This window comes from Schistocerca serialis, chromosome 7, assembly GCF_023864345.2.
Source record: "Schistocerca serialis cubense isolate TAMUIC-IGC-003099 chromosome 7, iqSchSeri2.2, whole genome shotgun sequence".
NCBI lineage: Eukaryota > Metazoa > Arthropoda > Insecta > Orthoptera > Acrididae > Schistocerca > Schistocerca serialis.
Window position 1 is genome coordinate 198,959,212 of NC_064644.1, and position 144,179 is coordinate 199,103,390.

The 144,179-nt window shown below is 42.2% G+C and overlaps 1 protein-coding gene across 1 annotated transcript; it reads left to right on the forward strand.

Annotated features, from left to right (window-relative positions):
• The first annotated feature begins 27,974 nt into the window (after nt 1-27,974).
• On the forward strand, nt 27,975-90,523 carry LOC126412976 (uncharacterized). The gene is made up of 4 exons (XM_050082868.1): nt 27,975-28,676; nt 65,563-65,664; nt 74,721-74,876; nt 90,389-90,523. Exons 1-4 carry the CDS (start codon nt 27,975-27,977, stop codon nt 90,521-90,523), a joined length of 1,095 nt encoding a protein of 364 aa, XP_049938825.1.
• The last annotated feature ends 53,656 nt before the right edge of the window (nt 90,524-144,179 follow it).

Below are 144,179 nucleotides of genomic sequence, written 5' to 3' on the forward strand. Positions count from 1 at the left end.
TTCCTGGACAATCCTCTTACATAACGTCCCCAGTCTCCGTGGAAATTGACGTAATGTAGTGAACATTTTGTGAAAAATGAATGGTATAGACGTAATGCCACAAACAGTGTCGCGTATTTACAATGTGTGTATCCTACACTTTAGTAATTTTAATATACATACTTAAAGACATCAGTGAGAAACTTAGAAAACAAATCAGCACTTAGCACAGCAAGCATCGGTTGGAGCGCAAAGAAATAAAAAAAATATATAATAAGAAAATCAGCTTTTATTTTATATGTACCAGCACAATTGTAATGTAGGAAATATTGTAACTTTAGTGCGAGAGAGTAGTTGTCACTGATATTGTTATATTACATGTTTCTGTGCCTTTATTTTACTGAAATTGATAATAACGTCGTTGAAATTCGTTTCATTTGAAAGTTTTCTTTCAGTTGATAAAATGGACAGATTGGATAGTCGTTCTTGATCATCGCAGTGTGAAGATAATTTTTCATCTAATTGTTTAAAAAAACGATGCGATTGAGACACAAATGGTCAAAAAGTATTAGATTTTAAGTGGTGTGCAAGGTCGTGATTCACTGAAGTACCATTTAATTGATTATAAACTGAAGGATTTCTTGCGCTGTCCATCTAGCAGCAACGTCCTCGCTCGTACCGGATGCACGTAAATGCCTAATATAACGTATTGTTTCTTTCAGTACATGCTCCTAATCAAAGCCGTGGTAAATATCTACCGGATTCTCCAGTGCTACAGCCAGAGCGTTTCATGCAGAACAATTGCGTCTCACAAACCACAGTTATCAGGTTTCTTGGAACGTTTTATAAGAAATCAAAAAATTCTGAACACACCCATTGACAACTGTCATGGCCTGACAATAGGTAAATAGGTATCTATGCTTGTATTTTACATACATATGGGGTTGTTTCTTGCTGCAAAATACCTCTTATTTATAGAACGCATTTTGACCTTGTTTGGGATTTGATTAGAAATGGTCTGGTCCGATGGTGTCTCCAAATATCGAGGCCCTCGAAGTTTGGAGTGCCCCACGGCTTGCTTCCCCCCCCCCCCCCTCCCCCCCACTCACTCCACCCTCCTCCTCACACACACACGCACACGCACACAAACACACACACACACACACACACACACACACACACACACACACAATGATATACATTTTCCATTCAATAAAATTTTGTTCAAAAATGGCTCTGAGCACTATGGGACTTAACATCTATGGTCATCAGTCCCCTAGAACTTAGAACGACTTAAACCTAACTAACCTAAAGACATCACACAACACTCAGTCATCACGAGGCAGAGAAAATCCCTGACCCCGCCGGGAATCGAACCCGGGAACCCGGGCGCGGGAAGCGAGAACGCTACCGTTCAACCACGAGCTGCGGACAATAAAATCTTGTGACTGCATTGTCAACATATATAAAACTACCGAAGTTTCAGTGTATGTTGCAAGCGACCTTCTTCAGAGTGTTTTTGATTACTGTTGAATGAGAAAACTTTGTTTCTTATATACCTGCAGACGTGGCTGTCATCTCATTCTGATAGGCTGTTTAGGATGAAGGGGAGGGATGTTAGAAGCCTTTATTGATGTTTCCTATTATTTATTTTCTTTGATGGAAACCCGTCGTTTTGATTTGGGTTTGCATTACTGCTTGTAATTGGTGGAAATCGGCGAGTGGAAAACCAGGTTGCAGCTGTGACGTGGCGTTGTTTTCCTGCTTTCTAGCGCTCCAGTACTGCTCTAGTACTCTATATATCTGAGGCCGCTGCGGTCTCCCTCGCGCTTGTATGTGTTGCTTCACGTGAGGTGTTGCCCCGTAGAGCTGTTATTGCTGGCAGCCAAGACGTCGGAAGTAGGTAACAGTCCTCTCTGTTCGTGTTGGCCAGTCGCTTTGTTGTTTCTGTTGCCTCTATAATTAGATTAGATTAGTTTTTCTTTCCACAGATCCGTGCTGAGGAGATCCTCGTGGATGTGGAACATGTCAATTTTTTTAAGCTGAAATAACAATACTAATAGTATTAGTATACACAATTCATCATTTGTTTCTATTGAAAAATTCGTCAATGGAGTAGAAGGAGTTGGCCATTAGTAAGTCTTTCAGGCTCCTTTTAAACTGAATTGTAACGAAATTTTTTATGTTTGCTGGTAAATTATTGACGATGAGTATTCCTGAGTAGTGGACCCCTTTTTGGACTGAAGTAAGTGCTTTTAAGTCCTTGTGCAGATCATTTTTGTTCCTGGTATTGTGTTCCTGGTATGAACTGAGCTGTTTGTTGGAAAAAGAGATATATTATTTAGGACAAATTTCATTAAGTAGTAAATATACTGAGAGGCAGTAGTTAGTACACCCATTTCTTTGAAGAGGTTTCTACAGGGCGTCCATGAATTTACTCCACAAATAATACATATTAAACGCTTTTGGACTCTGAAATTTTTTTTTGACTTGAAGAGTTACCCCAAAATATTAGACCATATGACGTTATGGAATGAAAGTAGGCAAAGTATGCAAGCTTTTTCATTTTTATGTCGCCTATGTCTGCTAACATTCGAATTGCAAATACAGATTTGTTAAGGCATCTCTGCAGTTCTGTGATGTGCTCCTCCCAACTGAATTTATTATCAAGTTGTAATCCCAGGAATTTAAGACTGTCAACCTCTTCTATCTGCTCTTCTTCATACTTTATGCATATGCTGGGTGGAAACCTCTCACAGGTTCTGAATTGCATGTAGTGAGACTTTTCGAAGTTTAGCATCAGTGAGTTGGCTTTAAACCATTTATTAATATCCATGAAAATAATATTAGCAGATCTTTCTAGAACTACACAGGACATACTGTTTATTGCAATACTTGTGTCACCTTCATACAAAACGAACTCTGCTTCTGGCAGTGTAACTGATGAGAGATCATTAATGTACACAAGAAAAAGCAATGGCCCTAAGATGGATCCTTGTGGGGCACCAAATGTAATTTCTTCCCATTCTGATGATGACTTAATTCACAAGTCCCTTGCACTGACACCCTTTGTTTCCTGTTAGTGAGGTATGACTTGAACCATTTTGCAGCACTGCCTGTGACACTAGAATTCTAATTTATTTAAAAGGATGTTGTGGTTCACACAATCAAATGCCTTTGACAAATCATATAAAGTACCTGCTGCTTGTAATTCGTTATTTAATGAATTAAGTACATTTTCACTGTAGGTGTAAATAGCCTTCTCGATATCAGAACCCTTCAGAAATCCAAACTGTGTTCTTGATAATATGTTATTTGTGGTCAGATGATTGAGAAGGTGCTTGTACACTACTTTTTCTAAAACTTTTGAGAATGCTGGCGAAAGTGAAATCCGTCTGTAGTTTGATGGTATCTCTTTATCGCCTTTCTTGAATAGAGGCTTAACATCTGCATATTTTAGCCAGTCAGGAAATGTCTCAGTTATAATTGACTGGTTACACAAGTAACTTAGAATTGTACTAAACTCACAAGAACATGCCTTAATTAACTTTGTTGATATTTCATCGTAACCACTAGAATGCTTTGTTTTCAAAGATTTTGTTATGGAAGTTATTTCTTTTCATGAAGTGAGTGACATAACGGATTGAGTGCCAAATAGGAGGAACAAAGTTAGAACAGGTGGACAGTTTCAAGTACTTAGGATGCATATTCTCACAGGATGGCAACATAGTGAAAGAACTGGAAGCGAGGTGTAGCAAAGCTAATGCAGTGAGTGATCAACTACGATCTACTCTCTTCTGCAAGAAGGAAGTCAGTACCAAGACTAAGTTATCTGTGCACCGTTCAATCTTTCGGCCAACTTTGTTGTATGGGAGTGAAAGCTGGGTGGATTCAGGGTACCTTATCAGTAAGGTTGAGGTAACGGATATGAAAGCAGCTAGGATGATTGCAGGTACTAGTAGATGGGAACAATGGCAGGAGGGTGTCCACAATGAGGAAATCAAAGAAAAACTGGGAGTGAACTCTATAGATGTAGCAGTCAGGGCGAACAGGCTTAGATGGTGGGGTCATGTTACACGCATGGGAGAAGCAAGGTTACCCAAGAGACTCAGGGGTTCAGCAGTAGAGGGTAGGAGGAGTTGGGGCAGAACAACGAGAAGGTAGCTGGATTCGGTTAAGAATGATTTTGAAGTAATAGGCTTAACATCAGAAGAGGCACCAATGTTAGCACGGAATAGGGGATCATGGAGGAATTTTATAAGTGGGACTATGCTCCAGACTGAACGCTGAAAGGCATAATCAGTCTTAAATGATGATGATGATGATGATGATGAGTGACATATTCATGTACCTGAGGCTGTTTGTAAAGGCTAGTTTCAGATATTCAAGGGCATTATTTACTGATTCTGACAATTCCATTCTATCAGTAATGGGTATAAAGTACTTGTTAAATAGATTTGCCACACTATGCCCATCGGTTACTAATGTGTCATCTACCCTTAATGCTATTTGCTCCTGTCCCTTTCTGGTTCTACCAGTTTCCTCTTTCACTATATCCTATATTGTTTTTATTTTGTTCCCTGACATTGCTATCTTCTTCTTGTAGCGCGTTTTCTTAAATGTCTGAATTACTTTTTTAAGTATTTTCCAGTATTCTTGGTCGACAGATACATTTTCCTTTTTGTCTTACAGGAAATCTTTATTCCTTGTGTAATCCATGGTATTATTATAGACTTCTGTTTAAGTTGAGTAACTTTTAGAGGAAAACAGTTTTCAGACATGGTACTGACATTGTTCATAAATATTTTTCATTCATGTCATGAGCACTATAAACATCTTTACAGTTCATATCTTCGAGCAGTTTTCTAAAACACTCAATTTTTGGTTGATTGACTACTCTCCTGTACTCAGATTTAGCAGTCTTGATAATCTGTTTAGACTTTACATCTAAAACAAGGAGCTGCATGTCATGATCTGATAGTCCATTTATTATACGTTTTATGATATGATTTTGATCCTTTGATTTGTCTATAGAAATGTTTTCCTTGAGGATTTAGTGATCCTAGTTGGAAAGTTTACAGTGTTAGATTGAAAGACAACATTACTAACTGTAGTAAATCTTTACTGGAAGATTGCATTAGAAAATCTGTATTAAAGTCACCAGCAATCAAAATTTCTTTGTTTCTTCCTGTTAAATAACCCAAAAGAGCTTCTAGATGATTTATGAATAGATTATAATTTCCTGCAGGTGCTCGGTAAGTAGTTACTATTATATAGCATCTGTTATGGAACTCTGCTTCTGTTGCACATGCTTCTAGATGCTGCTCTAAACAGAATTTATTAATGTCAATGTTCTTGAATTTATGGCAGCTTTTAATAAACGTGGGAACTCCTCCTCCATCCATATCTACTCTGCAGAAGTAGGAAGCTAGCTTAAATCCTGAAATGTCTAACATATCTGTACCAGTAGTCACTTGATGTTCAGAGAGGCACATTATTTCAATTTGGTTAGATGAATTCATTTCATCAATACAAATGAGTAGTTCATCAACTTTATTTCTGAGTCCTGGAATGTTCTCGTGTAATAAAGATAACTGATACTGCATACTAATGGGATTATGACTGCTTTGGCGAAGATGAAGTGGCAGTTTCTGATTACTTCCTGTTAAACATTGTTTAAATGGAGGCTGTATGCTAAAATCTGACTCGTGTTCATCTGTTTTTTTTTTTATAAGCAGTGGATGGCTTCTTATTGGCTTGCCTTTTATGCAAGGACTCTGTCGCGAAAGACTCCGTAGTCAGTCTAAAGTACAAATCAAGGCAGGACAGTGATGGGTGTCATGGTTAGATGGGTGTCATTACCATAGCAGACAATGTTTACTTATTGTACATTATTTATGTAGTTTGTTACTCCATTTACAGAGGTTGATGACAACATACCATATTAACAAAGTCAGTGGACTAATACTACTACTCAATGACACCAGGAATTCAAATATTAGCGGATCAATTCAACAGATAGGGCTTTGGATACAGCACTCTAAGACCATTCAGCTACTGGAATTATATATCACAATAAACACATCACAATAAACAATAAACATAACAACATTTACAAAATATTTCCATGGTCTTGCTGTTTCTTTCATTATTTACTATAAACCATTGTCGTCATCATGATGAGGACCTGGAAAATATGAACTTAACTTGGTATAATTAGCAAAAATACATAAATTGCCCCTCACCCTGTCGTTAGTAGAAATTGCCATTAGTACAAGAAACACACTAAAATATAAATCTCATCACATCTTCAGGACTCGTCCAAATCACGAACCTTGAAAATGACCAGTCTCAACAAAGCACTTCACACAACAATATCACCCACAAAGAAAATAAACATACAACCATTAAAAGTAAAACACTTTGCTCTACAATTTAATACACAGAAATATGCGTAGGAACAATCATCAAGCACCAACACCAAAAGAGTAGTAGTCCTATTGCAAAAAGAATCAATTTGTAATCAGGCAGCTTTGAAAAATTAAGAAATGATTAATGTTCAGTCATAATTTAATATTCAGTCATAATTATACAAAATTCTAATACTACATATTTTCATTTCTTATGCAGCAGTAAAAGGAGAAACGATTATTTCATGTACAACTAGATGGTCCTGACTACACTTTTAACCTACTGCTTTACTAGAAGAGAATGCTCCAAAAATTTCGATCTATCCTCAAATTAGCAAACATGATACTCAGGAAAAACATTTAGCAGTTCCTATCGTCAGCTCAGTACAATCTAATGCTGATCACAATTTTGTAGTTCTTTGCTCACCTTTTCATTTCACTATAGCATGATAATTTAAAATGGTTGTTGCCGGCCGCGGTGGTCTAGCGGTTCTAGCGCTGCAGTCCGGAACCGCGGGACTGCTACGGTCGCAGGTTCGAATCCTGCCTCGGGTATGGATGTGTGTGATGTCCTTAGGTTAGCTAGGTTTAAGTAGTTCTAAGTTCTAGGGGACTTATGACCTAAGATGTTGAGTCCCATAGTGCTCAGAGCCATTTGAACCATTTTTTTTAAAATGGTTGTTGACGTTCGTTTAAGAACTTTACAAAATCAGGCAAGAGTAAACTTTAATACTTTTATGCGCAGAAAATCTGGTGCTATCACAGTTTCTCACACTGTGTTCTGCCTCTTACTGATTGCGCAACGAGTGGAATTTTTACCTCAGTCTCTCGCAGTTTGGTTCTACGTTTAGCATTCGATCATTACACTGAAAATTATACGTGGAAATCTTTCATTTCTTAGCACAACATATGGTTCAAAAAATGGTTCAAATGGCTCTGAGCACTATGGGACTTAACTTCTGAGGTCATCAGTCCCCTAGAACTTAGAACTACTTAAACGTAACTAACTTAAGTACATCAAACACATCCATGCCCGAGGCAGGATTCGAACCTGCGACCGTAGCGGTCGCGCGGTTCCAGACTGTAGCGCCTAGAACCGCTCGGCCACCGAGGCCGGCGCATAGCAAATCACAAATCCTTTAGAATACTTTCCTTAGACTTCAGTAATGATACGGCCTCCTTTGAAACTCCAACTCCAGCTGCTGTCATACAATCAGAATTGGACTCATTTTGCCCCAGTGAATTTTCGTATATTTTTTTTCAAACTTACCTTCAAAACTACTTTTGTCAGACTTCAATTCATCTTCTATGTTTTGGGTAACTAACCCATTGTCTATCCGTAGTCCTGGTAACTGACTTGAACCCTCAATGCCCAGTTTCACTCACTTCAATTAAACCTTCTTGCTCATTATTTTACTAATAATCTTCCATCACTTCTATACTTCCCCAAAAGAGTGTTCATTTGCTCAAATTTTTCCTTTAAACTTTTATGACCACCCCTGTTACTATAGTGACTCTTTTGTCTTTCACAATAATCATTCCTCTTATATTCTAACACAAGTCTCATGTAATTTCTATATAGGTTTCATTACTCTCTCATTAAATTCGCTCACTCTTATGACTTTCAACTCATTCGAATTATTCATTAATCACGTGTCTAATGCGCCAAAACAAGGCTGCAGTGACTTATCAACAGCTTTTACTAGCTTGTTATAAAAGTCATCCACTCCCATGAGTTTCACATCTGTCATATTACCCCATAATCATTCATTTAATCGTTTGATACGATACTAGCCTGACTAACTGCTCAAGTTCCATAACAACGTATGGTACAACCTCTTCGATATTACATATCTTCATAAGAATTTTGACAAATATTTTTCACCTAGACTACGAAACAGGAAAAAAAATCTTCAACACAGCCTCGCAGTATTAAATGCCAATACCGAGGAACAATGCAAGTCAAATGAACAGGTTATTGTTTACTCAGAAAAGAGTAATACACTCCTGGAAATTGAAATAGGAACACCGTGAATTCATTGTCCCAGGAAGGGGAAACTTTATTGACACATTCCTGGGGTCAGATACATCACATGATCACACTGACAGAACCACAGGCACATAGACACAGGCAACAGAGCATGCACAATGCCGGCACTAGTACAGTGTATATCCACCTTTCGCAGCAATGCAGGCTGCTATTCTCCCATGGAGACGATCGTAGAGATGCTGGATGTAGTCCTGTGGAACGGCTTGCCATGCCATTTCCACCTGGCGCCTCAGTTGGACCAGCGTTCGTGCTGGACGTGCAGACCGCGTGAGACGACGCTTCATCCAGTCCCAAACATGCTCAATGGGGGACAGATCCGGAGATCTTGCTGGCCAGGGTAGTTGACTTACACCTTCTAGAGCACGTTGGGTGGCACGGGATACATGCGGACGTGCATTGTCCTGTTGGAACAGCAAGTTCCCTTGCCGGTCTAGGAATGGTAGAACGATGGGTCGATGACGGTTTGGATGTACCGTGCACTATTCAGTGTCCCACCGACGATCACCAGTGGTGTACGGCCAGTGTAGGAGATCGCTCCCCACACCATGATGCCGGCTGTTGGCCCTGTGTGCCTCGGTCGTATGCAGTCCTGATTGTGGCGCTCACCTGCACGGCGCCAAACACGCATACGACCATCATTGGCACCAAGGCAGAAGCGACTCGCATCGCTGAAGACGACACGTCTCCATTCGTCCCTCCATTCACGCCTGTCGCGACACCACTGGAGGCGGGCTGCACGATGTTGGGGCGTGAGCGGAAGACGGCCTAACGGTGTGCGGGACCGTAGCCCAGCTTCATGGAGACGGTTGCGAATGGTCCTCGCCGATACCCCAGAAGCAACAGTGTCCCTAATTTGCTGGGAAGTGGCGGTGCGGTCCCGTACGGCACTGCGTAGGATCCTACGGTCTTGGCGTGCATCCGTGGGTCGCTGCGGTCCGGTCCCAGGTCGACGGGCACGTGCACCTTCCGCCGATCACTGGCGACAACATCGATGTACTGTGGAGACCTCACGCCCCACGTGTTGAGCAATTCGGCGGTACGTCCACCCGGCCTCCCGCATGCCCACAATACGCCCTCGCTCAAAGTCCGTCAACTGCACATACGGTTCACGTCCACGCTGTCGCGGCATGCTACCAGTGTTAAAGACTGCGATGGAGCTCCGTATGCCACGGCAAACTGGCTGACACTGACGGCGGCGGTGCACAAATGCTGCGCAGCTAGCGCCATTCGACGGCCAACACCGCGGTTCCTGCTGTGTCCGCTGTGCCGTGCGTGTGATCATTGCTTGTACAGCCCTCTCGCAGTGTCCCGAGCAAGTATGGTGGGTCTGACACACCGGTGTCAATGTGTTCTTTTTTCCATTTCCAGGAGTGTATATTCACTAACCACCTAGGAAGTCAACACTCTCAGCAGTCAAACTCCAACACAAAATCGACATAAAAGAAGAAAAATGTTATAAACGTATCACCACAACTTGTCAAAAACAAGTATTTCGCAATCCAAAAAAAAAAAAAAACAACAACTAGGATACTTAATGTTCATGACCAGAGGATCACCAACAACAACACCAAGTCACAGACGTCTTTCAGAGTTCAGAAAATCCTCAACGTTCATTAACTCACTCAGTATTATTGAACTGCATTAGTTACAATGTCTTTAGACCCAAGAAATATTTGAAAACGACTACTGCACTTCACTGCATTAAAAATCCACTCATGAGAAAAGGAAGCAGGGGACGGGGGGGGGGGGGGGGGGCAGGAAATTCTCAGAATTTTGAATTTTACCATGTCAACCACAGGTTCCATCTGTTTGTCGTGGTAATATGGTAATATCTCTGTCACTTATAAATCTATTTTCCATTACATCGTTGAAATGACTTCTGTTCATCAAGAAACCACAAGAAATTAAAGATACCAAATAGTCCCAGACTACCTGATACTAAGATTACAGCGAAAATACAAGAAAAATCAAATGAAGAGTCACTGATCCTAGAAATCATGATCCAAATCTACAGTGAAAATCTCCACACAATAATGTACAGGGCTCAACCATCGTTACAGCTACGATTTCATAAAAATAAAGAAGCACATTATGTTTCTCTCGTTCAGAGCCAAATTGTTTCATATACCACGCCTAAAGCTCCCACAGAAATCATACCTTATCGAAATTTGATCCGCACAAAAAATGCACATGAAACTCTGCTTGTATAGAATTGACAACAAGAAAAAATGCAAAGTTATTTCTATTGAATTACCATTACACTTGAAAGCTTTTTCCAAGAGCATCTTCTTTCCAGAGATTTTCAGTCTTCAGCTGAGTGTGCGATGATATGAAACTTCCTGGCAGATTAAAACTGTGTGCCGGACCGAGACTCGAAATCGGGACATTTGCCTATCGCGGGCAAGTGCTCTACCATTTGAGACCACTTGGTAGAGCATTAGTCCGCGAAAGGCAAAGGTCCCGAGTTCGAATCTCGGTCCGGCACACAGTTTTAATCTGCCAGGAAGTTTCCGCATCTTCTTTCTTTCTTTATTTTTTTGAGTCGTTAGTCTTCTGACTGGTTTGAAGCAGCCGGCTACGAATTCCTCTCCTGTACCAACTTCTTCAACTCAGAGTACCATATGAAACCCACATTCTAAGTTATTTGCTGATTGTAAACCGATATCAGTCTTCCTCTACAGTTTTTACCCTCTATAGCTCCCTCTAGTACCATGGAAGTTCCTCCCTGACGTCTTAACAGATGACCTACCATCCTGTCCTTTCTTCTTGCTAATGTTTTTCTAATACTTCTTTCCTCGCCAGTTCTCTGGAAAACCTCATCGTGACTTACCTTATCACTCCACATAATTTTCAAAATAAGTCTGTAACACCATACCTTAAATGCTTCGAATCTCTTCTGTTCCGGCATTTCCACAGTCCATGTTCCACTGTCATTCAATGCTGTGCTCCAACCGTACACTCTCACAAATTTCTTCCTGAGATTAAGACCTGTGTTTGGTGTTAGTAGACTTCTCTTGATAAGGAATAATGAATGCGGTTTACACCAGTGCTATTCAGCTATTTGCGTAATCTTTACTCCGTTCGCCGTGGGTTATTTTGCTGCATAGGTAGCAGAATTCTTTAAATTCGTCTATATCGTGATCATTAGCCCTGTTGTTAAGTTTGTGGTGGCTCTCATTTCTGCTCCTTCTCATTACTTTCGTCTTCCTTCGATTTACTTTCGATCCATATTCTGTACTCATTAGGCTGTTCATATCACTCAGTAGTCTGCATTTCTTCTTCACTTTCGTCCGCAGCTCGTGGTCGTGCGGTAGCGTTCTCGCTTCCCACGCCCAGGTTCCCGGGTTCGATTCCCGGCAGGGTCAGAGATTTTCTCTGCCTCGTGATGGCTGGGTGTTGTGTGATGGCCTTAGGTTATTTAGGTTTAAGTAGTTGTAAGGTCTAGGGGACTGATGACCATAGATGTTAAGTCCCATAGTGCTCAGAGCCATTTGAACCATTCTTCTTCACTTTCACTGAGAATAGCAATGTCATTAGTGAATCTTTTCATTGATATCCTTCTGGGAATTTAATTCCAATCGTGAACCTTTATTTTATTCCCGTCATTGTTTCTTCGACGTACATGTTGAACAGTAAAGGAGAAAGACTACATCATTGTCATACGGTCTTTATTAATCAGGGCATTTCGCTCTTGGTCTTCCACTCTTATTGCTACCTCTTGGTTCTTGTACATATTGTAAACTACCGGCCTTTACCTAAAGCTTACCTCTACTTTTCTCAAAATTTCGAACATTTTGCACCATTATACATTGTCAAACGCTTTTTCTGGGTCGACAAATCCTATGGACGTGTCTTTAGTTTTCTTTAGTTTTCCTTCTTATTATCAACCGCAACGTCAGAACTGCCTCTCCTGTGTCTTTACCTTTCCTTAAGTCAAGCTGATCGTCGTCTAAGAGATCCTGAATTTCCTTGTCCATTCTTCTATATACTATTCTTTTCAGCAGGTTGGACGAATGAGCTGTGATGCTCATTCTGCGATGATTCTCGCACCTGTCAGCCCGTGCAGCCTTCAGATATGTGTGAATGATATTTTTCCAAAAATGAGATTGAATATCGGCAGTGTCATAGATTCTACACACAAAAGTTAATAGTCGTTTTGTTGCCACTTTCCCCAATGATTTCAGGAATTCTGATGGAATGTTATTTATCTCATCTTTATTCGATATTAAGTCTTCCAATTCTCTTTTAAACTCTGATTCTAATACTGGATCCCCTATCTCTTCTATATCGACTACTGTTTCTTTTCTGTCGCGTCATCAGGTAAATTCTCCCTCACTGACACAGGGACCCTCAATGTATTCTTTACACCTATCCTCTCTCTCTTGTGCATTTAACAATGGAATTAGCATTCCTGTCTTAATATTATCGCATTGCTTTTAATTTCACCGAAGGTGGTTTTGACTTTTCTATGTGCTGAGTCAGCTCTTCAGAAAATCACTTCTTTTTCGATTTCTTCACTTTTTTCATGCAGCTATTTCGCTTTAGCGTCCTAGAAGATATTATTTATTTCATTCCTTAGTGACTTGCATTTCTCTATTCCTGATTTCCCTGAACATTTTTGTACTTTCTTCTTTCATCGATGAACTGAAGTATTTCTTCTTTTATCCACCGTTACCTGGCATTTACCTTCTTTGTACCCACCGTTACCTGGCATTTACCTTCTTTGTACCTATGTAATTCTTCCCAACTTCTATGGGTGCCCTGTTCGGAGATGTCCATTCCTCTTCTACTGAACTGTCTGTTGAGTTATTCGTTATCAACGTATCTACTGCTTCAGAGAACTTCAAGCTTATCTCTTCATTTCTTAGTACTTCCGCATCCCACTTTTTTGCGCATTGGTTCTGCCTGACCAGTCTCTTCAACTTCAGCCTAATATTAATGACTGCGAGTGATCTGAGTCTATATCTGTGCCTGGATACGCTTTACAAATCCATTATCTGATTTCGGAATCCCTGCCTGACTATAATGTACCGTAACTGAAATCATCCCGGCCTTTTCGAAGTATACCTCCATTTCTTGTGATTCTCGAAGACAATGTTCGCTGTTATTAGCTGAAATTTATTGCAGACTCGATTAGTCTTTCCCTTGTCTCATTCCTAGTACCAGGCACTTATTATGCATGAAATTCTCCCACCGCTTACACTATTCCGACCCAGAGAGCTGGGATCACTTTATGAGCAGGAGGCCTGGCACGGAGTCTGGGCGAGTAGTCCAGTTTACTTGTTGAGGCGTCAGTGACACAGTGGTATCTGCAGCAACATTTACAGTCATGTTCAGAAAAAACGGAAAACCTTTAACGACTAGAGATAGGAGTTTCATATTTACAGGACAAGTACAGTATTATGTTCTGCAGAAATGATTAACATTTCAGTCACATGGGTTTAGATATGTCTTGTTACTTAGTAGGCACAGGGTCCGCCATGGACCCTGACGACTTGTTCTATGGGTGATGCCATCGACGTATATCAGGCACAAATTTCATCTTGTGGCATAGGTATCCATGCTGCATTCACCTGGTTCGAAAGTTCATCTGTGGTGGTAGGCACGGGGTCATAGTGCTGTACCCGTCCTTCCAACATATCCCACACATTTTCGATTGGCATCAAGTCTGGTAACCTGGCGGGTCAGGGTAAAAGGCTGACATTCTGTCAAACCAAGAAGTTACTTGCTCGTGCCGCAACTAGTCGTGCATTGACTTGCTAAAAAATGTCGTCTAGCGTATTGTGCAGAAAGGGTATTGCTCCGGGTCGCAAGATGTTATTTACGTAGGTCACACTGGTCACAGTCCGATGGACACGCACCAGATATGTTTGTGCTTGTACCCAATAGCACACCACACCATAAGACCTTGAGTTGGTGCTACATGTCTTGTGCGAATGCAGTCACAATGATGCCACACCCCCTGCCTGAGTGGAACCAAAATGCGACCATAATTTTCAGATAAACAGAAACTGAATTCGTCCGAAAACGCTGTCTGATGCAATTCCTGTCTCCAATGACATCGATCCAAACGCCATTGCCGTCTAGTATGTTTCTGCACATTCCTGAAAAATGAGTGGAGAAGTGGACGATGTGCACATAACCCCTGCCGCAATAAACGGCTGCAGACTGTCACTCCTGATAGTTTACGATGTGCTACACCGTTCCACTGTTGCGTCAGGGCCAAGGAGGACACAGAACTGTCCTGCAATGCCATTCGAATGAGGTGTCGATCTTCTCTGGTCGTGGTGTGGGTGATGTGGCCTAACTCATCTCGTCGTACTCTACAGCCTACCGCGAACGCTTCTGCACAGACCCGTTGCACTACCGAAACACTTCCTCCCACACGAACATCAATTACCAGGATAGATGCATCGAATTCTCTCATGCCAATAATGCACACTCTCTGGAAGAGACTGATTTGACGGTACGGTTCGCGCATAAGTCTGTGAGGCATCCTCCACGTCTGCTGAAGTCACACTGATCCATTTTCTTCGGTATATAGCGACAACGAGAGCCGCAGGCACATTTTGCTGGTTCATGTTGTTGCGCCCCGTTATCGATGTCGACCTTGAAACCGTGGGTCCACGTGGTTCAAATGCTAATCATTTCTGCAAAACATTGTTATGTACATGGCCTGTGAATATGAACGTCCTGTCCCTAGTCGTTCAAGGTGTTCTGTATTTTTTTCTGAACATGTGTTTCTCGTGTTGAGTTTACAAATGGCTCTGAGCACTATGGGACTTAACATCTGAGGTCATCAGTCCCCTAGACTTAGAACTACTTAAACCTAACCAACCTAAGGATATCACACACATCCATGCCTGGGGCAGGATTCGAACCTGCGGCCATAGCAGTCGCGCGGTTCCTGACTGAAGTGCCTAGAACCACTAGGCCACATCGGCCGGCTGTTGAGTTTACAGTGTGGCGAACTGTCTTCAGGGTGGCGGTCAGTGGCCAGGCTTAAGAGTACGCCGCAAAGAAGTACTGACGTCTCACCATCATCCCGCAGGTCAACGAGTCACGGCCACATGTTGTGCTGACGGCAGCCGGGGGACAAGTAGGCGTCTCTGCCCAGATGTTCTGACGTACTGTGTGGCTCCCACCTCAGTGTTTTCGAGGACAGCTTGTCATGCGCCCGCGTGAGGAAAAGCCAACTGTGGCGCAGGATGTTGGTTGTAATGAAGACTACATCATGTTCATCCACCATGGATCGACCAAGACTGCAGTAGCCGTCCACGAATTGGCCAATGGGCTGTATGAATGTGCCACACCTTTTCGCTTTGGAGATGGCAGCTTGCTGAGCATAACCTCTTGTACAGGAGAGCTGGCCACAGCCACCGTTCTCTGCATGCGCGACGTCCCATAGGCCATGGTTGCAATAGGCATCAGGTCGCGGCCTCTCGGTGTGAAAGCTGCAAGTAGGTTGCAGGCAGACCATCATAGATCAGCTTGTCGCTGAAACTCAATAGACTTTCGTCCTCTCTGGATTTAGTCACATGGTAAGAATAGCAGCATGTCTCAATGCCAAAAGTTTTCGTTGGTGTTAAGCCACAGGCCACCATACATTTTAAAAGAGTGAACAGCCAGATATTTTATATATCTTCTATACTATCTAGATTTCGGCTTTTATGCCATTATCAAGTACAAAATATGTTGAATTACAAGTACAAAATATGTTGAATCATTATTAAGTAACATCTGTCAAGGCCATCAAAAGCGTCTAAAAAAACTTACACATGTCTTCAGGGTATATCTGTCAAACAAAGAAAGCTGGCAAAAACATCTGCTGTACCACTGTCGCCCAATACAGAGCCGCTGGAAGCTTATTGGGGTACTCCGTACGAGGCGCTGGAGTGTACCATAGTACAAAGCATCGACCAGCTGGTGGACGTTATTGCAGGACGAGTAAAGCCTGCTGCCAACTGCTCCTCCTACCTTGCACGGTGCCGCTCCTGCTGCGTGACCTGCCGTGACTTCACCAATGGCGTCGAGAGACTTCTCAGCTATTCCATCAGCACGTTCCACTCTGCTTGCTGCGCCCGTAGCTCTGTTCTTCACTGTGACATACAAGACGATTCAGTTGCAAACTAAAGCTAATAAATGTACAATTCGCCAGTGCTTTCTCATTGGTGCCCACTCCCCCCTGACCCGCTCACACCAATGTGCTCCATCCTTCGTCATCCTGCATTCGTAGGGGTCACAGCTGACCGACCCATACACCAAGACTATGAAACAATTTTCTTCTACTACCAGCTCTTTGCTTTACAATTTTGAGAGGTAGTAATACTAACCCAAGCAAGAATAGGGTCCAGTAAACATGGGCTTTGAAATGCGTACCTATGAACACTTGCTCACTTCCGCTCTTGCGAAACACATCTCTTCTGCTGAACAAGTTCTCATATCTCTAAGCTTTGCATTTTAGGGCCCATGTTTACTAGACACCTAGTTTTTCTCCATGTTACCTTCACCCAACTATATTAAGAGACTTGTTTCACAGTATCAAAGATGAAGAAATGCCCATAGCTCTTGAGGTAAGCATTTTAGAGCCCATGTTGACTTAGATCTTTTGCTTCGAGTGATCGTTCCCGTCCTCTCTCCGACTACTGACCGTTCCTCCTGGAACACCCTCTGTGTATAAATGTATGTGACCTATGTTTCCCATCCTCTTCTTTCTTCATCTGTCATGCACAATAATTTTTTACTCATAGTATTCTTTAGTAACCCACTTCATGTACTTTCAATTGTTTCTTTCCCGAATTACTGGGCGCTGTGCTCACAATACACATATTTTTAGAAGCCATGAAAAACTCCTCAGTGATTGCCAATTTGTGTAGCGTTTCGTCCTGCGAGGAACGCCCAAACCAATTCCTTGTTAATTTATTGGCGAATTTCTCATTTAATATTAGAACTGAAGTGTTGACTATTATCCTAACATAACCAAGCAGCACTTCTTTTACACGTGTTCTACTTCTAGCTTGAGACTGCTGACATACATCTTGAGAAAGTCTCCACAAGAGTCAAAATGAAGAGCCCTTTCTCGAATTCGTAGGATCGAAACGATGTCAACAGACAGGAAACTAGAAGTTTTCGCTTAACAAAACATCAACAGACAGGAAACTAGAAGTTTTCGCTTAACAAAACATGAGAGCAATTATTAAATCTATCAGTAACTACAAATGTATACCTATAGTTGGATAAGTACCGTTGCAGCCAGATGTCTAAACATTTGAGCTTATTTACGAAATAAAATTATAAAATGTTTTCCGCTGTCGAAACTCCTTAGTAACACGTCAGTCTCTGTCGTTATGTGAGTCATGCATAGAAAATACGTACGCATCACAGGGTCACATTTACGAGACAGCAGAATTTGGATATGAAGAAACAGTGGTATTGTGGTTGTGTGCACTGGGTTTTACGAACACAAATGTTTAGGGTGTCCATTAGATTTGAAAGATAATTAAAGTTATTGCCTTTATTAGGAACAACACTGAATCGCTGGACTGGATTTCAGCGGTATCACACAAGGTAAACGAACCTCCATTGGTAAACAGTTTTTCCGGACTACTTACTCAAAGTTTGTGCATCACGAACTATCTTGATTCGAAGGATTTCTCAATGCGCTGCAAAGAAGTTGATATCGGAGTACTAATACTCAGTCTTCCTTGTTGGGAGAGTCATTGATAATTTATGAGTACTGAAATTTACTACCGCAATGAATAAATTAATTCTAGTGCGACATTTCCATCAATTTCGTGTTTAATTACAGGTAACATGACAGCGGACACCAAAATGGACTATATTTTGGTCTTTTGTCTGTAAAGGGAATTTCATATTTATTGTGGAAAGACAGGCTGCCCAGAGGCGTCACGCAACAGTAGTGCCCGGAAATTCAGCTTCTCCCCAACAGGACTCGGAAAAACTAGGTGCTGTTCTTCTAGCTCACAGCGGATCAATCATTGCCTATCTGACCTGCTGTAGGGACAAGACGAGCAGGGAGGAGCAAAGGAGTTTGCTTTCAGACAGCAAAGCACTGTCAACCAGGAGACCATTCGGTCTCCTATTACCAAGTAGTAAGCCGTGGGCAGTCCTACGTAGCTGTTCACAGCAGGTAATATTCGCTGCTGTCAGGTAATATAGATCACTCAGCCAACGAAAAGGCTGGATATACTAGCTACCCAATTACATAGAAAATAATATAAGAAACTTTTGTAAATAACTTTATGTATTAGTTGGTCACATCGACTGCGTAGCTACGAATTTATACTAGTTATTGTAACCATTTATACTTGAAATTTGCTTCACGATGTTTTCACCAACCACTGAAATGTCAATCCTTTAGTATTTTTGTTTGGTGGTGAACCACAGCCGCAGTATGTTTGATGGAAGGCATATTTGAATAGATAAACCATCAACAGCTATCAAAAACATTACTAACTTCCTGCTATTTTAGGCCTATCCTTGGACTATATTCTGACTCTGCTCAAAGAATTAGCTATTGGATTTTCCTTTCTGATGCACTACATGTTGTTGCCTTAATTAAGCTAAATAGGCAAGCATCACTGTTGTCATCAGATTTCATTAAAGCACTTTTGCAACCTGGACACACATGTAATTTCATACTTTCCATATCTTTCAACAGGGGTACCTATGTGTCAGGCTAGTAAAAGTACATTAAGAAGATCTAATAACGACACTGATCTGCCGGCCGCGGTGGTCTCGCGGTTCTAGGCGCGCAGTCCGGAACCGTGCGACTGCTACGGTCGCAGGTTCGAATCCTGCCTCGGGCATGGATGTGTGTGATGTCCTTAGGTTAGTTAGGTTTAAGTAGTTCTAAGTTCTAGGGGACTTATGACCACAGCAGTTGAGTCCCATAGTGCTCAGAGCCATTTGAACCATTTTTTGACACTGATCTTTGCCTATTTAATTTAGTATGATGTCAATAGTATGAAATGCATCAAAAAGCAAAATGCTATAAAGGATTTTATTTGCCATTGCCCGGAAGATGGTCCATGTGTAGATCAAAACTAGTAGCAACTTAATAAAGTTTTGACAGCAGCTGATGGTGTAGCCACGTAAATATATATTTCATGGATCAATATTTTTACTAATTGGAGTAGCAAACAGTTAAAACTTGAGTAACATCATCTGATGATTAAATGAAAATACACGCAATAAAACTGTTGCTATATCTATCTCTAAATAGTTTGTTAATCACGTCATTTTTTACTGGATACACATCTTGTGTGGAGTAAGTTTGTTGCTTTCACGATGCTAAAAATATCTAACGAAATATTTATATAGTTCCGAATACATAGTTCCGAGTTAAACATGTCATTAAACTAGCCATTTCAGTTTTATTTCAGATGTGTGACTCAGTTTCTCCAGCAGAATCCACAGACAACTAAATTATCAATATATCGACGTATTCCAGATTTACCATTAATTATCTCTGCACTAGCATTTATTTCGACACAAGACGAATTGCGATGGTCATTATCCGCATTGTGAAACCAGCACACAAATTTTTCGTCGTACATGATCTGCTATGATGCCCCATGTCTGCATCTCTTCTTTCTTGCACTTAACAATGTCAAATATTTTCTCTTTCTAAATCATTCAAAGCCTATAATATTTCACATTCTATGTTCATGCAATTTTCGTTTTATATAATTGTTTACCACTCGAAACCGGTCATCAATTAAATAAAAAGAGTTGCATTTGGCTGTTTCCTAGATCAAACAGTGGTTCATATTTACATTTTTTTTCTTTATTTCTGTTTGATCACTTGAAGGAAATTCCTTTAAAGTAAATCAGAAATAATTGCCTTACTCATCTTGCTCGTAGATGTTCACGTTGTACAAAATGTAACCATACTGTTGTCGATGACGATTACATAAAATACAGTGGTTCAAACCTACTGCTCTCGATTATTACCAAGGCAGCAGTCGAATTTACAGCCGTCATCCTATCGATCACCATGAACAGGTTTCCGACGCCCTTTACTCTTTTCACAAAGCGGAGAGATTGTCGTTTTAATTCAACCCATTTGTCTATGTAGCCTGGTAATCAGGAACCTACCTAAAGTTTTCTTCCGCCATCAGGTCGCAGAGCATGCCAACGTGGTATTTGGTTGCGGGTATTGTAGTGGAAATGCTTGCGTGCTCGTGAAAAATATGTTAGATGGTTCGGTAACCGTTGTGTGTTGCTGTCAAAATGTTTAACCAATTTTGTGAGACTAGTATAGTTCTCAGGAAACACATTTCCTCTGAATGTGCAACTGAAGAAAATGTAGATGAGGAGAAGTCATTCCTTAGTCTGTAAGATATAGTCTTACAAGCACACGAAAGTCTGAAGTTAGCCACGACACATACAAAAGGAAGAAGTATTTGCTCGATGAAATGTACGGTGCCCTTACAAATACGTTTTGAGTAGCAACATCTCCGTCAGTTCACAGTTTGGTGTAAACAAACAGCTAACTAGCCCTCTTAGCTTAATGCGTTGTATGAAGGTCCCATGCTAAAGAAGTAACCGTTGTGACTAGAAAGATTCATTTTGTTCCGTTCTTTCTGTATGTACATCACTCCCTGATCTATGAACCCTCATACTAGGCATGTTTGTAGGTCACTAAGGGCTCCATATCACACTCCTTTAGATTTTTGTCTCAAAAAATGGTTCGAATGGCTCTGAGCACTATGGGCCATAACATCTGTGGTCATTAGTCCCCTAGAACGTAGAACTATTTAAACCTTTCTAACCTAAGGATATCACACACACCCACGCCCGAGGCAGGGTTCGAACCTGCGACAGGAACGGTCGCGTAGTTCCAAACTGAAGCGCCCAGAACCGCTCGGCCACACCGGCCGGCGATTTTTGTATCAGAGGTAACATGGAAAGTGCAGTATATCGAGAGTGTGTGTACGCAAGAGGCGAATTAGTATTATTTACAATTTTATCCTATTAAAAGTACACCAAAACTTCATCTAGAAACTACAAGCAATACTGTAAATCTAGTAAATTATTGCTGTACTTCTCGGTAATGTATTGGGTCAATATTTAATGGTGGCTTTCACCACGTTTTTTGTATCTTAATGTGGTACGTTATATTATATTCAAATAACTGCTACTCTAAGCTTGCTGAAACTTATGTAATTATTGGTACGAGCATTTCGGATTTGAAACAGCCAATGGCACTGCTATCTGGAATATTCGTTATTACCTCTCATGCATGCATGCACACAATTTGAAACGAGTCTCGTCCGACCAGGCAACATGTTTCCAGTAATCAACAGTCCAATGTAGGTGTTGACGGGCCCAGGTGAGGCATAAAGCTTTGTGTCGTGCAGTCATCAGGGATACACTAGTGGGCTTTCGACTCCGAATGCCCATGTCGATGATGTTTCGTTGCGTGGTCCGCACGCTAACACTTGTTGATGGCCCAGCACTGAAATCTGCAACAATCTGCGGAAGAGTTGCACTTAAGTCACGCTGAAAGATTCTCATCAGTCGTCGTTGGTCCCTTTCTTGAAGGATGTTTTTGTGGCCGCAGCTATGCCGGAGATTTGATGTTTTACCAGATTACTGATATTCACGGTACACTCGTGAAATGGTCGTACTGGAAAACCCCCACTTCATCGCTACCTCGGAGATGCTGTGTCCCATCACTCGTGCACCGACTACAGCACCACGTTCAAACTCACTTAAGTCTTGATAACCTGCCATTGTAGAAACAATAATTGATCTAACAATTGCGCCAGACACTTGTCTTATATAGGCGTTGCCGACCGCAGAGCCGTAGTTTGCCTGTTTACATATCTCTGTATTTGAATATGCATGCCTATACCAATTTTTTTGGCAATTCAGTGTATAACGACGTGAAAATTATTGTTAAATTTGAATAAGTAATGGATGCAATTCTGTTTTTCATGTTGAGAATAGTAACAGGGTATAAGATCATCCTATAGATGACGAAGTCATAATAGTCGAAAAGAAGGTTCAGGTTAGGGTATGATAACAAAAATAAGCTGCCAGATTTGGTACCGGCGGGTTCGATCAACACGATATTTTTGTGGAAATGTTTTGTGAAATCGTATGGGGGGTGGGGGGTGGGGGGTTTGGGGGGGGGGCATTCCTGGAGGCAATATGACGTTCATTTCATGAAACACTATTAAGAATGTATAGAGAACTGGCATTTGCTACTGCTTACACAACGATTCTAAGGTCCCAACGTGCATCTCGCATAAGAAATGCGAAGACTAAGTAAGAGAAATCAGGGCTCGAACGGAGTAAAACGTAAAGCCATTTCATCCGTAGCTCCATGGATTCTAGGCCCAGTGCTCCCGAAGGCGCTGTATCGAGCACCCCCAACTCTCACTCCCTCATGTGCCTCAGACTGTAATAGGACAGCGACATTAGGAGCTGTAGAAGGATCAGGAAATCAGCCATACACGTAAAAGGATGGCAGAAGGATGAGCATGCGACTTTCCGTGTCTAACGTTAGGCGACACCATATTAATGGCTGAAGATGGTTCAAACGGCTCTGAGCACTATGGGACTTAACTTCTGAGTTCATCAGTCCCCTACAACTTAGAAATACTTAAACCTAACTAACCTAACGACATCACACAAATCCATTCCCGAGGCAGGATTCGAACCTGCGACCGTAGCGGTCTCGCGTTTCCAGACTGTAGCTCCTAGAACCGCTCGGCCACCCCGGCCCGTGGCTGAAGAATGTGTGGTTGTTATCAACATCCTCATTTTTCCAACTGTGAAGCACAAAAAGCTCATGATTATTTCAAAACAATGGTCTGGCATAGTAAACGCTGAAAATGGTGGAATGTGTGGTATCAGCTCCGTCGTCAACTACGTCCTTTTGTCAGTATCTAACATATGAAGGCCCGGTTAGAACAGTTGTTGGCCAGCTTGCGTCAGGAGACGACACAAAGTCTTTACGATACCATTCGCAATCGAATAAATACAAACATCCTGTCAGATGGGGGCCTCATATCACGAAATTCTCTGTAAATTTGATTCGATTCTGTAATTACTGAGATAACATCCCAAACCCTTTCAAACCGTGAAGTTTCATTGCGTTCCTTCTCCCCTTCCGTAAGCTTAATTTTTTTTTGCCGGCCAGGGGATCAGCTTTCATAAGTTCGCTGTACAAAAAATTAATCACTCCCAGAGAAATCATAACAAGCATCACTTCATTATGTGTAATTCCGCCCCTGGCCTTCGTAACAGCCTGGATCTGATTAGGAAGTGAGTTCAAAAGGCTGAAAAGGTGAATCGCATCCAGGTTAACCCACTCGCTGAAGACCTGAGCGAGAAGTTACATCAAATTGCTGGGATGCTGAGGTCGGCGTTTTACTCGTGGTTCCATCGTGTCGCACAGATTTTGTATGGTGTTCAAGTCAGGTGATTTTTCAGCTCAATCAAGATGTAATAAGATGGGGGAGTGTTCAGAAAAGCACTCAAATATGCTTGCTTACCTATGAACTTTGTTATCGTCGTCTTGAAAATCAGGGGTATCAATAACACATTTATCATGTAGGTGTTGACTGAAAGACAACATCCGATCATTCGGAATGTTTAAATAAATGTGCCAGTTGTTGTTAATGGTCACCTCAGTGGTTAGACTCAATTCCTAATGAGAAAAATATCCCCAAAACATGGCAGGTCCACTTCCAGCTTGAGACAGACCTCTCAGACACTCAAGATGGAATGCTTCATTTGGCCATCGGTCTACTTGAGAATGTGCATCATCTGAATATAGGCAAAAACGTGATCGTCAGATCTCGTTCCGCCAGTCAGCTGCTGTCCGTGTTCCAGGATTTCTAGCCCACTGAAGACGAGCAACTTTACTTGCCTGCGTGAGCAATGGCCCCCAAATATTCATTGCGTCCAGTGATCGTCACAATGTTCTGTCTCTAAAAAGTGAGAATGGACCTTCATTCACTGTCTGCAACAATTCCCGCAGGATCTTTTTCCGCCAACAATTCTAACGTTGTGTTTGTGGCCACGTGTGTTACACCAGTGCTTGTAGATAGTTTGAACACTCCATCTCGGAACACCAACAAATCCACCAACTTGACGCGGCTGCGCGGGGTAGCCGCTTGGTCTTGGGAGCCTTGCCACGGTTCACGCGGCCTCCCCCATTGGAAGTTCGAGTCCTTCCTCGAGATGGAAATTCTGAATGACGATATGTTGCCTTTGGGTCAACATCTACATGATAAATGTGTTATTGATTCCCCTGGTTTTCAAAACGACGACAGCAAAAATGTATGTGTGGTGTCGTTAGCGTAAGTTAGATTAAGTGGTGCGTAAGCCTAGGGACCGATGACCTCAGCAGTTTGGTCCCATAGGAACGTACCACAAATTTCCAAATGTCCAGCTTGACGCACTGGATGGCCGTGGAGACAGCCATACACGATATCCTCTTTTGGCCCCTCTGTGAATTTCTTACAGTTACCCATGTTTCCTGACAATGTCCACTTGAAACATAGGCTGAGACGACAAAAGTCATATGATACCTCTTAATATCGTGTCGGACATTCTTTCGCATGGCGTACTGCAGCAACTCGACGTGGCATAGACTCAACAAGTCGATGCAAGTTCTCCTTGCTGGATTTTTGGCCATGCTGTCTCTAGAGCGCCCGTAAATGGGAAAGTGTTAACGATGCAGAATTTCGTCCACGAATTGACCATTCGATTATACCCCATATGTGTTCGATGGAATTCAAGTCAGGTGATCTGAGTAGCTAAATCATACCCTTGAACTGTCCAGAACACTTTTCAAACTGGTGACTATTGCATTGTCATCCATAAAATCTCCATCGATGTTCGGGAACATGAACTCCATGAATGGCTGCAAAAGATTCTAAGAAACCGAACATAGCCATATCCAGTGAATGATCGGTTAAGTAGGATCAGACATCATTGTCAACACAGGTCACACCATTATGGAGGCACCATCAGCTTGCAAAATGCCTTGTCAACTTCGTGGGGTCTGCACCACACTCGAACGCAATCATCATCTCTTACCAACTGAAATCGGAACTCATCTGACAAGGCCGTGGTTTTTCATTCGTCTACGGTCCAAACAATACGGTCATGAATTCAGGCGAGGCGCTGCAGGCGATGTCGTGCTGTTAGCAAAGGCACTCCTGTCGTCTTCTGCTGTCTTTTGCCTCACTGTCTAACGGATACGTTTCTTGCTTGTCTGTTACCACCGACAACTCTACACAAACGCCGTTGGTCTCCGTGATTACTGCGTGGTTACTCCGTTGTCCGTGGTAAGAGATAAAGCCTGAAATTTGGTTCTATCGACACACTCTTGGCATTGTAGAACCCAGAATATTGAATTCTCTAATAATTTCAAAAATGGAATGTTCCAAGCATCCAAATCCAACTACCATTCCACGTTCAAAGTTTTTGATTCCCGTCAAGAGGCCGTAATAGCGTCAGAAACCTGTTCACATGAAACACCTGAGTATAAATGACAGTTCTGTCAATGAAGTGCCCTTTTATACCTTCTGTATGCGACTCAACCGCCATCTGTATATGTGCATGCCGCTATCCCGTGACTGTCTCCTCGGTATGTATGTATGACGCTACTCAGTCACAAGCACAGTCAGTGTGGCTTTCTCAAAGTACATGGAGTGAGCTACTGCTCACGAAAACCACTCATTGCATTTTGTACCACCTTACAGCGAGACCTTCAGAGATGGTGGTCCAGATTACCGTACGCACCGGTACCGCTAATACCCAGCAGCACATCCTCTTGCATTGATTAATGCCTGTATTCGTCGTGGCATAGAATCCACAAATTCATCAAGGCACGTTCGATTCCCGGCTGGGTCGGAGATTTTCTGCACTCACCGAAGTGGCGTCAAATCGAAAGACTTGCACCCGGCGGTCTACCCGACTTGAGGCCCTAGTCAAACGACATTTACATTTATTAAGGAACTGTTGGTCCAGATCGTCCCACTCCTCAACGGCGATTCGGTGCAGATCCCTCAGAGTGGTTGGTGGGTCACGTCGTCCATAAACAGCCCTTTTGAATCTATACCAGGCATGTTCGAAAGGGTTCATGTCTGGAGAACATGCTGGCCACTCTAGTCGAGCGATGTCGTTATTCTGAAGGACGTCATTCACAAGATGTGCACGATGAGGGTGCGAATAGTCATCCATGAAGACGAATGTCTCGCCAATATGCTGGAGATATGGTTGCACTATCGGTCGGAGGATGGCATTCAGGTATCGCACAGCCGTTACAGCGCCTTCCATGACCACCAGAGGCATACGTGGGCCACTCCGAAACAGCAGGCGACCTCCACCGTGGTGCAGTCGCTGATCCGTGTGTGTAAGGCGTTCTGCCTGCCCGGGTTGCCTCCAAACACGTTTCCGACGATTGTCTGGTTGAAGGCATATGCGACACTCATCGGTGAAGAGAACTTAATGCCAATCCTGAGCGGTCCATTCCGCATGTTGTTGGCCCCATCTGTACCGCGCTGCATGGTGTCGCCGCGCGGGATTAGCCGAGCGGTCTCAGGCGCTGCAGTCATGGATTGTGCGGCTGGTCTCAGCAGAGGTTCGAGTCCTCCCTCGGGCATGGGTATGTGTGTTTGTCCTTAGGATAATTTAGGTTAAGTAGTGTGTAAGCTTAGGGACTGACGACGTTAGCAGTTAAGTCCCATAAGATTTCACACACATTCGAACATTTTTTTTAATTTTTTATTTATTTAATTACTTTTTTTTTTTTTTTTTTGCGTGGTGTCGTGGTTGCAAAGATGGACCTCACCGTTTGCAAAGATGGACCTCGCCATGGACGTCGGGAGTGAAGTTGTGCATCATGCAGCCTATTGCGCACAATTTGAGTCGTAACACGACGCTCTGTGGCGGCACGAAAAGCTTTATTCAACATGGTTGCGTTGCTGTCAGTGTTCCTCTGAGCCATAATCCGTAGGTAGCGGTCATCCACTGCACTTGTAGCCCTTGAGCGGCCTGATCGAGGCATGTCATTGCCAGTTCTTGACACTATGTATCTCCTCCATCTCCGAACAACATCGCTTTGGTTCACTTCGAGACGCCTGGACACTTCCCTTGTTGAGAGCTCTTCCTGGCACAAAGTAACGATGCGGAAGCGATCGTATCGCGGTATTAACCGTCTAGGCATGGTTGAACTACAGACAATCTGAGCCGTGTACCTCCTTCCTGGTGGCATGACTGGAGCTGATCGGCTGTCGGACCCCGTCCGTCTAATAGGCGCTGCCGATGTGTTTTTGTTTACATCTTTGGGCGGGTTTAATGATATCTCTGAACAGTCACAGTGTCTGTGTCTGTGATACAATATCCACAGTCAACGTCTGTCTTCAGGAGTTCTGGGAACCGGGGTGATAATGTTTTCTTGATGTGTGTATTTTTAAAAAGATGCACAAGCGTGTGACTTCAGCAAATAATATCGTATCTCGCTCTCTTTGCAGGAGCGGAAGTAGATGGGAGATCAGATAAAGAGGCACGGGGCGGTGTCCGTGGTGGATGTTTTGCGGCACAACGTGATGCTCCTCAGGCTGAGCGGCGCGTGGCCGCCAGAGGGGGCGCGCGCAAGTAGGTGGTCCCGGCTCTACCCGCTGTACACGGCCAGCATCTTCCTCAGCCAGGGACTCTGCATCGCCATGGGCCTGCTGCACGCCTACGAGTCGTGGGGCGACACCGACAGCATCATGCTCACGTTCGTCAACACGGCCACCCTGCTCGGCGGCGTCATCAAACTGGCGCACTTCTGCAGCCACGTCGCAGACTACCGCCAGCTGGTCACCGACCTCCGCGACGTCGTCCGCTTGCAATGGCCGGACTGCGAGCGGGACTCGGAGCTCATGGCCACATTCAGCGGCTCCTACCGCGGCGCCCTGAGGCTCACGTTCGGCATGATAACCTACCTCCACTTTGTGGGGCCCATCTGGTACGTGATGCCCGTAGTCGCCTGGGCCATGGGAGCGGAGGGGCGACATCTACCCTTCATCGACTTGCGGGGCACCGTAAAGGAAAATTACTCACTGTACCTCTTAATCTACCTGGTGCAGTGCCATTCCATTTTCTACTGGTGCTTCATCAGCCCCAGCCTAGACATGTTCTTCGTTACATGCATGATCCACGTGGCTGCTCAGCTTAGTATCCTCAACACGCGCCTGACCGACGTAGGAGGAAGTCAGGAAGCTGATGGTAACGATGCAGTGGCGCTTCCCAGAACTAGGAGAAAGATTCACTTCTGTCAAGAGCACACTCCCAAGCCAAACGTCTTCGAAGAACTACGGAAATGTGTCAACGATCATCAGCGTATCTTGAGGTAGGCAACAACAGCTTTATTGAAATTCTGTGACACTTCAGGTACAGGAGCACTGACCTAAGGCAACGTAAGAAAAAAAAAAGATGGGCCAAGTGTGAGTAGAACTGCCGCACTGAGGGTTCCATACAAACTTTATAGTCCGGCCCCGGTAGCTGAGTGGTCAACGCGACAGTGTCAATCTTAAGGGCCCGGGATCCATTGCCGGCTGGGTCGGCAATGGATCACTCAGGGACTGGGCGTTGTGTTGTCCTAATCATCATCATTTCATCCCATGGACGCGCAAGTCGCCGAAGTGCCGTCAGATCGAAAGACTTGCACCTGGTGAACGGTCTACCCGACGGGACGCCCTAGTCACACGACATTTTATTTTACAAATTTTATTATCTATATATCTAGTTCATCCATCCGGAAAATCGAAAATTTCGACGAATTTCAGCTGTTATCGATATCGATACTGGCAAGATGTTAGTTCTGGAAATTTCAAGACTATCAAAATCCCTACTGTAGTTCCTCAATTTATCCGAGATATATAAATAGAAGCGAGCAAGGGATTTCATTTTACATACGTAGAGAGAGAAGATTTAATAATACATTTTTAATTTACTTCCTAAAACATGACTGCTGTTTACATTTTATGTTTCTATGCAAAATTCTCGTCTATTATGCTTCCGACGGATGATAAACGCAATGTATGTTCAAATGGCACAAGATATTTTCATCTCACATAATCACAGTTTAACAAGTTTCAAAATGTTTATTTTACTTCTACCGTGTAACATTGTTTCTTGTCGAATTTCATAGTTCTAGGTCAACGGGATGCGTCTGTAGGGTTTGATGAGTGAGTCTGCGTGTATCGAAATATATGACAGAATTGACCGAATCTTTTGATTGCATTGACTTAGAAGCTTACAGATTTTATGCTGTCAAGGTGTCACAAACCTTAGTAACCTACACAAATTTGACTTTAATACTCCTAATTTTTCGAGGAAAAATGGGTGTTAACAGGAGGACAGACGAACAGACAGACGGATGATAAGAAAAAAAATCTTCATGTAATTACAAATTAACAATTTTCGAGTTTTTTCCTTTACTGTGAAACTGTGAAACCTTGCTCCTTGCCAAGTTTTATGGTTCTGGGTCAATGGGTAGCACTCTATTAAGTTTTGACGAATGGGTTCAAATCAAAAGGCTCCAAGCACTATGGGATTTAACATCTGAGGTCATCAGTCCCCTAGAATTAGAACTACTTAAACCTAATTAACCTAAGGACATCACACACATCCATGCCCGAGGCAGGATTCGAACCTGTGACCGTTGCAGCAGCGCGGTTCCAGACTGAAGCGCTTAGAACCGCTCGGCCACAGTGGCCTGCAACGTATGGGTTAACGAGTATCAAAATTTATAATATAATTGACCGTACCTTTTGAGTAAAGTGACTTAGAAGGTTAAAATGTTTTCACCACCAAGGGACCATAGGTCTTCATATGTAACATAAATTTGAGCTTGGTATGTCTACCCGTTTCTGCGACAAATGATTCTTAAAATTCAAACAAATCGACACACACATAGACTGGAGACAAAGCGATCCCATAAAGGTTGCGTTTTTGTAAATTCAGGCACAGAACACTAATTTTAATTTCAGCAGGTGATTAACTGACTTATCGTGGCAATGGAGGACTTAAGATCTGCCTTCATGTTCTCTAGAAAATAGGGTATTGCTCATAATACGGCACCCGTAATATTTTACACACGATTCAAAATAGTTGGAGGGGAGTAAAACTTTCAATATTTTGTTATACAGGATTTCTGATGAAGTATAGTAAATATTTCACGTTACAATAGTACAGTGTAATAAGAACAAAACTTTTCATAGAATACGGTTATTGGAATACAGGTGTTAGAATAGCACCCTCTAACAAAAACAGTTACACACAAAAGATGTTCTGTAAAGATAAATGATTAGGTTTAAGACTGATTTTCATGAATTCCGCGTCCAACGTTGAGGCACTGTAGTGGCCAAGAGACCTTCTAACCACTTCATATCAGAGTAACATTTGTTAACCTCTTCATCTCAGCGTAACACTTGAACCCTACAATCTCAGTTACTTTTTGGATATATTACAATCTCTGTCTTAGTTCACGGTCTCTACGGTTCTCTCAAGTCCCATGGAAGTTTTCCCTCACGTTTTAACACATGTCCTATCATTCTGTCCTCTCCTGTTGTCAGTGTTCTCATATGTTCCTGTCTTCACAAGTTCTGTGGAGAACCATCCGATTTCTTATCAGGCCGCTTAATTTTCAGCATACACCTGTAGCACCGGACCTCAAACAATTCTCATCGCTTCTTTTCTGGTTTCCGATCAGTCCATAATTCACCTCCATGCAATGATGTGCTCCGAGCGTACATTGTTAAAAATTTCTTCCTCAAATTGAGGACAATATTTCATCCTAACAGAATCCCTTCACTTCATCTACTTCGTGGTCACCGATTTGAATGTTGTATACAGCGCTACTTTTACTACTTCTTATTAGTTTCGTCTTTCGTCGATGTGTGCCCATTAAACTGATCATTCCATTCGACAGGTCTTCCAGTTCAAATTCTAATGTCATCAGTGTATTCCCGGTTGGGTAACACTCTCACATCCTAACACATTCACTGGGAACCTTAAAACTGTACTTGCATAGCGACTTTTAAACCCGTGCAGCCGAGTGGCTTTCTTTTGCTGCTCTAGCGCCTGCATGTTGGCATACAGGACCTGCGGGGTGTCAAAAGGGTTATCTACCTTTAGGCGCTAAAGCAGCAGCGGATCGCTAATCAGTAGAAGTATCTGTACAGCTACATTTTTATATCACTAAAGCAAGGTTAGTGGGTGACACCGACGTTACTGCCCATCTGGGGGATCAAAGAGGCACCGTTTGCCACCCTTTAATTCACGCATCTGTGTCCCCTCCCCCCCCCCCCCCCCCCACCAATCAACCCTCGTGGATGAAAAAGCGTGAATACCCTTTGCTGATTCAGACCACAATCAAATTTTTGTAAGGCCATCCTTGTGATTGAAGGTTTGGAGACTTCGGCCGTTCGCCTACGAGGTGAGACTGCACACCTGCAGCCGTCCTTTCGAGGTCATTCATTGTGTAGTTACCTGTTTCGGTGATTCAATACGCCATCTTCAGGCCTTAACATACTCTGAGCGGGTGAACTCCCATCGTATGTACGATGCCATTAGTTGTCAACATTTATGAACTGATTTTCGTACACAGTGACAGCGATCTTGTGCCTGTAGCCATCGTATATACTAGGACCTCTCCCCCTCAGCGTCAGTTAAGTCCTGAAGATGGTGTACTGAATCACCGAAACTGGTAGCCATATAATAAATAGCACAGAAGTGGTGGCTACAGGCGTTCCATTTTATTACATACATTTAAATTTCGTCGAATGGTTTTTAACGTTTCATAGTGATTCTACCCTGTAGAACAAAACAAAAATAGCGGCCGCGCTACACTCCAAAGAAGTCGGACCGCGTTCAAAGGGGGTTTCAGGTCTACAATTCCTTAGAGGTGGGTTGAATCGTCTGGGGGTCGTCAACAGTCTCCAAGGATGTCGAGAGCATCGCTGTGCTGTACATCTTAGTGCAAACTGTCGTTTTGTGCCAGAAACTTTGTGGGAATCTAAGCCTCAATGGAAAGGACTGTTTCAGTGCCGCCCTTTGTGCCACCTCCTGATGCTTTTTCTGGTCGATTTTCACCGGTGGTGTGTCGGCCACCAGTAAGAAACAATGGGCGCCGCGGTTTTGAACTCCACTGCAGAGGCTTCAAAGGAAGGGGTAAAATAAGGGTAAACGGGGTATGTGGTGTTGTGTCTAGACAAGACAGCCTAGACACAATGAGAGCAAGCCGAAAGGCAAGCGCTAAGCTAAAGCTGGATGGCGAGAGGTCTGAAACAGGATACGTAATGAATGCTAAAAAGAAAAGTACATAGCTTCTGGAATACTTAACTTTAATCCATCCTTTTGGTACATCTGGAGATTGTGGCGATACAAGTGAGACTCTTTAGACACATGCAGTGTTTCTAATGGCGCCTTGCTAGGTCGTAGCCATTGACTTAGCTGAAGGCTATTCTAACTATTGGGTCGGCTAATGAGCAATGCTTCGTCCATGTAGTCGCTAGCAAAGTCGTCCGTACAACTGGGGCGAGTGCTAGTCCGTATCTCGAGACCTGCCTTGTGGTGGCGCTCGGTCTGCGATCACACAGTGGCGACACGCGGGTCCGACATGTACTAATGGACCGCGGCCGATTTAAAACTACCACCTAGCAAGTGTGGTGTCTGGCGGTGACACCACATTCCTCCCCCGCAAATCGGCGAACGGTCGTGTTATAAGGCTTCCGCCCGCCGTGGGGAGGACCCCATGTTGACGTATGCGATGAGGTGGGGAGCCTAACAACAGGCGAGGCTATGCCACCCGCACCCGGCCATTCGGTCCGAGGGGAGCTAGGAAACGCCTGAAAACCTAGTCCAGGGTGCACGTCAACATGCGGCGGATGCGCCCGTAAAGAGACAGGAGGGGCCGAAGGGTCGACCTCCATGGCGTCGGGGTACTCGACGCGCGAAGACGCCATGTGGTCCAGAGCGGGCAAGAGTTCCATGGCGGAGGGCGGCTGGTCACGGGAAGCGATCGGCGGCGCGTAACCCAGGGAGGCGCCCGGCGGCACCAGCGAAGCGTCTAATGCGGGCGGCGTCGGCGGGAGAACAGACGGCGGCGGCGGCGGCTGCGGCGCGTCGCCATGGGGCAAAATGGAAGGCATCGTCGGTAACACCTGGGGATGAGGCGAGCCAGTAGATGGGTCCCCAGGGCGCTGACCTGACGGCACCGTCGCTGAAAGCAGACGGGGAGCGGCAGAACCCGTGCGACGACAGAGGCGCAGCTGATTGAGATGCCGACGCACCTCACCAGAGGCCCCCAAAACCAAATACATTGCGCGGCCGAGGCAGCGAAGAATGCACCCTGCGAGCCAACGCCGTGAACCGCGATAGTTGCGATAGAATACAACGTCGCCTGGAGGAAAAGCAGAAGACTGCCGCTGCACAGGAACCTGATGCGGCAGATGCAGCAAAGACATCAAGGTTCGATGAGGACGGCCGTGGAGCAACTCAGCCGGCGAGCGACCATCTCGGGGCTTAGAGCGATACGAAGACAAAAAGAGCAACAATGCGTCCTCCCGAGAATGCGACTCTTTTAACTTCAACATCTGTGACTTGAAAGTCCGGACCAACCGTTTGACTGAGGCGAAAACGGCGCGGATGTCAGATGTTAAATACCATTGGCCTTGCAGAAAGACTGAAATTCTGCAGACATGAATTGTGGGCCATTGTCAGAAACAATAGTCTGCGGAAGACCTTCAATGCAAAAGATAGCAGACAACGCTTGGATGGTGGCAGTTGACGTCGTGGAAGACATCCGGACCACAAAAGGAAAATTACTGAAGGCATCTACCAGAACCAACCATCGAGCATTCCAGAATGGACCAGCAAAATCGATGTGCAAGTGTTGCCAAGGGGAAGTGGCTTTCGGCCATGCAAAGACTTTCCGCGGCGGTGCGGATTGTTGTTCGGTACACGCCATGCAAGAAGAACACATATTCGTAATCGCAGCATCGATTCCGAACCAAGTACAGTGCTGACGAGCAAGTTGTTTCGTTCGCACTATACCCCAATGTTCGTGGTGAGGAAGCCGTAAAACAGAGGACTGTAACGAACGTGGGACCACGACTCGGGACTGATCTTTGCGTGTTTTTGGTACTTGCATTGTTTAATTCATAAATTTCGGGCGTATTATAGTATTTGAGAGTGTAGCATCACGTTTTAGTACCTGAATAGTGTAATTTCGCTTAGTCTCCTTCCGCCGCCGGGCAGTGTCAGCAGTGTGCAAGTAGCAGCATTACTGCATTTACTAGGCAATCTTGTATTTTAATAACCGTTTAAATTTTGTCGATTTGTTTGCGCTCTCTGTAGATTAGTTCAGACGTTCTTTGCAAAACAGTTTTTAGCATGGATAGGGACTGCAACTGCTGTGTTCGGATGCAGGCTGAGTTGGCATCCCTTCGCTCCCAGCTTCAGGCAGTGTTGGCTTCGGTCACACAGCTTGAGGCTGTTGGCAATGGGCATCACTGTGGGGGTCCGGATGGGGGTTTGTCGGGGACGGCCAGCTCGTCCCACGCATCCCCTGATCGGACTACGACTGTGGTTGCCCGGGATACTGCCCGCATTGAGGCTGATCCCTCACCTGTGGTAGAGTGGGAGGTCGTTTCAAGGTGTGGCATGGGGCGAAAGACATTCCGGAGGGCTGAACGGAAAGCCTCTCCAGTTTGTCTGACGAACCGGTTTCAGGCTCTGTCTCAGGCTGATACTGATCTTTGGCCCGACACGGCTGCTTGTCCCGTTCCAGAGGTTGCCCCTCAGTCTGCAAGATCCGGGCAGTTGCAGAGGGTGGGCTTACTGGTAGTTGGGAGCTCCAACGTCAGGCGCGTAATGGGGCCCCTTAGGGAAATGGCAGCAAGAGAGGGGAAGAAAACCAATGTGCACTCCGTGTGCATACCGGGGGGAGTCATTCCAGACGTGGAAAGGGTCCTTCCGGATGCCATGAAGGGTACAGGGTGCACCCATCTGCAGGTGGTCGCTCATGTCGGCACCAATGATGTGTGTCGCTATGGATCCGAGGAAATCCTCTCTGGCTTCCGGCGGCTATCTGATTTGGTGAAGACTGCCAGTCTCGCTAGCGGGATGAAAGCAGAGCTCACCATCTGCAGCATCGTCGACAGGACTGACTGCGGAACTTTGGTACAGAGCCGAGTTGAGGGTCTGAATCAGAGGCTGAGACGGTTTTGCGACCGTGTGGGCTGCAGATTCCTCGACTTGCGCCATAGGGTGGTGGGGTTTCGGGTTCCGCTGGATAGATCAGGAGTCCACTACACGCAACAATCGGCTACACGGGTAGCAGGGGTTGTGTGGCGTGGGCTGGGCGGTTTTTTAGGTTAGATGGCCTTGGGCAAGTACAGAAAGGGCAACAGCCTCAACGGGTGCGGGGCAAAGTCAGGACATGCGGGGACCAAGCAGCAATTGGTATTGTAATTGTCAACTGTCGAAGCTGCGTTGGTAAAGTACCGGAACTTCAAGCGCTGATAGAAAGCACCGAAGCTGAAATCGTTATAGGTACAGAAAGCTGGCTTAAGCCAGAGATAAATTCTGCCGAAATTTTTACAAAGGTACAGACGGTGTTTGGAAAGGATAGATTGCATGCAACCGGTGGTGGAGTGTTCGTCGCTGTTACTAGTATTTTATCCTGTAGTGAAGTAGAAGTGGATAGTTCCTGTGAATTATTATGGGTGGAGGTTACACTAAACAACCAAACTAGGTTGGCTCCTTTTACCGACCTCCCGACTCAGCAGCATTAGTGGCAGAACAACTGAGAGAAAATTTGGAATACATTTCACATAAATTTTCTCAGCATGTTATAGTCTTAGGTGGAGATTTCAATTTACCAGATATAGACTGGGACACTCAGATGTTTAGGACGGGTGGTAGGGACAGAGCATCGAGTGACATTATACTGAGTGCACTATCCGAAAATTACCTCGAGCAATTAAACAGAGAACCGACTCGTGGAGATAACATCTTGGACCTACTGATAACAAACAGACCCGAACTTTTCGACTCTGTATGTACAGAACAGGGAATCAGTGATCATAAGGCCGTTGCAGCATCCCTGAATATGGAAGTTAATAGGAATATAAAAAAAGGGAGGAAGGTTTATCTGTTTAGCAAGAGTAATAGAAGGCAGATTTCAGGCTACCTAACAGATCAAAACGAAAATTTCTGTTCCGACACTGACAATGTTGAGTGTTTATGGAAAAAGTTCAAGGCAATCGTAAAATGCGTTTTAGACAGGTACGTGCCGAGTAAAACTGTGAGGGACGGGACAAACCCACCGTGGTACAACAACAAAGTTAGGAAACTACTGCGAAATCAAAGAGAGCTCCACTCCAAGTTTAAACGCAGCCAAAACCTCTCAGACAAACAGAAGCTAAACGATGTCAAAGTTAGCGTAAGGAGGGCTATGCGTGAAGCGTTCATTGAATTCGAAAGTAAAATTCTATGTACCGACTTGACAGAAAATCCTAGGAAGTTCTGGTCTTGCGTTAAATCAGTAAGTGGCTCGAAACAGCATATCCAGACACTACGGGATGATGATGGCAATGAAACAGAGGATGACACGCGTAAAGCTGAAATACTAAACACCTTTTTCCAAAGCTGTTTCACAGAGGAAGACCGCACTGCAGTTCCTTCTCTAAATCCTCGCACAAACGAAAAAATGGCTGACATCGAAATAAGTGACCAAGGAATAGAAAAGCAACTGGAATCACTCAATAGAGGAAAGTCCACTGGACCTGACGGGATACCAATTCGATTCTACACAGAGTACGCGAAAGAACTTGCCCCCCTTCTAACAGCCGTGTAGCGCAAGTCTCTAGAGGAACGGAGGGTTCCAAATGATTGGAAAAGAGCACAGATAGTCCCAGTCTTCAAGAAGGGTCGTCGAGCAGATGCGCAAAACTATAGACCTATATCTCTTACGTCGATCTCTTGTAGAATTTTAGAACATGTTTTTTGCTCGCGTATCATGTCATTTATGGAAACCCAGAATCTACTATGTAGGAATCAACATGGATTCCGGAAACAGCGATCGTGTGAGACCCAACTCGCCTTATTTGTTCATGAGACCCAGATAATATTAGATACAGGGTCCCAGGTAGATGCTATTTTTCTTGACTTCCGGAAGGCGTTCGATACAGTTCCGCACTGTCGCCTGATAAACAAAGTAAGAGCCTACGGAATATCAGACCAGCTGTGTGGCTGGATTGAAGAGTTTTTAGCAAACAGAACACAGCATGTTGTTATCAATGGAGAGACGTCTACAGACGTTAAAGTAACCTCTGCCGTGCCACAGGGGAGTGTTATGGGACCATTGCTTTTCACAATATATATAAATGACTTAGTAGATAGTGTCGGAAGTTCCATGCGGCTTTTCGCGGATGATGCTGTAGTATACAGAGAAGTTGCAGCATTAGGAAATTGTAGCGAAATGCAGGAAGATCTGCAGCGGATAGGCACTTGGTGCAGGGAGTGGCAACTGACCCTTAACATAGACAAATGTAATGTATTGCGAATACATAGAAAGAAGGATCCTTTATTGTATGATTATATGATAGCGGAACAAACACTGGTAGCAGTTACTTCTGTAAAATATCTGGGAGTATGCGTGCGGAACGATTTGAAGTGGAATGATCATATAAAATTAATTGTTGGTAAGGCGGGTACCAGGTTGAGATTCATTGGGAGAGTGCTTAGAAAATGTAGTCCATCAACAAAGGAGGTGGCTTACAAAACACTCGTTCGACCTATACTTGAGTATTGCTCATCAGTGTGGGATCCGTACCAGATCGGTCTGACGGAGGAGATAGAGAAGATCCAAAGAAGAGCGGCGCGTTTCGTCACAGGGTTATTTGGCAACCGTGATAGCGTTACGGAGATGTTTAATAAACTCAAGTGGCAGACTCTGCAAGAGAGGTGCTCTGCATCGCGGTGTAGCTTGCTCGCCAGGTTTCGAGAGGGTGCGTTTCTGGATGAGGTATCGAATATATTGCTTCCCCCTACTTATACCTCCCGAGGAGATCACGAATGTAAAATTAGAGAGATTAGAGCGCGCACGGAGGCTTTCAGACAGTCGTTCTTCCCGCGAACCATACGCGACTGGAACAGGAAAGGGAGGTAATGACAGTGGCACGTAAAGTGCCTTCCGCCACACACCGTTGGGTGGCTTGCGGAGTATCATTGTAGATGTAGATGTAGATCATTATCAGAACGCAACAACAAAACACCACGTCGAACAAAAAGTCTCTCCCTGTGAGCAAAAAATCGGCGAACCAACGCATCCTCGATCCGTGACTTTGACAAGGGCCATTGCGTAGCAACAAAACGCAAAACTGTAGCAAGGACAGGGTCAGCAGCTGTGGCTGTAGCTACACGACGAAAATAAATCGGAAACGATTCGACCACGTCATCGGTTTCTGAATCAATGAACATGCAAGCAAGTTCGGAAGAATCGAATGCTTTATCCTCAGCAACAGGCAAACGGGACAACGCATCGGCGTTTCCGTGCTTAGCAGTGGACCGATACGAGATATCGTAGTGGTACTGCGAGAGGAAAATAGACCAGCGAATGAATTTTTGCGCTGTACGCGGAGGTACAGGCTTGTTCCGATGAAAAAGCGATGTCAAAGGTTTGTGGTCCGTGATGATGGTAAAGTGACGACCATACAAGAAATCATGGAACTTAGTAACACCAAACACGAGAGCCAAAGCTTCTTTCTCTATTTGTGAATAATTTCTTTGTGCAGACATGAACAATTTGGACGCAAAGGCAATAGGGCGATCATGCGACCCATCTCTGTGCGCAAGCACAGCACCGATCCCGAAATCCGATGCGTCTACCATCAACAAAAGCGGTTTCTGGGGATCGAATGGCGTAAGGCAAGTATTTGAAAGCAACGCCGAGTTCAATTGGCGAAAGGCGCGTTCGCATTCCATCGTCCAGACGAACGGAACACCTTTACAGCGTAAGCGATGAAGCGGAGCTGAAATGGAAGAGGCACTGCGCACAGTCACGCACACCTTGTGATTCTAAATCGTGTAATGTTCTTGCGACCTCATCACGCAATGCGTGAGGAACATTGCGCGCTCTGAAAAATTTCGGTTGCGCGTTGAATTTCAGTTCCAAATGTGCTTCATAGTTCTGAGCGCAACCTAAGCCCGGTGCAAAAATGTCTGCAAATTCTTCACACAGACGAGAAACACTGTCTGAAGGCACAGTCTGATTCACTGATAGGACCTGATTTACTATAGACATGTTAAACAACTGAAATAAATCTAAACCAAACAAGTTCACTGCAGTAGAAGAACGAAGAACGTAAAATGACACAAGTTTGTTTGTCCCTTGTATGTTGCAAGAAGAGTGCACTGTCCTAACACAGGGATATTTTGACCTGAATAGCTATTTAACTTAACAGTTGCAGCACGCAACGGAGGTTTGCCCAGTTGTTTGTACGTGGCGTGATTGATCAATGAAGCTGCAGCTCCGGTATCGAGCTGGAATGGTATGACCTTGCCATTAAAGTCCAAATCTACAAAAAGTTTATTGTACTGCTGACGACAAGAGCGACTGTCTCGTGCAATTTGAACTGATACATGTACAGCATCACTTGCTAATTGACGTGATTTCTGGCGATGTCGACGCACACTTGTTGTGGGATGAACACCGTCACTGTTAGAGAAAGTGGCACTGGACGAAGTGGAATTAACTACATGAATGTCCATGGGCGAAGGTTCACGAGCCTGAGTATTCTTGGTTCGATTCTGGCGTGAGGCAAAAGGCCTGGAATGGTTGTGATTGTCTGATCTGAGCTTATTCTGGCAAACACTTTGAACATGTCCTTTCTTATTACAGAAAAAGCAAATAGCTTGGCGTCACAGGCAATTTTCACGCGAATGTCTAGTAGCACACCGCAGGCATGATTTCACTGCATTTGTATGCTGGCGCGGCACACCTGGTTTAGAGCGGGGCGGCAGCTGCGTGGACGCGCGCGAGGGCAGTTTACTGGTCCGCGCAGCGCGCCCGGCGGGTCGGTTAATGTTACACACGGCTGGCGAAGTTGCAAATGATTCCTGTGCAAAGTCAAGTGTGTCTTCTCTATCTAATATGTCTATCACTTGCTGAAGGGAGGGATTAACTAGTTTCAAAATCTGTTCCCGTATGCGAACATCAGAAACGTTCTGTGCTATTGCATCACGTACCACAGTATCTGAATAAGGGAGTCCACATTCACACTCAAAAGCACAATCCCGAGTAAGGCCTTGCAATGTTGTAACCCACTCCCTATTAGTTTGACCGGCCGTACGTTTTGTACGAAAGAAAGTATACCTTTTTGCAACTACATTAACTGTTTCCTTGAAATAGGCATCTAAAGCATACAAAATTTCTTCGTAGGACAGAGTTGCTACGTCGCGTCGGGGAAATAATTTCACTATCACACGGTACGTTTGCACCCCTACACACGCCAATAAATGAGGCTGCCGCTCGTTACCTTGAATTCTGTAGGCGGCGAGATGAAATCCAAACTGGCGTGACCACTCTGTCCGTGTTTCCACGTCTGCTTGAAAATTACGGAAAGGTGGTGCAACTGCATGTTGTGGCTGCGGTAGCGGTGAAACGGCGGCTGCCGCATCCTTTTTCAGTGCACGTTGACGCCTGCGTCTGCTGATTCTGCAAGCGATAAAATTCGGACAGTACATCTGGCGAAGCCATGACACAAGTAAATGTAAGCAATTGGAAAGAACAAGACCCCATCCCATCCTCGTCGCCAAAAAATGTTGTGTCTAGACAAGACAGCCTAGACACAATGAGAGCAAGCCGAAAGGCAAGCGCTAAGCTAAAGCTGGATGGCGAGAGGTCTGAAACAGGATACGTAATGAATGCTAAAAAGAAAAGTACGTAGCTTCTGGAATACTTAACTTTAATCCATCCTTTTGGTACATCTGGAGATTGTGGCGATACAAGTGAGACTCTTTAGACACATGCAGTGTTTCTAATGGCGCCTTGCTAGGTCGTAGCCATTGACTTAGCTGAAGGCTATTCTAACTATTGGGTCGGCTAATGAGCAATGCTTCGTCCATGTAGTCGCTAGCAAAGTCGTCCGTACAACTGGGGCGAGTGCTAGTCCGTATCTCGAGACCTGCCTTGTGGTGGCGCTCGGTTTGCGATCACACAGTGGCGACACGCGGGTCCGACATGTACTAATGGACCGCGGCCGATTTAAAACTACCACCTAGCAAGTGTGGTGTCTGGCGGTGACACCACATGTGGTGACCTCCCCATCGTGTGACAAGTCCACGGTGGTGTTAGCCAATATTCTGGTGAAATTTGGTGCCAGTGTGACGCCATTATCCAACTTTACACCTTGCATGAACTTCTGAGCTCTTGCCTTTTTTTCTCATATGCCAACACTTTGATATCTGAAGTTGTCAGCGAACCCGACTGTGATATAGCAGGGCGCCACCCTTTTGCACCATTATAGACGAATAATGTAGACACCTTTGAGCCAAGTTCCAAATCCCTGCGTGGCAATGGGAGACAATTATTGTGTTTCAAACCAGTGACTCTTTAATTGTTTTGTGCATTGCACATGTATCTCATACACAATGATATTTGACAATGTCATATCACAGGAAATTTAATTTTTCAGTTATTGGTTGCTCATCTCAAAATAGGTGAAGTTCTTGCATTGTCAGCACAATTTTTAACCTTGAGGCTTGCAACAGCTTGTAAGGAACGGCTTCAGAATCCGATACACATTTGGTCTTACTGTCTTGGAAGGTCCGTTGGACATTATCACTTAATTTTCATTCCATGACCTTGTAGTGGTCGTGGCAGACTGGTCGCAATGTCGTCCAATTGTAGAGCACATTTTCTTTTAGCCAGTGGCCAGACGAATTGTGTCGGGTGAATGGCGTATTCCGAATCAGAAAATCAGTTACTGAACTTCCGGTTTCGGCAACTATCATACAACTAATGAAAACGTAGGATTAAGTAACGGATTTGAACTGTGTTAACTCGATAATGGGCCGACGTTGTCTCAATGGAAAGCACAATGCTCAAAAAACATTTACACCACCCTCGTGATTTCCATAGTTTGTGTTTCATTTCTGTTGGAATTATTTTTCTCGATACTCTTTTGACCACAAGAAATCGCTAACTAAGTGCGTAATGAAAGCAAAAGTGAAACTGCAATTTCTTTGTAGTTCAGCTGAGTGCGCCATGGCTCCAATGGGGAAACGACCAATGACGTAGCGTTTGCAAACTTTTGTGTACAGTCTTGTCATCACCCTTCGAAGTACATCTCAAACTTAGACCTTTCGAGCATTGGCACTTGATGGCAAATCGGAGTAGGCATACACAACAGCGACGGCATTCAAACACTCAGACGCTATCGCGACACGAAAAACATTGAATATGTGCTGCTTAGTGACAGCTCACGCTCCACAGCACAAATCAGTGATCGCTACCTACAAGTTACTGTTCACAGATATCCCAAGGAGAATACAGGAAAACCGCCAGATGGTGGTAGAAATTAGGACTGCGTCAACCAAGACGGCACCCACTTGTCTACGCATCATCAGTTTGGGCTCTAGGGGTCCGTTACGAGCGAAAGTAAATCCCCCGTCAATCTCTCTTTCACTCAGTTTCGTGATGCGCCTAGAAGGTGGACAGGGGAATAAATAATAAGCAACCTGGATTAGTGGAATCTTTTTCTCGTCACCGACGGGTATTCGATGGGTCCAACGCCTGATTATAGTCGTTGAAGAGTGTGAAGGCGACCAAGCTGTCACGCGGTTTCAGCAGGTAGATGTTTCGAACCGATAGCAGAAATGAGAAGCAATGAGAACAGCGAGAAACCTAACATGAGGATTGGTGATCGCGGAATAGATGAAGTTAAGGTTTTCTGCTAGCTAAGCAGCAAAACAACCCATGACGAACTGAGCAAGAAGGAGGACATAAGAAGCAGATTAGCGCTGGAAAAATGACATTTCTCACGTTGAAAGATGGATTGTGGGAAATCCGGAAAAGGAGAGAATCGAAGCATTTGAGATGTGGTACTACAGAAGAATGTTGAAAATTAGGTGGACTGGCACGCTAAAGAATGAGGAAGTTCTCCGGAGAATCCGCGAGGACAGGAATAGGGAAACACCGACAAGAAGAAGGCACATAATGGCAGGGCATCTGGTAGGGTATCAGGGAAGAACTTCCGTGGTACTGGGGTCGTAGATGGTGAAGACTGTAGAAGAAAGAGATGCAGAGGTTGGCACGAGAAACTAATTCTTGGTGGGCCGCAAGAACCAGTCAGAAGACTAAAAAAAATCATATACGGATGTCGCATCTTTTTCATTGCTGTCTATCGCAATTTGAGAGCTATACAGTACCGACATGAGATCCTCGACGGTATCATGCAGCTCTAAAGCAATAGGTCGACAGTGAGTTAGCCTTCCAAGCCATAACGCACGAACGCACCTCCCTAGTCTCGTAATAACAGCCTCCGCGGGTAGGAATTAAGCTAATCCAACGAACTGCGGTATCCGCTGATATGAAACTGATATGTGGGTCTGGTAGAACTTGCTATGTACGGTGGGAAGCAGCTTGGTGTCTAATGTTACTCAGCTGCAAATATTTATTTTAAAATATGGGAAAAATGTGCGCATTCGAATAGACATCCTTTATTTACACTAGTGTTACGTTTCTATTTCACAGTAATGTAAGTTCTTCTTAAGTTTTATAAGGCTTATTCCTTCGCAGCGAGTTCCTCTTCAGTAGATGCTCACACATGTTCCCACATGTGTAGATAATGCAAAACGTTTTTAAGCAGTTCATATAAGCGTGGTGTGTATGTATCCAGTTGTTTGTACGTATCAAGATGTGAAACAGATGACTGGTAGGAAATGTGCGTAGATGTACCTAAACGAGCTGAAATGAGAACCAATTTCATCTATCTTTCAGATGCAGCAAATCCAGGATATACTACAGTTTCTGTATTTTGTTTGCGACTATGGCGTTCCTTACATGAATTAAAAATTTTCCTGAACGCCTTAGCACTTGCTCCATTAGCCTCCACTTTTTCTGTTAAAGATCTTCCGTGGATGTCTTTCGCCGCCTGTTCTTTCTGGCATAATACTACTTCGTGATGTAGCTGTCCACGTCATTAAAACATACCTCTACTCTAGTGTGACGGATTTTCCTTTCGTTTATTATTTTGTCTTTTATTTCTTACAGTTATGACGTATATGCTGTATAATGTTATGTAATATATGTGACCTTAACTATAAGATGCTGTACGTACGTATTTTCTAACGTATTTTCTATTCTATAAGCAATATTTCCAGGGAAATTGAAGCGAATGTAATATCAGAGGAATGGGGAGGTGGAGACAATTGACAGGAAGCTGCATGCAGAAAGAGAGAAGGATGTTTTGCTAGCCTGATTGGTGGCGGGGTGTGTGAGAAACGCAAAATGTTACAGTAGAGGACATTAATAATTAATAGTCGGTGTGCAAAGTGTGCACTGTGTATGTTCAAAATATATCATGTAGACCATATTTATGGTGTGTTACAATTGTTCAGAGACATAATGTTACAGTTGGGAAAGTCCTAACAGAGTGAGGGCATAGTACGACTAACTTGTGGTGATTAATAATAAATGATCACCCACTTCCGTAAATCTAAACTGACCATGTGATTTTATGCGAATGAAATCAATGTCTTTCAACTCCGTGCCGTCTCAATATTCCTCCACAAACTGTTGCATTAAGCTATCCATCAGTCATTTAGATCCAACAATAATTTTGACGACGAATTATGTAAAATTCCAGACAGAAGAATTGCCGTGGTTCGTACAGATTAAGAGATTGATGCGTCACGCGATTTCTTCATACGTCTTGAGGTAGGCACAACTAACTCTGCATACATCTTTGTCCACAGAAAACATAAACAGTAGAAGCGAGCCAAAATACGTGTGCATTCAAAGTGTAAGAAGAATCTATATTTTGAACCAATTTACAGATTAACGTTTTCCCTTTCATATTTAATGGCACAAATCATTTTAGAAGCATTCTCCAAGACGAAGTTACTTTAAGAAATGTTATGTTTAGTTTTGCCTTTAATAGAAATGGAGCTGAAACTCGTTAACATCGACAGTTACTGGGCCAGAGCATGAGGCAGAGAGAAGTTGTGATTGTTAATATGGTAGCTGGAGTATTGTGCTTGTTTGGCACAAGAAAACGTTTAAAAGGTAGCAATCTACTGTATAACTTAAACTACTCATATTCTTGTAGATTGATGCGCGTTAATAAAATAGTTTGAAGCTTTACAGGTGTCCATGTATGCATGAAATGTACCTTGTGAATGCAATGTTGACATCGCAGTAAAGAAGTAGTGGGATAACGTTTGTGAGAAAATCAAAGAAATTAAAGAATAGAGATATAGTTGTAGAATTACATTTCGAATGTTTCCCGTTATTTCAGCTCTCGGTTTTCAACAATTCACATGTCACTTTGTACCCCTGTCCTTTCTTCATTTGCGTATAAAATGCGACACTCGAACACTTATAGTAGGGGGTGCACTAGAACCGCAGGTGGGAAATTCAGCCTAGTAGGGAACTATGGATAACGACTGTTCCTAAAACCGTTGACTATATTGTGAATTTTATTGAAAATCATCAAGCAAAGCCAGTAAACAGCTAGCCCACTCCCACGCAGTTCATAAAATGGTTCCACCTCCGAATGGCGACTTCGATCAATTCTTACAATGTTCACGACGCTAAGTTTCACAAGTTTAATAATTCACTTTCATTCCCACAAATTACTATAAAGCATGCCTATCAAATGTAAGACATGGATGTCTTACGTGAACTATAAATAGAGAATAAAAATGTGATTGAAGAGGGTGCGAAGTGAAAAATCTAGAGGAGAAATGCAAAGTGGAAGAGGCAAACGTGACACCAAGAAAGAAAACCACTTCCTATATGAAAATTAAATAAATGTTCTTATAAAAGAGAGGCAGATGTAGTAACAGCAGTTCACGTCCTTCGTGACTTAAATTAATCCACTAAATTTTTTTCTACCAATAAACGGAGAGAATGCGAGAAAAGAGATAAGAAGCAGTGAGCGCAGATGGTACATGTCTGCCCTAAGTAAGGTCCCACGCTGTTGACCAATATCTGCTTGGAATTCATAACACATTATTGACGACTATCGAAACGCCTGCAGTTGGCTTGTTGTAGAAAACCAGTAATAGTTCCATCCCACAGATCGCTAGTAAGGACATAGATAACCGTACCGTTACAGCTTCCATACGATGCTGGCTGCAAATGTGGACTTTCACAAGCTCTTCAGCAAGACTTTGAAAGGATTGGATACCACTAGTATTATTTTGTCACAGAAACCACACTTTTTCGGTACCCCACTGCATTTGGCAGAGTTCATCTATTGATCATCGTAGCCTACTGTCTTTGCTTGGCTGTAAAATTATTTAAATTTTCCTAGTCTGTAATCTCCACGTTATAACTGTATTCTCCTTTTCACTCCTCCTCATTGCATTCAGCATTGTTTTGCTTGTTTATGACCCAAATTCTGTGATGTGAATTTTCATAAGTACCTGTTCGCCATGCAAAGTTTCTTCTTTTCTGTCGTTCTTCGCAAATGTTCCTGCAATATCAAAGACAAACAACGTCGATGAAATGTTACAATCCCGAAATACAATCTTAACGTTTTTGTTTTTCCATCATATTGTAGAGAAATATTCGCCAGCCACATACTTCCTAAAATTTCAAAAGTTTTGTTCAATATTTCATTTTAGAATATTTTCTTTTCGTCATCAAATGAAACTAACGTATTTTAGTTTTTTTGTTGTTCTTCCTTCATTTATGATCTGGATGATAACAAATACTTTATATGCTTTTTACGAATCCCAAACACGAAGTTCAGTATGTGGATCAGTCAACTGCAGTTGTCTGTTAGTGTTGTTTAGTTACAATTTTCAGTCGAAACTGCGATAATGTACATCCGTTTCATCTTGCTTACTGCATCAAAGCGTTTGTTTCCCTCTACAAGTTTTACTCCCAGCATTTTCGGTTAACTCATTCATCCTGCGTAGCAGGTCGAATAACGTTTGTGTTCATACCCGTTGTTTAGTAGCTGTGGTTCGTATTCCGCCATGGTCGCCTCTCACAAGGATATGGATAGTTCAGAGGATATGTGTGTAATTCAGGTGGAAATTCTCGACTATGGTCTTCCCGCACTGTATCAAATTATCTTCTCAGTACTGTATTATCCACATCACTTCCATCCACTTCCTCTACCATTTCCGTAATACTCTTGGCAGACCTGGCCCAGAGGGCAGACGCTGGAATATTGAGCCCGAAAAGACAATTGCTTAATTTTGTAATAGCTTTTGATTAAGAAAATATTACGCTGGAAATAAGTTAATTAGCGTCTGCTCTAAGTCGTTCATTGAAAATTTCACTTTTCTAGTAGTATTTTTCGAGAAAACAAAAGATTTTGTAAGTGCCGGTTTTCGCGAGTTCTGGACGTAGACTTACACAAACTTAAAGACGTTTGCGTAAGTATTTACTAAGTGCGGAATTTGTTTTCGTTCCACATACATGAAGTAGAGCCTTTAAAAGTTTAAAGTGCAGTTTTTTAATTCCTTTTAAAACACAAAACATCCGTATTGCACTTACGCGATTTTTGGCCCAATTTTTCGAGTGTTCGAATTTAGCGTTTCAACGTAATATTAAGAGTGCATTACTGTTCTATATTAATAGTACATACATATATTAGTGTCCTATATAATTTTAGTGTCTATTGCGATCTGTAGATAATAGAATATTATCGATATTTTTTAGCGAACTTTCGTAAATAAATTTGCAAACAGTCATGAGTGTGAAGTGTTTGAGCTGCCTTAGAAAAGTTACACTATGTGATCAAAAGTATCCGAACACCTGGCTGAAAGTGACATACAAGTACGTGATTCCCTCCATCGGTAATGCTGGAATACAATATGGTGTTGCCCCACACTTAGCCTTGATGACAGATTCCACACTCGCAGGTATACGTTCAATCAGGTGCTGGAAGGTTTCTTGGGGAATGGCAGCCCATTCTTCGCCGAGAGCTGCACTAAGGAGAGGCATCGATGTGGGTCGGTGAGGCCTGGCACAAAGTCGGCGATCCAAAACATCCCAAAGGTATTCTATAGCATTCAGGTCTGGACTCTGTGCAGGTCAATCCATTACAGGGATGTTATTGTCGTGTAACCACTCCGCCACAGGCCGTGCATTATGAACAGGTGCTCGATCGTGTTGAAAGATGCAATCGCTATCTCCAGTTTTCTCTTCAGCAGTGGGAGGCAAAAAGGTGCTTAAAACGTCAATGGAGGCCTGTGCTGTGATAGTACCAGGAAAAACAACAAGGGGTGCAAGCCGCAAGCCCCCTCCACGAAAAACACGACGACACCGTAACACCACCACCTCCGAATTTTACTGTTGGCACTACACACGCTGGCAGATGACGTTCACCAGGCATTCCCCATACGCATACCCTGCCATCAGATCACCACATTGTGTACCGAGATTCGCCATTCCACATAACGTTTTTCCACTATTCAATCGTCCAATGTTTACGCTCCTTGCAGCAAGCGACGCGTCGTTCGGCATTTACGGCCGTGATGTGTGGCTTATGAGCAGCCGCTCTGCCATGAAATCCAAGTTTTTCTCGCCTCCCACCTAACTATCATATTACTTGCAGTGGATCCTGATCCAGCTTAGAATTCCTGTATGATGGTCTGGATAGACGTCTGCCTATTACACATTACGACCCTCTTCAACTACCGACGGTCTCTGTCAGTCAACAGACGAGGTCAGCCTTTACGCTTTTGTGCTGCACGTATCCCCTCACGTTTCCACTTCACTATCACATCGGAAACAGTGGACCAAGTGATGTTTAGGAGTGTGTAAATCACGCGTTCATACGTATGACGTAAGTGACACCCAATCACCTGACCACGTTTGTAGTCCGTGAGGTCCGCGGAGCGCCCCATTCTGCTCTCTCACTATGTCTAATGATAAATGAGGTCACTGATATGAAGTACCTGGTAATAGGTGGCAGGAGAATGCACCTAATATGAAAAAGTATATCTTTGGGGGTGTCCGGATACTTTTGATCACATAGTGCAATTTTTTGGTTCTATGCAGCTGTTGTGATAGATGGCAGATGGTTCGATTGGGGGAGGGGGGGGGGGAGGAGAATAAAGAGGCATGGGAATTGGGGAGGAAAGTGAGACTCGTCCATGAAATTGCAAAGTATGTTTAAGGGACGGGAAAATAGCTGAACTGAAGAGAAGATTAGAGCCCTTAAGGCTGAACTGGATTGTGCTGTGGAGGAACTGATGAGATTAAGAGGGAGCAGTGTGAAGACAAGAGGAAACTGGAGCCACAGAAAGAGAACAGAATCTGTTTTCTTCATCATTCGCACAAAAAATATATTTGGCATGCTACATTAGTTAAGTAACGAAGAGACTCAAGTAGACGCAGGTGTAGTGAATACAGACTTTCATTAGGAAACCAACTATTTCAAAAAAAGTGGAAAATAGAAAGAAACTTCTGTTGCTAGGAAATAGCCATGCAAGAGGTGTGGGCCTGAGTTTGCAGGAAAAAGTAGGTGACAGGTACCAGATCACAAACTTTTTAAGGCCCACTGCATGCTTTAGCCAAGCGGTAGAGGATGTAGGATCCTCGTACAAGGGCTTTGCACATTAGGATCATGTTGTGATAGTGGGTGAAGCAAGAAACAATACTGGTAGGGATCAAGGCAACAATATTGAAAGTGACCTGATAAAATAGATTCTGAAACGAACCATATAAATACATCTACATCTACATCTACATTGATACTCCGCAAGCCACCCAACGGTGTGTGGCGGAGGGCACTTTACGTGCCACTGTCATTACCTCCCTTTCCTGTTCCATTCGCGTATGGTTCGCGGGAAGAACGACTGTCTGAAAGCCTCCGTGCGCGCTCTAATCTCTCTAATTTTACATTCGTGATCTCCTCGGGAGGTATAAGTAGGGGGAAGCAATATATTCGATACCTCATCCAGAAACGCACCCTCTCGAAGCCTGGCGAGCAAGCTACACCGCGATGCAGAGCGCCTCTCTTGCAGAGTCCGCCACCTGAGTTTATTAAACATCTCCGTAACGCTATCACGGTTACCAAATAACCCTGTGACGAAACGCGCCGCTCTTCTTTGGATCTTCTCTATCTCCTCCGTCAGAAGGATCTGGTACGGATCCCACACTGATGAGCAATACTCAAGTATAGGTCGAACGAGTGATTTGTAAGCCACCTCCTTTGTTGATGGACTACATTTTCTAAGCACTCTCCCAATGAATCTCAACCTGGTACCCGCCTTACCAACAATTAATTTTATATGATCATTCCACTTCAAATCGTTCCGCACGCATACTCCCAGATATTTTACAGAAGTAACTGCTACCAGTGTTTGTTCCGCTATCATATAATCATACAATAAAGGATCCTTCTTTCTATGTATTCGCAATACATTACATTTGTCTATGTTAAGGGTCAGTTGCCACTCCCTGCACCAAGTGCCTATCCGCTGCAGATCTTCCTGCATTTCGCTACAATTTTCTAATGCTGCAACTTCTCTGTATACTACGGCATCATCCGCGAAAAGCCGCACGGAACTTCCGACACTATCTACTAGGTCATTTATATATATTGTGAAAAGCAATGGTCCCATAACACTCCCCTGTGGCACACCAGAGGTTACTTTAACGTCTGTAGACGTCTCTCCATTGATAACAACATGCTGTGTTCTGTTTGCTAAAAACTCTTCAATCCAGCCACACAGCTGGTCTGATATTCCGTAGGCTCTTACTTTGTTTATCAGGCGACAGTGCGGAACTGTATCGAACGCCTTCCGGAAGTCTAGAAAAATAGCATCTACCTGGGAGCCTGTATCTAATATTTTCTGGGTCTCATGAACAAATAAAGCGAGTTGGGTCTCACACGATCGCTGTTTCCGGAATCCATGTTGATTCCTACATAGTAGATTCTGGGTTTCCAGAAATAACATGATACGCGAGCAAAAAACATGTTCTAAAATTCTACAAGAGATCAACGTCAGAGATATAGGTCTATAGTTTTGCGCATCTGCTCGACGACCCTTCTTGAAGACTGGGACTATCTGTGCTCTTTTCCAATCATTTGGAACCCTCCGTTCCTCTAGAGACTTGCGGTACACGGCTGTTAGAAGGGGGGCAAGTTCTTTCGCGTACTCTGTGTAGAATCGAATTGGTAACCCGTCAGGTCCAGTGGACTTTCCTCTATTGAGTGATTCCAGTTGCTTTTCTATTCCTTGGACACTTATTTCGATGTCAGCCATTTTTTCGTTTGTGCGAGGATTTAGAGAAGGAACTGCAGTGCGGTCTTCCTCTGTGAAACAGCTTTGGAAAAAGGTGTTTAGTATTTCAGCTTTACGCGTGTCATCCTCTGTTTCAATGCCATCATCATCCCGTAGTGTCTGGATATGCTGTTTCGAGCCACTTACTGATTTAACGTAAGACCAGAACTTCCTAGGATTTTCTGTCAAGTCGGTACATAGAATTTTACTTTCGAATTCAATGAACGCTTCACGCATAGCCCTCCTTACGCTAACTTTGACATCGTTTAGCTTCTGTTTGTCTGAGAAGTTTTGGCTGCGTTTAAACTTGGAGTGGAGCTCTCTTTGCTTCCGCAGTAGTTTCCTAACTTTGTTGTTGTACCACGGTGGGTTTTTCCCGTCCCTCACAGTTTTACTCAGCACGTACCTGTCTAAAACGCATTTTACGATTGCCTTGAACTTTTTCCATGAACACTCAACATTGTGCTACCCGTGTAGCCGCTTGTTGCGTGTAGTGGACTCCTGACCTATCCAGCGGAACCCGAAACCCCACCACCCTATGGCGCAAGTCGAGGAATCTGCAGCCCACACGGTCGCAGAACCGTCTCAGCCTCTGATTCAGACCCTCCACTCGGCTCTGTAGCAAAGGTCCGCAGTCAGTCCTGTCAACGATGCTGCAGATGGTGAGCTCTGCTTTCATCCCGCTAGCGAGACTGGCAGTCTTCACCAAAACAGATAGCCGCCGGAAGCCAGAGAGGATTTCCTCCGATCCATAGCGACACACATCATTGGTGCCGACATGAGCGACCACCTGCAGATGGGTGCACCCTGTACCCTTCATGGCATCCGGAAGAACCCTTTCCACATCTGGAATGACTCCCCCCGGTATGCACACGGAGTGCACATTGGTTTTCTTCCCCTCTCTTGCTGCCATTTCCCTAAGGGGCCCCATTACGCGCCTGACGTTGGAGCTCCCAACTACCAGTAAGCCCACCCTCTGCAACTGCCCGGATCTTGCAGACTGAGGGGCAACCTCTGGAACAGGACAAGCAGCCATGTCAGGCCAAAGATCAGTATCAGCCTGAGACAGAGCCTGAAACCGGTTCGTCAGACAAACTGGAGAGACTTTCCGTTCAGCCCTCCGGAATGTCTTTCGCCCCCTGCCACATCTTGAAACGACCTCCCACTCTGCCACAGGTGAGGGATCAGCCTCAATGCGGGCAGTATCCCGGGCAACCACAGTCGTAGTCCGATCAGGGGATGCGTGGGACGAGCTGGCCGTCCCCGACAAACCCCCATCCGGACCCCCACAGTGGTGCCCATTGGCAACAGCCTCAAGCTGTGTGACCGAAGCCAACACTGCCTGAAGCTGGGAGCGAAGGGATGCCAACTCAGCCTGCATCCGAACACAGCAGTTGCAGTCCCTATCCATGCTAAAAACTGTTTTGCATATTGGGTTGGTACCTGATTTCATGCGGTATGATTAGCCCCAGTTGAACAGCTTTGTAAGCAGGGTCAATATGGAGTTGGATCGGCTGCTTTGGGGTCTGACATGGGTTTGGTTCCTGTTTATGCTATTGGTAGGTCAGATATCATTAAGCATTGTTTTTTTTTTTTTTTTTTTTTTTTTTTAGCTATGATTAGTGTTCAGTGATATGACATCGAAAGGAATTAAGCACAACGAGAAGCTCAGACGAGCGGGTACTAAAGATGTTAAAATATTACAATATTGTTATAGAAATACAGTAAAAAATAGTGTTAGTATATTGCATTAATAAACATAGAATGCAATGGGTGTACGATGCCTGTCTGAACACCGTATAGGCACAAATATGGAAAGATAAATGTTTTTCGATATAAGCTTCACACATAAGTAGAGACAATATGGAAACAGGAGTAGTTGACATTTAAATGTCAGTGGACGCCCCAGGATAATGAAACAACTAAACGGGCATGAGAAAGGTGTACGCTATTTACCGCAAGTCTTTTTACTTCACAAGAGTGGAACAATCTTTTATTGTGCAGATACCAGGAACAGTAATAAAATACAAATGATTCGCGCTGTCACTTCAAAATTTCTCCAATTAAACTAAATGATGATTAATTACTTAATTTAAAAGAATAAAATGCCTTAATTTAGGAAGGACTAACAAGCAAGTATTACAAACAAATATTACTTAAACATGCGCTTAGCGATAGGCAAAGAATGAGAGCATTGATGGTAAAGATTACAATTCCAGTATTTGGCTGGACAAAGTGGGTGCTTGACATTAGTGAATATAACTTACAAGAAATGCAGTGACATAAAATTACACAAGTCTGGTATCTGACAAGCTGAGGTCTATTGAGTACTAACATTTTATGCAACGTACACAGGAACAATTTTTAACACAATATACAAGGTGCCGGGTTGGAGAAGAGTTTGTACCTAATTAACTCTGGCGAGTTCTGCTTGAGAACTGGGCATGCACTCAGCCCACTCCTTACCTACCACCTAATGAACTGTGGGCACAACGGTACACCCTCACAACAATTTAATAAAAATCGTAATCTACTCAGAGAAAAAAAAGAGAGCTTTATCATAATAACCAACAGGAAATGGTATTCTGCATATATCTACGAAATGATATTCGGATTAAATATTTACAATGAGATTTATTATACATCAGAACACAAAGGTACTTGATTGTCAATACAAACAGTGGGCTGAAGGGTAGGTTATACGGAACAATTATGAGAATGAGAGTTGGCTCGAGAACAAGGGGCTCCTACTCTCTGTGATGCAATAGAATGACGATAATGACTGGAGGTCCTAATGACTCAATATTATTCCCCCGACTATAATGCAGTAGTGCGATTAGTAGTGAAAGCTGAAATGGGATAACATGGAGAAACAAGCAAGGTGGACTTGTAGGAAAGTGATCGCGCATGCTGCTGAGGACTTCAGTATAAAAATGATAGGTCCTACAATTCCGGAGCAGAAAAATACTTTACCAGTCCTGAAACCTGCAAGACGTCGTCGGTAGGCAGCGTTTGATGATGTAGGCGCCGACTTCTGTTGTGCAGCAACTCTGTTTCAGCCCCTGGCCTCGAAGGCTGTCTGCGAAATCTAAGTTCTGCCGAAAAAGTGCGACTAAGTCTCAAGACCGTCTGACTCCAACGAAGATCAGATCCCGATTGCCCTGCCCCCGTGCAACACAAGAGCGAAGCGAACGTTACCCAGCTCCCCACTACCCTCAGAAACTGCGAATCAGTATTCAGTGCTGATTCCAAAATTCCCCCACACTATCTCAGAACATTATTCGCACCAATAGCGACCGTTCCCTGCAATTATTATCGGGGTTTTATGATATCAACTGGCCTCAGTTTTAAGTTGACCAATCATGCCTCTGCTATTTAGCTCGGGGCACTGAACTTTCCGTTTGACTTCCTATGAAAACAACATGCCTAGACCACCAGCCATCCAGTCACAGACAGTCGCGCCCAGCAGGGCACAGTCCACAAGTATTCCTAGAATCATGACGACAATGCAGTCAGTCGGTGCCAGCAGTCTTCATTCCAGACACGCCGATACAGTAAAATGCGGCGACACTCAGACATATCGCATGTCGTTTCGACCTGCATACAACAGGCGAAACTCGACCGAGGTCAGTCGTCCCACCATGCGCTAAAGCCCATTGATATACGACCCTCTCAGTATTCACGTAAATGCAGCCCCCCACTAGAAACGCTGTGTGCCATGTCCTCCAGTTTTCGCCTCGCAACAGGCCGCCCAGGGAAGTAAAAGCAAGATCACGTACTGTTCCCAATATGCATAGCAATCAAGTGAAAAGTACTTTGAGCTCTCAGTACAAATACTCTCTTTAGAATGACCTTATTCGGACTGTTATCACCGTGCAAGGACATAAAACATTAATAAAATTGATGAAAATTAGAGGCGACACGCGAAAGAGGGCATGGAACCTCTCAAATATCCAATATTAGATCAATGAGATAAGCCCCTTGGGCATAATCGAGATACTGGCGTGGTAAACTAAGAAAAAAGCTCTGAATAGATTGAGCATTATCTCAATATTAAAATTATTACATTAAAATCAAATTTCAAACTGGGAAACATGGAAGGGGCAGGTACGGCAGTCCAGGTCTGGGTAAGATGGTTTAGAATAACGGACACTTCTGCCCAAGAGTAATGGGTACTTCCAGTTAAATTAACGCCCGATTGCTACGACATAGAAACTCAACTTTTGAGGGATGCCGTAGTAAGCCAGGAGGCAGCAACGTCCCAGAGGCTACGCTGAGACCTGCCTGCTCACATACACAGCCGGTGCAGAGAGGTTAACCTGATGAACTGGTGGGTGACAGATAACACCCGGGAGCAGCGCCTCCAAACACTACAAACAGCTCGGAAAGCTGAAAGCAGACAAGTGGACATATAATTCATGCATAATAATCACAGAACATTTGAAAATTCTCAGAAGAAATCAAGAAATCACAGGGGACTCAAACACATTAACTTAAGTGACTTAAAGGATAATAGGCAAATCTTGAGGGCTAACACTCAAACGACTACAATAGTAATTATATTTAGAACAAGAAATATTACCTTTTTGAAAGGGGAAAAACCGCACCAGAGTTAAGGAATTTAATTACCAAAATGAGTCAAGATTCACTGGGCCGCTAGCGTTTGCTTACCATGGCCGTAGACAATTTTATAGCCATTCCATCAGTCAGGGAAGCAACAACTTCCAATACAAATAAGACGAAAAGTCGACCTCGGTGCTTACTAATATACATGGCAGCCTGGAACATATACCACAGTTAATTTCAGGCGCAAAAGACAAGATAAACAGATATCGAACAAGTTGCTATTAAAGGAAATTTTAAAACACATCAAATATGGCACTCAGATAATTTCAAACAGAGGCACAAACAAGGTAAATTTAATGCTTGAGACAGAGTGATGGGGAACAACAGGCAGTACAGTATAGCGGGAGCAATTTCAACCCATGAACACAAGTGTCCATCACGCAACGAGTTTATTACCCAGAAAGGGCAGAACAGGCGGCACCAGAAAATGAACAGCACTCCAAAACTCATATCAGCAACTATGCCTCCTTAATCCAGTGTAAACCGGCTGCGTCGAAAATAGGCCCAAGTATTGTCGACCACCACAATTCTACTTACCACCGGCCGCTTAGACAATCGTGCACCCATAAGCCTCGTGACCAGCTCACTATACGTTACAAGCGCCTCGTGTCTCTCTCTCCCTGAGAGCGACTGACTGCCTGCCCATGTGATCAACAATCTGCTCCAAGAAACAACAACCTTTTTCCAAAGCTGTTTCACAGAGGAAGACCGCACTGCAGTTCCTTCTCTAAATCCTCGCGCGAACGAAAAAATTGGCTGACATCGAAATAAGTGTCCAAGGAATAGAAAAGCAACTGAAATCATACAACAGAGGAAAGTCCACTGGACGTGACTGGATACCAAATCGATTCTACACAGAGTACGCGAAAGAACTTGCCCCCTTCTAACAGCCGTGTAACGCAAGTCTCTAGAGGAACGGAAGGTTCCAAATGATTGGGGTCGTCGAGCAGATGCGCAAAACTATAGGCCTATATCTCTGACATCGATCTGTTGTAGAATTTGAGAACATGTTTTTGCTCGCGTATCATGTAATTTCTGGAAACCCAGAATCTACTCTGTAGGAATCAACATGGACTCCGGAAACAGCGGTCGTGTGAGACCCAACTCGCTTTATTTGTTCATGAGACCCAGAAAATATTAGATACAGACTCCCAGGTAGATGCCATTTTCCTTGACTTCCGGAAGGCGTTCGATACAGTTCCGCACTGATAAACAAAGTAAGAGCCTACGGAATATCAGACCAGCTGTGTGGCTCGATTGAAGAGTTTTTAGCAAACAGAACACAGCATGTTGTTCTCAATGGAGAGACGTCTACAAACGTTAAAGTAACATCTGGCGTGCCACATGGGTGTGTTATGGGACCATTGCTTTTCACAATATATATAAATGACCTAGTAGATAGTGTCGGAAGTTTCATGCGGCTTTTCGCGGACGATGCTGTAGTATACAGAGAAGTTGTAGCATTAGGAAATTGTAGCGAAATGCAGGAAGATCTGCACCGGATAGGCACTTGGTGCATGGAGTGGCAACTGACCCTTAACATAGACAAATGTAATGTATTGCGAATACATAGAAAGAAGGATCCTTTATTGTATGATTATATGATAGCGGAACAAACACTGGTAGCAGTTACTTCTGTAAAATATCTGGGAGTATGCGTGCGGAACGATTTGAAGTGGAATGATCATATAAAATTAATTGTTGGTAAGGCGGGTGCCAGGTTGATATTCATTGGGAGAGTCCTTAGAAAATGTAGTCCATCAACAAAGGAGGTGGCTTACAAAACACTCGTTCCACCTATACTTGAGTATTGTTCGTCAGTGTGGGATCCGTACCAGGTCGGGTTGACAGAGGAGATAGAGAAGATCCAAAGAAGAGCGGCGCGTTTCGTCACAGAGTTATTTGCTAAGCGTGACAGCGTTACGGAGATGTTTAGCAAACTGCAAGAGCGGCGCTGTGCATCGCGGTGTAGATTGCTGTCCCGGTTTCGAGAGGGTGCGTTTCTGGATGAGGTATCGAATATATGGCTTCCCACTACTTATACCTCCCGAGGAGATCACGAATGTAAAATTAGAGAGATTCGAGCGCGCACGGAGGCTTTCCGGCAGTCGTTCTTCCCGCGAACTATAGCGACTGGAACAGGAAAAGGAGGTAATGACAGTGGCACGTAAAGTGCCCTCCGCCACACACCGTTGGGTGGCTTGCGGAGTATGAATGTAGAATGTAGATGTAGAGCTTGAGACACAGCCAACAGGCGACGAAGCGCCACCCGGCGACTAGATAGAGACGGATCGCCAATCGCCAGTAGGCAAAGTTATAATGACATAGATGGAGCCGGCACGGCTCAGCCATATACGTTAAAAGTTATCATAGAGTGACAAATTTTGAAACTAAATAATTTCGTGTAGTGCAACGTACAGAAGCATGTGCCTGTGAGCGTAAACTAAAAAGTGGTAATTTCATAACTGCAAGGTCGCCTTGGAAAATTTTCAACTACATATGAAGAGCTTCGATTCCTTCTTGTACTATCTGTCAGACAGAGGGAAGCAAAATATTATTAGTGGGGATTTCAAAGTAGATGTTCTGAAAAAGCCTGATAGAAAGAATGATCATGTAGTGTTATAATATTCAGTTCTTTCACTCTGACATAAGTTGCTGATATTCCTCCTCGGGCAGTAAAGGAAACCAGTACACTGATAGATAATATTTTCACAGAGCAAGACAAAATTAAATTAAATAAATATTTAGTCTGTTACGAATGGTCTTTCTGATCATGATACATAGCTACATGACATAGCTCCACAGAGTAATGCGACACAGTCCTCCAAAATGGTGCGTCGATTAATGATTTAAAGATTGCAAATAATATGGAAAGCTCGCAGCAATTAAACAGGGGTGATGTGTAGCGGGAACCTGATGCTATTTTAAAATGTGATTTATTTCATCATACGTTTGTGAGTATTTTCTGAAAACAGTTTCCCTAAAAAAACGGTGAAGTTTAATCGTAAGGTACCATATGAAAAACCGTGGCTTACTAGCGGAATAAATGCATCTTGCAGCCAGAAAAGGGAACTGTATCTAACAACTGCAAAGAGTAATGAGCCAGAAAAAGCTAATTACTATAAAAACTACTTTACGTATTAAGGAAAGTTATTAAAAAGTTCAGAAGTATGTGTATTTGCTGTTTTATGGATTCTGAATGTCTGTGCGTATAATTTTTTTCTACCTTCTGCTGACTTAAATCATAAATCATTTCATCGTTTTTTAATGACTCACTAGGATTTATATAATCCACTGCTAAGTCAGGCTGTGGCTGCATAATTGGTTCAGCTGATTCTTTCTCATTAATTTCCTAACTTCATCTATCTAGCATCAGGGCATCTCTACTTCCTCGTACAGACTCTGATGCAAAATTAACTCTCCTTAAGCACTTAGACTAGTCTCAAGTTCTGTACTTCGTATGTCAATATATTTGCTCTTTACTTCGTTGGAATTAGCATAATTTTCCCTTATGCATTCTTACTTATTCATAACAATGAGTATTTTCCAGTTTCGTTCATATCTCTCCTATTCAATTTAATGCGGGATTTTAGTACTTCCATAGCTTTTGTTTCTGGCATGTATTTCAATAGTTCTCTTTGATTAACATATTTACTCTATTCCACTGATAAGACTAAGTGACGCACTACACATCCATGGCTTTTGCACACATAGCATTTACAGAGGTACCCTGTATATTTCATTTAGTTCATTTCCAATTGTCTCATCGAATTGTATTGCTGTCTCATTCATTCCTAATTTATCCTACCTCCTCTTATTCCTAACCTTCCTCTGCATTCTTTAAAAGTCCGGATTATGCAAGTACTTGGTTATGCTTCAAACCAAAACCAAACACGTGTGTTCACACTCTCTAGCAGCTAGTCCACCAGTCTATCAAATTATTACCTTTTATATTTAGAGATGAATAGAGGTTTTACTACAAGTAGTAACAACCTCTCATCGAAGTTTAGGTAAATTTCTTCTCTGTCAGCCTTCCATTGCCGTTACGTTACATAGTTTCAATTACCCACGGCAATCAGATTGTCATTCACTCTCACATACAATGAAGAGTCACGTGCCTATTATTGTATAAGGTCCTTGCGAAATCGCAGAAGTGCCACAGCACGCCGTGGCATGGACTCGACTAATGTCTGAAGTTGTGCTGGAAGTAATTTACACCACGAATCCTGCAGGTCTGTCCATAAATCCGTAAGAGTCCGAGAGGGTGGTGATATCTTCTGAAAAGTACGTTGCAAGGCGTCCCAGATATGCTCAATAATGTTCATGTCTGGGGAGTCTGGTGGCCAGCGGAAGTTTTTAAACTCAGCAGAGTGTTCTTGGAGCAACACTGTAGCAATTCTCGACGTATGGAGTGTCTCATTGTCCTGCTGGAATTGCCCACGTCCGTCGGATTGCACAAAGAACATGAATGGATGCAGGTGATCAGAACCTGTTAGAGTCGTATCTAGACTTACCAGTGGTCTGATATCACTCCAACTGCACCCGCCCTACACCGTTACAGAGCCTACACCAGCTTTAACAGTCCCTTACTGACATTCAGGTTCCATGGGTTCATGAGGTTGTCTCCATACCCTTACAGGTCCATCCGCTCAATGCAATTTTAAATGAGATTTGTCCCACCAGGCAACATGTTTCCAGTCATCAACAGACTGATGTCAGGGTTGACAGGCCCAGACGAGGCGTACCCCTTTGCATCGTGCAGTCATCAAGTGTACGCGAGTGGGCCTTCGGCTCCGAAAGCCCATATCGGTACTGTTTCGTTGAATGGTTCGCACGCTGACACTTGTTGATGGCCCAGCATTGAAATCTACATCCATTTTCGGAAGGGTTGCGTTTCTGTCACGTTGAAAGATTCTCTTCAGTCGTCGCTGGTCCCGTTCTTGCAGGATCGTTTTCAGGCCGCAGCGATGTCGGAGATTTGATGTTTTACCGGTTTTCTGATATTCATGGTACACTCGTGAAATGGTTGTTCGTGAAGATACCCACACTTCATCGCTACCTCTGAGATGCTGTGTCCCATCGCTCGTGCGTTGACTATATAACACCACGTCCAAATTCACTTAAATGTTGATAACCTGCCATTGTAACAGGAGTAACCGATCTAACAAGTGCGCCAGACACTCGTTGTCTCATATAGACGTTGCCGACCTCACAAGGGAACCTCCCCATCGCACCCCCCTCAGATTTAGTTGTAAGTTGGCACAGTGGATAGGCCTTGATAAACTGAACACAGATCAATTGAGAAAACAGGAAGAAGTTGTGTGGAACTGTAAAAATAATAAGCAAAATATACAAACTGAGTAGTCTACGAGCCACATAGGCAACATCATTGACACAAAGCTCAGGAGTGCCGTGGTCCCGTGGTAGCGTGAGCAGGTGCAGATCGAGAGGTCCTTGGTTCAAGTCTTCCCTGGACTGAAAATTTTACTTTCTTTATTTTTGCATAGTTATTATCTGTCCGTTCGTTCATTGACGTCTCTGTTCACTGTAATAAGTTTAGTGACTGTGTTTTGCGACCGCATCGCAAAACCGTGCGATTAGTAGTACGTAGTACGTAGTACGATTAGTAGTACGTGCCTCTCCAATGGGAACCGAAAACATTTGATCGCAAGGTCATAGGTCAACCGATGCCTCCACAGGAAAACACGTCTGATATATTCTATACGACACTGGTGACGGCATGTGCGTCACATGACAGGAATATGTTGTCGACCCACCTAACTTGTACACTTGGCGAATGGGTAAAAAGATTCTTCTACCTTGCCCGATTTAGGTTTTCTTGTGGATGTGATAATCACTCCCAAAAAAGTGATGGAAACATAAGAGTTTTCACATAAACTGAAAATAAAAAAATTAAACTTTTCACTCGATGGAAGATTTAAACCAAGAACCTTTCGTTCCGCAGCTGCTCACGTTACCACGAGACCACAGCGCTCCCGCGTTCGCAGGCGCCTTGATGTTGCATATCTTCCCACGAACTACTCAGTTTGTATATTTTGCTTATTTTTTCACAGTTCGACACATCTTCTTCCTGTTTTCTCAATTGATCTGTGTTCAGTTTTTCAAGGCCTATCCACTGTGCCAACTTATAACTAAATCTGAGGGGGGTGCGATGGGGAGGTTCCCTTGTCAGTGCCGAATTCTGCTTTTTTACATATCTCTGTACTTGAATACGCATGCCTTTACCAGTTTCTATGACGCTTCAGGGTTTTTTACCAACCGCATAATTAACTTATACTTCTCTCTGTTTTGTCATCATTAGCTTGTGACGTTCATCGTATTAAATCAATACTGCTCATAGAGAACTGTTATCAAGCCTTGACAAACTTTAAGGTGTAATAATAAATGATGTCGTGTGGCTCAATCACGTGGCTCATGTAGATCTAATTCGGATCCACACCCCTCCCCCCGCTCCCTCATTGGCTCAGATGTCAGTCGCATCCGTTGTCGCGTTCCGCTGGCTTCTGGTCCGTCTGCACTAGTCACTTCCGTGACAAGCCTTCCATACATTCGCTGTGGCTGCTGGTCCTACACTCCCACGCATCTGCTTGACGTAAGTCGGGCCCCCCATGACTGACTGGCCCCACCGCCACACATTTATATTCGTGTAATCATTTAGTGACACCTGAAGATGAAGCTTTATGCTTAGAAACCGGTCATGGAATAAATTGACAAATTACTTGCAACTAAAGCAGTTTTTGTTCTGTAAGTGGTAGTGAGAAGAGATAATTCGCACCATCTTTCAGGTGTGCGGTTATGGGAGTTGTTCCACTGTGGCCACAGTGGGTAAAGGGCAAAAAACGTAGAACTTATATTTGTGTTGTCGTCGAAGTTCCAGTCTGAAGCATTCTTAGAAGACAAGAATCTAGGCACGTCCGAAGGCATCCTTGTGATCCCAGTTACAAATATATTTTTCTTTCTTAATGGGTGATTTTGGTGGGAGAAAACTTCATTCTTATAAACTATCACCTTCTGTTTAAAGCCCATTATATGAGAAATAATTTTGAATTGGTATAATCCTAAATGTCATCTAGCCACGTTTGTGCTAACGATGTCATCCTTTCAGAAAATATAATTTGATGGCCTCCTGAACGTAATATTTTGACTTCCTTTCTCAGACGTTTTCTTGTCGCAGTTTCTTGCAGGTCCTGCAACGAGTGATGAGTCCGGTTGCTATGACGCAGTTCGTATGCAGTTCGGTATCCGTCTGCATCACACTGTTTCAAGCGACTTGTGTAAGCTAAACTCCCTTACATTATGGTCATATACATCGTAACAAAATCAGTTGTAAAATAAAGCATAAAAAATTCCTTTGTTATCCTATGTGCTTTAGGTACTGATGTACACTGAAGAGTCAAAGAAACTGGTACACCTGCTCAATACCGTGTAGTTCCCCCGGGAGCACCCAGAAGTGCCGCAACACGACCTGGCATAGACTCGACTAATGTCTGAAGTAGTGCTGGAAGGAATTGACAGAATCAATCCTGCAGGACTGTCCATAAATCCGTAAGAGTACGAAGGGATGGAGATCTCTTTTGAACAGAAAGTTGCACGGCATCCCAGATATGCTATATAATATTCATGTCTAGGGGAGTTGGGAGGCCAGCGGAGTTGTTTAAACCCAGACGACTGTTCCTGGAGGCACTCTCTACAATAATGGGGGTGTGGGGTATCGCATTGTCCCGCTGGAGTTGTCGAAGTCCGTCGGAATACACAATGGACATGAATGGATACAAGTGACCATACAGGATGCATACGTACGTGTCACATGTCAGAGTCGTATCTAGACTTATCAGGGGTCCCAAATCACTCCAACTGCACACGCTCCACACCATTACAGAGCCTCCATCAGCTTGAACACTCCCTACTGACATACAGGGTCCATGGAATCATGAGGTTGTCTCCATACCCGTACACGTCGATCCGCTCGATACAATTTGAAACGAGGCTCGTCCGACCAGGCAATATGTTTCCAGTCATCAACGTTCTGATGTCGGTGTTGACGGGACCAGGCGAGGCGTGAGCAGTCATCAAGTGTACACGAGTGGACCTTCGGCTCCGAAAGCCCGTATCGATGATGCTTCGTTGAATGGTTCGCACACTGTCACTTGTTGGTGGCCAAGCACTGAAATCTGCCGCAATTTTCTGTCACGTTGAATTATTCTCTTCAGTCGTCGTTGGTCCCGTTCTTGCAGGATCTTTTTCCGGTCCCAGCGACGTCAGAGATTTGATGTTTTACCGGTTTCCTGATATTCATGGCACGCTCGTGAAAAGGTCGTACGGGAAAATCCCCACTTCATCGCTATCTCGGTGATTCTGTGTCTCATCGCCCGTGCGCCGACTATGGGACCAAGTACAAACTCGGTTAAATCTTGGTAATCTGCCATTGTAGCCGCAGTAACCGATGTACCAGCTGCGGCAGACACTTGTTGTTTTATATAGGTGTTGCCGGCCGCAGCGCCGTATTCTGCGTGTTTACATATCTCCGTATTTGAATACGCATGCCTATACCAGTTTCTTTGGCGCTTCAGTGTATAACGGCGTGAAGATTATTGTTAAGTTTGAATCAGTTGTGGATGCACTTCTGTTTTGATGTTGAGAATAGTAACAGGACAATTCTTGCTCTGTATATTAATGAATCTGATAATGACAGTTAATTAAAGCTAAAACTCTAATTATGCAAGCACTTACTATGATTGTCGTCTAGTTATTAAAACAGAATCATCACATGAATCACAGAATTCTCCAAAATGGCAACAGTGTCGTTTTTCGCTAAACGTCTCATTCATTTTTTCAACAGCGTAGACCTAATATTTAGTATTCAGTACGTGGGATAACATAGAAGTTCGTATAATAATCTACTTATGAAACATTTGCTACATATGCTACTTGCAGTTCAATGTCTTTTTTTTTCAGAATCCAGAAGGAAATTCTAGTTTGAAATGCTTCATGTATCTTCCCATGCCAGCGTTACAGATATTCATCTACTGCTATGGTGGCCACGAACTAATTGATCAGGTATGTAATGCCCCTTAAAAAGTACTAATATCATGTAAGTATATTTTGAAGAAGCGTAGTAAATTCCTAAGCAATTTCGGAACGTGCTCCCCTGTTCGATGTACGTTGGAGTGTATATGCAGATAAAGATGTAAAATATCCATTGCATCGTATTTTGAGGCAAACTGTTGACTGTATGTTGTAACTTCCGTTGCTACAGGTATCTTCCAGTTTACACTGATCGATATATTTTAATTCAGTAACTTTTGGGAATCCTTCAAAAAGCGTTTAATACAGCACACTACAGATATATTTCCCAATTTAGTTATCCCAAAGAATCTTGACTTATAGTAATGAATCATCCAGTACATTCCATGAATTCATAGGATGCTCACTGGCTAAAACTCGAAGTCATTCTTGTTTAAGAAAGCTATTTCTACAAACGATGGAACAGTTACTAAAGTTGAATCACATTTTCGCAATAGTAGAGGGTAATAATACCAATTTCCAACGGACAACAGAAATAAACTTTGAAACTGAAAAAACTCACTTAACATGAAATGTTGAACTGGATTTCCCTAAAGATCGAAATGTGATACGCACACTTACTCAGTAAGATTAAATCATTTAGTAGTTTCAAATAAGGAAATACGAGGGCATGCTGAAAAGTAATGCCTCCGTTAATTTTATGAGGAAACTCTTACAACTTTCTAAATAAAACTAACGTTGTTAGCATTCTACATCTTTTTTTCCTCATGTCTACCTATTTGCTTCTGAACATAATCACCCTGGCGATGAACGCATTTATTCCGGCGAGAGGCTAATTTGTTGATACCGTGATTGTAGAATGTCTGACACTGGTGATTGAACCACAACCTCACCTCTGCTTGCACCGCTTCTTCACTATCACAGTGAATCCAAAGGGTCGGACTGTTGCAGATATTAGAGGGCTCGCGTGTGATCTGGAATTGTCATGCTGAAAGAGAGGGTGTTCCATGTGAAGGCGAACTCTTCGAATTCGAAATTCTTTAACAGCACGCTCCTCCTCACACAGCGACATAGTTACGTTGCTAACCGACTTGTTACACGCTACAGTTCGCTTCCTTCTAGCGGCAGAGGGCTGCAAATATGTAGGCAAGAAGAATAAAGATGTAGATTGTTGATAATGTTTATTTCATTTAAATCCATCAATGCTTCGCAATTGCTAAATATGTATGGGCGTTGGAATACATCCTAACCTCCTTTTCCCCTCTCGCTGTTCCTTATCCACTCCATCACTCTCATTATCCATCTTTGCCTCCTTCCACCTATCTCTGTCCCGCCCCCCTTTTGTATACATCTGTTAATGCACACTCTCTTTGTCCATCTTTTCCTCCTTCCACCTATCTCTGTCACGAACCCCTTCTTTAAACATCTCTTAATGCACACTCTTTTCATGTATTTCCTCCTTCCACATCTCTCTGTCCATATCCCCCTTCCACTTCTTTACATCTATTTCCTCTTCCCACATCAGTCCATCTTCTCCTCCTCCTCCTTTTCTCTGACTTTATTTATTGTTATCTTTTTATGCGTAAACTCCGACTGTGAAAGTCTACTGGACTGTATTCGTTGTTCCGGAGTCATAATAGATCGCGGATCGCGTTGATTTGCCTCCAAACGCTGTCTACGCTCTCCGTCAGTCTCATTGAGTCAACGATCATGTAGTTGGCCTGCCTTGCGCCTGTGCCGACCGATATTTTGACGCCTCACTGGCGGAATAAGCCGCGAACTGAAATCAATTGAATATTAGTAAAACACAAAGTTGCCACGAACTAATATCAATACAGTCGCCGGCCGCTGTGGCCGAGCGGTTCTACGCGTTTTAGTCCGGAACCGCGCTGCTGCTACGGTCGCAGGTTCGAAACCTGCCTCGTGCATTGATGTCTGTGATGTCCTTAGGTTAGTTAGGTTTAAGTAGTTCTAAGTCTAGGGTACTGATGACCTCAGATGTTGTGCCCCATAGTGCTTAGAGCCATTTGAACCATCAATACAGTCTTTGAAACACACGAAAGATGTGATCACCATCGACAACAGCCTAAAATATGTGTGTGTGTGTGTGTGTGTGTGTGTGTGTGTGTGTGTGTGTGCTCGCGTAGGAGAGAGAGAGAGAGAGAGAGAGAGAGAGAGAGAGAGAGAGAGAGAGTGAAATCTGCCAAATCGGCAAATCTGTTGATAGTTGTGATGTTCTTTGATACACGCGGCAAAAATTTCCGCATAAAATATTCGGAGGCAGTACTTTTCTTCACGCCTTCATATCCAAGGACATAGCACATGCAATAGGACCATGACCATAGTCTGATTTCACACTTCAGTGTCTAGTATTATGTGATTTATACTACTTGCGTTTACCTTTGAGGACATTGTGGGTCCCAACGGTTTGATGCGTGCTTTTGCTGCGCGATAGCCATGTCCCTTGAAGCACGAAATAAGTAGAGTGGAACAGGGTTCAGAATACAAATGCAGTAAGAAAGAAACCTGCCGACATAGCGTTTGGGCCGACCGTAGTGGCCGAGCGGTTCCAGGCGCTACAGTCTGGAACCACGCGACCGCTACGGTCGCAGGTTCAAATCCTGCCTCGAGTTTGGATGTGTGTGATGTCCTTAGGTTAGTTAGGTTTAAGTAGTTCTAAGTTCTAGGGGACTGATGACCTAAGCAGTTAAGTCTCATAGTGCTCAGAGCCATTTGAACTATTTTGATACGCCTGGGCGGTCGTACATTATCCTGCTGAAATGTAGGGTTTCGCAGGGATCGAATGAAGGGTAGAGCCACGGGTCGTAAGACATCTGAAGTGTAACGTCCACTGTTCAAAGTGCTGTCAATGCGAACAAGAGGTGACCGAGACGTGTAACCGATGGCACCCCGTACCATCACGCCGGGTGATACACCAGTATGGCGATGACGAATACGCGCTTCCAATGGGAGTTCTCCGCGATGTCGCCAAACACGGATGCGACCATCATGATGCTGTAAACAGAACCTGGATTCATATGAAAAAATGACGTTTTGCCATTCGTGTACCGAGGTTCGTCGTTGAGTACACCATCCCAGGTGCTCCTGTCTGTGATGCAGCGTCAAGGGTAACCGCAGCCATGGTCTCCGAACTGATAGTCCATGCTGCTGCAGACGTCGTCGAACTGTTCGTGCAGATTGTTGTTGTCTTTCAAACGTCACCATCTGTTGAATCAGGGATCGAGACGTGGCGGCACGATCCGTTACAGCCATGCGGATAAGATGCCTGTTATCTCGACTGCTAGTGATACGAGGCCTTTGGGATCCAGCACGGCGTTCCGTATTAGCCTCCTGAACCCACCTATTCCATATTCTGCTAACAGTTATTGGATCTCGACCAACGCGAGCAGCAATGTCGCGATACGATAAACTGCAGTCGCGATAGGCTACAATCCGACCTTTATCAAAGTCGGAAACGAGATGGTACGCATTTCTCCTCCTTACACGAGGCATCACAACAACGTTTCACCAGGCAACGCCTGTCAACTGCTGTTTGTGTATGAGAAATCGTTTGGACACTTTCCTCAAGTCAGCACATTGTATGTGTCGCCACCGGCTCCAACCTTGTGTGAATGCTCTGAAAAGCTAATCATTTGCATATCACAGCATCTTCTTCCTGTCGGTTAAATTTCGCGTCTGTAGCACGTCATCTTCGTGGTGTAGCAATTTTAATGGTCGGTAGTGTATTAAACGCGTGCGACATTATTGCTATGGTACAGTGTTCAATGGTCGCAGCACAGCGACTTGATATAAGCTCTGTAGCTCAAACAGGTTATTCAAATGAATTAATCTTTACACTTTTACGACTTACCGATAACTTTCAGCTTTTAGATAATTAACTTGGTCCTTTCAATAATGAATATCTGGCAGATCTATTGAATCCCAAACATATCAAAATTACCTGTTCTAAACACAATTCGTCGTAAATTTGGATGACCAGAATGCATTTATAGCAATATTTCGCTATAGGATTTGTAATGTATATTTGCACTTACTACATCAACACATCAAATCGTATTTCTCCAATTGTCGAATTCCACATATTTCAGAGAAAAGGTCTTCAATGAAAATTTCAGAAGACATCAGACTAAATTCAAAGTGTCACAACATTTTATTCTACATTCGCATGATGCCAGATTCTGCCACGTATAAAAATTTTGCGCTATTTAACAAAGGTCTGTAATCGAACACTGCTGATCGTGAACTGGTACAAGATTAATACTACACCGCTATTATCAGCGGCGTCGTGGACAGCTAAACTCAATTTCTCGCAAGGAATGGTTGTTTGGTCACGAATAACTTTGTCCACCATCTCATAGTTCCCTAACCGCGCCAAAGGTCCAATAGCGGATGCCAAGAAATCGGTATGAACATGAAACAATCAGAAAAAACACAAACATTTTAAATTATTTTGTCAAGAACACCTACTTTTACAAAACGAGTTGCCATGCATTGAAATAAATTGCGCAGTTTACTTCACCATGTATCGTGACATTGGGATTACCCGTAGTGATGCAGCTTCAAACATTGAACACATCACGTGTCACGCGATAAACGTGAAATAAAAATTAGGCTAAGGGAAAATGATCGCAACACCAAGAAGGAGTTGAGTAACATAAATGAACGTCGGGAATGTGTATCTGCATCTGAAAGATATTGTCTATTCCAATTTTGCACCCATCGCATAACAGTGGCTCTAATAACGCCACTATGTGGATGCAAAAAATCATGTCGGCTTTAAATACGAGCTGTAACGGTTGTGAGTATTAGTTACCTTTGAGATTTGGTGTGGTGAGGTGTTACTCAAAAGGCCTTTAGGGAGGTATGTTGCAATTAATAACACCTTGAAATGCTACGCTGTGAGGACTATATAAGAAATGATTGAGAATGTATGCAAAATCTAGTTTACTGACAACATGTATTGTCCCAAAGCAAGACAGACATAAATTATGATAAATAAGTTGTGATTGGATATCGTAAACAACTAAAAGTTGGTTTAAGACCACAATGGACAAGGATTATGGGTGGCAGAAGTGAGTCAAGTACCATGGCCCTAAAAAAGTGGATAACGCAATCTGAATTAATCTGACACTGGGCAGACTTTGATTGTTCAAATGTACAGTAGTTTATATTGGTGCAGTTGAGAGCAAGTGGCGATTGAGATTTATACGCCCCGACAAGGCTGGAGCAGCAGTCTGTCATCCTGTTTGCTTCAAGCGGCGATGTAACTTGCAGCTGGCGAGATGTATGCGGCGGAGGCGAGACGTTAGGCGGTACCAGTGAATCGATCGCGGCCACGAAAGAAATGTAAAATCTCACTGTCCAGCGATCAGGCAGACGGATCGCAATTTACTCTTTACCATCTATCAGAGACCTGACGTCACGGTGGATTTCAGTATGTGACACACCCGTTCGCAGGTCATACAAAGGACGAAATTGGCTCACTTATAATACAGAGAGCACAAGGATACCAAACCGCAAGACTGCCAAACCAAAAACGAATAAGTGTGCCCTAGGCAAACGAGTAGTCTGAGACGTTTGAATTCAAAACGTCGGTACATTAAGAACTTCGCCAGAGGCTCCCCAGTTTAAAAGTACTCTCAAGTGAAGTCAGCCTCAGGGCAGGTCCCAAACCACACATGCCAGACCATGACCTGAAGTATTTTTGCTTCTACATCTACATCTACATCCATACTCCGCAAGCCACCTGACGGTGTGTGGCGGGGGGTACCCTGACTACCTCTATCGGTTCTCCCTTCTATTCCAGTCTCGTATTTTTCACGGAAAGAAGGATTGTCGGTATGCTTCTGTGTGGGCTCTAATCTCTCTGATTTTATCCTCATGGTCTCTTCGCGAGATATAGGTAGGAGGGAGCAATATACTGCTTGACTCTTCGGTGAAGGTATGTTCTCGAAACTTTAACAAAAGCCCGTACCGAGCTACTGAGCGTTTCTCCTGCAGAGTCTTCCACTGGAGTTTATCTGTCATGTCCGTAACGCTTTCGCGATTACTAAATGATCCTGTAACGAAGCGCGCTGCTCTCCGTTGGATCTTCTCTATCTCTTCTATCACCCCTACCTGGTATGGATCCCACACTGCTGAGCAGTATTCAAGCAGTGGGCGAACAAGCGTAGTGTAACCTACTTCCCTTGTTTTCGGATTGCATTTCCTTAGGATTCTTCCAATGAATCTCAGTCTGGCATCTGCTTTATCGATGACCAACTTTATATGATCATTCCATTTTAAATCACTCCTAATGGGTACTCCCAGATAATTTATGGAATTAACTGCTTCCAGTTGCTGACCTGCTATTTTGTAGCTAAATGGTAAGGGATCTATCTTTCTGTGTATTCGCAGGACATTACACTCTTCTACATTGAGATTCATTTGCCATTCCCTGCACCATGCGTCAATTCCCTGCAGATCCTCCTGTATTTCTGTACAATTTTCCATTGTTACAACCTCTCCATACACGACAACATCATCTGAAAAAAGCCTCAGTGAACTTCCGATGTCATCCACAAGGTCATTTGTGTATATTGTGAATAGCAACGGTCCTATTACACTCCCCTGCGGCACACCTGAAATCACTCTCACTTCGGAAGACTTCTCTCCATTGAGAATGACATGCTGCGTTACCAGACCAAAGTTCAGCATCTGAGTGCCTCGCACCTCTCCACATAAAAAAATTCCGTTTACCCGCAAAGTGCACGAGCGACACCGCCTTCACCCCGTCTTGAGCCTATCACAGGGCTTTAGAGGTGCCGAATCTCCCCTCCACAAACTCATGTTTAACCAGTGCAAGAGTTAAGAAACCAGCGCCTCAAAAAAAAAAAAAAAAAAAAAAAAAAAAAAAAAAAAAAAAAAAAAAAAAAAAAAAAACCACCAATTACTGGCTTTAAGTTTTTGCGAAGGTAGAAGGTGTTTTTCTTTGAAGTCGCCTCGCTTCCTCCGGCAACAAGCAAACAGATACAGTCTTAAAGATCTTTATCTAAATCGCCTGTGGCTTGGAGCATGTTGATACCAGCTATGAGGGGTAATAAAGATTCTATCTCTAAACGTTTCCCAGATGCCGGAGTTTCATATACAGCTGAGGCGGCCAATGGAAGTGCGTCGCAGGCCTATTTGCAGTATCGGTGAACATGAAAACTTTTGAATTTTTATCACACATGACTCTGCACACAATACCTGGTTTATTACTCTACTGTGTAGATGCATCCCTACAGTCCGTCGCCCACAGCTCAGCCCTCGGCTCGCCCCAATGCAGGTGTAGTGGCATTGTCCTGCTGGAACCTGTCTCGACTAGGGGCTGCTCTGTCTGCCCTGTACGGTTGTGGGCCTGTCTGGCAAGATTTACTGATGGGTTCGCTACCAATTGCTTTCAACTTCCAACATGCTATTTCTACAAACTAAGACCCATAAAAATACCTCATGCTTTTAACGTCCTCAGTGAAAAAAGCCTCAGTGAACTTCCGATGTCATCCACAAGGTCATTTGTGTATATTGTGAATAGCAACGGTCCTATTGCACTCCCCTGCGGCACACCTGAAATCACTCTCACTTCGGAAGACTTCTCTCCATTGAGAATGACATGCTGCGTTACCAGACCAAAGTCCAGCACCTGAGTGCCTCGCACCTCTCCACATAAAAAAATTCCGTTTACCCGCAAAGTGCACGAGCGACACCGCCTTCACCCCGACTTGAGCCTATCACAGGACTTTAGAGGTGCCGAATCTCCCCTCCACAAACTCATGTTGAACCAGTGCAACGTCTGCTCAGCCCGTTACCTTTCTGGAGTCTCACTCAAGGTGCGTAAGGTCGTAACAAAATCTTTAATAATTTCCCGTTTACGAAAAATAGATGAGAGAGTAACTTGTCTTCTCTCAACCTCACTGACTTTGAATGAGGTTGTGTAATTGGACTACGAGAAGCTGGATGTTCCTTCTGTAATACTGTAGAAAGACGTAGCAGGAAAGTAACCACTGCACATGATTGGTGGCAGCGCTGAATGTGTGGTCGCAAGGGACGGCCACGTGGCACTACCGAGAGCAAAGACCATCATGTTCGGCGTATGGCTCTGGCACGTCATATTGCATCTGCAGCAGGAATTTCAGCAGCAGTTGGCACCACAGTGACACAACGAACAGTTTTAAAAGCTGTTACTTCAAAGACAGCTCCAAGCCAGAAACCCTGTTGCATGCATTCCACAGACCCCAAACGACCTCCATCTGCGAGAGCTCACTGGAGGGTAGGTGGAGAATGCTGTGTTTTCTGATGAAAGTTGTTTGTGCCTCTGCGCTGTGCCAGTGACGGCCATGTGCTGGTTAGGAACAGGCCAGTTGAGGGCTTGCAGACAACCTGCCTGCGGTCTAGACACATTAGACCTGCACCTGGGGTGTCATTTCATGTCACAACAGGGACACTCTCGTGGTTATCCAACTGCAGTACTGTATGTCAGTCTAGTGATTCGTCTTGTCGTGCTGCCATTCATGAATAGCGCTCCAAAGGATGTTTTCCAGCAAGCTAACGACCCCCCACATAACGCTGCTGTGACCCAACATGCTCTATAGACTGTCGACATGTCACCTCGGCCTGCTTAGTCACCAGATGTGCCTCTACTAGGGCACATATAGGACATCATCGGACGGCAGATGCAGAGTAATCCACGAAAAGTATTATCTGTCCCTGTACTGACCGACCAAATGCAACAGGAATGGAACTCCATCGCACAAACTGACATCCGGCACATGTACAATGCATGCTCGTTTGCGTACTTGCATTCAACATTGTGGTGGTTGTACGGTTAACCTGTAATCTTGCAATGTTAATTTCTTATGTAAGTTACTTTGACAAATGTATTCCCAGAATTTCATTACCCTACATTAGTTATTTTTTGATGTTGCCACTTGGTTTCCGTCAGTGTATTTTTATTCTGAATATGTTAGCGTCCGACGGTGTTCAGCCCAGCGTTCAGGCTGATGACAGCTATAGTACTTTTCACCCGCGCTCAGCACTTTCCCTGCTCACAGGGCCTCGGAGTGTCGCTGTCGGCATACAGCTGTGAGTGGGTCGGCGCCACCCGGCGTGACACCTCGTCGCTGCTCATGCTGATGTGCAGGGCGCAGAAGCCGCTGCAGCTGACCGCAGGCAAGCTCTACCCCATCAACAGGATCACGTTTGTTTCCGTGAGTTTCAAGCAGTTGCGACATAAAGGAAAGTAGGAGACGTGCAACTACACGTGAATATTGATCACGTCTATCTTCACTGCTTTTTTTCGCTGCTAATAAGAAGAGTCCACTTGTTGTTACATCTTTAGTTGTTTACTCTTTTCGGGTATAGCCCACCGTCAGTACATTAGATAAAAGAACTAAATATAGAGTTATGTGTCACAAGAGCACTAATGTTAATACTGAAATCATGTGGCAGTATACTCTGGTTTTGTACTTTTATCTGATGCTCTGACTACGTGCTACGCCCGAAACGCTTAAACAAAGAACGGTTGTGGACTGTTGTTACTAGTGACCATATAAGAGTGTGAGAAAGACGTGATAAATTTTGAAACAGCCTGGTAGGTAAAAGCATTGTATTGGAAAACTTCCGGGTGTAAGAATCACTTAGTGACACGTGCAGGAACCCCCAACCTGTACTAAACTTGTAGAAATGTCTCACTTTAGCCAATGAGTCCGTAGAGGATGGTACAAAATGCCTAAAGTGATTTTCCATCCGAGTTTTGCGGAGATTAAGTCATGAGGCTCATGGCACACTCTTGCCTTTCGGATGGGAAACTGCCCATAAAGGCAGAAGGAATCAGAAATAATCAACGGTATGAAAAAGCAGAAGGGAATGGGGCGCAGTGCATTATGGACAAATACTGTGTATCCACAGGACATGTGGCCTGTAATTGAAACAGTCTCATGATGATCTCTGCATTGGCAAAATATTCTGGCATAGTCCCCCATTCGGATCTCCGGGAGGAGATTGCCAAGGGGTAGGTGACGGTGAGAAAAAGACTGAATAACCATCAAAAGGATAATAATGTTCTACCACTCGGGGGTGTGAAGTGCCAGAAGTTTGAACGCGGTAGGGAAACTACAAAATCTGAAAATGGAAATGCTAAGGCTCCATATAAATGTAGTGGGGGGTCAATGTAGCGAAACGGAGGGAAGGCAAGGATGTTTGGTCAGATGAGTATAGGGTAATGCTTATTCAACAGCAGCAGAAAACGATGCACCGGGAATAGGACTAGTTATGAATAGGAAAGCTGGGCAGAGACTGAGTAACTGGGAGTAGTTCAGTGATGGAGTTGTTCTCATCAGAATCGACAACAAACCAACACCGACAACAATAGTTCAAGTATACATGCCAACGTCGCAATCCGAAGATGAAGAGATAGAGAAAGTGTACGAGGATATTCAACGGCTTATTCAGTATGTAATGGGAGATGAATATCTAACAGTCATGGGGGACTGCAAAGCGGTTGTAGGGGAACAAGCAGAAGAAAGAATTCCGGGAGAATATGGGCTTGGTACTAGGAATGAAAGAGGAGAAAGAATAACTGATTTCTGCAATAAATTTCAGCTAGTAATAGCGAATAATCTATTCCAAAATCACAAGAGGAGAAAGTATACTTGGAAAAGGACGGGAGATACGTTCGGATTTCCGTTGGTTACGTCATTGCCAGGCAGAGGTTCCGAAATCAGATACTAGATTGTAAGGTGTATGCAGGAATAGATATACACAGAGATCACAATTTAGAAGTAATGAAAAGCCGGATGAAGTTTAAGAGATTAGTCAGGAAAAATGAATGCGCAGTGATGTGGGATACGGAAGTACTCAGGAATGAGGAAAAGTTCTCTGAGGAGTAGCTGAGGAATAGCTCAGAAGGGATTTCAGTTGAAGAGGAATTGTGAATTCTAATAAGGGCAGTTGCAGACTTTGGAAAGAAAAACATAGGTACAAAGAAGGAAAATGCGAAGGGTAACACAAGAAATACTTCGGTTGATTGATAAAAGAAGAATGTAAAAAAAATACTCAGGAATATTCAGGAATAGATAAATGCAAGTTACTTAGAAAATAAATAAACAGGAGGTGCAGGGAAGCTAGGCCGAAAAGACTGCACGAAAAATGTGAAGAAATCGAAGAAGAAATGCTTCTCGGAAGGACTGAACCGGCATATAGAAAAAGTCAAAAAACCTTCGGTGACGTTAAAAGCAAGGATGGTAACATTAAGGGTGCAATGGGATTTCCACACTGCTGAATGCCGAAGAGAGAAAGAGAAGACTTGTTTGATGACGAGATAGAAAAAAGAAACAGAAGTCTATATGGAATATATAGGGCATCCAATATTAGAATCAAAATATAAAAAAGCTTTGGAACACTTAACATCAAATAAGGCAGATAATATTCCACTGAAATTTCTTAAATCACTGGGGAAGTGGCGGTATGTGTCTGGTGATATACCGTCTGACTTGCGATCATCGACTCAATTCAGACATTGCAGGAGCCGACAAGTGCGACAACTATCGCGCAACAGCTGAACAGCTCATGCATCCAAGTTGCTGACCAGGGTAACATAAAGAAGAATGACAGAGAAAACTGAGTGTATGTTAGGTGACGATCGCTTTGGGTTTAGGAAAAGTAAAGGCACCAGAGAGGCAATTCTGACGTTGCTGTTGATTATGGAAGCAAGACTAAATAAAAATCTAGAGACGTACATAGGATGTGCGACTTGGGGAAAGCGTTCGACAATGCTAAGTGGTGCAAGATGTTCGACATTTTCGAGAAAAATGTGCAAGCTTTAGAGAAAGACGTGTAGTGTACAATACGTAGAACAGCCAAGAGGGGAGAGTGGAAGGCCAAGAACGAAGTGATCAGGCTGTAAAGGGTGCTCAACATGGATGTAATCTTTCACCCCTGCTTCATTCTTTACATCAAAGAAACAATTACAAAAATAAAATAAAAGTTCAATAGTGGAATTAAAATTCAAGTTTGACGCTACCAATGATAGTACTCGCAGATGATATTGCTATCCTCAGTGGAAGTTAGAAGGAATTACAGGCTCTGCTGAACTGAATTAACAACCTGCTGAGTACAGAATATGGGCTAAGAGTAAATCGAAGAAAGACGAAAGTAATGGGAAGTGGCAGAATTGAGGACAGCGAGAAACTTAACGTTACGACTGGTGATCAAGAAGTAGATGAAGGTAAGGAATTCTGCTGCCTAGATAACAAAGTAACCCACGAGCGTCGGAGAAAGGAGGACATCAAAAGTAGACTAGCACTGGCAAAAGATAAATCTGCTAGTATCAAACATAGGCCTTAATTTGAGGAGGAAATATCTGAGAATATATGTTTAGAGCTCGGCATTATATGGTAGTGAATAATGTACTGTAGGAAAAACGAAAAAGAAGAGAATCAAAGTATTTGAGATGTGATGTTACAGAAGAATATTGAGAATTAGGTAGTCTGATAAAATAAGGAATGAGGAGGTTCCCCGGAGAGTTATTGAGGAGAGTAATATATGAAAAATACTGACAAGGAGAATGGACAGGGTATAGGACCTCTGTTAAGACATTACGGAATAACTTTCATGCTACTAGGGGTAGAAAGTAGGGGTGGAAAGTGTAGAGGAAGACACAGGTTGGAGTACATCCAGCAAATAATTAACGACGTAGGGTGCAGTTGTTACTCTAAGATGAAAAGGTTGGCGTAGAAGAGGAGTTCGTTTTGGACCGAAAAAAAAATCCGTCTTACTGAGTCGTAGTGTAGGATTCCTTCTACCCGTTTTGTCGAGAAGTTCTCGAAGTTTATGCGTTTCACGAAGCAATACCAGCGCCGTCGTGTTCTCTGTATAAAATACAGTATTAGCTCCTGTGATTCTAAGTAATGAAAAGGGAAACTATAATATTTGGAGTAACGTTCAAAAGGTATGCCATTGAGATGTATTTATTCGACAGGCTACCTGGGCACTCTGTCTGTACCTTGTCTTACACTCGTGATACTTCGTAGTCGTTCATACATTTTCGTTACCTTAAACTTTAATCATTTATTTGTTAAGGTGATCGACTGCTTGCGTTGTAATATTTTTGTAAGAAAGTACTTATGAGGTGCCGGCTTCTCCTAATATCTCTGTTGGAAAAGGCGGCTTTTAATTGCAAATATTTATTTAGCAAGATCGCTTGTTTCGCGGCAGAATAACTCGGTTTTTCCTATGTACCTCACTGCTGATGTTACGGCCGTTCTCTTGTCTAGCCGCATCGGCTCACATCACTGTCCTCTGGCAGCGTAGAAACTGAACCCTATTCATGGTTGTGCCCATTTTGCTGTAATGCTTTACTCGCTGAATGGTACACGAGATCTGCAGACGCGATACAAAATCGTATAACTGGAAAACAGAATGTGGCCTGAATATACGGAATACTTTAGGTGCGAAACAAATTTCTACAGCAGCAAAACTTGATTTCACTTGTTAATATCGGTGCTGGCAGAAATGAATCATGTTACACAACGAACGCCTTGACAGAACGCTACCAAGCGGATATTCTAGTATGTCCATGACTGTTCGTTGTGTTGATTAAATTTTCGTTTTTATGCGAGGACTTGTCAGTAGGGATTCCAGGAATACTACGCATTATTTCTTCTAGGAGGACTACATCAAATGACGATCATAGGATACTTCACCTTGATCCAAGAGCGGGCCGATGACATTTACTGCAATGCTGGAGGAGGTTACAGGCAGAAGGTCACCGAAAACTCCTAGGAAGCTGGGTTGAGACCTCGAACTATCAACCGCCGCTTACCACCGACACCCTACCACGACACAGATTTACATGATGTACCGTCAGCCAACTGGGACATTAAGAGGCATACCGCGTATCGTGGCAAATTTCATAGCCCCTGGCAATTCGAGCGCGTTAGCTGCCTATAAAATTCTTCCGCCGGGCCTGGAATATTGCTGAAGCAGCTTAGTGCACGACCTTAGTCCGTCACAGTAGTGAGTCCAGGTATCACACACTGCAGCCATTTATCGTGGTGGGACCTCTTTCCAAGTCATTGACGAAATAAAATTTCGGAGCTTTCTGTGACACTCAGTAGCGTTCAAAAAAATTGTAGTAAGTAGTATAGTTGGGTGGGGTAACGGATAGGAGAGTAGTGTTACATGGCGGAGTTTGTCGGTTCGAATCACGCCACGATAATATCCTCCGACGATACCGAAAAGTTACAGGTGTTATTGTTAAACCAAAAAGTACTGCGATGTTGCCAATAGCAAATAATAAGTGAAATATACAGCGGAGTTGGTTCACTACCAAGAATCAGCAACAAGTGTTAGGCGTTATTTCGCTAAACAACCCACAAGGAATGGAGACTCTCAATTCGCACACTACACTAGATAAAATAAGAGCTGTTGAAGAAATTCACCCAGGTAAAAATTTAGATATGACAGAAAAAGTTAATCTGTACAACACAGCCGGCCGGTGTGGCGGAGCGGTTCTAGGCGCTACAGTCTGGATCCGCGCGATCGCTACGGTCGCAGTTTCGAATCCTGCCTCGGGCATGGATGTGTGTGATGTCCTTAGGTTAGTTAGGTTTACGTAGTTCTAAGTGCTAGGGGACTGAAGACCTCAGAAGTTAAGTCCCATAGTGCTCAGAGCCATTTGAACCATTTGTGCAACACATAAACACTCGCAAAAGCGTGCTACTTATCTTGAGTCTTGCTGATGCCCAAAAAAATAAGGATAGCAATACAGCAAGCAGTATAGTGGTTTGTATGGAGAGATGAAATCTTTAAGGTTTCTCTGCCGACTTGAACCCTCAGTTTCACTGAGGGTGGACTGCGACTAACGGACTTGCACGCAAAATGCGCAGCACTGTTCATCAATGGAACTAAGTGCGTAGTAGAAAAGGGATCACTCTCTCCAACTGCTGCACGGTTTCACAAATATCGTCATCAGGGCTAGCGCCGGTTTGCATTGTCAGTATCCCACATCCAGTAAACGTTGGCCGCAATTACTATGTCAATAAAATCTACATACCAACAGATATCCTAAAACAAGGAAAAGATCGTAACATGGCAACAGCTCTCAAAAAAATAGCTGACTATCGCAGCACAACTCTAAGATCGTGTGTGGAAATTTAGCGATGAACATAATACCTGAAGTCCCCAGATCGAATTGGAACAATGTGATAAACCAGGCAACAGCGAACAACTCCAAGATGTACTCAATCAAGTTAAAACCATTAGGCGCATTTGGAATTTGTAAATCGGAGGACACAATTGAGCATCGTTTTGAGTGGCCGAAATTTGTCGAGATGTGGCACACAGCAAGGGACATGATTCGACTGTCCAGTAGAAGAGACGTACGCAGTATACAGTAGTCTAACGCCATGAGACCTGAATGGAAACTGTTTCCCAAAGGAAAGCGAAATGTAACAACGTTGATAATGACACACACAGTTCATATAATTTTTTTACTAAAATTAACAGACGACTTACAGTACCCGGCATACTCACGGTATGAATACGAGAAAGTAACTCGTTATCCTAAATCAAAATTTACATACTCTGATTTTCTCAAGGTTCCAATATGGAAAGCTTGTGATGTTAATTTGACTAGAATCCTTCCGGAAAAAAAGAGAAAACCAAATGTAATGTGAATTCTAAAAAAGTGTATCCTAAGAAATCACTGAATGGGCACTTTCCTGCAAATTTCCTTCCAAAAGACTGAAATGTGCAAGTGTTGTCATTTATATAATTACATTTCAGACGAGTTTGTGTTCTGTTATTACGTGAAACTGTTAGATGCTAAATAAATGTCTCACAAAAGGTGCAGAATTTTACGTATTCTTAAATCTTTATCGAAACGACTTTAATCATCATTTTTATTCAGTTAATCTATTTAAAAGTAATTTTTAGTTACATTCATTTATCACATCTTTTCAATCATAATATCAGTTTCTTCATTTGTTCTCATTTTCCTTTTTATCATTCTTCGTCCACTTGAAATCTTTGTTATGTGATTTTAATTAATTTTATGCAAAAAATTCAATTTAATTTGTATTGTTATATCACCCTGTTTTTACTTCCAAATTATTGCGTTCATTGCATCTATGTCCACTTTGTTTGAATTTCGTTGTACATATAATCCTTCGTTTAATTTAAATCTTCATGTTCGTTATTTTGTCCATGTGCAATAGGTATTTCCATTATGTTTCAAATGTTCTTATGATGCAAAAAAATTGCACGTTTGGTAACGAAAAATACATTTTTCAAGCAACTACATAGTCAATATAAATGGATTATTTCGTCTTTTGCTTGTTCAGTGACAGATCTGAATTCTCAAATAATTGAGCTTTATAATAAGTAAATATAATTAAATTCATATTCACAAAAATTCCAATCGGAAGAAGAGTGATATAAAAAAATGAAATAAATGAAAAAAGTTCACTTGGTGATTAAAATAAAGTGAGAAAGAAATAGTAATAAGAAGTAGCATTGAAAACAATAAATTGAATAAAAATAATGACCAAAGGCATTTCGACAAAGATTTAAAAGTAAAAAAGATTTACTTCACCCAACGAGATTCGATCCCACAACCTTTACACATGAAGCTATTCTTCTATCTATGGCCAGACTATACAAATCGATTTTCTAACGTTATTCAGCATCATGCATAAATCCGAAGTTTTTTCCGTCGATTACACTCAAAAGAGGACCACCAGGCTGAATGACTGCAGGGTGTGACGCCTGGGAATTTAACCTACATCATGGTATGTTTGGTTTCTAAAAGTCGTTCCCACCTCTACAGACCTCTCCTTGTTAGAATGCGTTTGCTAATGGATGTCCTCTGATTGGCCGGCCGGAGTGGCCGTGCGGTTCTAGGCGCTACAGTCTGGAGCCGAGCGACCGCTACGGTCGCAGGTTCGAATCCTGCCTCGGGCATGGATGTGTGTGATGCTCTTAGGTTAATTAGGTTTAATTAGTTCTAAGTTCTAGGCGACTGATGACCTCAGAATTTAAGTCGCATAGTGCTCAGAGCCATTGTCCTCTGATTGCTCGACCGTCGACCGACCATCGTTCTGCACACAACATCCTGAGTTAGAGACGATCACCCGACAATAGTGTCCGTACCGCCGACTCCATTGCATTTGATCTTCAGCGGTCGGATCAGAAGAATGTGCCGTAAACAACCTGGTGAAATATGAAAGGAAGCTGCGATTCTCCAGACGCTCGAACTTCTGGAATAATAGTGTGGGCAGCTACTGGATACAATAACAGGACTGGTTTGGTAATTGTTCAAGGGAAGCTGAAAGTTCGCCAGTACCTACCAAGAGTGATAAACACTGTCGTCAGAAGCCTTCATGATCAGGGTACCATATTCCAGCAGAATAATTCAAGATTCCACACTCCACTTTACACCAAGAGCACTTCGAAGAATGTACGGATCCCTGACCAACTAGCTTAGCTCACGTGTGGGACGAGAAGAGTAGAAATATATTCTCTTTCCAGAAGCGAGGCAGAAGTCTCCATGAACTGAAAGAGGGTATTCTTACGCGTGGAGGTCACAGCTCGTACTAATGTCACTGGTAAGCGTCAGTTCCGAACAGAATGAGTGTTCAACCATTTAACATACACTATGCGACTGACATGTCCACAAAGGAAGATGAAAATCGAAATCATACATCAAGAAACACTTTCCATTTCTTTAAGTGTATATCATTCCATTTATTACGTAAATAAAGAAAAAATGAAAAAAAAGGTCAAATGTTTAATGAAATTGTTTGTCTGAAAGTTTAGTTCAGACAAGTTAACGAGACGCATGACAAGTGTAACATCTCGTTAGAGGTATGTTCATACCTTCCAAACCTCAAAGTATAGTATAAGTATGAGCAGTTTGAGTGCTTACGAGTTGTCAGCAGCTACTTGATGACTCAAATCAGTATTGTTTGTCTATTTGTGTGTAACATGTTTAATTGTTAAAGTAGAGTGCGGATACATAATAGTGGCACCTTGCATGAAGATGTTTTTGTGAAGCGACACCTTTTACACATGGAAATTAAAGAGAGAGGCACTGGAAAGGTCCGCGCATAACGGCCAAGTGTTATTGGTAGATGAGGCGTACAGTGCGAGTGTGAACACAATATCTGAGCAGACTGTTATAGACGGGTGTGCAGTGAACGTTGCAGAACGTCACGAGTTGACCGACTTTCAGTGTTAGATAATAATCGGTGCAATGGCCATAGGTCAGAGCATTTTTGAATTGCACAGGAATTAGGGTCTCTGAGGTCATCAGTGTTTAAGGTCGATTTTCAGTGACCATGCACAAAAAATGTTATCGCAGGCGTAAACCGCCGCTCAAGACGACCACTATCGTTTGAAGAACTGACCTCAATCGTTGCGTGCTCTAATCTGTGAGGTCAGGAATCTTTTCCAGCCAGGACTGTAAGCAGAACAATAAACTTTGTGCGCTGCAGCAGCATACGAGTGAGTCGTGTCCCACTCTTTTTCCCACGAATTGTGCTCACTCACAATTGAACATTGCCAGGTATAAATAAACGATCTTCATCGAAGTTTGCGGGTATGTAGAGGGGTCCAAATAATACAGTACCTATTTATCCGTTTTGCCCAATTTCACTTTTAAGGGGTGACTCACTCCCCTGAAGGTAATTTGACATACTACGTTCAGAGGGGAATACCTACTAAACCATGATACATCAAAACTATGGTTCATACAAAAGCTGAAATATAATTGAAGTTATTGAAATCTGTTTAATTAACATTTGTAATTATTTGAGATTTTGCAAAATACCTCATCACCATTAATTTCGTAAAATTAAAATTTTTGTTACAACATTAGTTAAAGAAACTTTCACGCTACATACGTCCATGAGTAACAAAGCCGGTTTCTGAAATAAACTTTTGGAAAATAAGCCATACACTGTGTGCTGTCGGAGTATTTTGAACACACGTAATTTCAGTACATGGAAAACCTTCTCAAACAGACCTGATTGTGTACTAGTGACTGCAGGTTGATTATATTGTTCCTTAAGTGCAGATTGACTTCTCAATCAATGACGTGATCAGACTCTAGTTTACCAGATTCAGAGAGAAACTTCTTTTTTCGTGATCAGAGACTACTTTACCAGATTTCGATCCCCTTAGAGTTTACCTCTCAATGACCTTCATTTAGTTAATATGGCAACTGTACGAAAATGTGAACAAGATAGTGCTGACAATATATTCGGATGGGATTTTGAAAAGAGATTCTCGAATTCCCCTCCAAAACTCTCCATTAGTTTCATTTAAAACTTTGAAACCGTGGATGTGTAGTGTACAAACACAGTTTTGAAGTCGTGCCTGAGAACAAGGAATTTGTTTATTTGGTGATCCCAGAACGCTCGACGGGACAGGAACATTCGTTCGTCATATATGGAAGAACTTTGTGAGGCTTTTAGATCTAGTTGTGCTGAATGATTATGATGTCAGTCCCCACTTAGGGAACAATGAAGTCAACCTACATTCAATAGTACATAATCAATTTTGTTTGAGAAGGTTTTCCAACATACCCAATGCTCCTGATACAGATCAGGATATTTAGTAGACCGCACGCCATAATTCGAGAATCCTGTAGAAATTTGCTTTACATTGTGTTGTCCGTCGCGTACATTATTTGAAGACACTTCTTTAATTTTATAGAGAAGGTCTAAAATATTATTTATTAACCATTTCTTTACAGATTATCATTATTGTAATGAATTTCTGTCGTAATAACAAGTTACTTATTATTTTCAATTAATGAAATACGCATGTGTGAAATGCTAAAGTAAAGAACAAACAAAAATTGCATTTAAAACGTAAAATAATTGTTTAGCACATAAATAAAAAAGTAAAATAAATAATAGGAATAATATAGATAATTTAATTAGGTATATTGAAAATACACTGACAACACAATGGTTACAGCCCACTTTCAAAAAATGAATGTATGTACCAAGAAAGCTTCTCTAATTCATGCTGTTACGAAAATTCCACTATATATATATATATATATATATATATATATATATGTATATATATATATATATATAATGCTTACGAAGATATTCCCTCTAAAACTAATAAGCCAAATTACGTTTCGGGGTGTAATTTGCCAGTTATAAGTGAAACTGGGCAAACACGAAGAAACAGGTACTGCATTTTTTGACCCATCGAAATACCCCCAGTTTCATCTGGAACGATTGTTTATAAATAGGACTGTTTCCTTATTAGTGGATTACGATTTAGTTGTAACTGTGTCGGCTAAAGTGTATTGTGGATCAGAAAAAAAGTATTTCTCACAGGAATTATAATCAGCTTACACTTTGACAATCAGCAAGTACAGATTCATTACGTTGTAAACTAACTTTTACCTTTAACATGATCGAAAGAAATATTTCTAATTAATATGCCGTCGGTTCGAAAACGGCCGCCACTCATCCCTCTTAATTTCTAAAATTGTTCTTTAGCTCTGTTACCAGCATGCACTTGAATACAAGTGCTTGGAGATGCCTTCAACTTTTACTGCCATGAGAGCCACACAGATACCAGGAGGGTACTAGCTACACTGGCAAAGATGATGTAAACTGTTATATCGACTGTACTCGTTGGCGGGAAACCGAAGAATCAAACGTACAGTCACACAAAAGGCATCTTCCACCTGCATGGCTAAGGTCGTTAACGTACACTTTTGCAGCTGCCCTGGGATCGAAGCCCATCGATTCTACCCTGGCACGAGAAAATATCAACGCCAGTATTTGAACGGAAAGAGAGAAGAGGTGAAGGCTTAAAATTGCAGGCTATCAAGCTTTACGCCAGACCTCTGCGTTGAATATAGAAATCTCTCCATAATATCTCGTGATGTGAGCACATGCCACACAGATGACTGTTAACAGTCCGTGGAGTGAGTAGGAGGGATGGGAGGGGAGACGGGCAACCATATGGTTAAGACCCCATTGTGGTTGTGCTTTACCCTTGCCTCATTCAAGCAATGGTTGACTCACAACAATTAGTTTTCCATTACAGCTTGCCACAGTTACTGTAGCAAACTGACATCCGTGTGATACTCTCACTTAGCACTGTGCAGCAAAAATATTCAATTTGAGGATGGGAGGTGGTGGTTCAGATTTCTGTGCGCACTGGTACCTCTGATACCCAGTAGCACGTCCTCTTGCATTGATGCATGCCTGTATTTGTCATGGCATACTAGCCACAAGTTCATCAAAGCTTTGTTGGTCCAGATTGTCCCACTCCTCAACGGCGATTCGGCGTAGATCCCTGAGAGTGGTTGCTGGGTCACGTCGTCCATAAACAACCCTTTTCAATCTATCCCAGACATGTTCCACAGGGTTCATGTCTGGAGAACATGCTGGCCACTCTAGTCGAGCGATGTAGTTATCCTGAAGGAAGTCATTCACAAAATGTGCACTGTGGAGGCGCGAATTGTCGTCCATGAAGACGAATGCCTTGCCAGTATGCTGCTGATATCGTTTCCATATCAGTCGGAGGATGGCATTCACGTATGGTACAGCCGTTACGGCGAATTCTATGACCAGCAGCGGCGTACGTCGGCCCCACATAATGCCATCCCAAAACAGCAGGGAACCATCACCTTGCTGCACTCGTTGGACAGTGTCTCTAAGGCGTTCAGTCTGACCGGATTGCTTCCAAACACGTCCCCGGCGATTGTATGGTTGAAGGCCTATGCGACACTCATCGGTGAAGAGAAAGTGAGGCCAATCCTGAGCGGTCCATTCCGCATGTTGTTGGGCCCATCTGTACCGCGGTGCATGGTTTCGTGGTTACAAAGATTGACTTCGCCATGGACGTCGGGAGTGAAGTTGTGCATCATGCATCCTATTGCACCTAGTTTGAGACGTAACACGACGTCCTGTAACTGCACGAAAAGCATTATTCAACATGGTGTCGTTGGTGTCAGTGTTCCTCCGAGCTATGATCCGTGGAAAGCGGTCATCCACTGCAGTAGTAGTCTTTGGGATGCCTGAGAGAGGTGTGTCATCGACAGTTCCTGTATCTCTGTGTCTCCTCCATGTCCGAACAAGATCGCTTTGGTTCACTCCGAGACGCCTGGACACTTCCCTTGTTGAAAGCGCTTCCTGGTACTAAGTAACATTGTTGACGGTATCGAACCGCAGTATTAACCGTCTAGGCATGGTTGAACTACAGACAACTCGAGCCTTGTAGGTACACAGTGGAATGACTGGAACTGATCTGCTGTCGGACCCCCTCCGTCTAGTAGCTGATGCTCATCCATGGTTGCTTACATCTTAGGGTGGGTTTAGTGACATATCTGTGAAAAGTCAAAGGGACTGTGTCTGTGATACAATAAGCACAGTCAACTTCTATCTTCAGGATTTCTGGGAACTGGGGCGATTCAAAATGTTTTTTGATTTGTGTATCTTCAGTGAGGACCAACTCGTACAGTGGGTACAATACTTAAAACGTCTGTTAAGCGACGTCAATATCTAGACTGTCTAACTTTTGTAGTTATTATAATTCCATAATGTATCCAAATAAATCTTCATTCATCATAGACAACAATATAGTAATTACAGGAAATATCACCTACGTTTACTCTTCCAGATCAAAAGTCGACTTACAGTTTAAGCAAGTGTCCGTTGGCTACTGTTCTCATTACTACGAGTTGTGTTCAACTTAAGTACCACTAAGGCCTTCAAATGCACCCATAATCCTAAAGTATCAAAAAAGTTAAACAGCATTTACAGGACTGTTTCAATAAGTCACTTAGCCAGAAAACCAACGTGAAATTGATCTTGAAACATCTTACTCCTTTGAAACTTTTATATTAATTAGGTCTCCCCTTTTTAGATTAACTTTACGATTCACTTTGCCTGACTCTTCCGTTGAATTTCTTTCTAATTTCGAAGATCCGTATCACAGTACAGTTATAAGCTGCTTTGTACTCAGTTGTATTTAATTCATTGGATGGAGTGTTTCTTTAAATTCAAGTCTCCTTTCTATTATTCAATTACTTACACAAACGCATTCCAGTATTACAAAACGAACAAGTATGAATCCAAGGTGTTTTACATCCCATTTGCCATTATTAGCAGACAGAAAGAAGCGAGTAGAGGAAGCAGTAACAAGGAAGAAGGTAGGAATCTCTTAAACACATACTTCGTAAGGTTTTCTTTCATTTGTATATTTCATTAACACAAATCAGTTTAATAGTACATTATCAGACAACATTATAACATAACATCATCCTGAAACTACCTTCTCTGCAACAGCAGAATTAATGTCGTTTTAGAATATTCTCCATGATGTACGAGTGAAGCTATGGCTCCCGCATCCATGGATGTATATTACGTATTGTTGGATCTTGTACTGGGAACATCTTATATTACAGTAAGAGTCATAGACAGTTACGTTATGTGATAACTGTACATGAAATTTTAGTAGTTTTAAATCATCCACTTTTAAAAAATCTCATTTAGAGTTATTTCTTCATCGTATTCATTTAGTTAATATGGCAGTTGGGCGAAAATGTGAACAAGATAGGTGTTGGCGATATATTCGCCTGCATAATATACTTATTACTGCTTACATTGCCTACAGAAATCATTAACAGTGTTTTGATCACTAAATGGCACACAAGGCCTAAATGTCAATGCCGCCTACACACGTGTCCACAGTTACGCAGAATAATTTTCTCGTAATATAAACTTTTTTATGGCGTGTTATGCTATGTTAGTACAAGATGCGCTCACATAAGACTGTTACCGTTAAGATAGTGTGTCAGTTAGAAAGAGTTATACCAGTTTGTGAAACACTCTAAGCCAGGGGTCACCAAACTACGACTAGCGGATCGACTGCGGAGCCATAAGTCAGTTCATTCGGCCGCCGATAGTATTTTAATTTGTTTGATAAGACATACGGAAGACGAGACGTTGCGATACCATTCAACTTTAGATATTAAGTTTATAGTACTAAAAGACCTTCACACGTGCTGATACCTCCTGGCTACTGCGTGCCTTAAATTTACCATGTTCAGTGACCAGGACCCAGCTGGAAGAAATTCTGGGCACTCTCTTCATACACTGCATGATGCTACAACATGACCCTTGTGGGAAAGACTTAGATAATTCTTGTGTACTGAAAACAGTCTTTCTTAATGTGAACAATTCGGGGACATGCACTCAATCATCGCCAGTTCCAGGCCTCTCTTGAAGAAATTGATTCCGAATTCTGTGTCTTGCGTCATCACACACAAGTGAGGTGGCTCAGATGCCATGCAGTCCTGTTTCATCTTTACCAGATCCGAAAACAAAAAGCCGTTTTTCTAACTGAAAACGGTGTAGTTGTCAGATCCTACCTGGCTGTCAAAGTTGTCAATTTTGGTCCACATTAGATACCACGTGAATAAACTGAACTTGAAAGTTCAGGGACAAATTAACCTCGCTTGAGATCTCTACAGAATCATAAAGGAATGTCGGAGAATTGTTTTAAGCACAAATGGAATGAGAAAACGTTCCTCATTTTCACTGTCTTAAGAGTTTTTGCAACAACCCCCGAAAATGTCAACCTGGATTTTTCTGACAAGAAGTTATTCGTGACTTGAGGATGCATATTTCGGAGAGATTTTCAGGTCTGGCTAGAAATGGGCGACATTCTCCTGTTCCAGAATCCGTTTGAGTGTAACCTTGATACTGAGCCAGATGAAACACAGTTGAAACTCACTGATTTGCAAGCGAATAACTTGCTGGAAGAGCAGTACAGAGAAGGAGATCTTGTAGCAGTTGGCAACTACCTGATGTGAAGTTTCCGAAACTGGAAAAATATTCCACTGATGTGGCGCCAGCAAACATTTTCAGAAATGAAGTATGTTAAGTCAGCACATCGAACGAGATTGTCTGATGAACATTTGGTAGCAATTTTCTTGATTAGCTCCAGCAATACCAAACCAAAAATTGATGAAGTCTTGAAAGCCAAACGTAATTTCAGAAATCTTATAGTCTTTTGCAGCTTAGTTTAGGAGACGAGGATTGATGTAACAGTTTTTGTTGTCAATTTCGCCATCTTTGATAACTTCTTTTAGCAAATAAATATGTTGGTTGTCCTTGTTTTGTGTGTGTTCCATGCCCCTCACCTGCGATTAACACGGAATGTTGAATTTAGGTTTCGTGTTTCTTTCCCAGAGCTTTCATTGTGGGTTGACTGAGTTGTACAGAATATTAATGCGACCCACTCTGTCATTTTATCAGTTATACGTCCCATTGTGTGACGCGTTTGGTGACCTCTGCCTTATGCACTTAATAATTGCGCCAAAACAGTTGTTGCCAAATTTTGTTCTGTTCTTTTTCAGTTGCTGAACGCCTCCTACTCGTTCTACGCTTTGCTCCGCCAGACCAGAGATCGCTGACCGACTCCGGAAGTCATGAGGCTTTTACCACAAAACGCTGTCACTAAGACTTTCATACATATGTTTCCAGATTAGTGCACACTCCTTTCCACCAGAGCTGTTCCTAATATCCGTGAGCCGCGACCATTATTAAGACTGCAAATCGAAACATATGGAGGAACTAGTTGCATGTTGTTCTATGCTACGCCTAGATTATCTTTTCTGTATGGCCCCTACCCTTTCTTAAGCCCGTGAGAAATTTATGACTGGCGGAACTTACGAATAAAAATTTTGTACCAAGGCTGATATTCGAAACCAGCACTCTTGCCCACGAGGCAGATGCACTAATCGCCACGCCACCTTAGCACAATGCCTTTGTACAGCTGCACAGACTTTCCTAGTACACCCCTCCCCAATCCAAATTCTCCTTCAGCCTCAGTCAACACGGTATTCCCTATAAACTCGAACAGCATTGCAGAGGCTTTCCAACTATGTATGGAAATAGCACCTCAGCATGGAAAGAACGTTGAATCTTGCCTGAAGCCCAGGCCTAGGTACGTTAATCAAATTAAACTATATGATTTCACTCACCTTTTCCAGTCTGAAACATATATGATGTACATATGCATACTGAAGCAACGAATAAAATTTTTTACCAAGGACGGGATTCGAACCACTGCTGGTTAACTCATTTGCCTATTGAGCAGGAGACCCTGGTTCGAATCCCGTCCTTGGCAGTAACTTTCATTCGTGGCTCCAGTCCACGTATCATAGGTGTATAAGACTGTAAAAGATCTCTACAATCATATCGTTTTATTTGAATTATGACAGGACTTGTGTAAATCGTGGCAGAGTAGTGTCAGTTTTAACTTTTTACCACAAAATGCGTAATTAAGTAACGAAATTAGTGTCTTCAACGTGCAGAGTATTTTATAAAAAAGATAGAGGCCAGTAACTGTACATGAGTAGTTGTGTCAGTATAATTTCTTCCTTAGACTCAGAGGAACTCGGTGGAACCCAAATTTCCATCATCCCTTTACACGGTACTTGTGACGCAGTTTGGCTTCAGAGTGATCCGGTGTCAAGTTCCTAGGAGTCGGTGTAGCGCGCTCAGTGTGAATTTGGACGGTGGCAATGTTTCCCCCGCTGGGCCTTTCGCTGGTACATATGAAGGTAGTTATAAGCACTTTACATACAGTCGGTGGATTTCATCAACGCAATCAACAAACTTTCATTCCACATAGAAACTATCATAACCCTAAGGTAAAAATCTTTCCTCATAAAATAGTTTCTATTTTTTCTTACTGTCCTCAATAACTCAAATAATATATATTTGTCCTTTAGAATTTATAACTTCACTCAAGGAAAAGACCCCCGCAACAGATTATTTTTTAAAAAAGAAACTGGAAATTCATGTTTCATACACTGATCTGTTTGGATTATCGGTAATCAATCTAAAACAGTTCTTGTCACAGACCTTAGAACCTTCTCAATCGTTCTCCATTGTCTGGAGGGATAATTTACTTGCAGTCTCAACTTACGTAACAATTTACATAGGCACGCCTCTTTTCAGGACTTTGACTTCAGTTTAGATCACCCCTCCACATTTTCGTCTGTAATGTACACTCTGCATTGCCTTTTTTATTCACCTGAAATGACTTAGATGAAAAAAAATTTACTGTCATGTCGTTTGGATCCAATGCGTGCTGAAAGAGAAAACTGTTTTAATGTTGACGGATGGTTGTATTATCTATGTTACTCAGAAAGCGAATGTTTATTGTGCAAATAAAGAAATGAAAGTGTAATCTGTTCATATATTCCTCGCAAAGCACCTATCAATAAACTATGTAATTTCAACTGGAATGAATTATGTTGATATTTCATCCAGAAATACTGCTTCACAAAACATTTGTACTTCTGTAATTTATGTGCTTCGTTGACTTCTTTTATTCACTCGAAATTACTCAGACAAACAAAATTTACACGTCATTTTGTTTCGATGCAGTGCTGTTCGTAAAATAAAATTGCTTTAGTGTTGAAGAATGGTTTATTGTCTGTGTTACTAGGAAAGCAAATGTTTATTTTCCAAAATGGAGAAAATGAAATTATAATCTGTTCATATACTCCACTCAAAACACCTCTCAATAAAATATGTAAGTTCATTTAGAACCATTATGTAAGCATTCAATCTAGAAAAATTCTTTAATTACGTATGTAGCGCCCAGCACAGTATAAAATAAAGAACTTCACTGACAGTTTTGTAGATGTGGGGATTCCTATCCACTCCTTCACACAACGTCCGTACTGCATCTTCTACTGGTGTTTCCTATCAGAACAATTATACCGGGACAAGGGTAATATTTTTAAGAATTTACTAGTATTTATGACAACATTCAGCACTATCAAGTCGTAAGTAATTATTGTAGCAATATGTATCAGAGTGGAAAGGAACTGAGAAGTTGTAATTATTATTGTTTCTCCTTTTCTTAGAAGCTGAAAATCATCTTTATTTTGCCAACCTTTGAGATGTGTGGACAAGCTGAGTCTGTGACTACATTTTGTGTGGACACCTATACAACTTCACGCGTTTTAGGAAACATAGTTGAGGACAATGGTGGACAGAAATTATTTCGTGTAACTGGGCAACAATTGGTTCCATTATGTAGAATGTTTCACAATAACTCTAATGATCTTTGAGGTACTGTAAAGGCCGTATCGAGCGTTCTATACGCCGGAGAACAGGAATCACTTCTCAGGAAACCGTTCAAAAGTATAAAGAGGCTATCGTATATTTTCAGACCAAAATCTGAGAGCGACGAATTCTTTGGGAGCAACGCTTGGCCTTTACTCCAGCCGAGCAACATTCCCTAAAATTTTGTCGTAGGGCCAGGACAGTGGTAATCTGCAGTACTTAAAATTTACTGTACCGGTCTGCAGAATTCGAAAGGAATATGGGTTTCAAATGCGCTCGAACTACCTTCCTTTACCATCGACTTACACACTTTTGAAGGTACTGAATTTTGGAAGCATGCAGTTTTCTTTATTGTGACAAATATGTGTGTGTGTGTGTGTGTGTGTGTGTTTGTATGTGTGTCTGAATTTCATAAAAAATCAAGAGGAAGTTTCAGACGGTGTTAAGAAGCTAATCTTCACTTGTCACAGTGTATAGCGGCACTAAACTACCTGCACCGAGCAACACGCAGAGATATATAATCATTACGATCATCACAGCATCGAATTTATTCACATGAACATATATCAAAGATAAACTGAACATCGATATACGTTGTATTTCAGAGTGACACCAAAGACTGCTCAGATGTTGCAGAGAAGGACTAGAGAAGCTGACTGATGACTGCGAGAACATATCCGGAGACTACATGCAGTGACAGTACGCATTAACGACGTTGTAAGAACGTCAACATTAACACATCACATATGTGGAATGCCGCATCATGTTTGTCTGTATCTGCGTGCTTGGACCTATACCTTAAGTTTAAATTTAAGATTCTTAACTGTTACGCTCCTGTCACTAACAAGTCAGATAATTTTATCATTTAAAGTGGCAATGTGATTAGGTGTACATGTAGTCCTATATGTTGGCATTATCTACTTTTATTTTATTTATATACTTGGTTTTATCTCTTTACTCCTCTTGCATTCAGTCTATACATCTGTGACATTCATCCTTCCTGAGTCAATCTCTTTTTAGACGCCACCTCACATTCTTCGTATGTTTATATCTTTCTCATTTTAGTGAAACACTTTATTCCACCCGACATGTTCGCTACACGGGAGCAGTACATCGGTTTCTACTTTCATGCTCGACTATGTAAAAAATGGTTCAAATGGCTCTGAGCACTATGGGACTCAACTGCTGAGGTCATTAGTCCCCTAGAACTTAGAACTAGTTAAACCTAACTAACCTAAGGACATCACAAACATCCATGCCCGAGGCAGGATTCGAACCTGCGACCGTAGCGGTCTTGCGGTTCCAGACTGCAGCGCCTTTAACCGCACGGCCACTTCGGCCGGCTCGACTATGTAATCCAAGGTATCCGGACACCCCCAAAAACAGAAAAGTTCGATAGAATCGAAAAATTACGTGACACAGTTTGACAGTTGCAGACGGTACGAGCAGTCGAACCGAAAACGTGGCACAAATATCGGGTGCCACCTTTTTGGTTGGACTGCTCCTACCGTCTATACTTCACGATTAACGCAACCGACATCCCGTCACCACTCTATGAAGCTACATTTCACCGTCAGTGAAGTACGCCGTCCAACAAAGCCGGTAAAAGAACCCAAATACGAGCCCACGTATGAGTAACAAATAAAGAAGTGTACCCTTTACACTAGATTCCACACAAGCAGAAAAATTGGCCAAGTCGATAACACTGGACTCCCCACAGCTCATAAAGAAACAAAGAAATAAAAAAATATCGTCGAATACGTCACTCTGTTCCTTCTTTCCAGAAGGAAGCCCTCTGATCGAACACACTGACCAATGGTGCCCGTTATCCCTAGGCCTAGACCCTTTATAAATTTCTTCAATGTCGTCTTATAAAACACATAATATACTGAAATAGCATTCTGGCGTTTGACGTATCTTCTAAGATGACGCTTCAATGCACCAGGAAGGATATGAATGATTCGTAACTATTTAACCACGGTTCAGTCAACGTCGAGCTTCGAATTTGTTACACGGTTTTTAGTATCTGCGGAGTCTACATGTAGAAAAGAACTTTCATTTGAAATGTACTCATTCCATAATAGTGAGGAACTTTTTGCACCTCACTAATGGCTAACAACTCCGAAAACGGACAAGATTACGGTCGCAACAGTGAGTCCTTGAGCAAAGCCTTTGTTACAACTCTGACTGCTATTAGCTGGTGCCAACTATTTACTACATCACGACAGTTTGACGTTACTGTTAGTTCCACGTCCGAGTAAGCTCTTACATCCATTGCCAATACTGTTTGCTCACCAGCTGCTATCACTTCCTACGATCTGAAAAACAAGTTGACCTATGCTAACCACGTTGGTTGTGTTATGATCGAATTGTTAACAATTGCATTTTAACATTTTCTGGTCGCCTAGTCTCCTAGTCTACTGAACCGCTGTCACTGCACACGCTTTAATAGGCATAAACCCAGAAAGACAAACTGACTGTACACAATACGTTTTATAATTTTCTCGTTCTTACTACACATCAAGCGTTAGGCATTTGTCCGTTGCGTTTTGTAATAAATATATTGTAACAATTGTTAACGTCTTAAAGAGACTTTTCCTTAATAACTGATCAAACGGTAAAATATATAGTTAGCTCTCCAACACTGGAGGACGTCTCAGGGAATGAGTAAGCAATAAAATATTCCAGTCTCTCTCTTACATAACTCTTGTGAAAACAATATGAGCAAAGTAAAAGAAGGCTTCACATTTATGGCAACATGTGGACGATAGTATGTATTTGTTTCACACGCCAGTGGAGTTTGAAAGAGAGCAATAGAAGTCTAACATGAGCTATACACAGTCAAATATTATTTTGAAAAGTAGTATTGTACATTTAGAAGCTATTACCTTTTTGTTGAACAATATTCCATCATTTTAAGAATGCCGTTTCTGAATGTAAAATATTAAGAACTTTTTTTAATTGGATACGAGAGGTATAATGAAGGGAAGGACTATAATGCAGTGTTATTTCATTATTTTTCAGAAGTGTCTCTCTACGTATTTTTATTGCTTACTAGCTGACAAACCCGGCACTGCAGACGTATTCATTTTGGCAAGCTTCTATTAGAAACGAAAACAAAAAAAATGTACTTTGCTATATGTATCGAAAATATTTCATTTTCATGTACTCGTGAAAACACCTTTGAAATTACGAAACAGTCGTACAAAGAAATATGAATAATGTAGAAATGCGTAAGTAGAGTATGCCGAACAGTTTCAGTAGGCTGACCACAGCAATGCGAACTTACAAACGACTATGGCAACGCCTCTTTATAACTCTGTAGACGGCGAGTGTTTTCGCTTCCAGCCGTTTGCGCTTTGCAGTTGAAAGCTGTCAAAACTACTGCCCGGTGTCAGGGATTTCCTTAAGCTGACTCGACTGTATGAGTATCTCAGGAGTAAAGAATAAATGTATCAAAGCACAATGCATAATGACCGAACGAGGTGGTGCAGTGGTTAGCACACTGGACTCGCATTCGGGAGGACGACGGTTCAAATCCGCGTCTGGTCATCCTGATTTAGGTTTTACGTGATTTCTCTAAATCGCTTCAGACAAATGCCAGGATGGTTCCCTTGAAAGGGCACGGCCGACTTCATTTCCCATCCTTCTCTAATCCGATGGGACCGACGACATCGCTGTTTGGACTCTTCCTGCCAGTCAACCAACCAACCATGGATGATGCAGCATTTTTTCACGCATCTCCGTGCTTATGCCGTCATTTCTCTTGAGCTACGTGTCGTACAACGATACATTTGTGTACGTAATTTAGCGGCTTATGTGGATACTGTCTTCGAAATAGGTTGCAAACAGAGTTAGTAACAAAGTGTTAAATTTAAACGTGATGCATGATGTGACAATTTTTCAAGCATCCCTGTGTTTATGACGTCATGTCTCCGGAACAGCAGTATGTGATCAAAAGTATCCGGATATCGCCAAGAATATACGTTTTTCATATTAGGTGCATTATGCTGGCACCTACTGCCAGGTAATCCATATCAGCGACCTCAGTAGTCATTTGACATCGTGAGAGAGCACAGTGGGACGCTCCGCAGAACTCACGGACTTCGAACGTGGTCAGGTGATTGGGTGTCACTTGTGTTATAGGTCTGTATGCGAGATTTCCACACTCCTAAACATCTTTAAGTCCACTGTTTCCTATGTGATATTGAAGTGGAAACGTGAAGTGACACGTACAGCACGAAAGCGTGCAGACCGGCCTCGTCTGTTGACTGACAGAGACCACCGACAGTTGAAGAGGGTCGTAATGTGTAATAGGTGGACATCTACCCAGACCATCACACAGGAATTCCAAACTTCATCAGGATTCACTGCAAGTATTATGACTGTTGGACGGGAGGTGAGAAAACTTGAATTTCATGGTCGATCGGTTGCTCATAAGCCACACATCACGCCGGGAAGTACCAAACGACGCCTCACTTGGTGCAAAGAGCGTAAGCATTTGACGATTGAACAGTGTGAAAACGTTGAATGAAGTTACGAATCACGGTACACAATGTGGCGATCCGATGGCAGGGTGTGAGTAAGGCGGATGCCCGGTGAACGTCGTCTGCCAGCGTGTATAGTGCCAACAGTAAAATTCAGAGGCGGTGATGTTATGGTGTGGTCGTTTTTTTCATGGAGGGGGCTTGCACTCATATTGTTTTGGTGGCACTATCACAGCACAGGCCTACATTGATGTTTTAAGCACCTTCTTGCTTTCCACAAGCACCTTCTTGCTTCCCGCTTTTGAGAGCAATCCATGGATGGCGATTGCATCTTTCAACGTGATCGAGCACCTGCTTATAATGCAAGGTCTGTGGCGGAGTAGTTACACGAAAATAACATCCCCGTAAAGTACTGGCCTGCACAGAGTCCTGACCTGAATCGAGTAGAACACCTTTTGGAGTTTCTGGAACGCCGTTTTCGTGCCAGGCGTCACCGACCGACATCGATACCTCTCCTCAGTGCAGGACTCCGTGAAGAATGGGCTGCCATTCTCCAAGAAACCTTCCAGCATCTAATTGAACGTATGCCTGCGAGAGTTGAAGCTGTCATCTAGGCTAAGGGTTGACCAACACCGTACTGAATTCCAGCATTATCTATCCTGGGCGCCATGAACTTGTAAGTAATGTTCAGTCTTGTGTCCGTATACTTTTGATCACATAGTGCATGATAGGTAAGTGGGTCTCATCCCCACTTCGATTCTTGACTGACGGTAAGTGAGACGTGTACCAAGTTTGGTTGAAATCGGTCCCATTTTAGGAGGAGATATGGAACATACATACCGTACCTTTTTTTAGTATGTGTGTAATGTTGCATCATCGCGTAATTCCTTTAATATACGAAAGTGGGATGTATTGGAAGATCCACAGTGTGCGTTGTCCAAATGTTTTACGTTTGTATTCGACTACCATGATGTGTTGTCTTCGTGGCTAGAAACGTTGGGCAGATTTTCTTATTTTATATTGTCTGTTATAACTATCTAAAGCCGTACTCACGCCAAAGGTTTGTTTGATCACCTCCATGCCTTAACAACAGTGATTATATTGGCCATGGCATATTGCTGCCGTCACCGAGGTCTTAGGTAAATTACTTACTCATTTACAACGAGAGAGTGCAATGTAATCTCTGAACCTTTTTGCATTTTTCAAATAGTCTCTGATAAATATGAAGGTACAAGTAAATGACACAAACAATACCAACACCGACTGAGGATTGAACTTAAAGCCTTTCTGATTCCCATATACTCACTGGGCTAATGTATGAGTCACATAATTGTTTAAAGTATTAAATGTTACAGAATATTCCGTGACAGCTCTTTGAGTTTAATTTAGCCTTCAGTTCATTTGTTACTGGCTTCGGCTGATTTCTGACTCTGTTATTATGAAATCAAGCAACTAAACCTTCCGCAGTGTTACGAGTGCTGTATTTACTGGAGCGTGTCCAGGTGTTGAAATATAATTTAACGGTGATCAACGGCTCTAACCGACCTTTAACTTTATAGTCGTTCTGCGGTTTCATAATCGCCCTCTCGTACGATAATAGAACCCGGAAATCAGTTTAACAACTAATCTGTTTTAAGTAATGTCGTCAAGCACTTTAAAATGTCGTTACATCGTCCACAGCGAGATTACACATTAGTTCGTCGACACCTTTGTTAACAGAAATTGCGAAAACACAGTTATAAGCGACCAAACGATGTTGACAGGTACATCTTTTAGTGTCTAGTTTAATGGACAGTCACTCAATGCAGTGATTAAGTGCCAGGATAATTGCGTTGTAAACAAACGCTTCATCAGCACCGACTGCTTTTTACTTTCCATTGGGCAACGGATTTACACAATACATCCCTTAATGTAGAAAATTACATATCTGTTGTATCGTACGTCAGCAATTTACACGGTGATACAAATGTAGGGGCTGTCAGTATCTGTGGTGGGCGAGACTAGCTTTATTTTTATTCACTGCTAGTGGTGTTGCTTCCACGATTGTATTACTTTCAAAATAACAATAAAGAAGTCAGCTTCAGTCACATATAATAATTTTTGTTGCAATGCAAGATGCAATTTTCAGCTACTTGATCAGTATATATCATGTTTTTCGGATTTTGGTTACTACTGGTCCCGTTAAGAGTAGATAGGTATATTACAAAGTTAGTTACCTCCACTAACTGTTACCTCTTACAGCCGTTAGCGGCGTGTACAGGGCTACAGCATGTGCTATAATTTTACTGGAAGTTGCCAGCCTTACCTCAATGTTCTTCATTTTATGTGGATTTAATATTAACTTCTTGAAGAAATGTGTGACGGGAGCATTATTGCTCTTGAATTTGTTCGTCATTTACTACAAGTAACTGCGGATTACCAGATGATGGCACTTAGCTGGTGTTGAAACCCGGTAGAAACAAAATTTTCTTGCAAGCGATTCGCCGTTTTATACTTATCAGTATCCAGTAACTTTGTCCTAGCATCTCACGGACAATGGAAAATGCCCATTGGCGACTCATTTTTGAAGGAAATATATTTCCGAAGAAGAAACTGAAACCGATGTTACTGACACAGCAGCAACGTAAGAACGTGGTATTTTGCCAGTGAAAGCTTTCTTCCTTACTGGGGAAACGTGGTGCAGATGAAGGTTGGGAAATAAAATTGTGACATCCGCAGACGACTTCGAAGTATAAAGTACCAACATGGTTGCACGAGCCGTATTCTTTGATAAAGTACTTCGGTAAGGTGGATCAATCTTGCTCCCTGTGTAAAACTTCATAAAAACAAAATCTGGCAGCATACAGTCCAACCTCAGTTCGACTCGATGGCCAGCCGGATTTGAACTGTTATTAGTGCGAGATACGGTACCTCTGCGACTGATTTTGGTGCTCTTTAGACCTCCAAGTCTTCCTTACATTTAGTCAAGTATCCATCCCATTATACTGTATATAGACAATATGTAAAATTTTATTAATTCCTGTCCTTCTTAGTGTTTCAGGGTTGTCTGTATGCAACAGAGCCACACTGTGTTTCACAATTCTCATGACAGGCTTCTAGAGTTTGAAGTTGGGACTTAGTAGAGAAAGGTCTGGTAAGGAACGAATGTCCGGAAATGAACCGTTTGGATGTCAAACAAGTTTGAAGATCAGATCACTTTCAAATCTCCCGCTTTACGGAGCGCACACAGCGGAGACCATGAGCTCTCCAGCCTGCGATCTCTACAGCAACCCATTGCATGCATAACGTTTCTAATACTCGTCGTCAGTTTCTCTACTAAATGACGACGGACGTCCTCATCAAAGTCGAGAGTGTAGTGAACCCGTGGAGCACACAGTCACACTCGTACGAAGGTGTGCTGAGAAGTAAGGCCCCCGAATTTTTGTCTGAAAACACTTAAAGCTTTTTCAAAGCCCTCTTTCGCTAGAGGTCTCCGAATTGTAGCGTGTAAAATAGCTGTGTTACCGTAACTAAGTCGGTGGGTGAGAAGCACATCCGCTTCTGGAAACGTTTTGCAGCTTAAAATCATATTTCTAAATTTCTGTAACCATAATACAATTTAGCTGACACCTTATTGTGCTACTACGTCCCTTCCAAACGCATAACCTTATTTACCTTATTTCGTGATTCATGAAATAATTTCTCCAATGATTAAGCCGGCTGGGTGCTTCTCCTTTCCAATTTATTTCTTCCAGTCCATGTTATTCATTTTTCCATCCCTTCTTTTTCTCACTGTCGATTTTCAGTCACTTTTATAATTACGTTTTTGTCCCACTTAAAACAGTAAATTAGTTTTCAATTTCTTCATCATATGTGGAGCTAGTAGTCATACACGCTAGTACTATCATGGTACGTCGTTTCTGAAGTTGTAAAATCATTAAACTAATGACGCAGTATAATGGATTTACAACTTCACAAACGGCTCTCTTAGGATTTGCGAACTCTAGATGAGTCTTGTAGTGTAAGGAATCTGAAAGTAAATGGAAACAAAACTGAATCTTCCACCTTGCATCTGGAAACAGCAATGCTGGATATAAACTGCAAATTGCATTCATAAATCAGTTACTGTCACTTAACCCATTCCCAAAATACCTTGGCGTGACCCAGGATCTCTCACTAACATATAGGAAACGCCTAGCTAAAACAGCCTCAAAAATGAGAACCAAAAACGACATATTACACAAACTCTGGAACAAGTTGGGGAGCTAAGGCGTCAGTTGTGAAAACAACTGCCCTCTCACTTGTGCATTCTGTTGGTCAATATTACTGATCAGTATAGTTAAATAGTGCTCATAGAGACTACCTATTTTGTCTAAAATTAAACCACCAAAGATACCGGTAGGACGACAAGCTGCGTTGAAAAGAGAAGGGGGAAAATGTTCCAGAAATCCCAAGCTGCCTCTACATCAGGACTATAATGCCACTCCAAGACTACGACTTAGTTTTAGGGAATCCTCAAGGAGATTTGGTAAAAGGTTCACTACTCGATGATTCCGTCCAAAAGCATCATGGCGTCTAGGGCAAAGACTCGATTCTAGGAAACCCTCCTGGAGATTTACCAAAACGCTTACTTCTGAAGGATTCCAGCCAGAAACAGCATGGCGGAATAATTAATTGGTTCGCAGCCAGTCTTGACCCTGAATGTTTCATTGTCGATGCTAGGCGAGCCCCTCCTGGATTCCACCTACCTAGGATGTTGTGGACTACCCTACAGCACATATACCCCAAGTACTTGTAGTACAAGTGATGAATCGCTGAAAGTGCTGAGTGTGATTGCGGACGCCAGCCACAAACAATACTCCAGATAATCACGGAATGTCCTCTAAGGAAATATTCTGGAATTCTCTCCAGCATACACGAGAGCTCTGAGGACGCAGTTTCCTGCACGGAAACTTTGAATTTCCACATATAACCAACTGTTTGAAAATATTTGAAGTATTTTCCTAACTATTACAGTCTTGAAATTGGAATATCTACATTGTTTGTAAAAATTACCTTTTTCCTTTATGTGTAATTCATCCAAATGTGTCTTAAATTTATTCTACTCACATGAGTAATATTGTGTTATAGGATTAATCTAAGGCTTTCCTAATCAGAAATGAACGTAATTCATTTTATCTATACTTTAAGTATATTGCATTTCCATTAACACTGTTGCTGTTCGATCTAAGTAATGTATCCTTCATTCCATATGAAATTAAAAATTTGGTAAGTTGCAACTTTGTGTCTGTTATGACTATGCGTAATGGGTTCATTGTCTTATGTATCTAGTGTATCCGTATTCCTATTTTCTTGTTCGGTATTACACTTAATCACGCAATGCACTGTCACTGCACTGAACAATTACTGTACCAAACTTCAACCTACCCATACATATCTATGCTGAGTACATCCTTCCGATTACTCTCGGTCGAGACATCCGAATGGAAAACTATTTTACTTCCAGATAATATCGCTGATACGCTGTCTGAATGGTCCCTAAGGAGCAGTCTCGATCTTCTTCAGTTTTCTTTACACGAAAACACCGAGCGTAATATTTGGTTCTTTTAGATTGTACGAACATCATCAAAAGTATTAGGGCTTCTTCTGGGTAGTAGGCTATACTGATCACGTTAATCATACTGTTAGGAAACCAGAAAAAGCTCTGTATGTCTTACGGGCTGTAAGTCGTGTGTAGTGGAGAGCCCAGATTCCTCTTCATCTTATGCTAATAATTTATCCACTCTGTAATGAACAATGAAAGTTTTTTGTTAGGAAATGCTCCAAAGTATGAACTAAAATAACCTAAATTTATTACAGTTTCGGGCTATCAGGCACTGTATACGAGAAATGATGCTATCACCAACTATTGCCTTTCTGACAGAAGACAAAGAAATGCCCCCCGGGCATTGTAGAGAACTACTTGTTAAAAAGTTTCTGTTTCAAAGATACATAGTAATTAATAATCCCGTTATAGTTAAGGCCCACCAATTGGCAGAAAGGCGATATCCAGGACAAGACAAGCGAAAACCACTGTTAGCGAGTTTTCCGATGTCTCAGATTTACGTTTCCTTCGGCACGAAAGTGCCGAATATTACCCGTGTTCAGCAGCGAATATAAAACAACTGACTGCCATCCCCATCCTGCAGTTATTTACCTACCGGACAGAAAAGGTACAAAGTTTAGAGATAATAATGCTGTAAGAGATTACACAGTAAAATAAATGAGCAAGTTGGTTGTGCATATTATTGCCCTAAGTTGCAGATAGCCAAAAATTTTTCATTCTCACCTTCAAATAGTATTTAGGCCTACTCGGCAGAGACAACAGATATTAATGATGCAATTAAGGTGGGAACCAAAAAACGGATTAAAATATTATCTGTGAATGATTCTGAAAGAAATTTGGAGCAATTAGAGCATGAAAAGTGGAAAGCTGATACCAGCTGTATTTATAATATGCTACAGTTAATAACAAAAAGTAACAAAAAAATAAATACGTTCATCTAACGTGGGTAAAAGGACACTCAGGTATTCGGATAATTACGTAGTAGATATTCTTGCTTAAGTTAGTTAGTAAATCAGTTTCATGTAGCAAAGACAATTTTGCACGATAAATCGTAATGATGTGAAACGAGTCATTTTACATTCACATCGCAAATTAATTCGTAAATTTGATCTATTGCTGAACATCAGTTGCGTCTTTTTTTATTTTTATTTTTCTTCCACAGCTTTCATATAGCGATTTTCTACAGTTATGAAAGAAAGAGGCTTACAATCAAAAGGAAACTCAATGGCAAATATCACAGCAGGAAAAAGATTTTCGCTCGCTCCATTTTGGTGTAATGTATGGACAAAACTATGGCACAGCCATAAAAATCTATGGAGAAGATATGTAACATCCGTTATAGGAATAAGATTTGGATGAGCATGTTACCCTGCACATTTCTACAGGATCTCAGTGGCATGTTCACCCATTTGAGCGACGATTCAAGAGATGACGGGTTTCTTGAGCATATCATACTGAGATCTTATCATGTTACACGTTAAAATAAACTGTGGGAGAAGCCTCGTAAAAATAAAGATTCCCCTGCTGAGAAATCTTAAAATATTAATTACTGACAACAGCCCCAAAACTACCAGTTCAATAGCTAGTACGATACCCACAGATATAAATCTCTGGCCTATCGAAGATTAAGTTTGTGATTTCACATACGTGCAAAATAACTGTGGTTTTAGAATGTAATTGTACTCACTAACCTAAGCAATTGTAATGGTTTTATTGTTCGCTGGAAGAAGTCAATAAATTTAATCAGACAAATATTTTACCCACGTTATACTGTAATTAATAAATCATGTAGTATAGTTGCATGACTTTGCTGAAAAAGGTTATAGTTTGCTGTTGCTTTCAACCGTCCTCAGTACCTGCATAGTAACGCCACTTTGGCTAATGTTACGAGGCCAGATCAATCAATTATCCAGACTATAGCTCCTGTAGCTAATGAACTACTGATCCACCTCAGGAACCACAGATTAGTCTGGTCTCTCAACAGGCATCCCTCTGGTGTAATTGCAACTTTGTGGTTATTTGTATCACTGAGGTACACTGTAAGGTGTTTAGTGTGGAGAGGAATGGGGTAAATACAAGAAGAGCAGGTGGTATCCGTATCCGATGATAGATGACAATAACACATCATACCAATAGGCCAGAAAAACAGTTGTATATTGCTGAAATAAGGTGAATAATAGTCCAAGTACGCTAATTTGTGTGAAGTAATTTCGAGACGTTGTCTTCTGATTATGCGCTGGCTTCCTTATGGTAAAGATGGAGGAATACGTAAATACAGCATAATCACCTTCAGTTAAAGACAGGATAGAAGACTGTCCGTGAAAACTCACTCATTTGTACACTACTGGCCATTAAAATTGCTACAGCAAGTAGAAATGCAGATGATAAACGGGTATTCATTGCACAAATATATTATACTAGAACTTACATGTGATTATATTTTCATGCAATTTGGGTGCATAGATCCTGAGAAATCAGTATCCAGAACAACCACCTCTGGCCGTACTAACGGTCCTGATACGTCTAGGCATTGAGTCAAACAGAGCTTGGATGGCGTGTACAGGTACAGCTGCCCGTGCAGCTTCAACACGATACCACAGTTCATCAAGAGTAGTGACTGGCGTATTGTGACGAGTCAGTTGCTCGGCCACCATTGACCAGACGTTTTCAGTTGGTGAGAGATCTGGAGAATGTGCTGACCAGGGCAGAAGTCGGACATTTTCTGTATCCACAAAGGCCCGCACAGGACCTGCAACATGCGGTCTTGCATTATCTTGCTGACGTGTAACCAATGGCACCCCATACCATCACGCCGGGTGATACGCCAGTATGGCGATGACGAATACACGCTTCCAATGTGCGTTCATCGCGATGTCGCCAAACACGGATGCGACCATCATGATGCTGTAAACAGAACCTGGATTCACCGAAAAAAATGCGTTTTGCCATTCGTGCATCCAGGTTTATCGTTGAGTACACCACCGCAGGCGCTCCTGTCTGTGATGCAGCGTCAAGGGTAACCGCAGCCATGGTCTCCGAGCTGATAGTCCGTGCTGCTGCAAACGTCGTCGAATTGTTCGTTCAGATGATTGTTGTCCCCATCTGGAAACTCAGGGATCGAGACGTAGCTACACGATCCGTTACAGCCATGCGCATAAGATGCCTGTCATCTCGACTGCTAGTGATACGAGGCCGTTGGGATCCAGCACGGCGTTCCGTATTACCCTCCTGAACCCACCGATTCCATATTCTGCGAACAGTCATTGGATCTCGACCAACGCGAGCAGCAATGTCGCGATACGATAAACCGCAATCGCGATAGGCTACAATACGACCTTTATCAAAGTCGGAAACGTGATGGTAAGCATTTCTCCTCCTTACACGAGGCATCACAACAACGTTTCACCAGGCAATGCCGGTCAACTGCTGTTTGTGTATGAGAAGTCGGTTGGAAACTTTCCTCATGTCAGCACGTTGTAGGTGTCGCCACCGGCTCTAACGTTGTGTGAACGCTCTGAAAAGTTAATGATTTGCGTATCACAGCATCTTGTTCCTGTCGGTTAAATTTCGCTTCTGTAGCACGACATTTTCGTGGTGTAGCAATTTTAATAGTCAGTAGCGTTTGCTCTAGTTACAGTCTCTTGAAAAGCCCTTCGTGATTATACAGGTTGTTGATGTCGCTATAGAAAGACTTTGCAGCGTGCTGTTCATGTAACTACTTAGCAAAGACAGCAGTGATTTTAACGAACTGAGTAGTATTTACATACCCGTAATAGTGTTGCTGCAGTGAGCCGTCGGATGTTACGAATGATTCTTCTTAACAGTTTCAAATCAAGAAGCCGTTTATCCCAAGATATGAAGTATTCCACTGTCGTGGACCCCCAGTCTCATCGAGTGTGCAGTGTCAGCATTGTAAGGCGCAATCTCGTAGACGCTTCCACGAGCTGTAAGACATGTCCAGCAATTCAGAGTTATTTTGTGTAGCTGTTTCCTGCTCGCAGGAGAGCTTCTGTAAAGTTTGGAAGGTAGGAGACGAGATACTGGCAGAAGTAAAGCTGTGAGTACCGGGCGTGAGTCGTGCTTCGGTAGCTCAGTTGGTAGAGCACTTGCCCGCGAAAGGCAAAGGTCCCGAGTTCGAGTCTCGGTCGGGCACACAGTTTTAATCTGCCAGGAAGTTTCATTATCCATTATGTTTGTTTACTATGTGATAAAGGATTATTTCTGCTACGCGTTGTGTATGTTACGCATTGTGTCTCTTCATGTGTTTTATCACGTATATACTCTTATTCCAAACCACACTATGTGCTAAAAATCTTTGTTACTGAAGTAGCTGGTTTAACGTGGCATACAGTACAGTAATCAGCTACGTTACATAATAAAACGGTCTCTCTAGTGTCATGTATATTTAACGTTCCTATATTTCGCTGTCCACATATTCTTCTTTGCGTGCTAAGTCATCCATGACAGTGTTGGACTGGTCCGTTGTACTGGGGTCCTCATGTGAACTAACCAAGTCGTCTCTTTGATGTCTCCTACGATGCCTGTAAGGTCTTATTTATTTATGGATGGTGTGTTCTGTCTTTGACATGTGGTCTGTTATTTCACTTACTTGTGTGAGTCCCTGAGTGTGTGTTGTAGTGTTTATATTGTGATTCCTGTTAACTTTCGCCATGTGTGTGAGTACTTCTCACAGTTCAGTACAGTGTGCGCAAGGGATCTATGTTCAACACACTGGTAGTTGTTGTCGGCTGAAAATGAGATTCACATTAGGTCTACTGGCTATGGACCTTGACCAGTCAGGAAATGTACGATGACATGGACGGGTTGACCTGATACTTCCGTAACCATTCCCTGACGTTCGTGAAATTTTAGAAAGCGTTAGTAATTACACTAACAGAGCTGTCACGTTTAAATTTTTCTTAGTTTTTTGTTTGCGTCTGTAATTTATTTTGTCTTGTTTGGAGAGGTTTAGCGTATATCAGTCTTCTTCGATCATTTATAACATTTTTCAAGGTTCTCGCTGCAATTATGTAACTCACGGAGATAATCTTCCACGTAGGTGAACAAGTGTAATGGGAAATTTGTACTGTCAAGTGCGTATCACTTGTTTTTTCATGATTTCAGAATAATGTTTCCTATTCAAAATCTTAAGCGAGTAGTCTTTTTATTCTGAAAGTTATTGGGTACAAGTTTTTCCTTCTTTTCCTTTCCATAACAGGTGCTGATAATTTTGCTAAGTTTGTTTCGTGTTCCATGAATCACTTTGCACAACAACTCGTAATGATATTGAAAGAGTCATTTTACATCCACATTGCAAATTAATTTATAAATATGGTTGTGTGCTGTGCAGTTCCAAGCTTTTCTAAATATACAGATGTGAGTTAGTAATTCCCGCCCACTATCTTTTACGCATTACTCTAACAGAAATCTTACTGAATGGATGGAGTTGTCAAGGACAAACTTTTTCAGATTGTTTCAAATTTTACTTTGCTGTCTATCAGGCATTTTATGCCACTCGGTAAATGATCAAAAATTGTATCTGCAGCATCGCGCACCCTTCTTGTTCTAAGGACAACCTTAACGTGTCTAAGGACAACCTTAATGTGAAGTAATAAGTGTCATTTTTTCTTCTGGTATTGTAATTAAGTACATTATTGTCCCATTTAACTGCAGTGGATCATTTACAACAAACTTCATGAGGAAATAAATATACTACGCAGCAGTAGTCAGAATGCCGAACTCCTTGAACGGATTTCTCCAAGAAGATCGTGAATGACCACCGCATATTATTCTTAGACGACATTTTTGAGCAATGAAGACTTTCTTTCTTAAAGGTGAGTCACACCATAACATTATTCGATATGACATTACTGAATGGAAATATGCAAAACATGTCAGCCTACTGATTCGTCATTCCAGAAGATTTGTGATGATTTTAAGAGCAAATGTTCCTGAACTAAGTTGTTTTAGGGGTTACAAAATGTACTTTTCCCATTTTAAATTCTCATCGATAAGGACATATAAAAATGTTGAAGTTTCCACCCTGTTTGTTATGTGTTACATTTGTTATTAGTGTATCACCCCTACATTTGCAGAATTGAATATGTTGCTTCTTTTTAAAATTGAGGATGAGACCATTGACAGAAAATCACTCAATGATACTTTTAAGAGTATTGTTTTCCTTTTCTCCAGTTTCTGTATGTATGCTTGGATTTATTACAATACTAATGTCATCTGCACAAAGAACATATTAGATGGAAGATAGTTTACATATATGAGGGACAATAGTGGTCCTAAAATTGATCCTTGGGGGACCCCATACGTGATTTATCCCCAGAATTACGTCTCCGCACTATAATGATTTAACTACTAAATACAACATTATCCATTGGTTGGCGCCTTAGATAGCTCGCAGAAAATACCAACTGGCGATATTTTATTATTAAATGATTGTATAATTTGTTGGATAAAGTGCCACTAGCAATCTCAGGAGAGCAACTCTTCTGAACCCAAACTGTGTTTTGCTCGGAATATTATTGTCCCGAAGGTGAGATACTATACTAGAATACATCACCTTAAGAAAACAAAAAGACTGCGAAAATTATGTCAGCTGTGAAACAGGTCGGTAGTTGTAATGAGGGGTTTGACAACGGCGTATTTCTGCACCTCTGGAAACCTGTCTTGAGTTACTATTAGGGACATTTTGCACGTAACGTATTTGATAACGTTAGGGTTCCATAGAGCGCTTCCATCTATTATTAGGCAAATAGTTAAACCTATTGTTAAAATAGTGAAATGTCTATTGAGGCCTGCCAACCGTATTATCCAGATAGAAATCAATGACAATGTTTGGCTTTTTCATTTTGTTTGTGATTTGTAATACCATCTATTTTTTAAAACTTTACCACTGAGTAGTTTAGTGTACTGAAGATATTATGGCAGAGAGCTGTACAGTCCTTTAGAGCCGATGCCTTTTTTCGGAAAACGTTAGGTGTACCGTTCCTCGCTCGTGAATAATGAACCGACACGAACGACAATAAATATATGCCAACTGCTGTGATTGATCATTGACGACAACAAACACACAGTTTGAAACTGAACAAAACATACCAAAAACGTTGTAATGAAATTCGAAAAATATTTGTGGTCGTTTTTAAATTCAATCGGATGCCTACAGAATGATAAAAGTCTGATGACACGAACGATACCGGCCCTTTAGCTGACACAAAGAAATTAGGAAACTTGTGCCATAATGGTTCCTAGAAAGAAAAGCGAGGTAAATCTTATAAATGAAAACATTTTATTTTTCATATACTTGTTATAAATTTCTGTGATTTGCTTGTATATTTCTCACAAGATACGACCCTCTACGCCTGCATCAAAGTTTATTGCGTTGCCACGTGCACTTTTATACAGTCCGAGTGTTATTTTGGAAGTACTGGCGTTCTTAGATTGAATCTGAAAGGAACTGGACATGCTTGTAATATGCATATTCCAGAAATATTACTGGAGAGATACTGATTTGCTGCTTGAGGCCGTTTAGAAAGTAGAAATTAGTACGCAAGTATTTACTGTACGTGGTTTCATTCCCAGTGGTATCCGTACACGCCGAAAAGAGAACTGTCGGTCTAGAAACAAAAGACAATGATTCATCTCAACAAAGCTACAGCTGTTCCGACGTTTCAAAGCAAAGCTGTTTCCGGAAGGAACAGGAAGAAGAGATTTTGCGCTTCGCGACGAGTGTGTTTCTGTAAGTAATTAGTGAAGAACAACTTTCGTCGTAAAGTAAAATAAATTAATCCAAGCCAACAGATTTTGTGGCTAACGAATGTCTGACATTTTCTCTTTAATTACGAAAGGAAACCAACTGTGACCGCAGATGAAATTTATTCCCGTTTCTCTGGTGATTAAAATAATTATTATTTGTGAAAGAAAGTTCTGAAAACTGTGGGTATGAGATTTTAGAAGTCTTGTTTCGATCACCGTCAGAACCCATGAAGCAACAACCACATGTAAAACTACCGTTGAAACAGAACTATACTGACTGTCGAACACAAGATGTAAGCAGCGGAAACACTTGTACAACGAAATAAATGCCGTAATTAATATAAAATGCATACTGTTAACCTCTATCAATTTATGGAAGCTAATGTCGATGAGTCGTGGGTTTTGCAACATTTTCAAATTAAAGCTTTTATTTCAAACATGTCACGTGAGCCCTGGAGTCTAGTGCCCTTCATAAAAATATCGCCTTGGGTAGGAGTCTTCAGATTCTACTGTTTATATCGAGTCTGTTTCTCAAACTCTCAGCTAAAGAAAAATTTTAATAGCGAACCATCAATAACAAGCGAGCGTCTTTCGTAAATATGTCTTAAGTGTGAGAAAGAAGGATTTTATTACGGGCAGACAACATAGATCGTTGACTGTGTGTGACAGACGAAAACAACGCTTGGGCCAGTATTCGAACTTATAATACTGCATTTTGTGGGCAGCGCGGAGGGACCAATCCAAGTTTCAACTTATCACCCACAACTCCCCACTAAATATTCTGAACAAAGTTTCTTTCTTAACAACAATAATCCAGACCCAGACTCCTCATAATGCCCTTTCTCTAGGATACGCCATTCAGTCAACTCTATAATGGAGCCTTTGTTCTGGAGAGTTTAGAATGATTAGTAGATGTTTCTTGACATATGTCAAAGATAATAATTTTAGTTACAAATCGTCCTGCCACTGATGGATTAAAACTTACAATTAACATTATACGATTTAATGCAACTGAAACAACAAATTAATGTAGAAGATTTCATCTTCCAGTCGTTTAATAAACAACTGCGTTCTTCTAAATCTCTTACTTGATGGTCCTATAAAATCCAATCATATTAACGCAATTTTTTTTTACACTCACAGTAGCCTTCATCAAATTTATTTTCCTTATGAAATCTCTTCCAAACACCAAAGCTTGACATTAATTCACGCAAAACCTGATATACTTATTAGCTAAATTACTGGAATTTATGAGGCTATCATACCGTGATCGAATGGATTCTCCATTAACGCAGTTACGTCCCTGTCCGTTGGTGATATATTCAGGGCGTGACCAGTGGATCACACGCACTGGCTCGCGACAGATGGAAGTGAAACTTTAGGGCCAGGTACATTCACGACGGGGTAAGATGTCATCTGTTCTTTTTTTTTAACCACTTGTGATGACTTCCACCTTACACAAGGATGAAAAGTGGGTGTATCAAGAAACTCCGCTCGACACAGCACAATAACCTGTAAAGTTTTAAAATTACATTTTCCGTTCGTGAAAGTTTATATGTTACGTTGAGTTAGCATAGTGCTTGATTCTTCTACATATTGACTACCGTACTACTCTAAATGGCTTAATGGAAAGGAATGCGTTAATGATATAGGGACTGAACTAGTAGACGGTGACTTAAATGAAGGGCGGTAATGGACAGCATTGAAGCCAACCAAATACTAAATGCAGTTACGGCCAAACACGTTTTGGCGCGAAGATATAAATACATTGAGATGTAGATCATCAGAGAAAAACGCGCTTAAAATCCTTGCAAAATGCTAACCACGCTCTCTAGCTAAAAGTCAAAAGGAAGAAATGACGGTCAGCGTGCCCGATCATCAACCGGTATATGGTAAGATGGCCGCGAAAGCCTAAATAATTTTATCATTTATGTGGTACATGATGGGCTGCTGAATTTTGGAGTCCAGTTAGAGGCACCAAAGTACAGTCATCGTCGAATATTTACTGACGACATGACAGCAGCAGATAACTCTCTTTAATGTTTAAAAACCAATGTTTTCGAACTTACAGACTTTATTATGAATAAGTCATTTCTAGGAGTGAGGAATACGATAGATGGTAAGTGTTTAATGACGACGAGCTGTTAGAGATAGCTAATAAGACTTATTGTGGTAAAACATGGTGAAACTTAGAGTCTAGTGGCGAAAGTGCTGCAACGAAACCCTTTAGCGAACTTAAAACCGCCTTGACGTATGTGGTGCATCGGCCTCAATTCAGCGAAGAAGAGGTCCCAAATGTTTTTTCGGGTATGCCGCGTTAAGATAAATACACTCATTGATGAGTAGATCATGTAGAGTTGCCAAAATGGGGCCGAGTTCGCACGTTTCGCCAGCTGTCGCAACAGTCCCAGATATTGCCGCTGGGTTAATATCGAGTAATATAGCGAGCAAGTCGATGTGCGGTGCAGCAACTGAGAAAATCTGGCACGAATCCATGAACCCCGTGACACGATAGATGTGATCATGGAAGACTGAAGTGCCCACAGCATACTCATCAAGATGTAGAAGACAGGACTACACCTGGTCATCGAAAATATTCCAATAAATATCCTGACACACGTTCAAGGTAAACAGAATGAGAGGGCACAAGACACGGTACGAAAACCGCCCCTAAGACGTTACAGATTCACTCGCCTGCCCGACATACTCTCAGCAGACACAGCGTATTATACACTTAACTGTGGGGCAGTGCAATCGACGTCTTGCATCGTTTGAAAAGCGTCATTATCGTGATCCTGCGGACGATAGTAAACAACTGTCCAGTTCCTATACCGTTTTTCTCAGGGAAGACGTGCGGCTTCATGTGCGGCCGTCAGATATTGCCTTTTGCGAGGAAGCTGATTTCATATTTCCACTGAATGCAGCTCGCTACACAGTGTTAGCTCGGTAACTGGATGAGACACATTTGCTTTCAGTGACAACGCTAATTCCGGTCGGCTTTGGGACCAGTTGTCACTGATAACAAGTGACACTCGTCTCTGGTCATTCTCGGTTAGCATCTTTTTACGTCATTTCCCATGGCCCCAAGTTGGAGAGCCTGGTTGATACGCCAACAGATTCTATAAGTTCGGTCACGGTGTGGTCATAAACATATCCAAACGCAACAGCCTCCTTCTGCTATTCTGCCACGTCGAACCATCTAACAGTGTGGATTTCACACAACTAACTGACAATTACACACCGCTTCGCAGTGGTGAACTACATCAGCAGTCGAGTTTTACAGGGCAAGGTGGTACCGATTTTACACGACCTACAGTGCTACAAAGCGATCTGTGTGCCCTTTTAAGGGGTGACAAATATTTTGGCTAGTGAGCTTATGTGGAAACAGTGACAATTAAACACTCCCTTGCAGAGGTGACAGATGATAGCACGTGGCATAGAATACTGCTAATAAAATGACAGTCAAATGAAAACGACGGAGAGGGATAAAAAGTAAGTAAACTATTTATTACTAACCACTATAATTTTTGATACAGTTATTCCACAGTGAGGCATGACGGTCAGTGCCTTCATGGAATAACATTTGCCGTTGCCTACTCTAACAACCCTACCACAACAAAGGTCAAAAATTAATTACGATTGTGGTGTTCAAAAATGGCTCTGAGCACTATGGGACTCAACTGCTGAGGTCATAAGTCCCCTAGAACTTAGAACTAGTTAAACCTAACTAACCTAAGGACATCACAAACATCCATGCCCGAGGCAGGATTCGAACCTGCGACCGTATCGGTCTTGCGGTGCCAGACTGCAGCGCCTTTAACCGCACGGCCACTTCGGCCGGCGATTGTGGTGTTGCTCACGCTGCTAAGTACTGCATTTTCGGGCAACAACAAAGTTATATTATGTGGCAGGTGTCATTACAGCACAGTTAATAAAGTCATTTCATTAAACAATGGATAAACTAGACACTCATCTTTTCGTGTTTCCCACGCTGCTCTCGTTCTGAACTCATGGCTCTATCGTCGAAAATCTAGGTAGTGATGATTCCAAGCTCGGATGCAAAGAGGCCTGGGTGTTATTCTGCGATATTCAAAAGTTTTATAGATGTGTTTCATAAACCATTCTTGAAGATTACACTTTTGCAAGTAATCAGCACTCCGAATTTAAGTTACACTTCTTTTTTATCAATTTTGTTGCAGTATCACTTCACTTCACAAAATAAAACATACTTGAAAATATCTTCCTCACTGTTAAAGTTGACATTTTATAAACTGACTACAATTTTCGACTTTCCAACATGACGTCCAAGACTTGACTCTCTAATAACCACTTATGCGCCCAAAAATCAGAGTTACAAGTACGACAAAGATCATAGTGACAAAAGAAAGAATTCACATAAGAATAATATCATTGCAATATAAAAATATCGACGTATCAAAGTACCTCTACATTAATGAAATCAAATCTGAATGTTGTCACAGAAATATGTTAACTACTGTACAGAAACACAGTAGAATATTGCTGGTATCGAGAGGTTGAGGTGAGGTGCCATAATGGTTACGTAATTCAAGTACCATTACACTATGGAACCTCTGTTGTCCGAAATAAATCGACGTCCACGAATGTCTTCCTCAGTGCATCCAAATATGGAAATCGTGAGGGGAGAAATCGGGGATGTATGGAAGGTGTCTAAATACTTTGCAACCAAACTTCTGCAGCGTAGTGGAAACAATCTAAGAAACATGTGGGCGACTGGTTTGCTGTAACAGTATGATGCCGCCCCTCAGCATTCCTGGGCGTTCGGGCTTGATCGCGCGCATCAAGTTTTTCAAAACGTTCACTTACTGTTGTGCGTTAATTGTGACGCCGTGATCCAGAAAGTCAATGAGCAGCGGGTCCCTACAGTCAATTAAAGTAATCATGACTTCCCCGGAGCTAACGTGCCTGTTTTTTCGACTACGCAGCGGAAGTTTAGCTGAAGCCCTTACACATCCTCCCTTTAGTCCCGATCCCTCCCAAGCGATTATTATATTTTTAGAGCCCTGAAGAATGACATTAGCAGCCATCGATATGCTTCGGACGTAAAGGTGAACGTCTGCGTAAAATCGTATCTCCCGTAGGTAATCGCAAACATTTTTCCATGAAGGTACTGACTGTCTTGTCTCACAGTGCAATAACAGTTGTGGTGATTACTTCTGAAATCATTAACAGTCCAGCAGCGACTGCAGGTGGTAGGAGTCAGCACGGGCCAGGGCTGTGCTGTCACTGCTGCAGTACTGGTTACTCTTCGTCTGTTACTGTCCCTATCAATACAAATCGATAAAGCGCTAGACTGATCTGGGATTGGTCTGTCGAAGTGGCACCGTAAACTTAAAAATCGTGTTATTTTTAACGGGAAACAAACCGAAACCTTCCGACCACACTTAACGCAGCATGTCATTCTCAATGGAGAGAAGTCTTCCGAAGTAAGAGTGATTTCAGGTGTGCCACAGGGGAGTGTCGTAGGACCGTTGCTATTCGCAATATACATAAATGACCATGTGGATAACATCGGAAGTTCACTGAGGCTCTTTGCAGATGATGCTGTAGTATATCGAGAGGTTGTAACAATGGAAAATTGTACTGAAATGCAGGAGGATCTGCAACAAATTGACGCATGGTGCAGGGAATGGCAATTGAATCTCAATGTAAACAAGTGTAATGTGCTGCGAATGCATAGAAAGAAAGATCCTTTATCATTTAGCTACAATATAGCAGGTCAGCAAATGGAAACAGTTAATTCCATAAATTATCTCGGAGTAGGCATTAGGAGTGATTTAAAATGGAATGATCATAAAAAGTTGATCGTTGGTAAATCAGATGCCAGACTGAGATTCACTGGAAGAATCCTAAGGAATTGCAATCCGAAAACAAAGAAAGTAGGTTACAGTACACTCGTTCGCCCATTGCTTGAGTATTACTCACCAGTGTGGGATCCGTACCAGGTAGGGTTGATAGAACAGATAGAGAAGATCCAACGGAAATCAGCGCGCTTCGTTACAGGATCATTTAGTAAACGCGAAAGCGTTACGGAGATGATAGATAAACTCCAGTGGAAGACTTTGCAGGAGAGATGCTCTGTAGCTTGGTTCGGGCTTTTGTTGAAGTTTCGAGAACATACCTTCACCGAGGAGTCAACCAGTATATTGCTCCCTCCTAGCATATCTCGCGAAGAGACCATCAGGATAAAATCAGAGAGATTAGAGCCCACACAGAGGCATACCGACAATCTTTCTTTTCACGAACAATACGAGACTGGAATAGAAGGGAGAACCGATCGAGGTACTCAAGGTACCCTCCGCCACACACCGTCAGGTGGTTTACGGAGTATGAATGTAGATGTAGATGGAGATGTATATGTGAGACTTGACGAGTAGTATTTGTTTGGGGTGACTCTAGCTACACAACGCAAGAACGGAATTACAAATATGTGCCGAAACAACAGAGAAAAAGTCACAGACGGTTCTTAGGAGAGACACCCTGTATACGCTGACGAATGTTTATATGCACATACATATTTACAGAATATAGAGTTCTTGGTTTCAAATATATATCTATTTTGTTCTTCTAGTTTCCTTTACTTTCTCGTTATCCCTGGTTTTTTAAAGTATGAGGTCATTTTGATTACCTCAGATAATTTGAGTCCTATTGCAGTCTCGGGCAAACACAGTACAGGTGTTGTGGGTAGGTCTCAAACTTGCCTCCTGTTGTGGTGATCCTATAACTTCGCACGTCATATTATTTACTTTTTTCATTTCTTAAGTTTGGCTCTAATTAAGTATGGATAGTAAACTGCTAGTTAAGCTGTACCAAATAGTAAAATTAATGCTTTCTGAATTATCGTCGTTGTCGTGTTGGAGGCGCCATTGGCGCAATATTTGAAGCAGCCTGTTGGTCAAGAGCACTTTCGAAATACAAACGGTTTCAGATATTTGTGTTTCGATGTAACGGGGATGAAATTGCACTCATCACGGGATTACATTCATTTTCTAAATGAAACCAACATGAATTGGTTTCTGCAGTAGGAACACAATCCAACAACAAACTATACGTTTCGTGAAGTGTCATGAATTGCTGTCAGTAGCATGCCTTGTTGTTGGTATTGTAATATGCTACTGAAGGATAACCAGCCGATTGGAGAAAAGGATGTCGCTAATAGTTCTTTTGCATGATACACTGTGCTGAGGTGCTGCGTTCTAGAAAGGGGCGGGTCGTTTGCCTGGAATGGTCCAGCGCTCGGTAGAAGCTGTCGAGCCCTGCTTTATGGTGTGCGGTGGTGCATGCTTCAGCTGGTGCACAGGCCCTGCCTGCGTTATGTCAGCCGCTGGCGTCAGTCAGACGAACGCCGCCTGTCGGTGCTTCATTGCCAGTGCTCCGTCTCTCAGTCTACTGCTGTGGCTTCTGCACTGTTCGCAGGTAACGAGACAATACGAGTGCTGCTTGAATTTAGACGTCCCACCGAGCCATCACAATCAACAGCCGGTCATATATCACATTTATTCTCGCAGTTTCCATCGTGAGTTGCAAAGGAAAAGGTCGACAAGAGTAATTTTGCAGTGAAAGGTTGTTGTTCAAGGTAAATTAACGAAGGAACGGAGATTAGCGCTTAACGGCCGGTCGACGACGAAAAAGAAATTGGTTGTGTCTTTTTGAAAGGAATCGTCCTCGTAGTGGCCTTAAAGGATTAGTATAAACCACCAAAAACCAAAATGTAAGGTGCCTAATTGAGATTTTATTCGGCATTCTGCCGAATGTGAATCCACTGTTTTAACACTGCTCTATTTTGCTTGGTACCTTTAACGAAGCAGTCTCATTTTAGCTCGGTGTACGTGTCCAGTGGTTGTCTATGTTAAATGTATATTTTGTGTGATGTACTGAGGGGAGAAGTTATTGGGTTTAATGTCGGATCACGAATACTTCATTGCTCAGGGCAAGACAATAAAAATAAACTTCTCATGCACGTATTACCATATGAAGCGACTTGCTTGCATTATAAATCAAATGGGCTAGTAAATTACACATAAATAAAATCGATCGGACGACTTCGGAAGATGAAGTTTTACAGAACTAGTTGAAATTATTGTAGTAGTCCCAAAATCAAGAAACAGTGAAGGGTTCTAGAGGGTGTCTCGAGAAAGAAATTGAGGACATGACACCGTTTCCAAAAGCTTCAACAAAGACACTACAGACTTTCGAAGTTACAGGGGTCAACAGCTGGTTGTAGGTCACCTATTCTCTTGAGGAACAAACGAATGATGAGGCACCATGTCCGGAAATGTCATCCGTTGTCGCTATTGACCGTCGAAGTTATTGGGGGCCAGCCTCATGGAATCTGGGTACAGGCTTTCCATTCGTTGGAGAATTCTCTGAATTTCTAGCAAGGATTGCCTGCGACGCTACTGAACTGTAGATTAACATTACCAAGCGGAACGGCAAGTAATGTGATTTCAGCTAAGATGACATGTCTTGGGAATTAGTTTTCGTTTTCACGCTGTTCAAAAGAAATTATGATGTTTTCGTAGCTCGATCTCGATGGAAGCATCGGCGCTATTCTTCAGTCAAGATGGATGGGAACCTTTACAATTCAATACTCTGAAGCGCGGATTTCGTTACAACGTAAGCATGACAGTAGTACCTCTCATCCATCCACAGCTTCCTTAAAAACGTCCCCCTCCCCATCCGTTGCTACACAACGGAATCTCAGTACTGAACTACTACCATCAGTCTGTGGATAAAATTGACTAGTGATAGCTTCCAAATTGAGTTTTACATGGCAAAGCGGTTTCAGTGGACTCTGTAGAACACAACCAAATGTACGTAATCTACGAGTCCAAATGCTTCAGTCCAGAAAGAAAATCTCATTTTATGCACCAGAAGCGACAAAAAAATAGTAAATCTTCAAGACTGAAATGACATCTTCTCCAGGATTTGAAACTTTCACAACTCAGTGAGAGTGAGTTGTAACACAGCGCCAAACGGCGCAATAGAGCAACTAATTCTGCAGTCCAGTTGGACTGACAGCACAATAGTGTGACAACCTGCACAGATAACAGCTAAGTTAGTTTAGTATTAGGCAATTAAATCTATTCTACTTACCAATTCCAGTGTGGTTTCCGGACATTTCTTACATTCGTCTAGTCGGTTGGTTACATGTCTACATCACACTTTACGACACTCAGCCAAAAACTGCATTTTTCAAAACATGGTTTGTTCACTTAATTCATGTCTGACAGCACAGACACTGTTGCCAATCCATAGTGGACTACCAGATAAGACTGTAGACAGTGTGGCATGTGGCAGTCTGGTTCGGTACGGGGAGCGCACATGTATAGCCGATGTGGTTAAGGCCGTCGCTCGCGATAAGCGGAAAATCCGGTTTCGAGTCCTGGTATAACAGAAATTTCAGATGTATTTTGCAAGGAAAGAAAATGTTGTAGATGACACCGAATCAAAAGCAGTTTTTCAGAGTATTCATCCCGCTCCTTCACTTCGAGGAGCGTTAATATTGTTTATTTTCCTGGTATTCAACAGATTACTCAATCGCTATGGCTTTTTTCTTTTTCAATTTTTCATTTTCTATCGTACCACACTGTGAGGTTATTAATAAATTTTTGTAAACATTTTCAACCTTTATTTCAAAAATCGTTGGATATGCTGGATTTAATCACAAGAGATTGAAATCTTAGATCGTTCAATCAAAAAGGTGGGATCTACATTGGTTTGGATAAGACATGTAGTTTTCATATAAAACTGAATACGGTTGTATTAAGGTATCAGACCAATCTATCATAAAAAATACTCTTAGATAGTTATCAGTCGTTTGAGGTGTGAGATGTTTTGCGTACTGTCTCCCCAATTTAATTCCTGGGCCACAATACGTTTCCTAAATCACCGTAGTTATCTAAAAGAATGGTTATTTCTGAATTTTGCTCCCTTTTGGGAAAATTTCGGCGAACGACTGTGGAACAACACTGCCACCATTAAGACGGCAGACTCTGATTTTACGTTCCGCAGTGCCGTTGTGACAAACGTGGGTGTGTTCGACGCAATCTAATTTGACGCATGCTATCAGATACTGCTTGTGGCCGTCAACGAACAAAACTAAGCTTTTCTGCCGAAGAGGTTCCCTAGCGGCAGGCGTTGGTTCAAAAATGGTTCAAATTGCTCTGAGCACCATGGAACTTAACATCTGAGGTCATCAGTCCCCTACAACTTAGAACTACTTAAACCTAGCTAACATAAGGATATAACACACATCCATGTCAGAGGCAGGATTCGAACCTGCGATCGTAACAGTCGCGCGGTTCCGGACTGACGCGCCTAGAAACGCTCGGCCACAACAAGGCGTTGGTCCCTAAGAGATCGACGCTCTGACGTTTCATTGGATGAAGACATGGGCTCCTATCCTCAGTTTGTTCCTTAAAATACCCTATACAGCGCCACGACGTTCGTTGGTATTGTTTTGTTGCATCCTAAACAGCACAAAAACGGGATACTGCTCAGTTTCTACTATTATCTGAACAGCAAAATAATAAATGCCACTGCTTCATAAAAGAAGTGAAACACCCAGAAGACACGATCAGATGACAGTGTGACATCGAACACGTGATTACTGCGACGGTACGTAATGCTTGCTGCTGTGTAGTTTCACTTCTAAACAACATTCCTATGAAAGCAAACCAATTGTCTCTTTACTGCTGTAACTCGTTCCTCAAGTACTGGGGCTACTCACAACTATGTTTAAAAAGAGTAACTCGATGTAATCATAGAACAGAGCTATGTTTTCTTGCCACACAGGTAACTTGCCTGTAGCTGTGATAGTGCTGTCAAACAGTCTACACATTGGCTAGAATTTCAAATTAATAAAATACACAGAAATGTAAAATAAGAAGAAAAATGAATAATTTAATAAAAGATGTTGTATTCTAATATCTGTAATTGATGTAGACGACAGAGAATTACGTTGAATAATGTTTATTCAAGAAAGAAATTGTAAAACATACGGTAATAGGTCCTGCGATATTCAGTTAAAACACAGGCAGAAAATCCCTTATCAAATGCAATGAACTTATATTGAGAGCGTTACGAAAATGGCAGAAAAATTCCTAAACAAAATAGTCTTCAAAGATATGCGAAAACAAAGTTCATTTCATAATCAATATACACAAACATTCACAATATCAAAACAGTTCAGAGTTCCACATGCGATTCACAAATTCATAGACATGATGCAAAGAATTAGTAACTCATAGTTTGTCTATTTTCATTTCTGTAAATAAAGCAGCAAAAGTTAAAATCCTACTCTGGAGCACATTCAGACCTCTCGATCTGTAAGTTCCCTCTGAACTTAAAGTACAGTAACGGCCATTCACCAATCATAATCAAACACCTCCATGACTGAATCACACACCATACTGCAGTTCTGCCTCCTTCAAGAGCTCGACAAAGAATGTCTTCACTCGCTCCCTTGAGCTCTTCAATCGAGAAGGCCTATTTTTCACTTGACTGCCGTAGTGTTCTGCTTCTGTCTGCTTTCCCATTGGCTGAAGACCATCCCCACTAAAAATACATCATCCTTAAGCCCTACAGATATGACACACTTGACCACTTCCCAGGCTAAACTTACATATTACAACAATATTTAAATAAATGAATGTCAGAAACATTCGGTTACACTCATATCACTTACAATAAATACAAATAATTATTGGCGGCCGTTGTGGCATTTACTATGTAATTATGGTGGATACTATGTTCTGACAAACATTTGGATAATGAGACACATACAAAAAACGTAATAAAGCAAGAAATAAAATAGTTACAGATATGTAGCTGTCGGAGATGATAGCCTTAGTGCAATGTTATCATTTGAGATATTGTAGATATCGTTTGTTGTAATCACATGAAGCAATTATCTGTTGTTAATTCAGAGTTACTTTCGTAAATGTTGATTTATTGTGAAGTATTTTATTTCTGTAATTTTAAAGACATAGAAATATTGTTATGCCATTGGATGCACCTCATTTAACTGAGATCCCCAATATATTCAGATTTGTTTTATTAGTTAGCATGATTTACTATAGACTGTTAAAGAGTTCACGCACACAAAAATCCCTCATCGATCTACATACGCGTCTGAAACTTGATCCATTTAGGAACTCGTTCTGAAGTCACATTCACTTCTCTTCATTCCAGAATTTGTCCAGGAAACAAGTCTCAAACATTTCATGGAAATGAAGCACTGAATAAAGTCGGCCATGATTATGCATTGCCCTCAAGATGTGTTTTAGTGAACTTAATCTTTGCCTCTTCCGAGATTTCTCTCACAAAACCGTCTTCACACACATCAAGGAAATCAACTGGATGGTTTTTATCATCATTTTCAAAACTCTTTATTGTTCCTGAGTTAACTCATGGAACACCTATCTCAGCAGTACACCGATGCGCTGCTAAAGTATTTAATTCTACCCTCAAGTCTTTCAACCACTGTTCATACTGCACAGCTTCTTTATACAATCTTGATTCAAAATATACTTGTATGGATATAGTGTCGGTTCTTTCGGACTTGTTGTTTAAGGCTTTTCTCGCAGTCTACTACCCTACCTGACAGACTGCTAGTAGACTTATTGGTCACGACTTTACGCCCATTTTGCTTCTGCACACAGATTTTCAGGTCGTCGCCCAGTTCGCCCTGTATATTTTGCAACTTCTCAATGAAATCCTTTTCCACCGTTACAGCTCTGGTGTTAACCAACCTCTTCAGAAATTTTGCCTACATCTGCCCTTATAGATTCTAATTCTCTTCTATATCAGAATTAAGTTCCTTGACCTCAGCTTTTACACTCTCTGATACACTTGTCTCTTTAGAGCTCAAGATTGTCAGAATTTCCCTTAACAATGCCAGTTAATTATCCTCAGTTACGTCACCCTCCGCTGATTTCAGACCGTCTGTTCCACTAATATCGTCTCCATCGGCATTACCATGTTTTGGACAAACTGGTTCACTCACAGTATCTGAGCCATACACACCGACTGCTTAATCATTGAAAGCTCCCTCAGTTTCGATGATCCTGTGGGTTCACATATATTAAGACAATCGGAGCAAGTACTTGCCTTGTCGGTCATGCTCTGGAGGCCCACATTGCCGCTATGCCGCCGTCGAGGTCTCCGCTGCTTCTAGTCGCTGCAAACTCGAACTCAGCACGAGTCATCTCCTAGCTTGAAGTTCCGCGGCGAACGTCCCCAAGCCTAGCGTTTGCAACCGATTTTCACTCACGCTACTGTTGCAAAATCTTAAGCTTCGTGCTCCCAAGCAAACTACCTGTCACGCAATAGTTTTGGGACCTGGATACTGCAAAGTGTTAGAATTACAGTTGTAATTCTAAAGCGATTAGCCTTATATCCCGGACAATAAAACTCCAACTGCGACGGTACCTAATGTTTACTGGTGTGTAGTTGCTCTTCTAAACAGCAGGTACTCGTAATTTAGATACTAGGGTTATGTACGTCTCTGCCTGAAAAAGAATAGTTCGATGTAGTCATAGGGTAGAACCACACGCATCTGCTCTCATGCCCTGGAGCTAATTTGCTGGAAATAATAACTTGTGGCTGTCATCCTGTAATCAGATGGTCTCTGCATTGACTAGAATTGCGAGTTAACGAACTACACAGAAATATAAAACAAAAGAAAAATGAATAATTCAATGACAGAGGCTCTAGTATAACGTCCGCAGTTGATGTAGACGACATAGAATTATGTTGAATAATGTTTATTCAAGAAAAGAATTGTAAAATGTACGGCAAGTGGTCCTACAGTATTCAGTTAAAATACAGACAGAAAATATCCTTATCAAATGCAATCAAAATACATTGAGAGCGTTACGAGAATGGCAGCAAAATCCCCAAACTAAATACTCATCGGCGATATGCAAAAACCAAGTCCATTTCAAAATCGGCATACAAAACATTCATAAGCTTAAAACAGTATACAGTTCCAGATGTGATTCACAAATTCATAGACATGACGCAAAGAATTAGTAACTTTGTCTATTCACATTTCCCTAAATGCAGCAGAAAAATTAAAAGTCCTGCTCTAGAGCACATTCAAACACCTCGAAATATAAGTCGCCTCAGAAGAGAAAGAACAGTAACGGCCATTCACGACCCAGAATCAGGCACTAACTTACTACAGGCCTGGCTTCTTCAAGAACATGACATAAAGTGTCTTAAATCGCTCCATTGAGCTCTTCACTCGAGAAGTTCCAGTCTCCACTTGACTCGCATAGTGTTCTGATTCTGTCTGCTTTTCCATTGACTGAAGACCATCCCTACCAAAAATACACCATCCTTAAGCCCTACAGATATGATTTGATTCAAGTTGACCACTTCATGGACTAAACTAATATGTTGTTAGTGTGGTCTTCAGTCCTGAGACTGGTTTGATGCAGCTCTCCATGCTACTCTATCCTGTGTATGCTTCTTCATCCCCCAGTACCTACTGCAACCTACATCCTTCTGAATCTGCTTAATGTATTCATCTCTTGGTCTCCCTCTTCGATTTTTACCCTCACGCTGCCCTCTAATACTATATTGGTGATCCCTTGATGCCTGAGAACATGTCCTACCAACCGATCACTTCTTCTAGTCAAGTTGTGCCACAAATTCCTCTTCTTCCCAATCCTATTGAATACCTCCACATTAGTTATGTGATCTACCCACCTAATCTTCGGCATTCTTCTGTAGCACTACATTTCGAAAGTTTCTATTCTCTTCTTGTCCAAACTATTCATCGTCCATGTTTCACTTCCAATCATGGCTACACTCCATACAAATACTTTCAGAAACGACTTCCTCACATTTAAATCTATACTCGACGTTAACAAATTTCTCTTCTTCAGAAACGCTTTCCCTGGCATTGCCAGTCTACATCCTCTCTACTTCGACCATTAGCAGTTATTTTGCTCCCCAAATAGCAAAATCCTTTACTAATTTAAGTGTCTCATTTCCTAATCTAATTCTCTCAGCATCACTCGACTTAATTCGACTACATTCCATTATCCTCATTTAGCTTTTGTTGATGTTCATCTTATATCCACCTTTCAACACACTGTCCATTCCGTTCAATTGCTCTTTCAAGTCCTTTGCTGTCTCTGACAGAATTACAATGTCATCGGTGAACCTCAAAGTTTTTATTTCTTCTCCATGGATTTTAATACCTACTCCGAATTTTTCTTTTGTTTCCATTACTGCTTGCTCAATATACAGATTGAATAACATCGGGGGGGGGGGGGGGGGGAGGCTACAACCCTGTCTCACTTCCTTCCCAACCACTGCTTCCCTTTCATAGCCCTCGACTCCTATTACTGCCATCTGGTTCCTGTGCAAATTGTAAATAGCCTTTCGCTCCCTGTATTTTACCCCTGCCACCTTCAGAATTTGAAAGAGAGTATTCCAGTCAACATTGTCAAAAGCTTTCTCTAAGTCTACAAATGCTAGAAACGTAGGTTTGCCTTTCCTTAATCTAGCTTCTAAGATACGTCGTAGGGTCAGTATTGCCTCACGTTGTAACACCATAGCTGTAATACTCTACTGTTTATTTTGCCTTTTGTTTTATTTAATGTTACATCGTTGAGCTGCTGTAAATATGTTTGATTGAATCGATAACAAGAAATTCTATACTCCTTTCTTTGTAAAAACTTTGGATGTCATGGTTTGATTCTATGCAGTGTAGTATATCTGCCATTTAAATTCTTTGTCTCAGTTGGAGGGAGACAATACTTATTGTATACATTTGGAATTTGGGTGAATAATTTTTTTGTAGAAATACTAATATGTGCAAATGTTCTGTTTTATTTGAAATGTTTGTTTGCTGTTATGTAAACTGCTGACCTTCACTTAGGATTCTTAGTTATGTGGTATGTAAGAGGTAGTGTGGTTCCCCTCGGAAACGGAACTTAGTAGCGCTCGCAAGTTGTGGTTGGATAAGTAGAAAAGGTGGAACCAAGAGTCAGTCGGGGACGAGCTACCAAACTGTGCACTGCCATGTAAAAGTTGTATATTGTGCTGGTTCCGAGAGAGGCTTTTTCTGCCACTGTCCAATGCTTTGGATAGAGGGATAAATAGCTGGAACGATTCTGAAATTGGTATCCATCATCGCCACCAAGAGGGGACAGAGTCCAGCAATTCGACCTACCAACATGCAGTTGCCACCACATTGCGCAATCACTGTAACGGAATACTATAATAATGTACAGTGAAGGATCAGCTTATTGGATGTTTTAGTGTGCTCAAATATAAGGTAACTTATAACTGAATTCATGCACCTACCTTGATTTTTTTTCCTTATCATAACACCTCTCAGGATCCTCTCCATTTGAACTAAAAAGAATACCGAGTGTCCTTACTGAAAGAGCATTAAAACCCAGTGTTTTGCTAATTAGTGCCTCTTCAACACAATAAAAAGAAAGTTAAAGTTAATGTGGCAAGAGAGTGAGTTAAAGTAAATGATGTTTGCTGAAAATAATTTTCCTATTAAAACTGCTTATTAATATGTTGTTGCCAACTTCAAAATTAAAAGTACTTAAGACTGAGGCTTATAAAGTTTTCCTTAGTAAATGATCACATTGCTGCTTGTTGTAAATCGCAGAAGGTGAGTCAGTATTTTACAAATATGTTAATTTTGTGTGTCAATGTAGTAAAAGTGGAAAACTGCAGTTGTGGAAAGTTATATACTCATGCTTGCTAAGCACTTATTTTTTTTGGGTATTAAAAGTGCATATTAATGTTGTAATAAGATCCATAGTTTGCCTATTGTGCTCATGCTGCACAACGATTAATAGAAAGACAACAATCTATGAAAACAGTAATTTCTTTATTCAAAAGACAATGAAAAGTAACCTGTTAATGAATTCCATTTAACTTTCATTCTAAATAGAATAGTATTTAGTTGAGATATATTTAACCTGTCACCAGTTCATAATTTTGCAGTGAACAACATTTATAATTCTATGTCAATTAGGAAAGTGTTTGAAAAATAATACTTAACCTATGTCCAATTTATGATTCCACAGTGAATATTAATAGTAATGTTATAAAGACCATTTAGTTTGAATAAGCCCTGAAAGTAATAGTGTGTTTCGTTATCTGTTATATTTACGCATATAGTTTGTTCTGCTCTGTTAGCTTCCAATCTTAACCGTGAACATATGCAGGTATCAGAGTTCATTGCACTCGCGTGTGGCAAAATATAGGTTGTGTTTGTCCGTTAAAGTTACTCATACTTACTTTTTTAAACAAGAACGTTAGTCTTTTTCTTGCCTAATTAGGTTGGCGACCGTTTCCCTTATTCCATAAACAGTGTAGCTAGGTAAAACATTATTTGTTACTGTTTGAAAATTTACGCAATTCTGACTTTCACTTCCGATAAGCCACCTCCGTTAAATACAACAGGGTCAACATAACAAAATTCCTCTGAGACGGTAACACTGCTCTGTTGCTTTATACCATAATTGCTGTAATAAGATAGTTTTATTTCACAACCTGTTTCCAACGTTAAGGTTATGGCACAGCAGTACCATACAGTAGTGTTATACGTGGCTTTTCCGTGATAGGACTATTTGTTCTGTTGGGGCATAGTACGTAATAAGCTAAACTTGGTATTTAGTTATATAAGCTACGTAAATGCTGTTGCAGTGTTATAACGTGTTCCAATATTTCTACGGAATCCAAACTGATCTTCCCCGAGGTCGGCTTCTACCAAATTTTCCATTCGTCTGTAAAGAATTCGCGTTAGTATTTTGCAGCCATGACATATTCAACTGATAGTTCGGTAATTTTCACATCTGTCAACACCTGCTTTCTTTGGGATTGGAATTATTATATTCTTCTTGAAGTCCGAGGGTATTTCACCTTACATCTTGCTCACCAGATGGTAGAGTTTTGTCAGGCCTGGCTCTCCCAAGGCTATCAGTAGTTCTAATGGAATGTTTACTCCCGGGTCCTTATTTAGGCTCAGGTCTTTCAGTGCTCTGTCAAACTCTTCACGCAGTATCACATCTCCCATTTCATCTTCATCTACATCCTCTTCCATTTCCATAATATTGTCCTCAAGTACATCGCCCTTGTATAGACCCTCTATATACTCCTTCCATCTTTCTGCTTTCCCTCCTTTGCTTAGAACTGGGTTTCCATCTGAGCTCTTGATATTCATACAAGTGGTTCTCTTTGCTCCAAAGGCAGTATCTATCTTACCCCTAGTGAGATAAGCCTCTACGTCCTTACATTTGTCCTCTAGCCATCCCTGCTTAGCCATTTTGCGCTTCCTGTCGATCTCATTTTTGAGACGTTTGTATTCCTTTTTGCCTGCTTCATTTACTGCATCTTTATATTTTCTGCTTTCATCGATTAAATTCAATACTTCTTCTGTTACCTAAGGATTTCTAGTAGCCCTCGTCTTGTTCCTCTGCTACCTTCATCCCTCAAAGCTACACATTCTTCTTCTACTGTATTTCTTTCCCCCATTCCTGTCAATTGTTCCCTTATGCTCTCCCTGAAACTCCGTACAACCTCTGGTTCTTTCAGTTTATCCAGGTCCCATCTCTTTAAATTCCCACCTTTTTGCGGTTTCTTCAGTTTTAATCTACAGATCATGACCAATAGATTGTGGTCAGAGTCCACATCTGCCTCTGGTAATGTCTTACATTTTAAAACCTAGTTCCTAAATCTCTGTCTTAACATTGTATAATCTATCTGATACCTTCTAGTATCTCCAGGCTTCTTCCATGTATACAAACTTCTTTAATGATTCTTGAACCAAGTGTTAGCTATGATTAAGGTATGCTCTGTGCAAAATTCTACCAGGCGGCTTCCTCTGTCATTTCTTACCCCCCAATCCATATTGACCTACTACGTTCCCTTCTCTCCCTTTTGCTACTCTCGAATTCCAGTCACCCATGACCATTATATTTTCGTCTCCCTTCACTACCTGAATAATTTATTTTATCTCATCATACATCTCATCAATTTCTTCGTCATCTGCAGAGCTAGTTGCCATATAAACTTGTACTACTGTAGTAGGCGTGGGCTTCGTGTCTATCTTGGCCACGATAATGCGTTCACTATGCTGTTTGTAGTAGCTTACCCGCACTCCTATTTTTTATTCATTATTAAACCTACTCCTGCATTACCCCTATTTGATTCTGTATTTATAGCCCTGTATTCACCTGATCAAAAATCTTGTTCCTCCTGCCACCGAACTTCACTAATTCCCACCATATTAATTTTAACCTAACCTTTTCCCTTTTTAAATTTTCTAACCTACCTGCCCGATTAAGGGATCTGACATTCCACGCTCCGACCCTTAGGACGCCAGTTTTCTTTCTCCTGATAACAACGTCCTCCTGAGTAGTCCCCGCCCGGAGGTCCGAATGGGGTAGTATTTTACCTCCTGAATATTTTCCCGGAGAGGACGCCATCGTCATTCAACCCTACAGTAAAGCTGCATGCCCTCGGGAAAAATTACGGCTGTAGCTTCCCCTTGCATTCAGCCGTTCGCAGTATCAGCACAGCAAGGCCGTTTTGGGTAGTGTTAGAAGGCCAGATCAGTCAATCATCCAGAATCTTGCCCCTGAAACTACTGAAAAGGCTGCTGTCTTTCTGCATGAACCACACGTTTGTCTGGCCTCTCAACACATACCCCTCCGTTGTGGTTGCACCTACGCTGAGGCACGCAAGCCTAAGCCTCCCCACCAACGGCAAGGTCCATCGTTCATTGGGGGGGGGGGGGTAAAGTAATATATTGCAACAATACTTAAATATGTAAACAAAGAAATGTCCTAAGCATTCGGTTACCCTCAGATTGCTTTCAATAAGTATGAATAACTGTAGGTTCATAAATAAAACAGCCAGCATTCTTGAGCAAGCTTGCTCATTATAAATGACAAGAGATTGTCCTTAAGTATTGCTTAAACACCTGTTCATGTGTCCTTGACGGAAACATCTTTTGGTTCTCTTTCCAACTGTGGTGTCTGGTAACACATGCGATCGAACACTTATAAACGATCGCAGTTTCATTATTTCACTTGCAATCAACATTTAAATAATGTTACTGGCAAAATAATAAAGTGATCATTAAGTAACCACACAAATATAACGATATTAGGTATTGATACTATATTCTTTTACTGTGTAATTGTAGCAGGTATGATGTTTTGACACACATTTCTGTAATGAAACAGATATGAAAGACGTAATAAATCAAGTAATAAAACACAGATACTTAGCTTTCAGAGGTGATAGTCATAGTGCATTGCTGTCATTTCAGGTATCGTTTGTTGAAATTGCATTATGCAAGCAAATGTTGGCAATTCAGAAGTTCAATATGTAATTGTTTATTCACTGTCACATATTATTTTATGTAGTTTTGAAGATATTGAAATATTTTTGTGCCATTCGATGCACCTCATTTATCTCAGATCGTCGGTGTATTCATATTTGCTTTAGTACCTGAAGTGAATTACTCTAGACTCTCAAAGAGCTATAAGAAGCCATTTCTGTCAAAGCTGGGCATTGCTGGGAGCGTAGCCAGCTCTCTTAAGCGATCGATACTTCGTCCAAATTTTCCTTACCAGGATTTCCCCACATGCGGCACTTTGCTGACACACCTGGTTGACTGCAAATGGTCAACTAGCTGGGCTGACCACGGCATGCTGTGCCCTGGGCCTTCTGACGTTCAGCCGTGCAACAAATTCATTTCTCCTCAATACTAGGATTAGGTGGATGAATAACTCGCCCACATACTCGTAACACTCGCAACGTTACAGCATCATTTATGAGTATGTACAGGGTTAGAGCGGCCACAAGGGAAGCGGAGTACGTGTGGAGTGCACATGTGGGTTTTTTAGGTTAGAGAATTCCCTCCCTAGGCCCGACAACACGCCTCCTGAGACGCCACAAGGTAGCAGCAGGCAAAACGCAACAGGGAATGACAATATTAATGTGGTAATAGTGAACTGCAGGAGCATCTATAAAAAGATCCAAGAACTGCTCTCATTAATAAACGGTCACAGTGACCACATAGTACTAGGGACGGAAAGTTGGTTGAAACCAGATTTAAACAGTAATGAAATTCTAAACTCAGATTGGAATGAATACTGCTGAGACAGGCTGGACAATGAAGGGGGCGGCGTGTTTATAGCGCTAAAATGTGCAATAGCATCGAAGGAAATTGACGGCGATCCGAAATGTGAAATAATTTGGGTGAAGGTCACGGTTGAAGCAGGCTGAAACATGGTAATTGGATGTCTCTATAGACTCCCTGGCTCAGGAGCTGTTGTAGCAGAACAGCTGAAGGAAAATATGGAAAATATCTCGAGTAGATTTCCCGACCATGTAATAGTTTTGGGTGGAGATTTTATTTACGAGATATAGACTGGGAGACTCAAACGTTTATAACGGGTGGCAGGGACAAGGAATCCTGTGAAATATTTTTATGTGCGTTATCTGAAAACTACCTTGAGCAGTTAAACAGAGAACCGACTCGTGGCGATAAGTATTAGACATTCTGGTGACAAACAGACCCGAACTATTTGAAACAGTTAACACAGAACAGGGAATCAGGGATCATAAAGCGGCTACAGCATCGGTGATTTCAGCCGTAAATAGAAATATTAAAAACGCAGGGAGATTTTTCTGTTTAGCAAAAGTGACAAAAAGTGGATTTCAGAGTACTTGACGGCTCAACACAAAATTTTCATCTCACGTATAGATAGTGTTGAGGATCAGTGGAAACCATGGTACAATATGCATTACATGAGTGTGTGCCAAGCAAGATCGTAAGAGATGGAAAAGAGCCAACGTGGTACAACAACCGAGTTTGAAAACCGCTACGGAAGCAAAAGGAACTTCACAGCAAACATAAACATAGACAAAGCCTTGCAAACAAACAAAAATTACACGAAGCGAGATGTAGTGTGAGGAGGGCTATGCGAGAGGCGTTCAACGAATTCGAAAGTGAAGTTCTGTGTACTGACTTGGCAGAAAATCCTAAGAAATTTTGGTCTTATGTCAAAGCGGTAGGTGGATCAAAACAAAATGTCCAGATACTCTGTGACCAAAATGGTACTGAAACAGAGGATGAAAGACTAAAGGCTGAAATACTAAATTCCTTTTTCCAAAGCTGTTTCACAGAGGAAGACTGCACTGTAGTTCCTTCTCTAGATTGTCGCACAGATGACAGAATTGTATGTATCGAAATAGATGACAGAGGGATAGAAAAACAATTAAAATCGTTCAAAAGAGGAAAGACCGCTGGACGTGATGGGGTACCAGTTCGATTTTACACAAAGTACGCTAAAGAACTTGCCCCTCCTTCTTGCAGCCGTGTACCGTAGGTCTCTAGAAGAGCGTAGCGTTCCAAAAGATTGGAAAGGGGCACAGGTCATCCCCGTTTTCAAGAAGTGACGTCTAACAGATGTGCAGAACTATAGACCTATATCTCTAACGTCGATAAGTTGTAGAATTTTGGACCGCGTATTTTGTTCGAGTATAATGACTTTTCCGGAGACTAGAAATCTACTCTGTAGGAATCAGCATGGGTTTCGAAAAAGACGGTCATGTGAAACCCAGCTCGCGCTATTCGTCCACGAGACTCAAAGGGCCATAGACACGGGTTCACAGGTAGATGCCGTGTTTCTTGACTTCCGCAAGGCGTTCGATACAGTTCCCCACAGTCGTTTAATGAACAAAGTAAGAGCATATGGACTATCAGACCAACTGTGTGATTGGATTGAAGAGTTCCTAGATAACAGAACGCAGCATGTCATTCTCAATGGAGAGAAGTCTTCCGAAGTAAGAGCGATTTCAGGTGTGCCGCGGGGGAGTGTCGTAGGACCGTTGCTATTCACAATATATATATATACGACCTTGTGGATAACATCGTAAGTTCACTGAGGCTTTTTGCGGAGGATGCTACAGTATATTGCGAGGTTGTAACAATTGAAAATTGTACTGAAATGCAGGAGGATCTGCAACAAATTGACGCATGGTGCAGGGAGTGGCAATTGAATCTGAATGTGGACAAGTGTAATGTGCTGCAGATACATAGAAAGAAGGCTCCTTTATCATTTAGCTACAATATAGATGGTCAGCAACTGGAAGCAGTTAATTCCATAAATTATCTGGGAATAGGCATTAGGAGTGATTTAAAATGGAATGGCCATATAAAAGTAATCGTCGGTAAAGCAGATGCCAGACTGAGATTCGTTGGAAGAATCCTAAGGAAATGCAGTCCGAAAACAAAGGAAGTAGGTTACAGAACAATTGTTCACCCACTGCTTGAATACTGCTCACCGGTGTGGGATCCGTACCAGATAGGGTTGACAGAAGAGAGAGAAGATCCAACGGAGAGCAGCGCGCTTCGTTACAGGATAATTTAGTAATCGCGAAAGCGTTAGGGAGATGATAGATAAACTCCAGTGGAAGACTGTGCAAGACAAACGCTCAGTAGCGCGGTACGGGCTTTTGTTGAAGTTTCGAGAACATAGCTTCACCGAGGAGTCAAGTATTGTAGTGCTCCCTCCTTCATACGTCTCGCGAAGAGACAATGAGGATAAAATCAGAGAGATTAGAGGTCACACAGAGGCATACCGACAATCTTTCATTCCACGAACAATACGAGACTGGAGTAGCGAGAACCGATAGAGGTACTCAAGATACCCTACGCCACACACCGTGAGGTGGCTTGCGGAGTATGGATGTAGATGTAGAGTTGTAGTTTTTGTGACAAGTATAACAGCCACCAGAGTGCATTTTTTCTGATAGTGTTTAGTGCTGTTACCAGAGCATTTGAGTTTAAAACTGGTGTGAGTAGCTTCGTGTGTTGAGTGGTCACAGGACGATGCGGAGATGCTGTGTACTTGTGTGAGACGGTATTGTTAGCACCTGAAGGAGTTTGTAAGGTACCTTACTGTGGTATCTATTTGACTGGCTGGTCGAAACGTGCAATATACCCACATATATGAGACTTTTGGATCTGATAACAGCCGATCGTAATACTGCACGGCAACTCTAGGGCACATATACTCGTCGTCAAGGTTCCAATTGATCACATCCGCCGGCTGGAGTGGCCGAGCGGTTCTAGGCGCTACAGTCTGGAACCGCGCTACCACTACGGTCGCAGGTTCGAATCCTACCTTGGGCATGGATGTGTGTGATGTCCTCAAGTTAGTTAGGTTTAAGTAATTCTAACTTCTAGGGGACTGATGACCTCAGCAGTTTAAGTCCCATTGTGCTCAGAGCCATTTGAACCATTTGGTCACATCCGACCACCATCAGGGAGGATCACTAAATTGAGCACGAAGCACATCAAAGCCCCTTATCTTCTGCACCTGCCACATGAGAGCAAGTAATGGACTGTCTGCAACATTCTGTATCCTCCCGCACCATGCTAGCAATGAACGGACTTGGTTGCCACTAACGCCAGAATATTGCCCTGACTGGGTAGCAAGCACCCCTGACGAATGGTGTCGCATCTTGTTCAGCGATGAGTCGTTGTTCTGCAATAACCCAGGTGACCATCGTTGGAGCCAATGGCAGGACAAGGGAAGAGGCCCCTTTCTTCCAATGTTTACGAGAGACACAGCGAATTTACTCGTGGCGTCACCGTTGGTAGTGACTGAGAAAACTCTGACTCTGTGTTTAAGGATAATGAATATCAAAAGCCCAGAAACCATAACCAGAACAGACATATTGTCTCACTCCCCTAGTGAATTTTGCGTTTTCTAGTAAAATAAAGTGCTATAAATAATGAAAAAACGTAATCCAGACGCACGAAAGAAATGAAATCTATGAGCTATAGAAAACGTAAATAGAATATGGGTTGGTTGCTGCAAGCAGGTATCTTCAGACATACTCCATATCATTGTGAGCCGTATTATGATAACTGGAAGACTTTTAGATACCAGCAAATAGCTGCCAACTAATCCAGATAAATACCTGTCGACGAATCTGGATAAATGCAGAAAAATGCATGAATAGGTCACAGCGCAAGCTCCAGTGGTATACTATCCAATAACAGTCAACATGGAACATCGTGACGCATGACCCAGCTATGAGAAAGACGACATGGGCACCGTGAAGCACCCTCGATCCAGCTCAAAGCTTAACGATTACATGGGACCAGAGTAGTTTCCGATCGCTCAGTTGCAAGTGTTGAAATGAATAAAACCTATTACGTCCGCATCAGGGAACTTATATCCAAGACATGTGTTGCTGAATGAAGGTCTGAAACACTTTTCTATGCCTATCACAACTTCTCATCTGGGTTCAAAACCTTTTCCATCCATCACTTTATTCACACTGAGATGACAAAATTCGTGGGATAGCGATGTGGACGTATAAAGATAGTGGCAGTATTGCGTACACAATGTATAAAAAGCAGTTCATTGACGGAGCTGTCATTTATACTCAGCTGATTCACAGGAAAAGGTTTCCGACGTGATTATGACCACACGACTGGATTCAAGAGCTTTTGAATGCGGAATGATAGTTGGAGGTAGACGAGTGGGACATTCCATTTCGGAAATTGTTATGGAATTCCATATAACGAGATGCACAGCGTCAAGAGTGTACCAAGAATAACAAATTTCAGGTATTACCTCTCGCCACGGACAACGCTGTGGCCGACGGCCACTCTCATAACGATCGTGATCACCAGTGTTTGCGTAGAGCTGTCAGTGCTGGCAAACAAGCGACACTACTCGCAATAACCGCAGAAATCAATATGGGACGTGTGAGAAAAGTTTCCATTAGGACAGTGACACGACATTTGATTATAAAGGGCTATGGCAGCAGATGACCGACGCGCGTGCCCTTGCTAACAGTAAAACATTTCCGGCAGCGCCTCTCCTGCGCTCGAGACCATATCGGATGGACCCTAGACGACTGGAAAACCGTGATCTTGTCAGATGGGTCCTGATTTTAGTTGTTAAGAGCAGGGTTCGAGTGTGGTGTAGACACCCTCGAAGCCTTGAGCCAAAGTTGTCAAGAAGACACTGAGTAAGCAGATGGTGGCTCCATAATGGTATAAGCTGCGTTTACACAGAACGGACAGGGTCCTCTGGCCCAACTGAGCCGATCGTTGACAGAAAATTGTTGTGTTCAGTTACTTGTTCCGAAAGAAGGATGGAAGTTTCTTGTCATCAGTCTTCAGACAGGTTTGACGTAGCCTACCACGAGCTCCTCTCCTCTGTCAAACTTTTCGCCTCAGAATAGTAATTACAACCTACGTCCTCTGTTACTTGTTGGACGTATCCTAGTCACTGTCTTTCTCTACGGTTTTTACCCCAGTACCACTGAAGACATTCGCTGATGTCTTAACAGAAAGTCTTTCACCCTATACCTTCCTCTTGTCAGTGTTTTACATGTATTTCTTTTCTCACCGATTCTACGAAGAACCTCCTCATGCCTTGCCTTATCAGTCTGCCTAATTTTCAACACTGTTCTGTAGCAAGTCATCTCAGATGCCTCTATTCTATTCCGTTCCGATTTTCCCAAAATCCATGTTTCACTAGCATACAAACATATGCTCCAAACGCAGTCTTCTTAAATTAAGACCTATGTCTTATGGTCGTTCACTTCTCTTTGGCAGGAATGCCATTTTTGCAGTTTCTAGTCTGCTTTTTGTAGTCTACTGGTTCCGTCCGTCGTGGGTTATTTTGCTACCTAAGTACCAGAATTCCATAACTCCGTCTACTTCATTTTAAGCTTCTCGCTGTCTCGCTGTTTTCATTTCTGCTACTTCTCATTATTTCCATTTTCTTCGATTAACGCTTAGTCTATGTTCTGTACTCGTTAGACTATTCATTCCATTCAGCAGATCGTGTAATTCTTCTGCACTTTCGTTGAAGATTGCATTGTCATCAATGAATCTTATCCTCGATATCCCTTCACCTTGAATTGTAATTTCACTCTTGAAACTCTCTTTTATTTCCATCATTCTTTCTTTGTTGTATAGATTGAACAGTAGCAGCGAAATACTGCATGCCAGTTACACAACTTTTTAATCCGTGCACTCTTATTGTTCCTTCTTAATTCTCGAATTTGCCCTTCTTTCTCTGTACGTATTGTGTACTGTCCGTCTTTCCCCATAACGTACCCCCATATTTCTCAGGATTTCGAACTGCTTGCACCGTTTGACATTTTCAGCTTTTTCCAGGTCGACAGATACTATAAATGTGTCTCGATTTTTCTTCGGACTTGCTTCCATTATCAGCCACAACGTCAGAACTCCCTCTCTAGTGCCTTTACCGTTCTTAAAGTCAAACTGATCGTCATCGAACAGATAATCAATTTATTTTCATTCTTCTATATATTATTCTTGTCAGCAACTTAGATGCATGAGCTGTTAAGCTGATTGTGTGAAAATTTTCCTCCTGGAAGGCTTCCAAATTATGTGGATGATAGTTTTCCGAAGGTCTGAATACCGCCAATCTAATACATTCTACAAACCACCGTGAATACTCAATTTCTTTCCACTTCCACCACTGATTTTAGAAATTCCGAAGGAATGTTATCTACCCTTTCTGCCTTAATTTGTAGTAGAGTTTTGGAGCATATACTGTATCCAAACATTATGAATCACTTCGAAGGGAACGATCCATTGATACGTAATCAGCATGGTTTCAGAAAACATAGTTCTTGTGCAACGCAGCTAGCTCTTTCGCACGAAGTAATGGCTGCTATCGACAGGGGATCTCAAGTTGATTCCGTATTTCTAGATTTCCGGAAAGCTTTTGACACCGGTCCTCACAAGCGACTTCTACTCAAGCTGCGGGCCTATGGGGTATCGTCTCAGTTGCGCGACTGGATTCGTGATTTCCTGTCAGGAAGGTCGCAGTTCGCAGTAATAGACGGCACATCATCGAGTAAAACTGAAGTGATATCAGGTGTTCCCCAGGGAAGCGTCCTGGGACCTCTGCTGTTTCTGATCTATATAAATGACCTAGGTGACAATCTGAGCAGTTGTTTTAGGTTGTTCGCAGATGATGCTGTAATTTACCGTCTAGTAAGGTCATCCAAAGACCAGTATCAGTTGCAAAGCGATTTAGAAAAGATTGCTGTGTGGTGTGGCAGGTGGCAGTTGACGCTAAATAACGAAAAGTGTGAGGTTATTCACATGAGTTCCAAAAGAAATCCGTTGAAATTCGATTTCTCGATAAATAGTACAATTCTCAAGGCTGTCAATTCAACTAAGTACCTTGGTGTTAAAATTACGAACAACTTCAGTTGGAAAGACCACATAGATAATATTGTGGGGAAGGCGAGCCAAAGGTTACGTTTTATTGGCAGGACACTTAGAAGATGCAACAAGTCCACTAAAGAGACAGCTTACACTACACTCGTTCGTCCTCTGTTAGAATATTGCTGCGCGGTGTGGGATCCTTACCAGGTGGGATTGACGGAGGACATCGAAAGGGTGCAAAAAAGGGCAGCTCGTTTTGTATTATCACGTAATATGGGAGAGAGTGTAGCAGATATGATACGCGAGTTGGAATGGAAGCCATTAAAGCAAAGCCGTTTTTCCTTGCGGCGAGATCTATTTACGAAATTTCAGTCACCAACTTTCTCTTCCGAATGCGAAAATATTTTGTTGAGCCCAACCTACACAGGTAGGAATGATCATTAAAATAAAATAATAGAAATCAGAGCTCGAACAGAAAGGTTTAGGAGTTCGTTTTTCCCGCGCGCTGTTCGGGGGTGGAATGGTAGGGAGATAGTGTGATTGTGGTTCTGCCAAGCACTTAAATGTGAATTGCAGAGTAATCATGTAGATTTAGATGTAGATGTACATGTAATTGACTTTCAGTTAAAGCCCTTCTAAGTTCTAATGCTAATACTGGATACACTACTTCTTCCCTATTGACTCGTGTTTCTTCTTCTACTTCGTCGCCGGCCGGGGTGGCCGAGCGGTTCTAGGCGCTACAGTCAGGAACCGCGATACCGCTACGGTCGCAGGTTCGAATCCTGCCTCGGACATGGATGTGTGTGATGTCTTTAGGTTAGTTAGGTTTAAGTAGTTCTAAGTTCTAGGGGGCTGATGACCTCAGCAGTTAAGTCCCATAGTGCTCGGAGCCATTTGAACCATTTCTATTACGTCATCCAATAAGTCCTCTTCCTCATAGTGTACTTTTCCCACATATTCGCTCGTTCCTCTGCACTTAGCAGTGGAATTCTCATTGCACTCTAAATGTTAATGGCGTTGGTTTTATTTTCACCGAAGGTTCTTTTGACTTTTCCGTGTGCTGGGTCAGTGCTACCGGCTGTCATTTCTTTTTCGATACCTTCACATCTTTCATGCACTATTTCCCCTTAACTTCCTCGTATTTATTCAATTCTTCAGTAACTTGTGTGTCTACATTCTTGAATTTTCCGGAACATTTTCGTACTTCCCTCTTTCTTTGATCAGCTGAATTAAGCCTTCCGTTGCCGATGATTTCTTCGCAGATACTTCCATTGTACCTTCATTTTTCTCTCTAAATTTGGGATTGCCCATTTTAGAGACATCCATTACTTTTCAGCAGAACACCTATTGAGCTATTCATTAGCGCTGTCTCTACATCCTAAGAGAACTTCAAGCATATCTCTTCATCCCTTAGTACTTCCGTATCCCGCTTCATTACGTATTGATTCTCCCTGCCTAATCTCTTCATCTCTACCAAATTGTGATCTGAGTCTATATTTGCTCCTGGGTACGCCTTATATCCAGTATCTCATTTCGAAATCTCTGCCTGATCATGATGTAATGCAGCTGAAATCTTACCGTATCTCCCGGCCTTTTCCATGTATATCTTCTTTTCTTGTGAATCTTGATAAGAGTATTCGCTATCACTATCTGAAATGTATTGCAGAACTCAGTCTGTCCCCTCTTTCTTTCCTCTTACCAAGACCATTCTCTTGCTTAATGCTTTCTTCCACTCCTCCTACAATCGTATTCCAGTTCCGAGTGACATCATCTCCCTTTAGGTACTGAATCACCCCTTCAATATCCTCATGTACTTTCTCTCTCTCTCTCCATCTCCAGCTTGTCACGTCGACCTGTGTACTGTTGACGTCGGTGGTGGTTAGCTGTCGGTTAGGACGAGAACAACCCTATCACTGAACTGTAACTCACTCCCTGCCCTACGTTTCCTATTCATAACGAATCCTACTCCCGTTATACCGCTCTCTGCTGCTGTTGGTATTACCCCATACTCGTAAGAGCAGATATCGCGTCTTCACTCCACTGCCACCCACTATGTCTAGATTGAGCCTTAGCATTGCCCTTTCCAGAATTTCTAGCTTCCCTTCTGACATTCCAAGCACCAACATTTAGAACGTTATCCTTTCGTTGGCGATTTAGTCTTTTTCTCTTGGTCTCCTCCGCCTTGGCAGTCCCCTCCTGGAGATACGAATGGGTGTTAATGGTGTTAGTCCTGAATATTTTGCTACTGGAGAGAACACCATGACCCTTCTTTCCTTTTCAGACGACACGCCCTGTGGATAAACGTAATGTTTCTGTAATGCAGTGGTTTCCATTATTTTCTGCATCCTCATCCAGTTGATCATTGCTAAATCATCCGCATTTTAGGAGCAGTTTTCCATCCCAAGTGCAAGCGATTACCGTGAACCTCTGTCCGCTCCTCCACCCTCTCTGACAAGGCCGTTGGCAGAATGAAGGTTACTTCTAATGCCCGAAGTCTTCGGCCGCCATAGCCATAGAAGTCGTATGGATGACAATGAGCCCATGTCACCGGGCTCTGATTGCTCGCTGTTGGTTTGAGGAACATTCTTGGCAATTCTAGCAAATTATTTGGTCACCCAGATCGGCCGACATGAATCCCATTGAATATTTATGAGACAGAATGAAGAGGTCACAAAATCCTGCCCCGGAAACACTTTTGCAATTCTGACTAGCTACAGAGGCAGCATGGCTTATTATTTCTGCAGGTGACTTCCAACGACTTGAGATCATGCAGCGGCGAGTTGCTGCACTACGTCGGGCAGAAGAAAGTCCGACACGATATTAGGAGGTATCCCATGACTTTCGTTACCTCAGTCTATATGTGAGAGACGATGAAGGTGAGGCGCTAAATATGGCGACTAAAGTGGATATTCCAGCAAACTGCACTGTCATTTTGTTAGAAGTTTTCTTTTTTTTCCTCTTGAAAGCTGGTCTATTTTTTCCCTTTTGAAATCCACTTTTCGCATATTTAATCTTCTAGTAAGTCCATGAACTGAGTATTATTTCGCAAATAATGGTGTTACCGTTTACAAGGTTATCAATAAGATTAATCCTTTTTGAACTGCAGAAAAGAAAAACCTGGTCTTTCCGGCTGACGTAAGAAATTTCGTTCTTTCGTTACTCGTACAAGACCACAAGCGTTCACCTATTGCTTTGTTCCTTAGTTACGACTAAGAATGATAAAACCCACGTCCCAATCTCAGTTTCGTTTTGGTAATCCTTCAACAACTGTATTGCACATTTCGCAGAGAGCTCCTTCATAGTTCTTTATTAATGAAAATTCAGTGTACTACTTATTTTGATGAAGCTATTGCGTCAGGTACATCATATACATGTAACAGGATTTCGGGAATACCACATTGTAGAATTTCTCCAAGTTACTTTTTTCTTGTGGTTATTTTTGGGCTATCTGTCATATATATCACCTCGAGAACGATGGCATTTGGATTCAAAGCTAGATTTATTAACTAGCTTAAATAAAGTGACAGCTACGGTCGCAGGTTCGAATCCTGCCTCGGGCATGGATGTGTGTGATGTCCTTAGGTTAGTTAGGTTTAATTAGTTCTAAGTTCTAGGCGACTGATGACCTCAGAAGTTAAGTCGCATAGTCCTCAGAGCCAGCCAATAAAGCGACAAACCGGCCAAAATTAAAAATCGTATCGGATGGTATTCCTGTTCAGTCATTTGACAAAAACTCTCGGCATTACTATTTAAAAAAGCAATAGAATGAAAACTGTTGCACAAGCCAAGCTGGCACTCGACATTATTACGCAACATACACACTGATAAGCCGAAACAGTACGACCACTGCTCACCTCGACGGTGGATACCGCGTGATGACCTTGATGGCACGTGAAACCGTAATTAAAGCAATTAAGCAGAGCAGACACGGATGGAGCATCACCCTAGCGAAGACACAGGCCGCAATTGGTGAAATCCATGGAGATAAGCGACTTTGACGAAGAGCAGCTAATTATTACGCAGAACCTGCGAACGAGTATATCGAAAATGACGAAGCTGGTCGATGTTCTCGTGCTACGGTCGTGAGCGTCTACGGAAGGACGTACAAGGAGGGTGAAACTACAACCAGGAGCTAAAAGGTTGGGTGCCCACGACTCTTCACAGAACGTTGTGTTTGGAGGCTTGTCAGCCCTGTAAAGTAGGACTGATGGTGAACTCTGGATGTGTTTCGAAGCACATCGTTTCGTACATAGTTGAACACGGAGCTC

What these genes read in the sequence shown, in the direction of transcription:
- LOC126412976 (XM_050082868.1), top strand. Translation starts at nt 27,975, where the DNA reads ATGGGAGATCAGATAAAGAGGCACGGGGCGGTGTCCGTGGTGGATGTT. An exon ending in TCAACACGCGCCTGACCGAC is followed by an intron (nt 28,677 to 65,562) that starts GTAGGAGGAAGT and finishes TTTTTTTTTCAG; the next exon opens with AATCCAGAAGGAAATTCTAG. An exon ending in ACAGGATCACGTTTGTTTCC is followed by an intron (nt 74,877 to 90,388) that starts GTGAGTTTCAAG and finishes CTCCTGTTCCAG; the next exon opens with AATCCGTTTGAGTGTAACCT.